The following is a 144,179-nucleotide window of genomic DNA, read 5'->3' on the forward strand; positions in this document are numbered from 1 at the left end:
ACTATTTCCTAATTCCTCCGGCATACATAGCGTGATTTCAAATAAGTCAAAATAACTAATGATTTTTCTCTTTTCTATTCTATTATATCATGTAATTACCAATTCGAAATTGTTCCGGCTTCCTCAGCTTCTCAAGATCTCATTTCTTATACCGTTTCACACCAAAAAAAAAAAAAAAAAAAAAAAAAAAGGACAATTTACGCATGGACAACGCTGGGCTTATTTAATGTTCAATTGCTTTCGCCAAATCCTGGGAAAATTCTTGTTTGTCAGTGTCTGAAATAGTTGTAGCGCCTTGAAAGCTACAAAGCAGCCGTATACCTATAATCTGCTTATCGATGGTCTTCTTGGAGCGTCAACGCTAACGCTACGTAATGTATAGGCCTTTTTAAAACACGCAAGCAATAGAAATTAGACAGATCTAAAATATTCTGAATATGTAGACAGATTTTAAGGAAATAATTCGTACATGTCAACAATCGTCTCAAAGTTCCGGAGCTTCCTTGAACAAAGAAGGGTAAAAGTACTATTTGGTTCTTTCCGTGAACACTTACTAGAACTTGGAACACATATTGAATATGACAGTTCAACGACAAGGAACAGATTTCAGTTCACATGTAGTGTCCAAATTTTCTCAAGGGAAGAGTCTATGTCGGAAAAAGCATTATAAATTTAAATGAGGCCACAAGCGGGTGGTAAATAATACCAACGTCCAGCTCATGCTCTAGATCACGTTAAATCAACACTGCAACGAATAGGAGTTGAAAAGGCAGTCAAACAGTGATATACAGCGGTCTTATCTTGTCATTCTAAATCTACAAACTCTATTGGGCTTTTTGGGAAAATTCACACGATGTTACACTAACGATGACCTAGAATTGTACTAAAAACGAGTGAACATCTTGTAGACACAACAGAATACTAAAACTGAATGGGCTATGCGAAGATAAGATAAGTGTATCTAAACAAAGGGGTCACATTCGAATTTTGTGCACGTCTGCAGAAACAACAGGGCAAGCTAATTACTAGCACAGGGTTGCGAAGGAAAACTACATAGCAGACGATCCTATCAACCTCCTCTATTTTGGTACACAAGGGTACTGCATCGAATTTGGAGTGAGGCCGATGAACAAAATCTGAACTTATTGTGATATTACATGGAGCGTACCATAGCACAGGATATATAATACTACACCAAGGAAAAAAGGCTACGATGTAAATAGCAGCGGCTAAACTCATATCCATACGGAGACAAGGTGATTCGGTCAACGACTAAGCGTCAGCAAATAATTTAGTAGTTGATTTTCGGAATAATCATTTAAGACTCATATAATCAACGCAGCATCACATATGGGATCACTTGTCTACGACAGAAACGATTCCTCCGAACTGTAAAGCTTTGCTAGAACGGTTAGCGCACCAGTTTGCTTAACGTAATTACACAAGATCAGAGTCATAACGTATAATACGATCAGTAACTTCACCTATGTATGTATGTATGTATGTATATATATATAATTTCCATTCGTATTTTTGAATTTGACTTGCAAGGATGCGTTCTACATATTGGTATCTTTCTAATGTTTAGGTCCCTGCATTTTCATTACGTATATCATCAACATTTACAATTTTACTCGCTGCCAATATCAAGTATTTTGAAAGTAATAAGAATGCTTATTTTCCTATTATCGCAAATTGCTTTTTCTAGGTATTCCCTGCAGGTTTTGCCTGGCTCATAAGTTTCAGGTGACTAGGTGATCTCCTGTGCCCTGACGCAACAGAGCTTTAAGCCGTCAACGATTTTCCAGCCTTTTACATATAGTTTGGCATGAAAAATTGCACCCTACGGCATAAATACAGGGCTAATGTAATGTAGAGACATAAATACAGGATGACAAAAAGGTCTACATAGGTAAGGTAGAAAGATAAGTTTCCCTACATTGTCGGATTAGTAGTTTATTGCTATAATTAATGTTACCACAGTTTATTGGAAACAAGAATAGGGTCGGCATATCTTATTCTAAATAGCACTTTCTCTTTAACCCATAACTCCAACATAATAAGAAAACCCAAGTGAGCAAATGATATTACGGTAGTATATGTATCAAAGCAGATTGAAGGTATAAAAGATAACTAACGCTGATGAAGCTTCCTGAAACAGTGGCTTTTATATAATATACACTTTAGTAATGTTTAAAGACGAAATATTTTGTTACATTATGCATATCGGCTAAATGAAGCTGCTGTATAAACTAATTATAACATTAACTATAACAGAATAAAAACTATATATGTGTGAGAGACGATGGTGTGGCATATTGTATCAAGGATCTCACTCTTAACCTTGTTGTTCGATAGTCGTGAATGTATTTCCCTAAAAAAAAAACACACACACCTCCCTTAAAGACAATCTATCGAATAGGTTCAAATGAAAAATAGGTTAGCCGCCTTTTGTTTTTCAGAAACTGGGGTCTCTAGGTGTGTTCCCTTTTGAGTCGTATGAACTTTCGATGCGCACTTGAAAGTAATGTTTTTAAGTACTGTCCATAAGTGCCTTCTCTTCTATCTGCAAACGATTAACTTACTATTTTCCGAAAAAAAATTCTCGAAATAAAGGACGTGTGGAAATTTCCTAACGATACTTTATCAAGCACTTCTTAAGTTCTTTCCATGCAATCATTCTGCACGTGCGTTACAAATATTTATGCTCCTTTGTGCAGACGACATAACAAAACACGAAATTAGATTGCGATGGCATTCTACAAGGTTGATCCCGTATAAGTTATGACGCACTAAGTTAGTGTTGATACCTTTATGTGTATCATCAGATACACACTACGAAGTTTTCCGTAGGGCAGTAAAATACTGCTTCAATGTTGCATGTCTAAAGGTTTTATAATTGCTTAATTGACGTTACTTGTTTTTACGTTAATTTCCCAAGATGTTTTTTTTCCTAAAATGTATTGTCACGACATACTACTGCTGGTACCAAGCCATTAATAACTAGGGGGAATGATAACAAAAAATTATAATATCTGTGCAATTATCCTGTAATCCTGAAAACATCAATGGACACTGAACACTGACAGTTACTCTGAAGAAGAAACTTTTATCTTGCTTTATGGGAGATATCCATGTAATAGCTGCTAACTATCGGGATGCCCAAAAGAATCATCATCTTTAAATTTTCGATACGTACTTCGACACCTGTTTACTCTGATTCAGACAGTTTGTAGTTTTTGTCCAACGTTCAACGAAGGAACCTTAGAGGTCACAAATTTCAAGTGGCAGTCGTGTATTTATCATTACCACCTGAAGGAGTTCGATGTATTATTTTGCAAGCTAACAATGTTTTCGTTTACGATGCAATATTATTATCTTCCAGATCTCGTGGAAGCACGTGGCCGAGCTAGCGGTCTACGGCCTAGTGATGTTCCTCTCGCTGCTGGGTAACCTTTCCGTTGTAGTCGCCATCCTAACCCAGCGAGCAATGCGCACTACGATTAACTACTACCTGCTCAATATGGCCGTGGCCGATATCTTCATTGTGCTTTTCTGTATGTGGGTTCATTTCATGAATGTTTACATCTTCAAGGCATCATATCGTCTAGGAGCATTTATGTGCCGCATTGAAGCATTCGCCAAAAGTAAGTTCCAGCAAACGTTAACACTAGGCAATAGGTTGGGATAATTCTAATCTGGAGGCAGCACAATCGACTGTTACATATGGCATATAGATTCAGTCATCGCACGTACTTATAGTTGCTAAGTGGCTCGCTTTCTGTAACTAAAATTACCTTTGCATAATGCTCACATAAAGACAAATACTTTAATCGTTATCATGCTTAATGAATTCAGACTAAAAATAGCAACCGACTTAACGAAGTACTGTGCATATATTGACTCGGGCGTGTTCTTCGATTACCGAACAATCTTACTTATACAAAGTTCTTGGCGTTTTCCGTTCTGATCGAAATACTAGATATGCACAGAATACTATTGATTTCCTTTTATCTCGGTTTCCGTTGCGTATGTTTCTCATGCAGTGACGTGCTTGACCGCCTGCGTGCTAACTCTGACCGCAATCTCTTGTGATCGATTCGTCGCAATTCTGTTTCCACTGCACGCGGCTGCACGCATAACGAAACAACGGACATCGTGCATAATTCTTGTAATTTGGTGCCTTTCTACGATGGTAGCACTGCCACTCGTTGTCTACTCTAAGCTCTACACGGTACAGGTTGGTGATTTAGGCACACATGAGTATTTTAAGCGATATAAGGTGTTTCTACTTACTATTATCAGTTACGAAGAAACAACAAAGCGGAGCTAACTGCGACAGACACGTACGGTGTGACTAAAATCTATTTGAAATCCGTTTTCATAAACGGTGAATGGATTTCGTATAAATGAATGGGTGAGCCAACCTTGTACACCTAGGTCACATCTACAGCAAAGTCCAAATTTCTTGAAGAAACTATTTATAGGCACTTGGAGGCGTGCTACAATTTCGAAATAAGTTTAGTCCTGGTTACTGCCCAACACCAAACGATGAACAGAAGCACAGCGTAGAGAGTAATCCCAGGTTTGCATGTAAGTTCGATAAGTGCCTACTGGATAGATCTGCATTATTCTACGTTTATATGAATAATTAGAGTAAGTAACTTGAACAAATTCGTGTAGCAGCATGTGGTATGTGCATAGCCGTTCTGTTGAAATCCTTTATTTACGTGCTTGCTAGTTATGGGAAAATACATAGTAAATTCGAACTGAATTACTCTTATACTTAATTTTATCATTATTAGGTATAGATAGATATTTTATTTATCATTTATTTGCTATGTAAAGCCTCTCCGTATTATTATTAATGTAGAAAACCTATGCACACGACCCGGTTTTTGGCTGTAAGTAAAGCCATTTTATATCACACTCATTTACATTCGGCCCATCGAATCGAACTTCTATTCAGATTCTATTAATTAGGTGAAACATGCCATTTCTAAATGAAATGCTTAGGAAAAAACGTAAAGCTTTGGTGACGTTCACACTTGAACGAAAAAATACATTTAGGGGCTGTTAAAAGCTCAAAAATAAAAGGGATTGAATCAACAACAGTGTCCGTTTTGTAGCACCTAGGTCAAATTTTGGTTTTCGTGCAAGCTAAAACAAATATGCCATATTCAAAGAAACCCAGACAGTATGAAAGACTAGGTACGAAGATAGGATTTTGTTGGCCTTCCGTATTAGAAGGCACCTATACTAGAAACGTCGCGTAAATTCGTGGCTTAAAATGGCAGGTCTTATCTCGGGAGTAAATAATAATAAAAATAATAAAAAACATATGCTTTGTCTACAGTTTGCCGGTCAAGCGGAGGTATCATATTGCGGTTCATCATGGCCAGGGGAAGCACGATGGTCGCCAGAAATTTCAGAGTGTGTTATCGCCTACCCGACGCGTAAACTTTACTACTTTATAGCTATGGTGACGTTGTTCTTTCTGCCCATCGGTGTTATGCTGACCGCCTATTCATTCATCATTTGGAAGCTTTGGATACATCAAGTGCCAGGAGAATTTGGAAACGCGAGAAGTAATGGGGCCTCAGCCAGTGGCCAAAGCAGCTACGGGGGCATGCAGTACAATAAAAACAACTCGGTCCACAATCGCTCCAAGAAAAAGGTACGCTGAACAGGATGGAATTGTGTTTTTTCCTGACATTTTAAGCGTAACAATTCTTTTGACGAATTAATTTTCTCCTCTCGCAAAAAAAATACGATAAAGATACTGGGAATTGTTTACGTTGCGGGTCCTTTTGGACTGGACAGAACTGTTTAGGTTTATTCATGTCATAGTTGACTTGGCAATAGCTTCAGTCAAAAGGAATGGTCTTTATTGTACCGGAAATGTTTGCTACAATCTTGCTGGCCATTTTGATTCATATACCAGGCGCATTCACTGGGGTTGCAAGGGTTATTAGATGTTTTCGATATATATATATATATATAGAGAGAGACAGAGCTTGCCTTGAGCTAAAACAGATGCAGATCGCGTCTGTGGACCGAACAATCTCCCTATGGTAAAAACTCGGGAAAAAAACATTCGGGCTTGGCTTCTTTGCTTGTATACGTACTACTGAAATGTTCGACAGAATTTTTCAACAATAGTAAACTTGCTAACGTACCCATTAAATTCGTGATGGTGGGTTTCAGAACTCTTTCCGTAGGTTTTCTTTACCTCTCAGTTTTAGATGTATGCAACTGTAATTTAATAGGTATTCATAGATTTTTATTTATCTCTTGCAGTAGTTCTTGATCAAGACTCTTTATTAGCTAAAACCGATGTGGACATGCACACACTATAATAATGTTTGCATTCTTGCAACCGATGAATCCTCTAGAGGCTCTCACGTGGCCTATTGTAGTGAGTCTCGCATAAGCAGCAAAATACAATATGACAAACATCGGGCTTATATTTTCTTATATTTCTAACTTGATTGTTAAACATCATCTCTTTTGCCAGCGTTCCATCCAATAAAGTATAACATTAATGTGTAGCATACATTTTTGTTTTATCAAACACGTGTTCCTAGAACACAACATCCAAGACAGATACGTGTATTTCGCTAGCAGTGACATTCAGATCCAGGTATCCGGGGCTAGCATAACCGTTGCTTACGGCAACTGTTGTTGTAACTTCTATTCTCTGTGGGGGCCCACCTAGCCATTAACCTTAAGTTGCTAGCTGACGGATGTATCTTTCAAATGTACGTACGACCTGTTTCACAGTCGGTCTTCATTTGTCCACAGCAAGCAGAAATATAATATATATACATATATATATATGGACCTTGCATGCTCCGCCATCAGTGTGTACGGGGTGTCGGTACTAATCGAAACTGCTTTAACGACTACATGCAAATAACAATAACAACTGATATTTGAATGATCTTTTTTTTGCTGACGTACTCACCGAGAGGTCTTTTACTGGCATGTTCGATTCAATATATATTCAATATGACCGCTATTCACTCCGATCATGGGTTCAGTTGGAAGTCTGTACCTCTCAAGTCAAATTTCGAAATTCTACTTATTCTCTATGTTCATGAATGACCTTTTAATAGAAAACCTGAGAAAAGCGATCGTGGTACGCACAAACTCGTTGAGGTCTTTCAAATGCGTCTTACACAAAATGCTGCGGATTTATATTTTTGTTTCTAATAATAAAAAATGTTTAAAACCCTGGAAGTTCGAAAAAGTCAAAAAGGTAAGAGACGCTCAAAAATTTAAACGCGACCATTTATTTGGAGCGTATCAGGGTATCCATAAAAATCCACTAATCCTTTATGCATCGAAATTCCCGGGCGATCAGAAATGGCTTTTTGCATCGTCTGGATAAATTTTCGAGCCTTTCCATTCTAATCACTATTTTGTATATTTTTCTATGCCATGTAGAAATCTTCCTCAATATTCAGGAGTCGCACGGAAGCAAACAATCAAATCGACTTCAAGAAACAAAAAAGTTTCCCATTTGGTTCGTCGGGAGCGAAGACGATTAAACACAACACATTCTTCGAGGAATGTCTTCGTGTGGGCATCGCTTGCTTTTATGTAGCAAATTGATTGTCCACCGAAAAATGACCGCGGTTTGATCGATTTAGCCATAGCCTGCGAGTGTCCTGAAATTTTTCTTAGTTGCGCTCCCCTCATTTCCTGAAGCGACGGACACAGTAAGCAGCATCGATGATTGTTTTTGTGCGCTCCCAGATCTCTCTGTTCCTTCTGACAGATACACAGTTGCCATTGAAGTGTGTGCGATGTGGTGTAGCCGACATTATTAAAGTCGGGCATCAGCACTATACTTTGTTTCGAATACGTTCCAGTTTCGGTCACTGAACGTTTAGCTGAACGCACCGATGTTTGATGTTCATGTTAAATAATACTGAGCATAGCGTAGTTTTACAGTAATGTCGACTCGCGAGTGGTAGGTTCCGATATTAATTGGGTGAACCCTTTGACCTATTGTTAAAGACAGTAATTCGGAAGTTCTTTTATCGTAAATTGTTTTTCTGCTTGCTGACCCGTTTAAACTTCCTCATAAATTTTGTTTAAACTAGAAAAAAAGAGCACAAAAGTGAAGTAGGATATCTGGAGAGCTTATGGTATTGTAGAAATAACCACTATAGCTTGTTTCCTGTTTCAGCAATGCTATGTAGGCGTCGTCGCTGCCTCAGCTATAGATTAAAAATTTAAAGTTTTGTGCTTGTTGTTTATTAAGTTCGTGACTACGATTTGAAGGGAAGCTGCTTACAAGTTGAATTTTTTCTTCGTGATCATTTTGCCACAAGTCGTGCTTCGAAGATTCAGATCGGCATGCAATTCATTCGCTGTTGATTGATGGAGTTTTTCGCGGCTCAGGTAATCGCATTAAATCAAAGTGGATCCAATTGAAAAAAAAATCGTTTCGATGTTGTATACCATAAGCTTGACAAAGCTTACACACATATTTCAATTTTTTTTCCATGTTAGGTTGAAAAATATTGTCTTCTATTCTTCTGTATGTAAAGTACTTGTGCGTATTTCTCAAAGCGGGCCGCGTAGCAGCTGACATCACTGTTGTACTATGTTGCCCTCTACGTAGTATTCTATTTTCAAGGCGAAATGAGCTCGTGTTTTGCCCCTGAACGCCTTTTTTTGGCCAACCACTTTGAAAAGAAGCCCACTAGCGTGATGATGCCAACAGTGATTACCCCCTCTGCTGTCCTTTGCCCGCTATGTAAAATTGAATGTAATATTTAGTATGTCCTAATCCAGTTATGAGAAGCGCGTTCGGCAACGCGCAATGCGATGAAAAGAATTCAAGATGTCTGATTTCACGGCAGGTTACGGATTATCATATTGATCACGTTTTATTGCCTTTAGGCTAAAATCAAACCCCTTCAATGCGAGCTGCGCGCCCCCTAGAGACCGTTAAGGAATTCTTTGAGTAGCCCGTTGGGAATCTGAGCTAGTGGCACATAAATCTATTTAAACGCAGGCTACAATTCTCTGCATAGGAATACTATTAACTGAATGGCTAGTATTCACTCACCTATAATTGCATGTATTTAAGTGCGTGAATAAGGGCCACCTCTTCTAAGCCATCCTAACTCGTATGTTGACAATTTCTTTACCTACAGTATCAATATGCCATCATAAATGACGATTCTAATCCTTTTTTATGAGGCCGAACGCTTCTTGCTGCTGGGTCAGTGACGAAATGTACACAAAAACGGAATTTACTTAGGTTCTAATTGGACGTAACTTGTCTCGCTCCTTAGAAAAAGCGAGAACAAAGACAAACGGTGAATTAACCTAGTAGTTTTATCGTCAGGCACAGTACGTTAAAAAAATTTTTCGTACTCGATCATTTCATCCTGTCTATTTACTTAAGTAACTTACATCGATCACCATGATGATGTATGTCAATTGGCAAACTTGCCGAGACCTGATTTTTACTTCGAATATTTAAAAAACCGAGACCTTTTCGAGAGAGTATAGTAACACCATATTCCACTATCCTTAAAAATGATAGATCGGGATCCCTCATCAGCAGGACGCTTCAGTGCCTGCTAAAGCTAAAGGCTCTTCACAAATTTCAAGGCACATATTCGGCAGCTTGTGCTATATATTTAGATTATTAATGTTTGCATAAATGCCAAGCTTTCATCGTAGGAGTAACTAAGCCGAAAAGCATTAAAGCGTTCGTAGATTCTGATTGCTTTTCTAGAATGAACACTTCTTATGATAAAACTTCATATGACAAATAAGTCATGACAAAAACAAACTATCACAACTCAGGTAACGGATTGGAGAAATTACACCGTAGCAGAGCCGTACAGAAGATAAATGAAAATTCCATTACGGTGGATTACATAAATCATGACTGCGATGCAGGGAACTTCGCCTAAACGCTCTTCATAGACAGAATAATACTGTCTCGAGTTTTATGTTCCCTATTAGCATTGAATCAGACAGTTGAATCGCCGAATAATGTAAGTGGAGATTATTCCGTCATTCGTGAAGTTCCTAAAGCTCTTTACGCACAAGTTGATCTAGCTAGCAATTCAGGTCGCTCCCTCCGAAGGGCCTACTCACCGAAAGCGTCATATGAATCACTAGTACAGAAAGCATTCACTATCGTTCGACCTTCTTCTGTGAATCCCGAATTTATTCATTTGAAATGTTTAGCGATATTTCGCCCGTTTGTAACTCCGTTAATGTACGCTGAAATGATTGTGTTGTTTACGCTGTACTGATGTAAACACCCGGTGACTGCGTGAAACACTTTGGGACCCAAACTGAACGTACTCCTCCTGGTCGAAGGGAATAAAACTGGGAAATCGACATTACTGTAATGCCGGAAAGGATCAATTGAATGTCCTGTTTCAAGGACTATATGCTATTTGGTCATTGTAAGTATTCACCAAATGGATGATAACAGCACACTAATGAATGCCCACGGAAATATACAATAGGCATCAAATTAGTAATAGAAATGAACGATTAACAAACGTAAAAACTAGCAGTATGTGGCAGAAATGGGTCATATTCATAGTTATTGTATATTAATAGGATCAATCTTATATACATTCTCATTATACGCATCAAGGCACGGGATACGTTCAAAACCTTGCCTTAATGTTATGATAGCTTTCAAGGTTTTTACAACCTTTAATATATTTGAATATCAGTAGAACTAAGTCACTATGGAGTATATGACTTAGCAGTTGAAGTTGCTAGAACTAGCATGGGATAACATTAAGCAGTTTCAATCATTTGTTGAATTTTAACAAAATGAATTCGACGCTTATGTGCACACATGTTTTTACGCATGTATTACTATCACGAACAAATACGTGGAAAGATTGATTAAATAATAATAGCTGCGTTTAAAAAAACAGCACACTTAAGCACCTTATTTTAGATATAAGGTGCTTCCTGTTAAAGGGGAAGATAGCTGTGCACAGAGGCACATAGTAAACTGCCATTTAGGTATAGTACTGGCAGTACCAACGTTATAAAACGAATCAAGTTTTCGTACCGCCATGCAGTTCAAAGGGGTATTTCTATATAAGCAAAGAGAGAGAGAGAGAGAGCAAAAGCTCGATGAGTTCCGGGAGTTTTTATTGCGAAGCGCAGTGACAAACGTGACTACTATCCTCCTAGAGAAAATGGTCGTTCAGACATCGACCGTTAAAGAAAGGAGAGTTCTCTCCTATTTTTCTGCGAGTACCTCGTACGCTCTATTGCACAGAACAATCCAATCACTGATAGATTTTATAGTGGGACTATTGAACGTGTAACTGTATCCGCAGGCTAGCAAATATCTTGATCGTGCGATGATTCCACTTCCATGTTGATGTTCCACTCATGGTGACTGTTTGTACACAATCATTACGCTGACAACAAAGCCCGGGTGATTAACGAACGCAGTACTACTTTCCTTCTGTCCATGGCGAAGTCTTCGAATATTAGAAATGAGCCAACAAATGCCCATTTCCTGGATATTTCTTTAAATAATCGCTATGTGGTATTACAATTGAGTGAAACCACGATTGCAAGCGTACTTGCGTTTATTAGCTAAAATTAATAGGAGAATTTGTGTGGAGAAGAAGCGTAAAACGTGCACGCTTGTAGATGTACACATATACCTATTGCGATCGATTCTTCACCTGAACGAAAACTAGTAGCTACAATAGAAGACTGTAAACAAACCTGGATGTTCATTCATAAAACGTAGCTACATGAAAATATAATCGAAATTTCTATGTGGAATTTGTGTGTGTGAAAATTCTATGTCGAGGGAAAGGTACACAGTTGGTTTAATGCTTACAACTTGACCTAGAGCTAATAGATAGGAATATAATCGCAGTAGTCATGTACATATTTTGCAGTACGTTTTGCCAATTTCCGTCTTTATGCGAAACCAAACATATAAATAAACAAAAAATAAAGATGCAAGAACATTTTGATCGTAATAATATAAATCATAGAATGCGATAAATATACATTACGTATAAATATATGTATATTATAGAAGCGACCGTGGTGTTGCACTGATTGTTAAGAAAAAACATTAATAGACAATGGGATAGCGTAATGGCCGCTTTCATACCGTTGTAAAAACGAACGATTATATACCAGGTGGTGCTAATCTGTCGTTGGGCAAAAAAACTTTTGAACCCCAAGCCGAATTATGGTATGCTAGTTTGTCTGTCCCCTTCGTTTTATGGCAGTATTCTTGGCTACTCTTGTTTGGCCAAATGACGGATATATCTTCTTTAGTTGATTTTTATACTCGTCTTTTAACCGAAGCTGTGCTCTTGCCTCCAATAAATTGAATCGGTACTTCAGTTTCTTAACCATAAACTCGCTTTAGATTGTCGGACTTGTTCCCAGCTTAAGAACACTCCATAATATGCACCAGGTCTGACCTTGGATAAAATCAGAACGAATGAGGGAAAACTTAATTCTCATTCTAATCATAGTATAATAGCAGTCACTAGCGCATTTCGCGTCCTTAATCCTGAAGGTTTCTCCAAGAACCGAACAGTAAAAGCGAGGTGCTATACTTCCTCTCTTTAGCAGCCTTTAAATTCTAGTTTTTATTCTTGACCCTTGTGGCAGATGCTTAGGCACCAAGTCATTTGCCTTTTTGTAACTTTCTGAGAAGCGTACTAAACGTATTCGGATCGAGAATACAAAAATATAACAAGACAGTACACACTTACTACACAGTTACCACTGCCTCAAGGAGAAAAAACACCGTTATTAATCACAAATGTACACCAACCGTTACCATTTATTTACAATGGTAGGAAACAAGCATTAGCAATACGATCTCCTATTTAGTATATGCATAACCAGTATATACATATACTACGTAATATATAGGTATATAACTTCAGGGTCGTCTCATTTCATCTTGCTCATATAGGTGATTCGGATGGCCTGCTATGTTCTGCTTGCATTTATCATCTGCTGGATGCCCCTGCAGGCCACAGTCCTCTACTCGCAGATCAGGGACGATTCACATAAGCAGGTGCGTAATTGAACAGTGTCATAGGTAAATTTTTAAGAATAAGGCTATTGGCTATTTTAATTCAAGCTGTTCCGTTGTATTTCTACACCGATAATTGAATGAAATAAAAATACCTGTTTTAATAAGCTTCGTGCAGGTAGGTGTGCATGAAGTATGAAGTATGAATATGAATATGGATGAAAAATATGAAGTAGGTAGAAGTGAACATGCTACATATAATGGGACATCAGTATCTTGTTGGCTTGAAGCCTTGAAGGCTTAAAACTCAGATTGACTTTTTTTTTTTCAAAGCCGAGAGTATAACATAACCTTAACACGAAACCTTACCACAATGGGGTACTTGTTTGGCCTGCTTATGGTGATCGTCTATATGTTCTAATAGCCGGTTTTCGCAAAATCACACCGAAATAACTTCTACGAATCAATAAGTCGGAGCGGATTCCCTTCCGCCCTTTAGTCTTCTTTTTTTTTGTTAGTGTAACTTTAATAAACTAGTTTATGTTGTTTACGTGTTGCTTATTGCCACTTTGGTACTATGAGTACCCGCAAACTCGACCTTCTGCTAACTTTAGTTTCCAGTGAGAGCTCGACGTAGTAAACAGTCAGTTTCGTTTCATGATGTTGTGGTCTAGACCGAGCACTATACTTTCCAGTGAGAGCTCGACGTAGTAAACAGTCAGTTTCGTTTCATGATGTTGTGGTCTAGACCGAGCACTTAAAAGATCTCCTTGTTCGAGTTCTAGAAAAATAGAATCTCCTTAAAAACCCGATAAAATCAGTGCTTTTTGTATTGGTCCGTTCGGCTTATCAACCTCTCGGTCGTGTGTTTGCTGTGACTAAAATTTGACAGTCACAACAAGAGTTTCTCACCTTTACTATTATCAGCTAGATTATGGTCAGCATGTGTGGATATGTTCATGGCGTCTGGGACTATCACCAATACCCTCTAACCAAAACTCAACTTGTTTTTCTGATATAATAACACAATAGTAATGACACTAAGCATGGTATATTTTTGTAATGAATACTTATGTAGGACACAAAGCGCAAAAGACTTGACTGTGGAATTAAGCTCTAAACTTTCCAGTACTGAAATTAGGTATTTTTCTCGAACCGTCCGATTGCGGGGTCGTCAAAGAAGAGTTTCGGCAAACAAACGGATGACTCGAGGCCAAACAGGAGCCATGTTGGCAATGTGTGGATCGCATTTCTAAAGGTCTCGCCACTCAAACGCGTTACCTTTTCAATTAGTCTGTGCTTTATGAGTGTTGCAATTAAACTAGCAGATGCGGAAGTTGAACTTCTAGAACCATTTTTAGGAATTATTATTGGAAATGGCTGGCTTTTAGGGTAGTACTTGGGTCCAATTCGTGGACGAAAACTCCAGACAAGTACGAAAAAAATCTGGTAATTTAGTTTAGTTAGTACAGCACGTAAGAGTTCCTAAACTTCAAAGAGGCGATAAAGTAGCTCATTTCGAAATTTAGTTCTAACTTCACTTCAGCCTACTCCATATAGCCCGATAAGAGAGACGAGTCTGTCAATGGCAACGAGAAGTTACAAGTGAACTCCACTGAAACTTCAAGTTAGTCAATATGTATATCTAGAGTTTTCACCCTCACGATAGCATTTCCCATTATTCTAAAAGGTCGAATCATCCTAGCGAAGCTACGGCGTCTGGGTACAGCATTTGTTATCTGCTGATTGCACACCTGTCATATTCACTAATCAAGTATGAAGGTCAATATTTTCGCCAAATGGTCCACTGCAGAATTTATGCACACATATGCCTATAGTAGGCTATAGTAGCCTTCCTGCTTAACTGTGCATAAAGCTCTAAAACGCGCGTCTGCAGTTTTCTGGTTTGTGGAAACACTTTCAAATTTTTTACGTGTTTGCCTTACAAAAACCAGCAAACAAAATACTCTTTTTTTGCGCCTCACTAGCTCTTAAGGGAAGAGTTAGTGTGTGTTATTATACCACTGGTGTTACCATGTATACCACGGTAGGTCATCTTCAACAGCTCGACAGAGTTTGTTTGGGTGGCGATCGAGAGATGTGAGGCACATAATTTCATGTATTTTCTATCGGTTGAACGAATCATTTGAAATAGTCGAAAATAATGTAATCACTGAACTAGTGAAACGCTGGAACTTGAACCCGTAGCCTTGAAAACTCGAGCCAAGGCTTTATGATGGCCAAGTGTTTATTGTAAATAACCAAATTTACCCTAATTATGTTGTGCGAAGTTGTTGCAATGAACGATTCAAAAAACATTGATATAAGGGTGTATACATTTTAATGGCTGGTTACTTCGGTATGTGTAAAGATAACAAATTATTTATGTCTAAACCTACAATTTACGTTGGCTAACATTTATGTAAAAAAAAAAAAAAAAAAAAGCAAGTTATCTTACACGCAGTACCGATGGAAAGGACCAATAGCTTCAAACGCTTCTACCCCACGGAATAGTTCAACTGATGGCTGATTGTAGCATAGTTCGTCGGATCCTTTACTTCTGTCATTATTGACTGATCAAGGCTAATGATATAGTTAATGGCCGGGCTTCTATTTATCCTATGTACTTCCCAATGTGACTTTTATCATCGGCTGTAATGCCTTGTTGGCAAGACGCTTTGTTGATACTCGTAGTTCCATGACGCTTCTTGTGCATATATAGGGTGTCCATCCGGTGTATATGTTATCCAAGCTATTGCATACGAGCGAACGACCTACCGGGCAATAGTATCTATGTTTACTCAACCGCTTAATAACGAGCCATAAATTATGAATGCATCGTGCTTACCCCACGTGGAACACGCCATAGGCGCTCCATGTAAACATATCGATGATAGGTACTTTGCACGTACCTGCCCGTTGACGCAAGGTCATCATTTGCTATTGAAATGATACTGGTAACGAAATCGTTACTTTTACGGACAATGTTGCCTCTAACGACAACACATTGTTGCTTGTTTTAATCACCGAACATGCTTGTTTGTATTAGTCCTCAATGGGAATAACGTGAAATCGGTACTAAATTGTGTTACATTTTCGCAGTACAACTGTCTAATTCTTGAAATTTTATCTAATTTTAAAAATAAAAATAAAGGAACGTTTAATATTTTTAGCTAAACGGTGAATTTTTATCTAATGAGCTTTGGTATCCAAACGTTGAAAGAAAAAGTATTTTAAGCTTCATTCTAGCCATCTTGTCTTTTGGCGATACGCCACCTTGATATTACTCATATTTGCCTTCGGCCGTTAACGTGATCAATCGTTAGACAACTAAATAATATAAATGATTAGTGATGGAAATGTTGCCATACGGTTCATAGTTAGATAGGCTCATAGAAGGCCCCCATTAGATCCGCTGCAGACACCGGAACAATGGGCCAAATTAGTTATTTTTATTCCGACAAGTACAACAATCGTTCGAGATTATTCGGATATCGTACGTGACACTGTCTGTTGTGGATTGCATAATCCATATTCTAGCAAATCCGCTATTACCATTTTGGAGTTGATCAGTTCCTCTTACATGTACACACTCATCCGGGCGACAACTACGCCTGGGAGTTTCTCTATTGATAATGGCTGATTGTTTCGTTACACTCGGCCGCTTTGCTCATACGGAACCAGCCTCGCGCTATTCCCAACATAAAACCACCTATTTGCGCTTTCCCTTGGGATGCTACATGCTACCTTCCTGAAGGAAGTAACAATCTTGAATTTGTTTGCAATTATCTCAGTAATAATTACAAAGAGGCCTTGATAACGATAACTTGCTCTTCGGACAGTGATGGAATTAACAGATCGATTGTTACAGCCCGTCTCGCATCAACTCATATGTACCGTCATTATATCTGCAACCGATGTGTCTGCTTTATGTGAACAATGTAAATCTGGATAATGACACACAAATATCATACCATATAGAAGCGGTAAATTAACTTGAACACAAGATAACCGTATTTTCTCTGTAAAAGGGGCAAGGGTGGCCTGCTAGTCTAATAAGAAACGTACATTGGTTACTTTGTTGATTCATGCTTCTCCTATCACACAGATGCCTGCATGGTTTTCAACATTTTCATCATTTGCTACCTTCCTAGCGTTTTCTAACTCGCTCGTAAACCCTGTTATATACGGAGGATTCAACCGGCAGTTTCGTCAGGCCATCCTTCAACTGCTGCGTTGTCGGCCGACACGTGTTCAGGCAACGAAAATGCGTAAGTTCTTTTTCATTTAAACTATCTACTTGTATCGGTTTATCTAGCTTTTAGAGATGATGCGTGTCTGTTAGATGACATTAGAGCTATTTAATATTACGAAGTTATTAAATTATTATATTATTAAGTTCTTCATTAGGATGTGGAAACTTGCTGTTTGCCTTACAATATATGTCTAGCCATTTCTGGAATAAATTAATTGTCTTTAGCGTTTTCTATACAGTTGGCAAGTACTAGACGCAACTTCGTACTATGATTGTTTTAATAACCCTTACCTTCAGCGGCAAATGATCTTTATGAAAAAGTTCAACCGCTACTCAAATAAAATCACAGGCGGCAAAGTTCAGAAGCTGTAGGGTCTATAAAAAAAACACTTAAATCCTATTGAATAAATCAAGTTTGTCTCGCTCGTTATGTTTGATTTATATACATAGCTGCATTATGATTATATAGTCTTTGTCGTCGGCTTGGGCCGCGCATTGACTGGGTTCTTATGGCATCAACAGCGGTTAAAGGAGCTAACTGCCTTCGAAACCAATCCCGAAAACAGGATTATAATTATGGAGTAAAACAATGTTTCGATAATGTTCTTCTCCTCTATGATACCCAGATGGTATTAAGTCAATATGCAAATTATCACAGTATAATGATTTCAGAAAGTACACTGTAGGGAATAGATGTAGGATAGATAAAAAAAAATAGGCCCTTATTTTCAATATCATGTGGTAGCGTTGTTTCATTTTCAGTAATTACATTAATTAATTTCAATAACAACAGTAATTATTAAAATATACAGCTTTAGCGGCCATGCGTTGATTTCTCTGGAGTATTGCAATATTAAATCGCCAAAAACTAACGACCGCTCTGTGTATCGAATAATGCTTGTGCGTTTTATGTTATTGAACTGTGTGGCAGAAGCCTTATTTCCACACGCTGATAGAAAAGAATAAAAATGAAGAGGAATAAACGTGCTTGTGTAGCTTTTTGCTTTGTTTCACCGTAAGTACTAATCTCTTTTCAAATGTACTTCGTCGACAGCCTTCGACTGGTACAACTTTCTCACGTAGACCCTTCTCGAGAATTTAGCTCGCATTTAGTGAATTATTAATTCAATTAATAAAATTTAATACACAGAGTACTGTTTTGAACTTCGTTGTCAGGGAAAAATTATTTTTCACAAAAAATTCCTTACAATTTAGTCGACCACGGCCTATACAACGTTTCCGTAAACACTTATAAAGAAAATACAGGGCAAAAAAGGCCTAGAAAGGGTGAAATCAGAAACGGGTTGCACAGTTGTCAAGTCGAATACCTACTTAAGTTCAATAAATTGTAATTTGGTGTGGCTAGATCCTGAGGTATCGTTTAAGAGTTGGTAAAATCATATGAGTGAAAAGTTAAACAACTTTTATTAGCCTGTTTGATACATGCAGTAATATACATAGTGGAGAATCTATACAGTAGAAAGGTTTTATAAAGGATTTCAATAAAAAATTACAATTTATGTAAAAATGAGCCATAACAAAACATGAATCTATGGGACCATTCAAAAATGCTTTAGGGGGGGGAACGGAAGACAAGGTAGCACTCAAATGATATCAATCAGAAGGTCCCTGGCACTGTTAGCATTGATAATCTGCCCCTGAGTAACTGTGTAATAACATAATGAAATTCATTCATTCTGTGTCGAGTGGATTGGCTTATTCCATCTCTCCAACGGCATCGGTACTGAGAGTAGTAATGGACTTAGATTGTAGACGTGGGCCATATCTGTAGTTTGCCCACAGGGGTCGAGCTTAGCAATTCCATCCTCTGACTTCATTTACCTAGAGAACGTTCCGATCAAATGTAGATAAAAAATTAACGCACATTGGATGTAAGTATTGACACTGACTGTTAATACGCCATATGCGGCCTCAGCGAAATCGGTGGAATGCTGCGATCCACATTATTTTTTTCTTCTGGAATAATACCCATAAGTTCAAGGTATTGCGAGAGGCGGGTCGTTAGCTTATAGCAATAGTTTCTCTTAATGATATTCTGCTCCCCTAGATAGCTCCATCGGGTGGCCTTTGTTTCCTGGTATCTTTAATAGTAGAGGTCTTCGCAACTTTATGGAAACATAGTGAGTATAAAAAAAAATTGTTCAGTATAGAGCTAGGAAAAAGGCCTGTTGCAAATACTTATCGCGGATCAAAACAAGGCCAAAAGCTTTTCGCTTTCCAAAGTTTATCAATGGCGTCCACTACCTCCTGGTTCTTCAAGTCTCGATTAAATGCGTCTATTAGCGTCTTAGGCGTTAAAATGTAATCTTTTACGTCGATATAATCAGCAATTATGAACATTCGACTGAAAGCGAAAGAAGGCAAGAGCCCTAAAGAGGTTTCGGAAGAGCACACCTATGGGACCTGCAAGTGTTGCCGGCCTTAGGATAAACTATATATCTATAAGAATACGCCACTTCACGTTTCTGCCTTTGTCTAGAGAGGCCTGTTTGCCTAGATATACAACTTTGCTCATCTGCAGGTTTGTGACAAAAGATATCAATTTTGAGTTGCACATACGTTTCGAAGACGTTGATTTCTGAGGATCATTCATAACTGGACAGGCGATGTCATAAAGTTGGCGTTTCTAAGCTGTCTAGATGGTTGACCCGAGCCGGTAAAGTAGGAGTTCGTCGGTCCTGCAAATTAAAGCATCTGGAGAGCTTCGCAATTGCGTCCTCCCTACAGGGTTCGCACATAAATAACAAGCCCATGAAACTGTGACAGTATCATGTAGGCATCAGAAGTTTAAACTACGGCCTGGCTCAATAACATGTTGAGCAGAAACTTTCACTCCGTAGAATATATTTAGTTCGAAACATGTCGATGAGTAAGGTCCTGACGATGACTGAGGCGGTAGCGAAGCTGGTATTATAAGCAAATTTCGTGGAACTCGGGCCAAATCTGGATATCTGCACAAAAGATTTTCCAAAGAATCCTTATAAGAAAGTATCCATCTGTATAGCGAATGTGACGACTATTACTTGGGGCACCATGTCGTCAAAATGCTTAGCTTGAAGTGGAGAGACGTTTCTTTCCTATGAGAAGAACAATACAATGCGCTAACAATGCGGAAGGGACCCATTGAAGCGGCGTGACTACAAACCTCAGTACGAACATGTCACGGTTTCCTAACAACATCGAAGATACTCCAAAACCGAAAACTATGAAGCACCTCAGCTGAAAGTGAACCAACGATTATCCTTGTTCAGGCGTCCGTAAGGACATTGGGACATCGACTTCAGTGAAAGTAAAAACCTCGATATTCGCAATTTCACTGCGCAGTGTTTATTATAATGAAGTGTGAATAAGATATGTAGCAAAAATTGAACCTGTAGACTTGTTGATAGACTTGTACCACTAAATTGTAACTCAAAGTGTAATGATATTTAAGCACAGACGACGTTGGTGACCGCCATGTTGTAAATCGTTTTTCTAAAGATTGCATATAAAAAAAGGTGTAAGTTTGCTGTTGCCGCCGTCGTTTTTGCCAATTTTTTTATCGTGAGGATTCAATTTTTTGCATATGGAAATATAGAGAGCATTTCGACTCGGTTCATCTAGATTTTTCCGGTACTATCAACAATAATTTTCTTACATTACACCCTCATCTAAAAACTCATCTAAAACCAAAAGAACATCGTTCTTTTGCTCATGAGAAGAATGACTACAAAAATCTCCATCAACATGTAGACTTTTTCAGTCTACTATTTCATTTCAGTCGCTATGATCATTCAGTAGATACATAACAGAAATTTCGACAAATAATCTTTAAAATCAACAATAGCCCTTAGTATTGAGCTATAAAGATGTTAACGAAAATTATATATATATAGGCACCACATGTGTCTGGTGGGTATCCCACCATACGCGCACAGCATATCCTTTTTTCCTGTATGTTTAGACATATAGATAAATTATTCCTAAGGTGAACTTCTTTACTGCAGTGTTATCATCAGGTGAGCCGTATATCAAAGATAGAAAGCCATCTTTACCGTTTTCAAGATTATATAAATCCACATATATATGCTATTTCTATAAAAGCGTGTTATTGTGCTTATCGTCGACGTTAGTCACTCTTTGTCAAACTATGCTAGTATGCTACTAAACGCATGAAGTACCACGTTCTCGCGAGGTCGTAACAGCTATTGATTAGATGTTATTTACGCAATTGTAAAGTGGCATGCTAATCTGAATACATAAATACAGTATGTGCATGTATGGCTGACGTCTTCACATCACTGTGGCAGAGCACGGTATATTAATCAACCTCAGCCCTGGCGTATTCGAACTTGAACGTGAAGATGCCAAATCTCTAATGAGATAAATGCGGCAATATAGGTTTTCAGGTTGTTTGAAGCTAATTAGCTGGTGAGGATAGTTTCCCACGGTGTTATCGCCATAACAGGGGTACCGAAAGGCTTTAAGTGTCTAGATTTCTAGTTTTTGTTGAGGTCGTCCTATTGGCCACGTATAGGTTATTCAAAAAAAGTTTGCATAGAACTTACTGGTCTGTTTCAGATGATTGCGCCTAGTGCTCGCTGATTTGTTTTCCTAGCGACCACTTCTGTCTTGAATAAATAGTGGTGAAATGAAAAAAAGCAAATATATATTTACTTAGGAAATACATTATCTATTCGACTTGTGCCAGAAGCATGTACCCGAGTATTACACTACGGCTTGTTTCACTCAATACTCTTGCTATATAGAAACATCAGGCTCCTCTATAAATTTATCAAGATATGGAACATTTATATGGAATGTCCTGTATGTACATGTAGCTTCTCAAATAATTTTAACCTATGATAAGATTCTATGCATGTACATTGTTGTCACGGATTTATATAAATATCATCTTGCTTAAAGCTCATATTAAAATGCATTCTTGCCGGCTACCGAACCGGTATCATAATACATCTGATTCCAGGGTAGAGTGGAGCTCTTTCCTGGATGATATATCTTGGTCCGTCGGAATCACTCTGCTCGCTAAATATATATGTATACATAAACTTTCCTTAAACACTATATTCCCCCTCCATTCCCCTGTAGTACTGCATAATGGCCCGATCCTTGTAATACACTAGGAAGTGGCCAGGTTCTAATGACAAGGAATTTTCTGTGTATTAGTGGCTTCGTAATGGAAAACATTTCCTGGCTTCCACAAAAAATGGACCATATATTCATGCACTACTTATGCATCACAAAATAAATGTCTTAGTTCTGAAAATGTTCAGAATAAAATTAACATAACATTAATATTCAATGGTTACCTGTGGCCCTGATTGGCCAGTGAACGCACCAACACTAGAAGCAGTTGTGTTGGCAATGAGTACTCGTTCTGGACAACTACACTTTTTAGCTCTTAACGGTTACGGGCGGCGGACCCCTTTGTGACATGACCGCTAGCTTCGGCAGTCGTTTTCACTACGAAAGCAAGAGCTCGTTAATTCAGCCACCATGACATCATATATTTGTGGTCAGGAGCTGTCTTAGAAGAATTAATAAATTCAAGAGCTAACTTTTCCTTTATTATTATGTATTGCACTTAGATCGTAATTTACCATAGACCTAGGACTGTTTTCTTCAAAGTGTCACTGTGCCATGTTGTATTATACAAGTGTAGATTGAAAAAGCGACCCCACTAATACTTTCGTTTATTCTCCGAATCAGTATTCTTAAGTCGCGTATTATATGTACATCTAGCATTAAGTACAAAGCCCTTGCACGAAATCGATCCGGTTAACCTAAAAAAATGTTGTATTTACAGCCAAAGGACAAAATTACGTCAGTTGCTTTGTCTTGCATGTCATTGGCCTTTTTTGCAGGCTCGAAAAGATGTCCTGTGTGTATAACCCCGCGCAACGGCTGCACCGACCTGAGGGCCGCAAACACGCTCTTGCAAACCATCTCTGAACACATGTTCTTCTTTCATCGTTTAACCCAAAGGTCGCTTTTATAGTATCGCATTTAACTCAGGTCTTTTTTTTGTTTACGAAAAGGGTATTCCACGTTGTAGTTGGTAGAAGAAATGCGTGTGCTTACCATATGGCGAAGTCATGGACTGCGTTTACTTATTCACTACGTGCATGGACAATCAACGTTTCTCTACCAGTGTCTTCTTTAAATCTTAGACCCTGATTTTTCTCATCGTTGCCGTAAGTGTTCCAAGATGCTCGTTCTGAAGAGGAGCCGGTGGAAACAGGCGCTTCCACTGTTCATTCATCATTTTAGCACAACTTCCAATTTGTACGCGCGTCTAAAGTCATAACCCTGATGTTATACAGTACCGTCGTTCTTCGTTTTGTTGATCTACCCCTACCAACACACATTACGAATTCTATGTGCTTTTTAGGATATTCCGAACGTTCTATCATTATTGTATTCTTCTCTTAGTGAATCAACATTAGATTGATACTAGTTCAGTTAAACGATTCGAACGAACGTGCTTTGCAACAACTTCGTATCTACATCATATATATTTCAAGTTATGGAACGTAAATCGCAGGATACGAACGCTTTTCCGATGGGAGTCCTGAGCCGGCAGCGTTGCTATTGCCACTGCCAGCTATGCTATTATCGTTAGGGAAGCCACGTTTACTGTAGACGTATAAACAATATACGAATGGTGTTGAGTTGTTAGGATTACAATTATCTAATGTGGTAAATGCAGACCGAAATTACATTTAAGTAGGTTGTACGGGCGAGATGGAGCTTAGCAGAAGGTTACCATTTAGCAGTACATCATACGTGAAATAGGTGGGGCTAGTTCATGACAGCGTGGTAGCCCTTAGTTTATACAATGCTTATTCGAGAAGAGATTCTCGGCTTTAACAATCATATAATTAAGTGTTAGGAGGAGGAGAGTTGGGAAGCATGTTGACAAGGTAAGGATTATCACATCGATGTATCGTTCCAGTTTGACTAAACGGATCCGATTTTACTGTGCCGTCATCCACTATGATTCCGTTCTTTCCAAGTGTGCCCTACAGCAGATAGAACTTGTTGCCGTTCAAGGGTTAACTTGAAAGGCTGATGGTGCTCCTAAGGCCATATGAAAGGCAAAGTTAGAATCTTAACGGCGGTTAGATAGTGTACGCTCCACGTGCTCCAATGAAAATAAACAAGCTGAACACGAATGAACGTACAACAGTTAAACCAAAAATTATGCTACGTCCTTAGAAGCGTGGCAACAAATTGCGGGGGTTCTGACAGCCGATTCGTATGCAGCTAGGACATGAGCTACAAACTTCTTTTTAATCATTGGATATGTTCCCTGTGATCGCGCCTATTTTTTTTGTCGTCACGTGTCCTGGCATGCATGGTCTCTTGATCATTCGATTAAAATGGGGCCGTTTTGTAGAAAACCGTTTCATAAAGATGTTCAACAAAGGGTAAAAAGAGAGTTTGAAGTGGATGTGCGTTCCGAGTAAAGTAAAGGACAGCATTTAGTTACGATCCTTCCCACGAAATCGCCGCGTGTCAGGTCGCCCTATCTAGTCACTTAGGCTATTTGTGTATAGGGACCTGTACTCGAGATTGAACGGTCCAAATTTTCAGAAAGCCGTTGCGTGTGCCGAGAACAAAGCAGCCCTGAACGAGTTTCTTTATCTTGCAGGTAGTGTCCGCAAAATTGGATCGCTCGTAAACATTTAAAAAGAGCGGGGTGCGGCTCAGCTAAACAACAGTGACGTTACGTCCGTGCCTTAAGATTTTGCAGGTGCCATTGAAACGCGGATTACCATGACGACGCTATAATCGAGTCATAGACGCGAATGAGATCTCTGTATGTGTGAAAGATAGAATACTTTTTCAATCAGCGTCGATGGGTCTTCCTCCTGGGTAGAGCAAACGTGGCAGGTCGCGGCGTTGAGATGCACCACACTTCGTTCTATTTGCCATGAAACACGAGAAATTGAGCAATGCTAGCAAGCGACATCCGTGAAGTTTCATCGTGCAAGGTTGCCATGGACTGCCAGTTACCTATTGTTTGTGCTATTAGTCTCTAGAGCGTGTCATTTGGAAGGACATGGAATTTGGCATGCGTGTCTTATTGAGCTGATTGAACCACTTCCTCCAGTGTGCGTGTTGAGGGATACTGCAAAACTTTGAACTGGCGCCATTGTCTCTATAAATTTTTATGGGTAAACTGATATGCTCAAAATTTGTATCCCTTCGCTTTATTTTTATGGAATACGCTAGTAGAGCTTGTGTCTTTCTCGGCTTTTGGGTAGTTATTGTTGTCGTTCTTTTGTAACCTGCGTTTCCAAACTCTCTGACGAGCGTTGTTACGATTCCATAAAGTAACGTTGGGATAGACCACAGACTTCTGACTAACAATAAAAACTGAATTTAACTAAAATCTGAGACTCTGAAAGCCATTCGTCGCTTCTTCTTTTTGAAAACTTTTGTTTCCAAGATGGCATTCCGTATTCGTTCCCGGATAGAGCCTTCCGTCAGCTTTGCTTTTGGAAGAACAGTCTTCTGCTGAATTTTTAAATCGAGGTCGAATTTGTATATCTATTGACGCTAGAATAAAAGAAAATGCCAAGCAAATCATTGCCGCGATCGCTGACCTTGTATCATTTACTTGCATGCAACACCCAGATGCATGAATGTCTAGAACAAATGAGACGAGTCTATATTTGTGAAGTTGCAACGCTACCTCCTCCACCCGTGATAACTTAGTCGGTAACGTATTTGCCTATCTTTTTAGAGACACGTTGTACACTAGAGCCCAATCCAAGCATAATCCCACTTTTTTTCGGGCTGGGAGCTAGCCGTTTGATGCAGTGCTTAACGGCGATGCCGGACGTAAAACTTGAAACATAGAGGCAAAAATGTATATATTGAGTGACCTTAGAAGCGGCCGGGGGTACAAGCTCAGTCCACTTTTCTATATGGCTATCAGCAATTACTCAAAGAAAATTAAGAAGGATCAACATTTAAGTTGATGTATTCTGAAAAAGTTCAACTCCACCTTGTTTAGCGGACTTAATAACATTTGCCAACAGGGCCATAAAGCATTTTCACACCTTCACCTATTCAGAAGTTTTATTCACTGCGACAAGGGGACTCTTTGGAGAGCATGCTGGACGAAATTGTAAGCGGTGACTGCTACTATAATCAATAAATCCATCGTGCTCTCCTTACACCAGAAATTTTACCAGAATTTTACCAGAAAACTGCCTCTGATGTAACCTATTGAGTGCTACGAACTGGAATGTAATTACGGTAAAGCGGCTTCGTGATGCCGATCAAGTATGCCTATCTAAAGCGTGTCATTGCAGAAACAGAGTCGCCTACCGACTACGTGAAAAGTGAAACACTAATTCAGGCAGGAAAACCTTTTCAGTAGAGACAGATAAAGTTAGCGAGACCAATCAGGCGGGTGATCAGGAATATTGCTTGAACTGTTATGTTATAACTCGATATGCAGCTCAAGGGCCAAGTATAAAGTGCACTATTGGCTTCTCTTAAGCATGTGGCATGTGCGTAACGGCTGTTTTTTTTCTTCACAGCGATGAAGGCTTTATTATACATCAGATCAGTCATATATCAAATCAACTTAATTGGTCGATACACTGAGAAATTTTGCTTTATTTGAAGATATACTAATCCGATTTTAGCGATTACCACTGCACGCGTGATCTTCCTGATTGACATTGTATGGGGCTGAGCGCTCGATGTATGCATTCGAATCAATCTGCCAACAAATTTAGCCAGTACCGTCGACAAGTCACACTTTCTTCTCTGCCACGTATGACCTTACCAAAGGACAAAATAACGACCTATTTGTATTGACGTAAACCAGGTGGGCATTTATGCTTTTTCTCTTTAGTATCTGCGGCTTGGACTAGCTTGTACGTCTGTTATTATTTCTGCACCATGGTACGGCCACTATTAATGGAGACCACATCGAATCAACTGCGTTCCTTCCCTTTGTGCTAGCTATTTACATAAGTTACAGTGCAATGGAAGCAAAGATAGAAGAGGACACTTATGTACCGATGTGCTTTTATCAAGCTTTCGGCGGACTCTTGCTAGACGTTGTTAATTGGACGCATTATAAAACCTGTACCTCAATTAGCCCGGCGATAGAACCTCAACAAACAGACAACGACTACAGTAGAGGCACTGGCATCAGAAACACAAGCATTACGAGCAGCATAAATTCACTATTTAGACCAAAACCAAAATAGGAAAAAGTGAAGCATACTGCCATTATATACTTATTGTACAAAGGCGTGCACACCTGTTCGACATAGGCCTTGAATTGGATGAACCCTTATCATCCTATTCACATTATATTTCTCTCCCTTCATATGCTATGGTTTCATTTGAGCTTTACCCTCGTTTATTGACGGTCAATGAATGATTCTACCAATAAAAGAAAATATTAGGAATTGTTCGCTACAGAAGGTGTATTTTATTATTATTATTATAAGCGGTAAGCTTAATAGTTCTTATTTCATATCGTATTTTCTAGACTCGTAATTTATATGTTCAGTCATTACCTACTGTGCGGCAAACGATTGATTCCCTCATCCAAATACATAATAATATCTATTTCGCATGCCTGTCAGAAAAAAGTGTGGACTGATATCTAGCTATATAAATGCTAACATACGGAATATATTTATATACAGCGTTGAAGCAAATTCTCGCGGGCTTCCTGTCATAACGGACATGCGTTCAGCCGCCATGATTAGTAACAGAAGCAGTAACAAAACACAGTAACAAACTGGTCATAAACAAATTCGAAGCGTCGTTTTTACGATTCGAGCAAATATAGGCTCATACTCCGTCTTTTTGCTCTACTCAACCGCAACCAAAACGGTCTACGTTATTGCCAATTTCCGCGTGGCTTTCCAGAAATCCGAAAAACTCCCGAAGACTTCCATGAAGCAAACTAAAAGGTCCCTATTAGGTTTTATATATTTATGGGTTCCAAAGTTCATCGAAATGACTCAGACCCATTTTTCACACACTTGGAAAAGCCGATTCAGACATTAACGCCATTTTGAAGAGGAAAATAACAATCTTCAAAAGCGGATCGTCCAGATAAGCAGATAAAGAAAGCTGGCTATAAAAAGAATAAGAGTTTGATATTTGGGTTGCACATGAATGGAGACAGAAGAACATCAGAAGAACGATCATACATCGATTTCTGAAAAACAACGTAACGGAGTCAATTGCAAAGATGTATGATAAAATATAGATCACATACAGTACTAACATGCACGAAAATCTGTGTTTGGAGCTGGACAGATATCGATTCGGACTTCTGCTGTTAATACCTAATGAGACTGCGCCAAGTTCTCGAAAAAAGTCCGCTAGAATTAGTGAGTGTTTTCCGCTACCCGCCAAAAATCAAATGTTTAATGAATTCGTTGTATAGCGGCGATTTTCCATTATCAGACTATCGCCTCCTTCGGTTTCTAGCGAGCATTTTTATTGGTGCTAATTTAGTGTCAATGGAGGGATGCAATGATTACTTATTGCAGTCTTCCACTATGGTGAAAAGATCAAGGTTCTATCGCAATAGCGCATATGTAGATTAGCAATACTATTTCTAAATAGATGAAGCATTTAGCTCAATTTTTGAGCAAACAGAATCAACAATTTTTCGATGGCCAGCAGATGTATATGGTACACTTGATTACTACGTGTTAATAACTCAATACCTGTTTGGTGGCTAGGAGCTTTTCATTTCAGTTCATAGTGCTCGTATAGGATAGTTGTTTAGATAGGAAAATTCTTCCAACGTACATTTTCACCCTAAACTGAATATATACGCAATCAATCAATTGATATTTACTGTTATATAGTCGTCTACAAAGCTATTTATAATTATTAATTGTTAATCCAGTCAAAAGGCAACAGGGGTGCCAATATCTATAAGGACAATTACCATTTAGCTCGTAGTAGTCGTTTATTGCTCTATCTAGTTACTATGTAACAGGTTATTTTGGACACGTCCTGCCACACGAGTATGCCGTTTTCGAAGTACTTCAATACAGAACGATACGTCTGCAGGCAAATAAACCAATTAGTCATATACCTCAAGACCCTATTCGGCATTGCAGATTTTGTTCTGTTTAGGGATCAAGGATGCGCAGCAGATAGTTTTTCCCATGCGAACTTTATCTCGAGAAGCCTTAGTGCTGTTTTCAATGAAAAACTTATGGGCTATTTATGTGCTCGGTCTATTTTTTTTTCCCCCACTATGTGTCCCAAACAATTTCACGCTTCGGGTCTGTACGATAGCCAAATACATACATTTGTCTATGTACTTCAAAGCTAAATACGTGCGAGTGTGCTAACCAACCGTCACGCCTTCAATCTTCGGCATGTTGATTTCCATGCGTGACGTAAAAGACTAAGGTCGATAGCGCTTGCTGTGAGCGATTTCGGCAGTAATAGTGAGCTTCACTAGCGGATTCGTGCTCGTGATCTGCTGTGAGAAATCGGTAATTAGTACGGTGAATGTCAATGGACTAAAACTGTCCACCCGGGCAAAATTTGCGCATGTACTGTGTACAAATTGTGCTTTTTTTTCAAGCACCCTTTAAGGATCTTTTAAAAATGTTGAGCAGGTCGTTAGGGTGGAGGGACTGCTTTTGTCAAAATCCATGTTACTCATCGGGCAATGCGTTCTAGTAATCGACACAAAGCACGAGCCGATTTACGAACAGAAGTTTATAAATGCTAGTTTTTTTAGGCTATTGATCGTCAGAACGGTGACTCTGTGGATGATCCCTCACTATTCATGATCAGTGAAAGTACACATTATTCCCATGCCTTTGTATGTTCTCGATACTCAGGTAAGAGTTAAATAAGTTTGTCCAATACGGAGCCAACGTAATTTTCTACCTGAGATGTGTCCTGTGTAGGTTGCCTAGGTGTTAAGACTTGATGTTTGCGAATCGCCAGATGGCTTCAGCTATTTCCTGCGCCCCAAAATCTCAGTTCGATTGAGTTTTTCAAGCACGATCTTCTTCAAAGCAGATGCTTAGGTATCGAAGAATATTGCAGAGCATAGTGCCACAGAGTAAATAAACACTAGGTAGGTAAATTAATTCAATTACTAAGTAAATTAGTTATTTTCGTGCTTCGTTTCGAGCTCGGTGTAAAAATACCGATTTTTACTGAAGCCCGATTTTAAACTATAAACAAACGGGGTTTTATCGTATTGCATCATATTTACTAAGCTTGTACACGGAAATTTACCATATACAAAGTTAATATATTGAAATGATTAGGAAATACCACTAAACGGTTACTGTTGCGCAGCGAGTAATTAATGTCTTCTAATTTTTCCAATGAACTTCTACCGAACTTGAGCGCAAAAGTAATTTTGCAAAAGTGAGTCAACCTTTTGCTTCATTTCGAGGCATTCAATTCAATCGTTGACGACAAATAGCCTCGAAAGGCACCTAGCATTAATATCGAAAAATAACACCATGTACTAAGTGTGTAATGTGTAATGTAAGAAGAATGTGTACGTAATTTCTGCAATGTTTTTAAGATGTACAGTAACATATAAAAAATATGTGGCTGTAAAGCTTGAGCGGAACAGTCACTTTAAAACCAGTTGAAAAAATTGTATTAAAATGATCAAAAATCTTATGGAAACAAACAGGTATTCGAGCGAATACGCTCTTACAGAAAGTGTATAATAATGCGTGCAAACAATTCATTTTTGCAAAGAGATGCTTTTACGTTTAATGATATCCCTGTTATCTGAATGAAATGGTAAATCGCCTGCGTCATATCATAATGCCACTCCATTTAATACGTATACAACCTAGTCCACCTTCTTCCTAAAAATAAACTCGGAATTTAAGGCCCGGAGCTCAATTGAGTCGTTACAACGGCTCCTCCAACTGCTGGTGGCTAGAATGAAGTCGGATGCCCTGAAGGCAACTCCATTTTGCGGCGTGGAATGGGCATTGCTAGCCTATTCTCTACTTTTCAACTATCCTCCCGCCACGCAATTAACGAAAGTTCTCCTTTACGCTATGCCCTAGAGCAATGTAGGCCATCGTTTATAATGTCGTCTGCAGCTGGCTTATTGAGACGGGGTCACCATTTGCTTAACACCGCGTTCATTTTTTTGGCTGCGGATTATGGCTTCCTTTCGCTCAGTTATCATTAGACGCAACAGAAATATTTAGATTTCGTGCGATAGCAATGTTTCAGGACAACTCAGGCAACGGACTCAAATGCATCGCGTAGAATATCGGCATCACCAGATACGCATAGCCATTTAAAAAAAATTGACAGAAATTACCGGTATTATATTGTACAGCATGTTGTTTTTGCGGTTAAAAAAAATCAGGCAACACGTCCTTGCTCGTTCAACAGTTTGGGAACTTCACTACTAGAATATTGAACTTGTCTACCGCCCTCCAAGAAAAAAGTAATGGAAAACTTTTAGGGATATGTTCTGCTGTTCATTGGCTACCCACGAAAGCGTCGAATCTTATACTTGACGAAACAGTCCTATATAGCAAATTCTGACAATACCTTATTTACAATTAGTATATGATGAAATTGCGGACACAATTATATATGAAATTGGGTTAGATTTACGGGTACCTTCAAATTTTCATGGTTAGATTCAAACTCAGAGGACTGATGATGTTAGCCTAAACACGGCTCTAACTCTAGGCCACGGTCGGATTATTTTGTTTGACCTATTTTGCAACAGGCATTGCAGATTGTGTTAAGGATTAAACACTTTTCAGATTTACTGGTAGTTAGTCTTAGTAACTGCCGCTAAAATTCTTGCAGCTGGGACACGTAAGCGACGTGCGAATCAATCTTATTAAAATTTTCCGTACTTATTACGAACTTGCCACAGTAAGCTTCACAATTATAAGTGAGACTATCACCAGCCTGCGACTCTATTTTACCAAATATCGAACGGCAATTCTTTTCGGCATTGGCTTGTTATAGGTTATTTAAATGTATTTGGTAAAATTTAAATGTATTTTGTAAAAATTTTCAAGTATTTTTAGAGTCGCCATAACTCATAGCTTCTGTGGGAGCCTCGGTTTTTTTCACGCCAGTAGCAGACGATTATTTGTGCTACGACTCTGGCCGATGCGCACGCGTTTAGCAGTGTATCGATACCCGATATTTAATTGTTATTATTTGGGCAATCGTAGCTATTTTTCAGCGTCGTGTATTTAAAAGCTAATGAACATTTGCTTGTATCTGTAGAATGCTGGGGTATAGAATATAAATGTATACTGCTATTGCTTTTCAATAAATAGTATGTAGATGGTATCATTTTCGTATGAAATGGTTTTAACAATTTTTCATATCCCCGTTTCTGTTGTTGTTTTCTCAGGTTGGTCGAGTCGCAACGGTACAATGGCTGTTCGCCGTCCCTTAAATCAAGGCGGTGTCCGTGGTGGACTTAGTGGAGACGCGTTGGAACGTGTCGGTGCCGGTCTGGATAGTACGTTTCATGACTCCGTTATGACAATATCAAACATGGTCACCTAAGACGATCGCAGAACGTCGCTGACGACAGCCGTTTCGTTGGCATCGCATTCCGTCTGTAGCGGCACATTAGTGCCGATTGTTGCTTTCTTTTCGTAAGCGAACCTTCGGCGTCTATAGGCAGCAGTACGACACATTTCTATTCCGGCGAACCTTCATCTTGCATTAACAAAAATCTTTACGTTTAAAGAAATTATGGACCATCCAGAAACTGACAGTGTATGGTAAATTTTTGGTAACTGAGGTCAATCAGGCAGTTGTTTAAAAGTAGACGGGCGCTGCGGATGCCACACAATGGACAGTGGACACTATAAATTTTGGCCTTACACAGAGTATATAAAGAAGAGAGGCGTAGTCGAATTAACGGAACGATAAGAGGACGTTCGAATCTCTTGCAACGTTCTAGCAATTTGATGAAGAACAAAAAGGGCTAATCAAATCTCGAACGTCGTCACAGTAGGCGGTGGTTATTACAAACTGTTCCGTTGCTGAGGAGGAAATATCTACAGGCATTTAGAACTCCGGGGACGTAGGCAGCGGGTTAGAAGGCATTCCGTTCATATCTAAATATACTAACTATGGATAATAAGTAGTAACAAAGTACTCTTGTACGTTAATTGTGTGTCTGGGTGTGTGTGTGTGTGTGTATATTTATATATCGGAAATAGGTACGCATTACGTAGTTCGGCCTTTGTATCAAAATAATCGAGGCAAATGGGAACATGGCCGAGAATTATTCTTACTAAGTGCTACTGCAAACGAGGCGACCTGAGATTAAAGCAAGATCTTCGTCCGGGCTATTTAGTGTGCTTGTCTGCCTCGGAGGCAGCGATCTCACAATCAGTATCGATAATCACAGGGCGAGAACAATATGAGTGAAGCCTTTTGTTCCAAGTAACTGCGTTGGAAATCATTAGATGCAGTTTATGCATAAATCTGAATGTTTCGTGCCACGGTATACCGCTTTCATCATTACTACCACACACAAACGTATGTAGGTACAAGAGCAAAAATGTTACATGATATGCTACGGATTATACTACTTGAAGAGATATATGATATGCTCTGATGGAATTGCCCTGTGTCCGAATATACTGAGAGTCCTATAATACCCCTTAGTATATCGTTTGATGTGACAGTAGTTTAGTAAACGAAGATAGAGAACATACGTGAATGGGGGCTAGGTTTAAATAAAATGACGTCCTTCTGACAGGGACCGCCATACGTGTACGTCTAACATAATAAAATCTTGTACATACGGCAGTGAATGAAATCAAAAATACTTTCTCCCGTTGCCGTAGAATATGCCACCGATATATCCGTATCGCAAATAATGGCACAAAAAGTCACAGTTGTCTTTAGTAATGTCATATGTTTGTAGTCCCAAAATAAGAAAGAAAATAAAATAAAGAAATGCGCAGTTTCATTTTCCTTATAGTTGTCGTATATTTCAGGTGATCAAATTTTCATCCCGCTATAGTCAATAATAGAACTCGCAGATGTTTACATATGACACAAGAATTTAGCTAACAACACTCGTAACTTCAAGTTAAAATACAACATTAAACATTTCACCGAAGGCCCATTGTCTGTAACGCGGCCCAAATATCTGTTCGACTTTTTGCGATAGAACCTTACTCTGGTACATAGGCCGTAATCTTTTTCTACGCTAAAACACAGGTTACTGATTCGAATTTGTTTCTATTTTCAGTTTCGTACGAATTTTTGCAGTGTATGCGTTAATACACGGAACCAAATGCTGTTACTTTTTAGCCCAGACCACTGCGCTATAGATCTTTCTAGTTTCGTTTTTACTCCTCCGCAACCGCAGTAACGTTCTGGCGGTCATCAAAATGATATTATATCGATAATAATTGTTCCGGCGTCCTTATCAAACTATACCTTCAACATTATACATATGTAAAGCTTTTTTATTTGCCCCAATACGAATGTGCGCGACAGCCCAAACAGGTATTAAGTTTAAACGTTAAGGTATTTATTAGTTCGCTCACAAAATACGAGCTATGGATTCATGGTTAGAGAACTAAGACTGACCTTTTTCTCTCTGTAACAGTCTTGAACGTTAACACATTGAAGACGGACTCGATCCTCGAAGGAAAAAGACAGATATTTCTCAATGACTATTCTCATTTTGCAGCAATACACAGTTGGAAACGATAAGTTAATTTTTAGTGCAAAAATCTAATCAATATTGTAGTGCATAGAAAGCTAGTCAATAGGACTGCAGCGGCTTGAGGCGTAACCGCGAACGTGTTGAGATCTACCACGAACTGGCCACCTGCATTTGTGATTTATCAAGTAAAAAGATCAGGAATGGGTTTTTTGCAAAATATATCGTTACCAGTGCATCTGGCACGAGTTACATATGCCTTTGGGGGAAACAGATAATTACTGTTACTATAGTATAGTAATTAAGTCGAATGAAATATAGAAGAAGCATAATGGTGCAACTCCACATGCTTTTTGGAGCTCGATCGCTTTTGTATTTAGCTGGTTTCAAAAAACCTATGATTTAAAGATATCCAATAGTTACGTTAGCTGCGTGAGTCGTCAGTTCATCATCACCATCTGTCCGCAGCGACATAAAAGCTCGAAATAGCAATACACGATTTAAACCTGCTGGACACTGAGCTTTCATTGAGACCTACGAACAAAATAATGAGGAGGAGATGTATAATATGCTTTTTCAAACAAACTATAGGGGGTGAGTTAGGCATACTAGAGCATTAGTGTATGACCGAAAAAAGGGTCAAAGAGAAGCTCAGTTTATTACGCTTTGTATACCATTCGTTCATAATAGCAGAACTGTAAACGTATTTACATTAACATTTAACTCATTTTATAAGCTTTTTTCTAAAGGAATTATGGGATATCTAATTTTAGTTGCTTTCATTTTATCGCCATTAATAGTTAAGAGTTTTTACTTGAACGGTATTATTTTATCTCGTGTTTTTTAAAAGGCTTTAGAATATAGATGGCCTTAAGAAGGAAACAAAAGTCCGCCAAATAGATTTGTATATTGTTTTAATTGTAGTAATGTAATACTGATAACACCATGCATTGAAAATTGAAAATAAATAGAATAGTTCGTTACATTATACGTATAACCTAACAGTCTCTCGTTGCTTTGATATGGGTTACCAAAACTGAGCTGGCTGTAATTTAGCTAGCGGTTATATACAATAAGCGCGTCCTCTCATCGTCCAATATATAAATATTGTGACAGATCGTTTTAGGGTTTATCTGTATATATTTCAAAAAGCTAGAATCTGCCGATTCAGTTTTCCAGTCTATCGTACAAGGTCGAGTTTTTCGATCACTTACTGAGACATTTTACAAAAAAGTGTCTAGGTGATAAAGCGAGTCATCTCGCGTGTCTAGCTGCGCTGAGAGAGGTTACAGATGCTGTTGGCAGTCGACGTGCGTAGGGACACGTGTGAGCTTTCGAGAGAATCTTACTGGATACGTAGTTCAAGCTCTACAAAAAAAAAAGAAATGTTTTTGCAAGCATTTACATATAACTTTTGCCATTTTTAAAGCCTTTCTCAAAGTTCGAAAGGTTCAGATAGGAGCTCAAGCGTCTATTATATGATCTAAGCTTATATGAGCATCAGCTAGAATTTTCTAACATATTAGTAGAAAACGAGAAGTTAAAAATTCGCTTTTCTTGAAACTGGAGAAAATGCCGGCTGCAGCCTGTAATTGAGTTAACACCAGGGAGATTTTCTATGGCGGGCTTTGCCTAGCGTTCGTTTCGCCTTTCAGCAAATTGAACCCCATTTCTTAGCTAGCTAATTATATTAATCTGTAGAATAGATTTTTAAAATTAATATTCAAATGCCATGTGGGTCAGGTATTGTCGAGAGAGACGACAGCTTCAAGACCCGTGATGCGATATCATAATTAAGTACAATGCCGCCATTTTTTCATTCTGCATTGTGTTTAGTGTACGACACCAGCCACTTATCTAATGAGAGCAATGTTATTCATTATGGGCAGCTACAAGACTGATTTGTATTTGTCTTCTGGATTGCTTTGATTATCATGACGACTGTACCGGCATCGTATGACAATGTGTCTCGGTGGTGCATTTTAAACACTATTTGTCCCACTTTGTTCGCTGCTCGACCATTAACTGTTAGTGTTTAACTAGCGACCATCAATCAAGATCAGCGATGATGCCTCTCGTAAATGAATAGATTCTTTAATTATGATTAGATACTGAATGAGTAAAGAGTGCCCTTTCCAAAAACACCTTCTATGCCTTAAATAATAGCACGAACTTCTGGACAATTCTGGGTTTGTAAGTGGCGTTAGACGCTGCCTTATGGATCCATAAAGCTGATTTGAATAAATTAGGACTATCAACTATGTCATGGTCTTAACAATCCGATTTTGCGGTACGTCCTCCGAGCATACATCGGTAGTGGTTCGAGGTTACCTGTCACCTAGCTCCTAACGCGTAGGATCTTTCTATACTCTTTCTTTTAGACCCCCCAACTGTCTTCCAGGCTCTACCTACAACCTTCAAAGCAACAGCTCGAAGCAGCGTAAGAAACATCTAGAGCAGTAAGAGTAATTTCTTCTCAGGGAGAAGGAGAGTCAACCGTGAAAATAGGTATACTGGTTGTCCTATGAATACACCTACGCTGATTAGTCGCTTTGCTAAGACGTTTTGCGCAAGCTGCACTATTTCGCGCCAGATCGCTCTGCTCATCGCAGCATGGAGTGAACTAATAAGAAGAAAACGTGTGATTCCGGAAAAGGAATTCTCAGTCCGCGAAGTGGTAAGCGCTGGAGAACGTGCGTTTCAATAAGGCCGGATAGCTTGTAGAATGGACACCTTAATAGTAAACTGGTCCTGACAGCGTTACTCAACGGATTTCCACGCTTCGGAACATTGGGAACTCAAGGGGGTGAGGTACACCATTCTATTAGTCATTGCTAAAAGGGAAAAAACACTCAGTGCAGCTTGCGTTGTATTGTCGCGGAGAAAAGTGTGTGGTACAAGATTCTTTCCTACCTCCTGACGTAAAAACTAGGCATGTTCCTCGAAAGTATTTGCGCAATTTGTCAAGGGTAACATGTGTTTGGAAAAGAACCTTCAACGACTATCGCGTGTAAAGCTCCCCTAACGGATTAAAGCAGTCGACGGGGGTCTCGCATAAATTCACATATAGGAATACAGTACTAGCCATTCTCGCAAACGAAGGAGTCATCACAGAAATGCTTGGTTTAATAGCAGAGGTTTTTTAAGAAAACGGAGTCGAGATCGATGATCCCTTAGTCAAACCACGGGACTTGGACAGGATGACAATTTGAACTCTCTAGTTTTCTTTTTACTGTTGAGAGACTAAGGTCCGTGCGACTAGGAACCTCGTGGAAGTAATTTTAATGCAGACGATCTAGGGATCTATAGAAACAGCTAGGCTGCATACAACCGCTATCGGTTCGCTAAGTAAACCGCGCAAAGAATAAAGTGCTAAAGTTCAGCCAATGGCCGCAGCTTCATATTGCATTTAAATGAAAAATTCACGAAAGCATTGGGCGCGCCGGCTGCCGTCGACAGTTCGCAAAAAAATCATTCTAATAGCATCGTATAGTACTAACTCGGCAGTATGGCAGGACCCGATCGTAGAGAACATCGGGCAGCTAAGTAGGCTGAAGTTGCCCTTCTTGAAACTTCCCATTGCGATTGTACCGCCCAGCATGAAATAGACTCGTGTACCACGCTAACGACACATTGATTCTCGCAGAAGGACTAACTAAAATAGGGGCAATCGTGGGAGGCAAATGTCTCCCGGTACAATTTGCAGAAAGCCTCGTAGGGGTGACAAATAAATATCATAATATTGTAAAATCGTCCATGAAACAGGGTCCGCTACAGTATGACGAACTCTATTCGCTAGAGTCTCTAGATCTGAAATGTATACATATATATGAATATGATTATAAGTGGTAGGCGAAGTTGTTTAGAAAAACTTTCACGTTGGACGTTTCGGAAGACTTCATGATTTACAGCGTATCGAAGCTTTGATGCTACTAGCGACGATTGTACAAGGATTGTTTCCAGTAGCAGCAAAGGAAGTCATCTCAGATAGACAAAATATTCTTTTGATGACCCTCTGCTGTTTATACGCTGGTTGTATGCAATTTAAATAGCTCTACTGATAGCTGTATGTCATGCAATGTAAACGCTCCCCACAGACAACAGAAATGAACCATCTTATTTTTTGTCGGATATGTTTTTATCGTAATCGTAAATTTCGTTCATCCTACTGATATCTTCCGAGATGGTTTCGCGTCCGTTTGCTCTGCGTTGCCCTCGTTCTTGATTTTCAGTGTGGTTTCGATCATCTCTCCTGTTCTCTACTTGAAAGTTCGGTGGCCGTTACTAACTATACTATCTGATAGTCTGCTGAGCTAGAACTTGCACTCTGTCTAGCAATTCGTTGTTCGATCTGGTTATTTTATTATGAATTCGGATTATCAAAGCGCCTTCGTCTCCACTCGCCTCTCAATTACCTATGATCAACTTGGCATCACGCTAAAATTTTGATGACTACGGAAGTAATAATTCCTAATTTTTGCTAACTCCTAATGCGGTGTACCAAAACGAAGAGTGTGGAACAAGCTTCGCGGTCCAATAAATGACGTTTATCATTTAATGGCGGTTTTGACTAGGATTGCTTTGGCATTGTGTGGATAATTACGTTAAAAATTATAAATGAATTTTTTTAGTTTGAACAGAGGATTTCGTATCATTTTTGTTGAACATTTATTCTAAATATTTATATTGAAAAAATAGACGATTTTTCAATATGAATATTTAGAAACTGTTGAGCATATGTCAAAAAAAACAGGGTTTGCGCGCCCAAACGAGCACTTAGTTTTTTGGACGAAAAAAACATCCCCCGAAACAGCACAGTTATTCAACTGGCTTAATCTCACGCGCAGCCAATTCCAGGATGATACTTTACAATGATATAGCTTAAAAAAAAAATGCTTAAAAACATCACTTTATGTAAATTCGGCAAACAGACACTCCGTGTTGATAATACACCGTCGTGTATTACTTCAGTGCGGCTTCCTCACGTATAAACACAAATATCTCCATAGGAGCACCATATTACAAAAAGAAGGAACAATAACGCTAGATAATACTACGAGCATATAATTGATTTATTTTAGGTGCGCTAATGTATTTTTATTATTATTAGCTGCGTTTTTAGTTTTTATTATTTGCGAAAATGAAATAGTTGAAAGATAGCATGAACTCACCTCGGATATTGATCGTATCCTCGTCTAAATAACAACTTATTACAGAAATCAGCTAAAAAGGTAGCTGCGATAATAGAGCTTCGTGTTATTAACTAGGTTCAGTTGGCCTTACTGTGATAGGATCGCACTCGGTTTTTCCATGTTCAAGTTTTCTGCACTGAGCGGCCACTTGGAACTTTCCAAAGTGCATTTCAAATGACAAGACTGACCTATAATAGTACCCGTTTATTTCCCAGGAAACTCTTTAGGTTAAAACCAAATGAAATTGTATTCGGTGTGTAACTTGTAACGAGACTATCTTCAAACTATACATCGGTGCGTCATACACAAATATTTGGAACTACTTTTTTTTATCAACATATTATTCCATTACGGTTTCAGCTTATTTGTCAATGTTCACGTTGCGTATATGTTCCGCACTCGGTCTACATGTATGACACCGTATTTATATTAATTATACATTTCTATATTGTAGCGGTACTTCTATTTTAGTATCAACTCTCTGCAAAATTCAAGTTCAGTACTTCACGATTCATAATATACGACTTCATAATCGTATAACAGAGTTCTAGATAATAGATACACATCAGTCTAGCTAACTTAATAATAAAGCGCTAATTAGAGCAGTCGCTGCACCTTTGCGCTAGCCCCATGAACAAAGATGAACTTTGCTCTTACGCGTGTAAATCTGTTGTTTGCAAGATTTAAGCACAGACCCACGTTTCATAGCATGTCTGCATAGTCAATAATGTAGTCATTACAATCTTTCATACATAAAAACGATATGGCTGAGAAGTTTAAGATCCATCATGAAAGGTTTAGACAACGCTCAATTATGAGCAATAAACCTGTACGCTGCTTAATTGAAACAGCCTTTCCTAACACGTCACGATACAGTCAACACGTTTATTAATAGGGACCAAGTAGGCCATCGACTGTGCCATTTGGAAAGCTTTCGTGATCAAATTGGGTAGAACAAAGCTATGAGACATCGAATATAGCGTGCGGCACTCGCCTAGTCTTCTCTCCTGTTTGAGGTAATTGCTAGACAATAGCACGATATAAGACCACATGGAATATCATCTGCATTTCAAGTTACCGATCGACTGAATGCCCGAACACAGACAGATACTCGGTAATGAAAGTGCGGTAGTGAGACTTGATCGGCAAATTCTAGATATATTGGCAGAATGGATACAACTTTCTTTTTGAGACAGCTGTTTCCCAAGTAATATGGACAGCGCTGAGGTCTCCGGGTTGCGAAGGCACTGATAGCGGTAACGCACTACCTCTTGCTAAAAAAAAGGGAGACCAATCACGTAACTTTCCAGTGGATGTGAATTCAGCTGTAGCAATAGACAATCGCATATGAATGTCAGTCCGGGCAACTTACGTCAGCACCGCAAGCAGGATGGATAGAAATAGATTAAGGTAGAACCTTTTTTCGCTACATGGGTCGCTAGCCCAAATGTACACAAGGCATTTAATTAGCATTCCTGCCGTTTCGACTTAGGTTGGTTATGTTCGACGTTAGGGATACAATAACGGTCATAAGATATCTTTTGGTAACAAGAGATATTCTTTTTCGTATACTATATTTAAGCGGTACAAACTGGATATCCATTGGCTAATGCCAGGCGCATTTTAAGTAATTCTTGGATGAAATGAATTATACATAACTTTAATTCATATTCACTGAAGCTATATTGTTGCTTCGTACTGTTTTGCTTCTGTCGCATCTACTTCACTTGATTATTTTGCGTTCCATCTTAAAGAGTTAATCACTTTTCTCAGAGTTAAATGCGGAACAACCGAAAACAACGATCGTTACTGAACAGCAATTTGGTAAAGACACCGATGAAATTTTTTCTACCTATGGAACACATGCGGGTTTCGAGTGGCACAGGCAGAGCTACTTCGAACTTCAGTGACAAGGACACGGACAGCAAACACTTCGGTTATAGCAGTAATCCATACATGGGCTCTCAATATTTCGACTCAATGCGTTTGAGTAATTTGTCCATTGTTGTCTCTTGCTTGGATCGCTGTAAATAACCTCGGTACAGTTGTACGTTCCAGGATACTGGCAGATACTAGATACGGAGATTTGGGTCTGGTTGTCATTACGAGGAGCCCCGGGTTTCGGTAGGATTCCCCATGAGATAAGGGTATTGTACACAGCTGTCGCTAACTCTAAAAGCCAGGCACGAATGAAGTCAAAATATTCTTTCTTTATCAACGGGGTGCTGCTAGGAAGCGTTGATAAACTATTTTCGACTGGCGCTCTAACGAGGCCCTGACTGGCTGGACTTACACTGTTATAAGTGCGTTGATAAATTAAGGGCACTGTGGGTAATTGAGGCCGTCGCATGAACGTGGCCGCGGTACCCGCTCCAACATGTCCGTATCGTGCATAGTTTAATATAGCATTTGGCTGATCGTACTGCTGCTTGTTCGTACCATTCGGATTATCGATGAGTACAGCTTGACTCATCCATGTGCCAGCAGACGGCAAATTTTCTTTATAGTTCGATATAACCTTGTCCAGGTAGACTTGTGTCATATCATTTGCTTGTATTATATTGGTGATGTCATCGGCGGAGTAGACTTCCTTGAATATTATGCTTTGCACGTCTCGGAGTTTCTTCAAGCACTGCTCAAGCTGAGCTCGAAGGACTCCTGTGCTGACTGGCCCTGCTGACGTAGGTGTCGGCAACGGCCCGCCTGAAACGTTGATTTTGGCTCGAGCCATGAGTCTTTGAAGCCGATGTAAAAGCCTTTCGCTCGTGTCCTGGATTTCATCAAGATGTTCCTCCAAGGGCACCCAACCACTTTCTGATACTCCATGCTTTAAGCAGTTAGCAATTTTTGAGATTAGGATACTGCTCCATTGAAACACATCAAAACGAATCTCGTATTCCTCTCTTTGACCACTCAAATTAGGAAATCCAAATATGCTAGCGTCCTGAAACTCCTGGAATTCTTCGACGGCCCGAGGGTTTCCTTTTTGCCATCCTGGCCAATGACATCGTCGACAAAACATTTCCAGTCTTTTTGCTCTTTGTCCTTTCGCTTGCCCGGCCACTCCGGACTCGTTGTCTCAAAATGATAGGTTTCTAACGTCGTAGCGGTTGCCCAGCCATTGAAGGTCACAATAGAGGAAATAATTACGTGAGACTGGCTGGATGTCGATGGCCTCGCGATTTCATCTTACACTATTTTATGAGAGAAAGTCCAGGGGAATTTTGTGAACAGCATTTATGTGCGCCTCCTTAATTACTTCTAACTGGCCCCCAAAAAGAACTAAAAGTGAACGAGTCTTCTTAGTTCGCATACGTTAGCTAAAACACTGTCTCCGATATCCTGCACAAGTCACACCTTTTTCGCAGTAACGGATTGATGTGGCTAAGGTTGTACACTCAAATCATTATGAAGACATCAATTAGAGCCTTAGTTATGGAAAGTTAACTATAAGTAATAAAAAACAAAACAATCGGTTCTATTCTCTGCTGCCTAGTGCATCCCAATGTATTTTGCTTCGGCGTCCCGCATCCTGCTTCCTCATCAGAACGTTTGTTTACGCCCAGCTGCTTCTTTGGATGCTTCACCACTTTACTATTTAAGCATATCCATGCTATCGCTCGGCCTACGAAACTGTTAAATAAATAATTTTACTAGGGTTGGCCTGGCTAGCCAACTACAGGTGTATGTTGGCTTTATTTGTAGACTGATGGACATTCGTCAACGACCTTTATATCATTTTTCGTTATTTGATAACAGGGACCCTACAACATTTGCTGCCGACCATTTTACTATGTACTTAAACAGTTGCTCTCGATTTGTGGCATTTACTGGCACGCTCAAAGGAATAAATTTATATAAATATATGCGGTACGAATTTATTTATATGTTTACCAAGATGCAGCTTCTAGGAGACTAGTATCATTGTAAGTTAATCTCTTATGTAGTGGTTAATGAAAAGATAGCCAGAAGTAAAGGTTTTGGCCTTAGACAGAACGAAGTCCATTTGTCTGAGCTGCTGTTCACTTGCTAACGATCACCTTAATGAGGTTAGATATGAGTTTTCTCGGATTTGAAGACTCGCTGTGAATCTTGGGACAAATGCTTATTTCTCGCTAAAGATCAGCCTTCCGGTTCACTACTTAACGGCAAAACCGGACCTAAAACCCAAAACATGCATTTCGGCTGTCAGCTAGTGAAGAAAATTTACGGCGATACCTATCAAGATTCGACACATGCATAACTATTGTAAAACCATATGAAATGAGCTTTATCTTGTTATTATGAACAAGCATTTTTTTTTAAAATCTAAAATAACTCTTTTCTGCAAAAGAGCGGGCGCAAATTAGAGGTTTAATGGAGTGCTAGATACGGCGTAATCTCGAGCAAGAATGTTTTCAAATATTGTAAACGTTTCGAGTTTGAGTGTACATACAGAGAGAAGTAAAAGCTGCATAAACGAACGATTTTGAGGACCTAAATTGTTTGACGCTACTATAATGAATGAAATTTTTGAGAAAAAAATTCAACGGATCATAAGTTGATTTGGTGCAAAATAGTCGTTACGTACCATTTAGGCGCCTTCCTATTAAGCATTGTGTGCGTATACAATAAATATTATTTCGATTGTGGTGAAGCTTTGGAATATGTAAATTGTAACACCGTAGAAAATTCCAGCTGCAGGTTGTGCGCCTAAAGAAATTCAATTCCACAGGCATAATTTTTTTAGACAAAGTTTTCAGTTTTCCAAAACGAGATAGTTTATTTCTCTACCTGGCTTGAATATTGCATTATCATAGAAGGTCACTTGGAATAAAAGATTGCTGGATATTGCCTTTGACAGATTAATACCGATCGTGCAGCACCTTGAACCACACTGCCGGACTAACTGCTGTCAAGCAAGTTTGATAAAATGCTGATTTTACAAATTTCCGTCTAAAAAGCCTTCACGTGTAACTTATAATCACTGAACAGCTGATTATTTTATGCTGCATGCCTCTTTCTAGCTATTTTTAATCTAGCTAGGGCTGTCGTTATAACAACTATAGTCAAATGTAACTGAGCAGCGTGTTAATTTATCGGTAACTCAGATACCTTGTTAGGGCCTGAGTTGAGATTTGAATGTGGCGTTCCTGAGTGACAGACGCTTCTCTAGCCGTCCTGCCATCCGATCGTAGACTTCGACTGAGTGTATAGATACCTAATACTCAGATCATTATATATTCAAAAATGCTTGTTCAGTGATAGCACCTTCCACGTGGTTCCTTGTCTATAATCCTTAACAAAGGCCGTGAGGACCTTAACGCAGAATACAAACACTTTGTGAATAGACGCCAACCGGACGGCATGCTACAATCTGATATACCTGCCGAATGCAAAAAATGGTCATCAGGCCAATGAATTATATCAAACACGACATATATATATATAGCAAAGTCAATTAAATGCCATTTCGTATCATATGTATGCTTACTTATCTATATCAAAATACTTAAGTTAAAAATATTAGAGTTACTGGGACTTTTATTATTATTATTACAGCCATGTTTCTTTGTATGCATGGATGCATTCTTTATACTAATAGGTTAGAAGCACTAAAATTAGCACGTCTATTTATAAGGTAATTCGTACGGTAAATGAACGTTCATTACATCCGACATTTAAGCCTAAGATGACCTGAGCGATTTGTAACGTGAGCCATTTTTTGTCGGTGCGAATATAAACGCTCAGCATGCAAAGATTTGCAGAAAAATTCACAACTTACAAACAAATAGCTGATGGCCACTAGTTAAAGAATATGGTGCCAGTAGTTTTTATCTATGCATACATTTTGACAAAGAATATGAACTTAGCCTTCAAAAAGAACTAACGCAGAGCTTGTACGACGGATTTAGCTTAACGTTATAATACTGAAAACTAATTTTCTTGTCGCTCGTGGCTTATCTCTGTGTATGTATAAAGTTCAGCTAAAAGGTAGCTAACAAAGGAATTTAGTAGACGTCCAAACGACAGCTTTGACGTTTTTAAAGGTCTGTTCTCGGGTCGAAACAATCGAACTAGTTAAGTGCGGAAAATTTCACCAACTTCTCACCAGTCCAATATGTGGCTAACCTTAAAATGACGAATTTATTGAAAAAAAACAATTGTTGCTCAGGAATTTATACTTAACCTAGTTCAACTAACATTAATACAAGAGAATTAATGCTCGTCATGCGGAATTTATATGGCACATCACCTTTGACTAATATTTATTTAACGCCCATTCAGAAGCGTCGTATAATTTACGATACATAAGAATGAAATGGCTTGATTTATCCGTTATACAAACAAAATTAGAAATTTCGCTAGAATTTATCGTTTTGTAAGTTGTACAGGCCCTAACCTAAACTAAAGTACGTAAAGTTTCTACACTGGCGCAGAAAGCTTGCCGCTTTTCCCCAACTGTGTGTGGGTTTCTCCCACTGTGGCCGTGGACACAGACTTCATAACTGCTGTGTGCTAAGTTCCAGCAGCGCCGATGCACCTAACAGCTAGAATTTCCATTAACGTGATGACCATTTTAAGCGATAATGCTACCATCGCGTACGTCAGAAACCTCCTGACTCTGACTCTGAAATTTAACTCTACAAAAATCGTTTACTTTAAAGTTTATCTACAGAAACCAGTTAGAAAAACATGTCTTTCCATCCTGGCTTGATCACCTTTATCTAATCAATATCAGCAACCTTTTTAGCGCGATTTAGAGTTCGTGCTAGGACGCTCCATCTTTTTGTCTTCAGTATCTTCAGTTTTTTCTAAGTGAACACTAAGGTCTTCTTACTAAAGCCGCTGCTTACTTCGGTCACAATTGGGTACGTGATTATGATAAAAGGCTAACAAATTCGTTGAGCATTACTTTTTGAAAAATACATTTTTAATGCTAGTGTGCTGCATGGTGTAATCAGTTTTTATCAAAGGTCCATATAGACTAGGCTAGTTGAACCAGAAGAGGTTCGAAAGCTGCCCTTGTATAATAGAATAAATACAAGCGTCGAAGTAGCATTTACCTAGTCTGCCAGAAGGTTTCTATACTCAAGTTAATTGAGCATGCTTTGTTTTTCTTGTAGAGAAGCAGGCCAATTTTAGGCCTCGTCTACTCCATTGTAGTCGTTTCTAGAAAAACTAGCCGCTTCACCAATGCGAGCCACATTTTTATAAATTTTAATAAATCCTCAATGATCTGTTCCAGTGAAAACAAAAAGGCAGGGTAGCTCCGGTATTTTGCACTCTAACATTAACAAATGACGTCAGCTGATATACGTAGTTTTAGTCTATCCTGATCGAAATAATCGTAGTCGATTAGTAACGTATAGACAGTGAAGAGTTCATATTTCGGTCATTAGAAGAGCTGATTCAGCAAGATTTTTTAACATCTTCCAATTCGATGCTCTTATTGCTAATATTTGACTTTAAATTTCCTTGTAGCTTTAAGAAAATAAGTGCTTGTTTTCACAGAAAATTAAGCTTCGCTAGAGAGGTCATAGAGCGAAGGGCAAAGAACAAATGGAACTCTATGACAAGTTATTCATTCTTTGATCGAATAGCATTAACTGCTATAACGACCGCTAACATATCGAGAATCGCTTTGTTAAAGGCTCAACAGGTTGCGAGTAAAAAGAATTCACCGTAGAGAAATGTTCGTTTTCGTAAGCCAACTTCTTTGATCAACTGATTGCAAGAATCACCAAATACCTAATAATTAGACAAAATAAAGTAACCAATTTACACAGTGCTGACCACTCAGATCAAGATAATAATAATGTATTTTCAATAAAAATAATGGAATCTACGTATTAACACCAGGCAAAACTTGAGCGCGCCTAGAAACAAAAAAAAAAACATCTATCAACGACATCATAAGAGAAACCACGAATTGTTCATGTAATAGAATTATACTATGAAATGCTGATTCACTGTTAGGTCATAGCCATTTGGCACAATGATGTTTTGTTTGTGGTGGCGGCGGCGGCGGCGGCGGCGGCGTCACAAAGAGCAGCGCCCCCTATACCTACACCTCCCAGCCGTCTTGATATACAGCGCTCCACGAAAACTAAATCTCTAATAGCGGATACTTAATTGTTTATAGGCAATACTATTGTGAATATTACTATTTACTTCGAACAAGTGGGCCCAATTTTGACCTATACTAAATGTGTTATGTAAGTAATCAACAGTAGGATTGGAGTGAATAGAACAAATATTCAATGAAGTGTTTGAAGATACGTTAAATCATAAGTTATGCAACGAACGCTACGTTGTGAGGTGGATATGAATAACGATGTTGAGAAAACGAGAGGAATCTCGTTTGGAAATAACGGGCTAAATAGATATTAAAAGAAAGAAGTCAGATATATTAGATTTATATAAAACAGCGCTTTTATAGGTTAACAGAAAAAAATTGACGGGGTGGCTAATAACAATAATAAAATGACAGAATATTCGCCTATCGACTTCAACTTTTCTCTGTAACGACTTTTAAGCATTCTTGATTGATTGGATTTTTAACAGGCCACGCAAATGTCCTGTGGACACAATAATACGTTACGACTTAACGTACTAACAAGCTCGTAAGTAATGAGTACGTCTTTTAGTTTTTTTTTTTATTCACTGCCCGTTCTCTGTAGGGCAATCGTACATATAACGTACGCTAAGGAGTCGAATAATTTTGAATGAGACATAAAAACATTAAAAAAAGACATAACAGGACTTAACCAATTGCATTTTTCATAATAGAAATCATTCCCATATGAGTAATTGAGCTAAGTCATTTGTGTTTGACTGAAGAGTTAATTGAAGTTAGAAAAACGAGCACAAGTTTGTGTTTAGCATCGGGACATTTAGCCAAATAATTAGACGGAAGTAGATAAAATTATTGATATTATAAATATTTACTGCTGCGGTTGATTCCGCTTTTTCTTTGGAAAATTGTATTAGCGCTTTCAAGCTGATATTTAGTGAGGGCGAGCTAAAAAGGCTTATACCTGTAAAATGTCTCAAAGCATGCTACGGGCAGGTGTCATTATCTATTTATCACTGAACACGTTATTTCGGCCACAGTAAGCTTAGCTGTGTATTATACATATTGTTACTTCATGGCCTAAAATATGCATGTTCTAGTTAAGAAAGAATAGGTATAGGCCTGGCCTAGTAAGGATTCTTAGCTGAGTATTGTTACGCAGATTTAACCACAATGATTACTGGTTGAATAACATTATAAAGGGAGATCTAAAAGTTGATAAAACAATTAACAGACCTAGAAGCAGAAAAATCGCTTTAATTTGTACAACAAAGCAACCTGCGATTTCAAACCTTTGTCTTTGATTCATTTAGCTGGCATTATACACTTACAAGCATTATAGACATGAGGAAAATTATTTGTAGATATTTTGAAAAAACTCAGAATGATCAGAAAGCTCGGCGGATAGAGAAGCACATATGTACATGTAGGTGTGTTTGATTACTTTGTCCGTGTTTTGGACATTGTTAGCTCGGAGAATTCAGTAAACTTGACAACCTTTGAATCGATTTATACGAATCGTGCAATCCATATGGTCCCGATCTACATTTTATTCATATTTCCAATTATTTCAACAATAGTCTTCTATCAACAACACCAAAAGGCAGTCTTATTCTAAAATTATTATTTCGATGTCGGGATAGTTACTAATTATCGAAAGCACTGATCTACCGCTAAAACTAAATAAATTCGAGGCAGACGATACAGTCAGCCTAAAACGCTCGCCGCGCACTGTTATCAAATTGTGTGGTCTTTCTAGTTAGCTGATCAAATAACGACATAGGCAATCCAACACACTGAACAATCTATCACCATTAAACGAAAACTAAAGTTACCTGAATTATAATGAAGTGCTGGAAGAGTTTCACAGAGCAGACAAGTACTTAGACAGACGCAATTAGCTTGGCCTAACATTTTAATGTAATTGGTAACTACTTCGCCGATGTCACTAACGTCCTGTTTACCCGCAAAAAATGTAACAATTTTCACGCTTACAAAAGCTGCACAAACTGTAATAGCTGAAATTTATATGCATAACTCTTTTAGTGACAGACACTTTTTGATCATTTTCCAAATGCAGGTACATCTTTTTTTATGGGCTTGCATGCCTCGTAAAATGCTCCTCCGGAACTCGAACGCATAAAACCGGGTCTTTGTACACAGTTACAAAAAGCTTTTAATATTTATGTTTCAATTCTGGTTTATAAATTGGTTTATAAATATTATGTGAAATGAAAACATCAACTAACCTAACAACTGTTCGATTTCGCTTAATCTAAAATATAGGTGACTTATATAAAAGGTTTTTATGAGCGAAATCTCACTACCCCTGTACCTGCATGTCCAACATACTGCGCTGGAGACAACATCCCAATAGAGTACATCAACAGCCAGCTCGGTGTAAAAAGATATCAGTGCTCAACTATTTCTTTGAAGTGAGAATAAAAAAATTTGGTTCGTCTAAAATAGTAAGATGGATATGGATATAATCTTCTTTATTCACACAGATTGTATAATATATGCTATTGGCGGTACTTGAAGCAGTGATTCCCGTCTTCTTTTCAATCAGAGGCTTAGTTTCCCCACGCATTATGAATGTGTATCTCTTACACAATCGTTTCTAGAGTTCAAATCCACTAATGTTATTCATAGAAGTAACCACTAGCCTATAGTGACTATTTGGCATTTTTGCACATTTTGCAGGCATCATATTTTTGTGACTCTATTGGCCTAATACGTGACCATTCCCCATGCAGGTCACACATTTGCTAAGAAATCACCCAGCAATTTTTTTCCGCCTCTAATTTAAGGCCGATCCAACAATCTTTACCGATCTGATGTACGCAACTGTTAATATAATATAGTTTAACTAATAACACATCCTCAGGACGCAATTCTATCTCAAGGTCGTAGGCTTAATAAAACCATGTTAAGCTCAACTAGGATATAGTCTCTTCGCGGTAGCAACTTGGAACCTTTAGCTATAACTAAGTAATGATTGTTTAAAGGGTAGACACTTACTGGTAGATTAGCTGGTACAATTAATGCTGAGTAGAACGATTATCAACTACAAAATCACAGTGCCGGCGACCTGTGGAAAAAAAACACCAGTTTTTTTTTACGATAAAACACACTTTTGTGTTTTATCGTAAAATCCTTAGGATCTACATATATACTTCTAACTGTAAATTAAGCTATTTGCTTATTCCTTCCCTGATCTTTTCGGAACAGTTCGTTTGAATGGCAGTAAAGTCAATCGATTATAAACACAAGAAAAAGACATCTAGAACACGCTTCTTTTTTTTTTCTCAAATTTCAGTCAAAAGAATATTTAAAACAAAAACTAAAAAGCAGTTTTAAAGCTTTATAAAAGCATCTGCGCAAATTAAACATTGTTCTAGAATCTCATCCCTTTTCTCAACTGAGTTCCAAAAGACGACACGTTACGTAGCTAGAACAAAAAAGCGCATCTATTTATCTATATACATTTTTAGTATAATTTTCGTATGCTTAGCTAGAATCATAAGTATTTTACAAACGAAAATAGAGACATGGGCAAGAAACGGAAGAAAACTTCAAGGGATTAATAATGCTATTGATGCTACTAAGACAAAGGCAGGTAGTTTCGTCAAATATGGGGCCGCATTGTTCGGCTATTTAAGTTAACGAAAACCACAATAAAACACCTAACAAAGGGGTGAGTCTGGGTCTTGAGAGCGCAAAGCGACAGGTTTATGGGTGGCAAATTATCGGAAGTTCAATTGTGAATGCCCTGAGAATTGCAGGATTGTTAACGAAAAGGATGTACATTTCACACTGCGCAATGTTCTCACGAGAAGTAATTGTCACTCACAGTCAGATCTTGATTAAATGTGAGAGTCCTGCAGGATAATTCTGCTGCTTGTCTTTCCGTCAAATTGAAAGAATGTTTTTTTTTTCTTTCGGTTTTTCTAATGCATCTTAATATAGATAATAGGATATTTATGTAGTCTGAAAGGAAGCCCTGAGATTTGTTTTTTAGCAGGAGCGCTATTAGGAGTACAGTCAGATGCTTCTGTCGAGTCTCCCAAATGCTCAAATTTTACTATAACTACCAGTAATAGTTTTTTTCAGTGTAAAATAATTTGGCCTAAGCTTCCAAGATATTTACGGTACTTCTATTCATCATTGTTTAAGCAATACTTGAAGCAGTTGCTTTTGAAATTCCGATAGCTTGTATAACAACCCTTTAATTTCCAAACCAAAGCTGGCCCATTTCCTCGTTGGTTTGTCCAAGTGCTCAGTTTCTCAATAGTTACCGTATGGCAATACGTTCACTCCAGATTTAGCGCAATGATCCCGTTTCACCATACGGTCTTTCCTGAATCTGTTGTTTCTTCCATTGCTTTCTATGCTAATATAGCTGTTGCGTACCACATTAAGCAAAAAATTATTTGATGATATCGTATGTGATTCAACGGTACTTAGATATGGTAGATGAATGAATATCCGCTAATTACGATGATGACTCGCTTTCAAGTGAAAGTGAATGAAACGGACATCGGGCGCTTTGAAGTAAGTTTTATTTAGGTTGCCTGTCTTCAATATAGCCTCTTTTTGGACGGACGAACAATTTTAACAGGTCAGCAGTACTATTTATTAATAAACAAATTATATATTTTTTCTCTATTCTTCTATTTCTTATCACTAGGCGAAATTATCTGGAACAGCAGGATGAGTAAATGATTTCGGAATTTCACCGTATATTTAATAAAAGCTAAATAATATATCTATTAACCTTAATAAACAAGCCAATTATTCCGGTTATGTTAGATTGGGAAAAAATATCTGCGGTTCTTTCAGATGTATGTCGTTTCTGATACGCATACTTCGTTTAAGGATAACATGACGTTGAGCTGAAAACAGTGATTATGCTCAGTTTGCTGCCAATTATAGGGCAGATACTGTTTTTCTTTTTAAGAGGAGCGTACCGGAAGATTTTGCTGGAAATATCGACGTTAAATAAAGCAGTTTTTTTTACGTATACTGCTATTTCATCTTAAGAATCGTATTCAATCAAACGCAATATATATAATAAAAACCTCTCGTTATGTATAACTGTAACTGCATCTAAACTAGCAGCTCTCTTTTGTTTACATCTTTTACCGTAACACTGTTTTCAGCCATGCTGCGCCGTCCTCGCGAGGCTACGCCTTCTACAATAGCCAACATCGTCTGCAACGCCTCCCAACTAGCCACCTTTCTGACAACCGCACGCCATTGCTATGGTCGTCGTAATAGCCCGTATTAACCTATGTCTTTTTCTGGACGCTTTACGAGTGATCAAACGGCTACAACCGCTGAGACGAAACACAATTTGAAGTGGAAGCTGTTTTCAAGGGCAGATGGATATAGACTTTTATATGTATAAAGCGTTTATATAATAACTCCCTTGTGTTTATTAAGCACACGGTGATGGTTGGAAATTAACTCGGGTATATGATGGTTCAACTATTTTTATTGGAACTTTAACTAGACGGTTACATTACATCAAACGGTTTCTATTACTCGCTAAAATAATTTTAGTATTACTTAATGTGTGCATATGGTCGCGCCCAGACCTCAGCAATACATTTGCATTTAAAACGAAGTCATAATCAGCTTCATGATAACACGCCCCGCTAAAACTAATTATAATAATCCACTAACCCTACTACAGTTAACGGCTAACTACAATATATTCTGCCTCAAGCATTTTATGTACAAAGTTGGGCCACTTTTATCTAGGAGTCATGATATTATCTAAAAATTGAGTAGAAATCCTTCCCGTTGATGATCGGCCTCGGATCGGATCGGTGATACATCAATGAGAATTTATTAAATATATAAAATACCCGTAAAGAGTAAATGATTGCATCAGTCCAGTGCGAAAAGTTTCACTTGCCACTATTACTGCCTACCATACACTTGCCGCTTTGCGTATAATTTTTTTTTTAGACTCTTTTGCTTATTACTTTTTCAAATACGTTCATAACGTAATACATAACGTATAATATGTACATTCGTAGTTTACTATTTTTTTTAATCCACTTGTTTCAGGCTCTGTACTATATTATTGAGATCCAATAAAGTCCTTGCGCTTCTTTAGAAACGTCTCATCGACTATTTGCTGTTCCTGAAAACGGATTGCTACTTAAAGTGGTCCCCAATCTACTCAAAATCGGCTAGGGGATGCTTTGTTTACAGAAAAATTCTTACTTAATCGGCTATATTATGAACGCAAAAGGGCTTGCACTGCGAATATCGTTGATTTACTTTAACAGAATAAGTTAAACCTGCAGCGGGTTCATGCTCGTCTTCGTATTTCTTCGCAAAACGTTTCTGTTCGAAACTTCCGGAAAAATTCCGTCTTTTGGGGTTTGCAATCATAGGAAGCTGATGCATTATGTCAACAATACAGTAACGTACGATGCTTAAAGCTTTAAAGCAGCACCTTTTAAACGTTCCTATTCGACAGAGAAACGTCAGCTGAAATTTAGAAGTTGAAATAAATAATTCCAAGGTACTTTAGCATGAAACGCCCGATGAAGTTTAGGCTTTAGGTGTTTCTAGTCACGCAAAAGAGCTACTTCCGCCAACCAATAACTGCCGTGTGAAGGCTTTTCTGTAACACTTCTTTCTAGTGTAGCTGTTGGGCTCGAAAATAACTTATGGTGTATCAGACTGTCCGTCTTTTGCACGCCTTTTGCATGATAATGGGCTAGCTAATCAAACCTATCAGTGATCTTTCGAGATTTTCGTTTTCGAGATGAAACTACTTTCAAAGAGCATGAACTTTTGTCGAACGGGAGTCTTTCTCATGGTTAGTGGATGACAAGTACTCAACTGAGTTTATTCAAATCAGAGTTCAGACGTAACATCGAAATACCAACAGCAAAAAAACCTTTACTGAACGAATGTGTGTGAAAATCTAGGTTCACTAAAAACACGAGGCGTATGCTATAGTGCACTTATTTGGCATTTGTGGATGGTCATTATGAATGTATTATTTAGATGTGGATCTTTAATTCAATTTGCAAAAATGGCCCAGAGCTAGCTCAAATCTACCTTAATTGTTCTATATATACGTGAGATATATGCTTAAGTATATATTTATATGGCTTTAATGAAACGCTCGGAAGTCTATTCAAGCAAATAGGCTAGTGGTCCACAAAAAGAACGGTAAACAAACAATTACTTGGCTTATAAGGTTACTTTAGGCGTTAAAGTTGACCGTAAGACCCGTTCTAGGTTAGGTTGTCGGTTCACGAGGAAAAGTTGCAACCGGCTGGCTGCGTCAGCACTGTCCTGTCGGGTGGTGACATCTGGTGGCCAAAGAGAAAACGGCCGGCCAGGGGTTACTATAGGGGTTGCCGCGATTCCTCGTTTTTAAACAGTTGCTTGGAGAGGCTCGTCTGCTGACTACGACGACTGTGTGTCCCTCTGTATATCAGCTCAGATCATTGACTCGTTGACTAATAAAAAGGAATTGGATTTTCGGCAAAACTCAACAGGCGGTCTTGTTTTCAAAATTGGCAGCTAAGCTATATTCTCTGTAGATGTCTTGCGAAGAAACCGTGAAAGAGTGTTCAAATTCTACCTTTAACTAAAGACCATACAAGACCCGAAGATACTCCAACTTCTTCAGTATTTAATGCGTTTTCAATTGCTTGTAGAGCAGGAAAGAGGAAGAGCTATGCAAGTCATGTATTATAGCATACAGCTTTTATACGCAGTCACATGCTTATGCTGCAATATGTTCGTCGGATTTTGTTTCGTAGTGGATAAGCGATACTTTGCAATGGAGCGACAAGTGTAGGGCGGAAAAAAATAGAAAAGTCGAAGTAGGGAAACTAATTTTAGGTTAATAGGCAAATCGGATATAACGCATCAGTAGAAATGTTAAACAGCAAACACGTTAACTACCGCTAAAACAAATCTCAGCATTGACAGGTCATACGAAGCCGAAAATTTATCTACCGTTAGTTAAAGCTACGACTGAGTCCATTGATAAATCAACTATATGATGCCGGTGACAGCACAGTTCGTTATACAATTTTTTTTCACGTAATTCCGCGTATTGCATAAGTACGAAGACGTCTTATCGGTCCCTCAAGCGAGAACATCATCAAGTAGCACGTCTATGTACACACGCACGTATGAGACTGTAAATCTGTGTATTGAAATCCATTCGAGGAACAGCGGGCTTCGTTCCATGTTTTCCTTACCATTAATTAACACAACTAATCTGATTCGTTCGTCTAAGCTGAGGTCAAATACACAGTAGCAGTTATTTCATTGTAATTGCTTGGCCTTTGCTAATCTTTTACTCTTTTGCAGTTATTTCTATAAATTGTCTAACGTATTCGTTTAATATATTGCTTAACATATATAAACTTGTGATTTACCTCGTTCTTCTTCTGATAAGATGTAATAACGTATGTAAATTGTAGCGACCACGGCTTATTATTATAGAATCGGCCAGTATAAGGATTGTCTTCTTGAGGTGCATTTTTAATGAGAAATATTTTTTATATGAATTATTTACCCCTTAAATGAAGATTAACTTTATTAGACTATATAGACTAAGGTATAAGATTTTCATTTCATCTTTTGTTATACGTACTTGAAATCTGTACATACCTATATTTAAACTTATGTAGTGCTACTGATGTATTGACTCTATTCCAGGGATGTCAGTAAGGCTTGAGGCTTTATATACCTCTATTTTTTAGCAAAAAGACATAATAAACATAAATCACACATCCTACAGCTTTGTGCATTATAAACACTTCATTGTGGCTTCATATGTTTTTGTTAATTTAATGACCCTTTTCCTGGTACGCCACCAAAGCTAAAAAATAATTTTCATATTGTTTTATTTTTGCTTTTTGTTAATAAATAGTTGCATATATTGAGGTTAAAATATTTTATAGGTCTCGGTTGGCATATTGATTCTGCTTCTGGATCGGCACCAAGGCTTAAACAATTTTTTTTATAATAAATATGTACTCACAGTTCTTTTTTAGCATTTTTTAAAAATGAATGAGGGAGTTTTTTGTTCGAAAAGTCAACTTTGCATTAGCCGTTTTTGAAGCCTTCAGATGCAATTATTGCGATTTCGCCGCGAATTAGCTCAAAATGCATTTTTACAGAGAACAGTCGCACATGCATAACAGTACAATTGATAGAACTTTTGCCATTTTTACTTGGAAAAGCTCATTTTAGCTATAGGGAAACGTGCCGTATTTTTATTCTATCTCTAGATATAAACAAAACGCCTTTACATACCACATCATGTTAGCTTTCATCCATCGATTTTCTACCATGAAAGTAAAAGTTATGTGTATGAATATGTATGGTACCTCGATTAAGCTCATCAAGAGATTTTGATTAGTATACAAGAAGAAGTACACTCTTATATACACTGTCGAGCATGAAAATTAATTCGATTTTTAGTCTTTTTCAGGACGAGATATCTGCTATCGGCTACTTTAGAGAGTTGGGGCCGATAATGTACCTCACGTTGAAGACAAATTAAGAAAGAAAATTTACTCTGAGAGAAAAGCTGTCGGAGAATATCTCGAAGAAGAAATAAGTGTTACCTAAATGTTCGCCACATTAGCCGTTATATACAACTTTTGCAATTGACACTTATCGGAAGTTTGCTCCAAGCTCTTTTTGGGAACAGATTTTCAACCCCATTGCCGCATAAGGGGAACAAATGTTTCACTCGGTTCATGTTCTTTTTGACACAGAAATACCCATTTTAAGTATAGGAAAGTGCGTTACATTTGGATAACACCATTTCTAATAATAAAATACCATTTCTATGTAAATCCTAACGTAAGTATCGGACTGTAGTTTTATGAAGTTTATGAAGTGAACTTTCTTTGGTCTTGCCAAAATGTAAGCCTTTACAATTTTTTTGTGAAAACCGAATTGCAAATTTACACGTTCACAGTTACCCCGTTGCGATTTACCTGCCGCTCTGCAGCGCCATCTCGTGGCAGCTATCCCGTTATAATAATTCTATCGATGAATCGACATCTATGCTATTGCAGGTCCCCTGGTCCATATAAATCACTATTAGATTTTGAATTTCCTGTTACATTTATCCTGTTTTCCAATTTCAATTAACCCAATGACCCGAAAAAATAGTTCACCCAACCGAAATGTACGAATCATAGATCGTAGGACTGCCGCGGACCATGTGTTACGGCGGCAAAGCGGAGTTATTGTCACTTGACAGTTCGCGTTAGTTACGTAGTTACTCCAACTGAGATACATACAATAGGTTTGTTGCGAGCAGGTAGTATGTGTGGTCTTTCCCGATCAACTTTTTCTGATCTTTTTCCATATCAATCCATACTACATACAGTTCCCCTAGACTTTTATTTCATTTATTATTTGTTCAGTGCTGTTATTATACTGTAATAGGCTTTTAGAAACGACCTCGTTGATTTTACCGTCTAGACCCGATGAGCTTTATAGAAGTTACTATGCACTACTATACTATAGGTTTATTACATGAAATTTAAGATTCCGTATTAGTCTAGTACTGCCGTGATCGCGTAAGCATTTTATGTCGATAATACGTTGAGGTACAAACGCACAAATATGAAGGAGCCTGTTAGGTAAAAGATGAATATATAAGCACAATGGTGAAGAATGGACACATTGCAGAATTAAGATCTTCTGGCTAAATTCAAAATCTGGTTCTAATATGTCAATTGAAATTAACAATTATAGGAACCTCCGAAGATGTACGCTTTGCATCGTATAACAGTAAAATGTCAATCGAATAACTGTGCTCTACTAATTATAATATAATTTCGACAGACAGTCGACGAATACTCGTGTTGCTGGAATCTCCGATGGAGATGGAACCATTGGAAACGTACATGTCTAAAGGAAATAGTAGTTTTCTTCCGCTCCCTCTTTACGCTGCACTTATAGGCTTTTTTACTGGGATGCATGTAGTATTTCGCTATACAACTGTTATTCTTGTTGGTCTTGTTGCTGTCGTCATTGTAACAACAAAGGCCTTAGCAAGAACGGTGGTGGTAACAATTACGCTGGCCACTTCGTTTATTTTTCTCACCTTAGTGATGGCAACCGGCATAAATCCGCTATGGCCGTCTGACTGTCGCTGTTTACTGTTTCTTCTTCTTCTTCTTGCAGCTTAAACATTTGTACCGATTGCTAACGCGGTAGAAGTCTCAATACTTGTAATAGAGGTAGAAGTAGCAGTGGTAAAAAAAGGCATGAAGACTCAGAAGCATGACGATCAACAACAGGTAAGAACACGGACGGCCATAGTACTGCGTGATAACGTAAACGTATGTTTAGACAACTCTTTCCGACAAAGCTCATGTCGCATTAGCGCTATCTACAGTCTACAATCAGAAAACGGCTCAACGTCGTGATCATGTCAAGATTGTAGCGTATCGTTGAAGAATCGATTTTAGTGAGCTTAAAAAAAAGCGTTCGGACATGTTACAAAGTTTCTAGCATATTATTTGATAATTCACCTGCTATATCAAAGCGTGACTCACGTGTTTAGTTTCCAATTGTTTTCGGTTCACACGCTTGCCAGTTCAGAGAAAAGCGTAATCTTCGTCACTTTACATTCAGAAGATCTGCCGCAATGCATTTACCCTACTCAGTCTGTGTTATTAATTGACCACTTGTAATATAATATAGTACATTAGTTGAGGTAAGTGGAGCCTTGAACTAGGTCCTTAGTTTTCATCTAGATCGCCATCCTATGAAAAAACTGAGCACACACAAGGGACAGTTTTTGTACCTTCTATATACTGTATAATTAAGACAAAATACATTATGAAAGGTCACAAATTTCACGGAGATCAATGCCAAGAGCCTGCTCCAGTCACCCATATAATCATTTAAAATGGCAGAAGTGTGGAGATATTATTGTGTTCAACCATTTACAGCGCATTAGAGATAAAGCCATGTGTCGTTTCTGATAAGCGCTATATTAAAAAGATGTAGAAGTCAATGCTGGCTACGCAAGGTTCCCAACCCAACCTTGAACCAAGTTGTGCACCTGCGATCTCTAGTCAGAATTATCCGGTATTTCTCAATCTGCCGACATTTTCCTTGAGCGATTTGCTAACATCTTGTAGCCATCAGGACCAAGAAGGCTCCTTAATCCACTAAAAGACAGCGTGCCGTTTTTCTTTCAGTTAGACTGTCACCATAACTGTTGTCTTCTGTGTGTGAGCTCCTCGGAGGCCGCCTCAATTAACTGGAACGACCAGGAACCTTCATAGCCACCAACATTACTAGCATTTAGTAAGCAAAAATATCACAAGTCAAATCATAGAGTTGAATGAGTGTCTCTCTTTTTTTTTTTTACTCAACTGGTAGGGTTTGGATATTTGGGATGAATGTTAGTAAGCTGAAAAGTAACCTAAAATGTGACATCAAGCAAAACCGTTTGGATACGCATGATTTACGAACGAATTTGTCAACGACCATTTGTGAAAATGGGTGAAAGGCCTTGTTTGAAAGAAACTTGACACAAAAAAACAGTGACATTTCGGGGATTTGGCATTTCTATTATTGACAATTCTGGCAATGCTACTAAAAGAATCGCCCCTCCGCCGTTTGCTCTGTATTAGACACTTGACAACAGGTTGAAATGAGAGGTCCCCCTTTTTCAAACTGAAAAACAAGTTTACCATTTTTTTCGAAGCTCTAGAAAAATTGACGCCCCAAAAGGTGGTCAATCTCTTTTGTGCGAAGGCTACTACCGCCGTCGATTCTCATCTTATTATACAATAATAGTGTATTGATTTTGCTATTGAACTTTATTGTATAGAGTATTTTACAGTCTTGTAAGGTCGTCAGTTCACTAGTGGTAGTAGTAGTTCACAAATGGCAGGTGATTTTCTCGCGATCAACGAGTGTTGGTGGTAGCGTTCACCATATTTCACATTGACCGCTTCGATTCGGCAGCTCTATATACATGGCGGGAAAGAGGTAAAAGACAACGATGAGGTAATCTAAGCAATGACAACACATTTTCAATTATCGCGTATTGTTGTCGTATTGCAACATGATACAAAAAATTGTTAAAATGTAAAACTAGACAAAGTCCTAGCGGTGCTCAGTGAAAGGACCAATGGGTGTTATTTGAAGATGCTGTGTATCAATGAAAGGATATAGGATTGGCAGACGGGTGCATTTGTTCATATCGTGCCCGTGGCACTCGACGTTGATACCAAAGGCTGCTTCAAAGACATTCTATTCTGTATCGAATTTATTACAATAATGTTAGAACGCCGCAATATGACGATGAAATGCTTCGACCCACCATTGAATTACTGCATTAGTATGAACATGATTGAATAAATCCAAGAGTAGCTGACTGAAGGAAATATTGTACAAGTCCGTAAGCAGTTGAAAAAAAATTAACATACGCGATACGCTACTGTGCAGGGTACTTCAATAACAGGAGCCAGCATTTTTGTACACCATGGGGACAAGCGTTTACCCCTACAGCTCAGTTCTTATTCTGAGTTGGTCTCAGTGTATTCTACAATGTGATCTAGGAAAGAATTAAGTGAAGTGCTTGACACCTTATACTCTAACAAGCATATCGTACCAGCTATCAATTCGGTGTCGTAGCTACTTTGTAGAAGCTGCGATTTTTAAAGAGTTTCGCTTGCTGCCCAAACGCTTCCTCCTACGCCCATAAAAAATGACATCATGAACGATTCGAGAAGTTCGACCGTATTCTAACAAAGTAATTTGGATTTGTTGCAAATATACTGCGAAAATAAAAAAACAACCGAAAATACGAATAAGGTGTGCGGTGTGAGCGCGATACACGTTTATATAACGCTACTACAATTATTAGGTGCTTTTTGTCAGGTTTACATGAAGAATGGTAGGGTTGATGAAAAAGGTATCGAATCATTTTATCGGCTGTTTGTTCTGACGTCTACTGCTCTCTACGTCTCGATATGTTCGTTCTACGAGAAAAAAGTTCAATAAATCCGTCAATTTTAAGCAAAAAAATGCTTGCATAATTTTTGATATTTTGAAATTAGTCCTTCTCGCCCATAGGCATAATCGAACTTTAAGTAAGGTAAGTTCGCTTGTGCTTAGTTAACGCGTTACTGGAATCAATACTGAAATAATATTCAAGTTACTTCAAGTCGACTTTCCATAAAGATAACTTATTTATAGAAAGCGAATTATTCATGATCTGCTTTCTGGTTGTTATAGCAGCCGTTATTATATAATGTGGTCATGTGGCTTGCGAGTTATTTAAAGGGAGATGAGAGCGAGAGTCGAGTTATTAAAAAGTAATTCTTAAACATGCTTCTAGTTTACAACGTCATGCTCTTATGTGAATTGTGTATGGCGTCTAGCATCGAAAGTTTTACGATGAGATGGCAATTATAGTACGGCGTATCAATTAGATTCCTTCCTTGTAGTGAAAAAAATAATAACAGTTTAACTGAACGAATAGATACTTTGCCGACAAATAAATTTGTCAAGCACTTCTCATAGATCTAGCCATCTTCGAAATAAGTTATCACTCCGTATAAAGGGACAGAATTGGACATAATTGTACAAGTTATTTGACGGACTTGGAGTAAACACGTCCATTATTTTCGAGAAAACAGCGGAACATAAACGTGCATAGTTAGTCCTGGGTCTTGTACTGATATTGTACATACACCGTATTATTGGCAAAGAAAAATAACAGTTGACCTATGGTTACAAGCTCGCTAGACTAAATTCAGACGTTTTTTAGCCAGCACTCTGCGGTGCTACAAACGCATTTACGCGAAATCAGAATTTGATTGAAGATCAGCCATTATACAACCTTTTAGCGCTGGGCAAATATCTAGCAGTAGTCACAATACGACTGCAAAAAAAGCAGATAGGTTCCAATACAGTTGAACGGAAAGTCCACAACTGACAAATAACAGCGCAAATTTCGTCCCTTCCAAAACGTCATGCCTGACGATTTGATTTAATCGGATCGTAGGCGAAAGCGTTTCATTTAAGTAGAAATACCGTATCGATAATTGTAATAACAAAGGCGTGGGTAGTCAGATAGATTCTCTTCGAAACCAATAACATAACGAAATCGCTTGGTAGTCGTTCTGTTCTAAATTTGAACGGCAGATAGCTTTCGTTTCACCTCTAGTGAGAAGTGTACCTCCGACAAAATAATTCATGGAGAATTTGAGTCGTCGTGATAATAGGTTTCGGCAATTAAATGGGCATAAAGTCACTTCGACCCGAAGACCCAGAGCATCTATGGGACTTGCTTTGGAAGTTAAAATCGAATCATTGTCTTTAGATTTTGTTTTAGTGGTCCGTCAATGAAAGTGGCGCCTTTTTAGGTCTCTAGCCCGTCAATGTGTAACGACGATACATTCTGCCAATAATTAATAAGTCGCTGCTTAAAACTATCAAGCTTGCAATTACCGCACACTAATTTCCATCCCATCTACTGAAAGATGTCCTACTTAGAAAAATAACAACTACTTATAAATTGTGAAATGTAGCAGATTTTTTCTGTAGGTGTTCGTCTAGAATAAAAAAAGCGATAGTAACTGGTATTGTAATAAACTGTCGAAATATGCTGTGTGGGGCCGTCGGTACGGCAGCTTAAACAATTAGATCACCCAGATGAATTGAAAGAGCCAGGGACTGCTTGCTCAAAGACTACATGTGTGATCAAAATAGATGATCGCGTTAAGTTTACTTGGAACTGCGGTGTATCTGCCTCTCAAAGGACTTACCTAGTTACCTTACCTATCCGCATCCATTGATAACTTTTTACTTGTGGTCACACGTAAATGTGGGTATTGCTGACAGTCTTTATTATTATTATTAGAACTAGTTGTTGTTACGAGCCCCTCATGCCTAACAGCTCCGAATGCTAACGGTCCTATTCTATTATTAAAATATTATGTTAGAATTAAAGGCGGTGGAACCAACGATCCCGGAAAAATAGCTAAATATTATAAAATCCCATTATTAAATAGTTTAAATGAATCATCCCTTTCTCATATTAAGACTAAGAGCCGATTTGTGTGAAGGTAAATCATGTATATACTTCAATATATTGTACTATAGTGCGTAACGAAAAACTACGATTAATAAATATATAAAAAAAAAAAAGACTACCCTGTAAAGAGATGTTACCCACTGTCTACAGTTTGCTTTAGCTTACACCTCTCTGCATATGATACAATTATGAAACGGACTGCACGCGATATTACGCGTTTTGGTCGGTTTAGATGATGGCAAGTCCTTGTTATGAATACGCGCGTAGGAGGTGCACTACAAATGACAAATGGTTACATACATATTAAGGCTAAGGACCATTACGGCCGTACTCGCTGAGTGCAGGACACGTCATTCGTAAACGTAGCGTCACAGCCAACATTACTTGCCACACCCTTCAGAATTTCGTTCGCATTGACAAATGTCTCTATTACGTTGCATAAAATTCTTGACAAGCAGCTTTTCGACGGGAACGAACCTGGCACTTGACTGTGCTTGTTTTATTCTTCTAAATGGATATTTTTAGTTAATCCGCCCGTGCCGCGGCAACAACGCTTTTTTCTCGTTATAGAAATTAAGAAGCAGGTTTACATGTACCCACTTCAGTAACTTGGCGGTCTTCTTCTCTAACTTACAGGCAAAAGGAGCGAATTGAGAGGTATAGAAATTGCAAAACTTCGACACAATCCACATCTGCCCAACGATCTGATTCTCACAAAATCGAATATTAATGCAATAAGGATAGAACTTTCTTTTTCTAAACATAGTAAAATAGAAATTAAGTGAACTGATTCTCTTTTGGGACTTACCGCAAGAGTAAATCAATGCCGCTACAAAGTTCTCGAAAGTTTGAGACAAGCTATTACTGAGACTTAATGCCAGACTAAAATCCCGGTTAATTTCGTTATATTTGTTCATGTTCATGATAGATGTGCATTCAGTTTGTGTTCCATATGAGATAGGGACGATCTTTTTTGCTGTGGTGGCAGATCGGCACTCAGAAACGGAATCTAAAACAGGAAGTGGTCTCATGAAAGCTGTTACGAGCCACGTTGATGCTACGAGAAAAGCAAGGCTCCGTTTTTGTCAGAACGTGGCCTTCTTCTGTCCAAATATGTTCTCTATCTCATTCGTCAAAACCAATAGTAATAACAGCAATTCGAAGGAAAACAGTATTTTCAAGGGTATTCCGAATAAATCAAGTAAACTGGAATGCGTCGATAAATAAGGACAAACAATAATAATAACAGGGTAAAAAGATAATAAGAAAAGATTACGAAAAAAAAAATGTATTAGGTGCTTAATTCTTTTCTTTGGATATTTATAAAAGACCATCTCCTTATTTCCGTTAGAGTAAATATGCTACCTGAAGATACACATGCCATTGAAGTTACTGGTGGTGATCAATCGTCCTGTTGAATAGTTCGTTTACAGGTCAAAGCGGCAAGTTATCAGAGAAGTAATAAATTTATTATTAGGGAAACACATCGACATCTTATCCAGTAGAGGAAAGGCAAGCAAGCATCTCTTGTAACCCAAAATGGTTTATGCAGGAAAGCTAATAATTAGGATTATCGTGCAATGCTTTCCCTCTAGATAAATAAATTTTACATTGTCAACGATGATAAACAGATTATATGCGTACCATTAAGCATAAGCTGACAGTTCTATCTCTGCTTGCTTTCCGGATATTAAACATTTTACTAAAATGTTTTGGGTTTTCTAAGTAATTCGTATTAAACCTTGACGTTTAAAGTGTTTTATGCTAAAATTCCATAATGCTTGATTGAACCGAAAAAATTCAGCCTGAAAAGAACTGAAAAAAAATAATTAACTGTCTTAATTGACTTCAGATCTACACCACCCTAGTCGAAGTGTCGAAATATTCTGGCAAATCTTTTTTGCCCTTTTTGCAAAGCTTCGTCTATCTATTACTAGAATAGTACCATATGGCTTTTGATACCAAAGTTAGCCTCACATTTTCCAATTTGTTCTTGTGACAGAGTCTAATATGCGCCAATCGATTCTGTATACCCGACTTGAAAACATCAATATCAGCTAACTTCCCCAGACTGGTGTCTTCACTCATTTTGAAGGCATAAATCTATAAGTACTTATACATGAATCGTTCATATTAATGTTTTTTCCAAATTAGTCAATGTAGTTGAAATGTATCGCTTTACCCTCAGATTGAGACTTTGAAGTCGACTGGTAAGTGTCATGCCATAATAGAAATACAGGGTTGCTTAGCAATTTTTTAACACTTTAAAAACAGACGATGAGACAATTGAGTCGGATCTGCGTCAGAAATAATAAGTCAAGCTTCGTTGGCTCGAAAACAGTCGAGTACCTTTTTTTTTTTATTATATTAGACTGTCTGCCGGCGCTGTGATCTATTAAAAGCAGATATGAAATAAGATGCATTCTATTTGGAACTTGAAGCCTACGTGCAAGATTTGCCCAAAACTTCATGAAAAAATCAACGTTTGTTTATCTTGGCCGAAGTCAACCCTAGGCAGCCTTTTCGAAAAGCTTCGACATTTTACTCTGTTCGAGTGACCCGACGGGCGGCGGTCGATAAAGCGGTTTGTTCAAAATTAAAATCATTGGATGTATTAGGGAGCCGCTAAAATGGCATCCGAGACGTTTGAATGGTTGCATGTGGTACATCATTGTCTTGATACACATGTGACACTAATTCTAATATTATTAATTACTATTCTAATAATAGAACTATTTTTAGAATTATAGAGCAATCTATTCGTACTCGCTAGGTTGTTCCAGAATGCCAAGATACAGTCATTTAGGTCACTAGCTAGTACCTACGTGTGGTATCTTCTATACAAGGTGTTCCAAAACCCGTGGTTAGTCCTTGAAGGAGTAATGAATGAAACGCTTTCTACTGAAAAGAAATAAGCCATGGTACGCTGATATTAGTTAGACAAAGCAAGAAGTTAGAATTGGGCGAAAAAGGTAAATTGCAAGATATCACTTCGAAATATATGAAATCGTTTGAGAAATACGGTTTTGATTGGGAAATGAATTAATTTTCATAGCTTATTCCAAATGACTTGCAATAAAAGCTCAAATAACGGGAATTGCTTTAAAATCTCCCATTTTGGCCAGAGGTCTAGGGGCATTTGGATATAGCCATGACGTTGCCTACTTTTGTGTAGAGGTTAGCGTAAGAAATATTCTTCCGGTTGGGAAAAGCATTTTTCCGCAAAGCTCCATAATCCCCTCAAAAATTAATTTTGGGTTATTCAGTATCTTGTATATGCTACCCTAAATTTATAACATAAAACAAAGTTTTGTGGTTGTTAAAGAAATATTGTTATTATTATTTATTTCTCATTAATGCTCACTGGTTTATTGTTTGGGGAAAGTGTATCATCATCATTTGGGCTTTGAGCTTTTCCACAGCTAGCCATGATAGCTCCTCATTACTTTAGTTTAATAGTTTTGATGTATGTTTACACTAAAAGTACATAAATAAAAACCCACCGAATTTTGTATTATTTTTCGTGTGCCTTTGCATCTCTTAACACTGAAACATCTTTAATACTAAATGTAATAACCAATATATAAACACATAGAGTAAACCTGGAAGAGTTTTTATTTATGACTGGACACCCCGGGGATACATGAAGCCTGACAAAATTCTAAGCACGATTCCTGAACTGATTCACTTTAAGATTGGGACGAATCTTTTATGTCATACAACGGATATTTTTATTGATTAGTACAAAGTGTGTATATATGAGTCGTATGGACTACATACAGGGGGGGGGGGGACACAAGATGCTCTCGTCCCAATGTTGCATATTCATGGGGATCCACGCCTTTTAGCTTGCTTTCAATAGGAAATTAGAATGTTGGCAGCGAGAATCTGCAACAAACTAGGATCTTTCTGTTAATATCGCCAATGTAATAACTGATATTCTTTGACCTATATATGCGGACGCATACTTTGCAGAAATGGTACAGTAAATAATTATCGCTGTAAATTATTCGATAGTCTTGGGCAAAATTAGCTATTGAATATATATATATATATATATATATATATATATATATATATATTCAATTTCAATGTATTTTTCCTATATATATGAAAAAAACTATGGATTTTGTAACATGTTAATGATTTTGCGGCCATCGCAAACCAGATTTACGCAACAGCACTACAGTTACTGTTTTTAGCTAGTGATGAAAACATTGTCTACTATATTCAGTTTTCCTCTCTGCTGGTTGCATTATAATGGTTACCTTTTAAATAGCACAGTTTCACAGCCAGTTCCTATGGCTACCTCCTGGGTTGTGTCCTGCTAGGCAAAATACTATTTTGTTGTTTAAAAATCGCAGCGCTGTTTCGAGCCGTCAGCAGTGCGCTGTGCTCATCCTGAGGCCGATCACCCGCTCCTTTGTCCTGGATTACCCTAAGGATTGACTGCACGTTTCGCCAAGTGGGCGGCGAAAGATACCGCTGAGCCTATAAAGGATACAGAAACAAAACAGGAACGTGATTGGCAAAGTGCACTACGTATCCATGTGCCAAACTAGCAAGGCCTTTTTTCGCCGTATCCTAGTAAGCAGCATACATTCATGAAAGATCAAACCGGTTAAGCCACAATCACATATATATATATATAAAATTGACAACTGTCCCGCGGCTGGGACTTTTATGTTCCGATCGCGTCCGAACTGGTCCTGAACTTATTTGATATATACATTTAATAGTTGCTTTTGCCGTGAATGCGCCTTTCGTGCCTTATAAATAGTAGGCAACGCGTCTAAACTGATAGATTTTCACATGTCTTGCTTCTATGAGTCTAAATTAAAACAAATACTTTAACTAATCTTCTGCATGGGCCGAAAGAATCAATTCTGACGGTCATGTTTGTTCAATATAATCACCATCCGCGCCGCTTACAGCTTAAATTGAGAATAAACACTAAAATATTACTTTTTTCGCCCGCAGTTAACTTTCAATAGTAGCTATGCGTCGAGCGATAGTGGTAACTGCAGAGTCATTAAAGTATCGTTCAAATACGCCACATACACGGACGCCAACAAAAATTAATTTAAAAAAAATTACGCTGATAGCAGGTCGGAGGTCTCAAAAATGCTCAAAACGACCAACATGTTTGAAAGGTGTGAAAAGACATAAATAGTCTTAAAGAGAATAACCGGTGGACCTTATCTGAAGCACTCAATGAGCAAATAGAATTCTTTTCTCAGCAGCGGCGCTTAATTTCCGTATTAGAACCCTAGGTTATCAAAAATGATTTTTCGAGACGTTTTAATACGTTTTCGAACTCTTTAAATCTAAACCATATTAAGAATATTCCAGCTTGCTTTATGAAAGTTTTTTCAATTTTTTCGAAAAGCAAAAGCTTCCAGTAACAGACCATCGATTTTTGAAAAAAAAAAAGGAAGGTCCATCCAGCACAGAACGATTAGATAATAGGTAATCTACGTTTAAATTCCAAAGAGCTAGGCATTGTTCATTATCATGAAGAATTGATTGTTTTGTTCTAAAAAGACCCAACTTTCTTCTGGCTTGTTGCGAGAAACAGCCTGCCAAAGTTTTCCCCAATTTAAACGCATTATCCTAGAAGAACAAATGCTAAAGAACATATAGATATATATGTTTGTAGGTACTTTAGCATCTGAAAACGATGCTCTGACGACTTGGCCTCGACTTCCGCGTTCTTTTAACAGTAACGAACATGTTCGGAAGTCCATAGGACCTCGTGCGGCTAACGCCTATCCAGAGACAAAAGGTTCAACTGGAGCAATCAATTATTTGTACACGATTCCAGCCTGAATGAAATGCCCTACATAACATATATTGGTCCAAACATTTTTTACTTGTACTAAAAACTTTACTGAAAAACTGATTCTACAATGAATATAGTATATCTATTACGGAATACCTGTTGTGGCTTTATTGGTCTGCTGGCTGAATCGTTGCCCCAGACTATTGTTGCATAATGTGTTGACTTTAATTAAGAATTAGCCTTATTTAGACAATCAATGAAGACCCATGCATCTAGTCCAATGACGCGCCTTAATTCCATTTGGTTCAGTAATTCAGAGACAGGGAGCATCAAAAAATAACAATCTAAAACGGCGGGTTGCTCACAAGCAGGTGATTCATGAACTCAACAAATAGACTACAAAAAACATCCCTATTTTTAAAAATAACAAACAGAATATATTTTTTAGTAAACTGTAGTACCTGAATTGCTTCACTGAAGTGCGATGCCCTTTCTCTATTATAGAACTTCGATACGTTTTTTTTATCTTTTTCCTTTTTTTTTTTGTTTGTAATTTTGTTTATCGGATTGAGCTATCAAGTTAACGGGACATGTATGAAATAGAAGAAGGCGTAGGTACCAAACGCGCCAAATTTGAAACAATTTTTATCCCGATGCAGTTTAAGCTGATAGCCATAATAGAAATTCCGACTTAAAGTCAATAAAAGGCAACAGGTGTCTTTGGATGGCAACAGTGAAGTATGTTGTAAATAGAGCAGTGCATTAGGTACTCAATATTGATTTTCAAGTAATTAATTACCAGTTTGTCGAGTGATTGCTCCGTACCCAATAGGGCAAATGCTGAGCGCCCGTAGTATCTTGTCAAAGGCGCCGTATCCATCAACCAGTGTGCGTAACTGGGGACGGCCTATTAATAACCAAAACAAAAAAAATTGTGTTAAGGTATTTTATTTAGCAAAAGAAATGTATCACTTCTTGATCTCACCAGTTAATTAGTACTATTTTATTCAGCGACAAATAAAAAAGTATGATTTAAAAAGTAAATGCAAATGTTTTCTTATTCCTAGATTCAATATATATAGCAAATTAAATTTATCGAAACATACGGGGCCCCAAGCATCGTATCAGTTCGATAACTCACAACAACTGCATATACCATTTATGTTAAACATAGAAGGCATGTATTAATATTAACCTAACCTAAGTTTATTCAGTCTTATGTTCGATACATTTTTACCTCTAATCCGTAAACGAATGTCGTCTTCTATATAATACAACAACTCTAAAATCCTAACTTCTGTAAAAACAGTGAAAAGACATTTGACAATGAGACTTGACCAGAGACAACGGGAAGCTGGAAAAGAAGAACAATACAAAATGCGGAAACATATTGAACAATCTAATAATAATAGAGCCACATCAAATACTAAATATGTTCCTAGATATCATATCTATTCTTTAATTAATACTCTCATTTTGTGAGGTTCAGGTTGGCAAGGTCCGAATTGTAAACTAAACTGATACACATCTCTGTATGCATGTTTGCCTTATTATTTGTTCTACGCAAAAAAAAACATATGTGCTATGTTTAAAAATTTTAACAGTCATGAGGGTTCATTGATTACACGAACAGAACATTACCGATGTACGCTGCTTGTAGCATAATTTATGTACGCAAAAAATATGATAAAACAAAAATAACAGTGTAAACCTATGACTATGTAAAAATAAAGAGACAGAAAGATGAGATTTGAAAAAATGGCAGCTTCGACCTATAATAGATTCGATAGAGAAGCGAGGCCCACTACAATGTGGGCGTTAGATACGTGCTGTTGTGTTCTTATAGCTATCGTCACATTTATGTGTTGAAAGCGTCACTTTTCCAAACCAGAAGACCTACGTACTTCACATACACTACACGGTCACTTGATTACCCAAGCCACCCGGCCGGTATCTCTAATGTGCAATAGAATAAATATTATTGGGTACTAAGATTAGGTATCTTTATCCGTCTCAGAATTTTAAGAGCTGACTTTCCAATTTCATATATAAGAAAAAAAACATTGTAGAGGAACTAGCAAAGGCAAAATTGATTGTCACGCCTTTACACTGATAGACACTAAGCCTAAATGTCCTGCTGTGGTGATGGCGACGTCTGAAATGGATAGACCATTGCAATCTTCACTACTTTCTCTTTACTTCAAGCTTATAAGCTTCACATAGGTAAAGTATCAAGCGACTTTTGGCTAGTTAATTAAAGATCGATTTACTACTATAAGAGGACAGTATTTCAAGAAAAACGTGGCTTCGAATTGGTCCATTGATGACTGGCCTCGTCGCCGAATGCCGCTAAAGAGGCGTAGTAAATTGTGAGCGATAGAAGTGAACGTAGTGCGGGACAGGAATAGAATAATTCTCTTTTAATTATTGCGAAGTAATGGTGGCCTCGTTTTGTCACAGCGTTAGCAATTGCAGACAAATATCAGAATACCAATTTTGCTCAGAGCCAACAATGGCTGTATTTCAGATTATAACAGCTCACATAGTTAGCTTTAGTAGGTTTCCCGATATCTAGACCAGGCGTGAAGCAATATTCTCGCAATATATATCGAATTTTAACTATTGAAGTTCAGCTGTTGCTGACTGTGCTATAAATTATATAGAGTATATGGATGCAGGTGCTGGACTTATTTGGATGGAATATTATTCGCTCACGCCTTTTTCTATCGTTTATAGTATCTCCTTGTTTCTCTTCCTTTTGGACTCCTTGTTACTTCAACTCTCATTCCATAATATTGACGCGATTGGATATTTTTCGAGCTATTCAAGCTCTGCTAAAAACCCGTGTTCAAACATCGTCGGCCTAAATTTGCGGCCTCAGGCACGCCGTTCTCTCGAATTAGATTAAAAACTGGGTCTTTATGGCACTAAGCGTAGGTTTAGTAGTTTCGTTGTATCCACACGCGTTTCACTCATTTTCGATAAATTAAAATGTTTGTAAAATATTTCGCCGAATGAAGATATGTTGAAGAGCAACACATGGGTATAAAGCGAATAGTTTAAAAGAGCTTATTCCAAACGGAGCCCCTCTAGATTGCCAAATTCATTCGTCAAAGTGATATTTTTTTAGCTGGAACGAGAGAGCTTCTGAGCAGTGCGGCGTGAAAAAAGGACGAAATAGCATAGATTTTTGAGACAGATAGGCTAACTACAGTAATTTTCCTGATAGGCGCACCACCAATGGCTAGGAATTTAGGAAAGAAGAAAATGAAAAAGCCGTCTTCTGTTCTAGCTGATCATGCTGGCGCTTTACGCAGGTTGCCTTAATTGCGTGCTCGAGTGTCGCCTACAGACTAAATATTAGTTAAAATGGGAACTTTACGAATCAGCTCGATAAATTTGTTTGACTACGATACGATAAACATAACACAAGTTCTATTAGTAGTTCACTTGCTTAAAGTAATTCGACCAAACGATGTCATACCGTAATAAGGGACAGGTGGAAACTGCAATTGTTTACTAGGTTCATAACCCATATGGTGAAAATAGTTATCGTAATGAATATAAAACTTTGGCAAAGTAAAATAAATTTTCGTGGAAAAAAAAATCTTGATTGGGGCTAGTCAGATGATTCAAAGGTAATGCTTTAAGCTATAAAGTCATATACAATTATTACACACCTTTTCCATAAACTGCCGATTTTCCAGGGCACTCTTTGCGCCCATCCGTTCAAGACACCGGTAGGCAAAGTGAGAACAGGTTCTTCGAACAGACGCATTTCGGTGTGATGCTCCGTGGTCTATAAGACAAACAGCCAGCCGGGCGGGAGCCGTATGCTCGAGGATCATCTCCAGCGCTCTATAAATGGAAAAATATTTCGCTGACTCTTTAATTAAATTAATAGTTTTCTATTAGATTGATTAGTATTGCACAAAATGAATGAATAAATACGCTCTGCTGTACCATTTCCAAGCTTTTACAAGAGTTAGACATAGTGTCCTTAAACAGTTCAAGAAGCATGCTTCCATTCTGATTTTTTAAAAATTTTATTGGCATTTTTTTCGTTTAGCGTAAATGAACGTCCTTCAAATATCAGGACCTTTAAATACAAAACTAACTCATATCATGATACGTACATGCCCGACGAACGAATATTCTACCTGGCTGTTTCGAATAGCCTAAAAAAAGATTCATGTTTAGACAATGTACCTATACTCGATCCTAATAACAAAGGCCAGATGGCAAAACGCTAGAGGGTTGTTAGGCCACTAAATGTTAACAGATCGAATTTATTTGTTATGGAGATAAGCAGAGCTTGAAATTTAATTCATATGGGAATTTTTATTCGATACAATTATCTTGATATAAGTTACTTTATTGATTCGTCTCGCAACGTCACAAACTTCAGTGAGATATTCAGGGAGTGGAACTAAATTTTTAATTTAACCAATAGGCCGCACGGTTAAAGTGTTGCGTTGCTGGGGTTTTGAATAAATTGCGGGCGGGCACTTTTCTCAATATAATTTTATATGGTAAATGTTCTTAATACCGCTTGTGGGATTTATACCTGAAGTCGTCTGGGTAGCTAATGCGTACTCCTCTTAGTGCGCTGCCGTGCTAACCATCAATATGGGGCCACCGTTGGCCCAAATTTCGGCGTTAGCAAGTGCTCATCATGGCATATGTTTCCCGCGTTGTCCCATAAGTCTATTGGAAAAACCCTATATCAAACTAACAGGGTCCACCCCGATCAGAATTTTTAAGCGGTGCAACTCCTTGATGCTTCACCGAACGAATAATTCCGGGAACTTATTCACACTATAAGAAAAAATGGCATACCTATCAACGTCCTGTCGAAAAAAAAGTACATTCTCGCCCGATTTGTGCAGAAGACATTGGCAAATTGGGTCCAAATGGGGCTCCATGGCATTCATCTGCAAGAAGCAATAATAAAATATTACAAATAGTACAATAAAATATTTATCGTATCTAGTTTTTTTTCGTTATTTAACGTTACTCAGAAAATACATAGTTTCACTTTTAGGAAGAGTTACCGATCGGATCTCACGTGGACTAATCAGATTGCCGCTGCCAACAGTGCGTTGTCCTGCGCTGTCGCTTACATTAACAAGTTAGCGCGCGCTCGTAAATGACCCACACGTTCTTGTTTTAACATAACTTACTTTTACATAAGATGTCATATTTATCGAACATCTTTAGCTCGAAATAGTTCTTATAGAATGTTACGTATGAAACATTGCACCAGTCGCGTCATCTAGTTACCATTCTTCGAACTATCTGTTATGTATAGTCTTATCAAGCACAAGAAGAACCTAACAAATGGTAATTAGTCCTTTTTGGTCTAAGAACAACTAGCTTGCTTCTATTTTGTAATCTTGCCGTATACGAAGATATAGGACCCCTCATAAGCGTTACTTCACGGCTAAGCAAACTTACATGAAATCTAATTCCTTACTTTCATAATTTTTTATCTCTTGGGATAACCATAACAACATTATGCCCCGAAAGTTTTAAGTCGTGATCCTAAAGCAAGCAAAATAAGTAAATATCGTAGTCATCGTCCTCTCCCTTTGTGCTTGAACCCGGAAAGTTTTAGCATATATTTGTTATTGCAGTCTTAATGCTGAGACCTAACTGTTCTAGTTCAAGTTAGGTACTATCGTTAAGCTTCGCTTAAACGAAAGATAAATCAGTCAGTAACGTTCAGATATCCTATACGTAAATCATGTGTACAAAGTGTAGCTACGTCAAACGATAATGACGAAAGGCACGCTTTTTACTTCGACTTATTTTTCTAATATATATGATTTTTGGTAAGCCGCCAATATTTAAATGGGTTTTCATCTTATTTCTGAACAAAGCTTTGCATTTAGCTAAGTCAACCATTTTCTTTTGCTAACAATAGTAATAATAATGTAAAAGAAGGACCGAACTGACAAATAAAAAGCCCAATGCTTTGACCAGTGTTTAGATCAATACGTACCGGTATAAATCCTGTTTCAACCTCTGTAAATGTTTACCATATCTGAACTAATCTAACGAAGAGATAGCCTCAACGATACATAGAGGTATTTATGGAGAACCTTTTTCTTCTTGCATCTTCAGAACGATTTGCAAACGAGGCCGAATATGGTAAAAGAATGAAAGACACTCAGTAATTCGATTTTAGGCCTATATACCTATTTCCCCCTTCATGGCTTCTTTCGTGATAGAATGTGTATGATATATCCAATGTGATTATTAATTAGGTTTTATTATATAAATAGAGGTACGCGCTCTGTTTGCCAACTATCGTTACTAATATTAGCTCTAATGAAACCTAACAGACAATTTATTGTTATTACCTTTGCTATAATTAATAAAAGTATGTACTAGAAACCTAGTAGCCCCTTCTCAACTACAGACTGCAGAATGTCTAAATTCAGTTTATTAAATAGGCCTGTATATCTAATGAGTTTGTGTTAAAAGGGCATTAAATCACGGTAAGCGTAAAGGTCGCCATAATTTAAATAGCGCCGCGTCGAGCGCCTCTAAAAAGCATCATCAAATCAATTCATTGCACAATACTCGTTTAAGAAAAAATCGAAGGATCAGCTTTATAAATAAGGCACTGTACGCTTCAGAAGTCAGTTCCATATTAACTCTTGCCTGACACATAGATTGCTTTCTTCTCTCGCAATAAAAATGCGTGTTGTTAATCTTAAAATACAAATCACTGCCAAAAAGTTACAGAAAAATCTCTTTTTGTTAGGTCGTGTGCTAGTTCGACGAAATTTAACTTTGAATCTTACTTAGGTTGATCGAAAATATCGGCCTGTAACTAACTTCTTATTGAGTTATTATTGCTTAGTACTCGTGATAATTTTTCTTATATGAAAGCTTTGTTCTCGTACTAATATGGAAGTTTTCTTGATTCGACTTTCATGTCACTAGGAAACTTCTGGCGCTGTAACTTGTATATCTCGGGCTACTGCTTAAGGCACATTACACATCGCCCTGTTGCCTATTTAAGTTTTTCTAAACTTGCAATTTTCAAGCATTACCATAATTTGCCTGATCAGGGGCAAACACATGCCTTTGTAAATTACTATGGGTGACAATATTTTCTAGTACTAGCTATGGCATGACGCCAAACCACGCCCAAGAACTTGGTTCTTGCGTGCCGTATGAACACTATATCGGAATCGATACAAGCCTGCAAAAAAATAGGGTGTTGTCCTCAATAAACCAACCGGTAACGAGCCGCGGTAAAATTGTGAGCGGAAAAATCTCCAACAGAGTGATTAAAAAACTTGCTCGTTTAATAAGTGTTGTAAATAAAGTATGGTCTCTATATTTTTTACTAGAAAGAGTTGAATAGAAAAAGCCTACTCTTCTTCGTCTCTGTAATCGATGCACATGTATCATATTATGAGAGCGACTCCGTTCTTTATAAAAACCAATTTTGTTAAGTGAAAACTTTTACGGATCCGTTTATTACTAACTAGACTGATAAAATAATCAAATCTTCGGTCTATTTGTTTTCGTTCATTTCGCACGTTTTATTATTTGACTATTTTTATGTTACGGGCTCTTATTACGTATCGTTACTACTAACGTACTTGGTCATGTTAACAGGCATTTAATAGAGTATATCTTGAGCCCGCGCATTTTATACTAATTTATCACTATTTCAACAGCTTACAAGTGAACAGTTTCTTAAGGTATATAAATAGTTGAAAACCTTTGGAAGAACGTGGTCCGGCAAACGTGGTCAAACGCCCTTATGATACTAAGGTCCATGATCAGTACCACAAACGAAAAACTAGTATCATAATACATATAAAATTTGTGTAAATTAACAATCACCAACGCGGAACCTTCGGGCTTTCAGGACGTAACGCAAACGTAGGACAAACAAGGCCTGTTTATCCGAACCATTGCAAAATTCGGCCTCTTATAAAGTACCTTTACTTAAATTTACGGACGCATACACATTGCTTCGAATGATGGGCACAAAGATTGTTTACCAAGTTGAAAAGCCGTGAGATCCTAGCGTACGCATAAACTTTCTCGTAGTTACCCCCGTGATAGCAGACAAGTTTTGTTGACAATAAGGACTTGTTGCATTATGATACGAGCATTAGGGCACCTTTCAGGACTTCTTAAGGGAGAGAACTCAGAGCCATTTTTTTCTCACAACTGAATAATCAAAGTGTGCCAGCTCGATGTTCCTCAGGTTAGAATTGCGAAGACAACTTAGCCAGGTTCAGCCCTTGTTCGTAACTCTTTAGACTTCTGAATATTCATGGAAAAGGTTGCAGAGAGAAAGAATAGAAATTTACTGAAATGGCTTTACAAGCCCTTTGCGAGCTACGTGATAATAGTAGATATCGTAAGTATACAAACCAGTAAAATAAAGGCCTATAATCGCTTCCCACAACCGTGATGTGTTTATACCACTATCGAAAAGTAGATTACCGACCTCTGTGGACAACTACTGTAGACTTAGTCTAACACAAATATAACTGTAATAACTTGTCACTCCAAGCAATTATTCAAAAAATGTATAGTGGACGGCTGTATTGACCCATCGAAGTTTAGGTAAACGCGCTATTCTAAGTTCACTGCATTTGGCCCAGGTAGGGCCGTTAACGTTTTTACTAAAGACACTCAGTTCTCTTAGCTGCCTAATGGGCTCCACCTGCATAAGTATAAACCAGACCTTATTGACGAACTTGGACTATTGAAGAGTCGATACGAATCTGCTTACAAATTCATAGTCAAACATCAGTGAACGCGCTATTGCCTTACATGGACGATTTATTTATTTTCTGTGCCAACTCTATAAGCGCTAGCCAGGTGAATTATGGGTAACCGATATGGAAATTATATATGATTTACCATAGCATCCTGTATAAATGTGTGTTCCTGTATGTCCGAAATATATTTCCACGCTGTAAGTTCTGCGTGAGCGTACCGCTTGATATATATTGCACGAAAATGGTTTGAATGCATAACCTTGTTATGAAAAAAACAGATACAGAATTTTCCTAATAATTTTGGTCTATAGATCATTTATGTCAATATATAATATAGCGAAATACAACTCTGAATAAAATCAAGCAAAACCTGTATATTAAACTATAACTAATTACAGAGGCGTGTCATTGATTTGTCCACATGATTATATAACGGATAACTTGAAAATTTGGCTATTTAATGTGGTATAATTGGCATCGTGTAAAAATAGGAGCAATACGCATAGGACTGAAATCTCGCTTCTTCTTTTCGTCGAAGCTTGTTAAAATAGATGAGGCATAAGGTACCGTTCGATAAACCTGTATGAAGAGCACAAAACGAGGCCATGTTTACATGAAGTGGAGTTATAATCGATGGGTGTCGAAGATTCTGTTGCTTTCCTTATGTAATTGACATATGTTGTGTATTCCATTGCGGAAGGAATCTCTTAACCGCCTGATTAATGACTGATTCGAAACTTGACGAAAATAAGCCCATCCAAATGATAAAAGTCCTATTCTCTTGTAGCAACTTTATGAGATTCGGTTTTTCAATTTGAAAATTGGGGCATTTAGCGCAGAAAATGAGACGCGCGGAACTAATCGATCGAAAGGGATAACTTCGACTTTCCGAAGCTGCCCCAGACAAAAAGGACTAGTGCATAACTTCACGTAACTTCTCCAATAAGCAAAAGATACTACAATGACAGACGTGTAAACGCGTAGGGCTCACGTACGTGACGCGGAATCAAGCCCGATATGTGCTGCCACAACTTTCTCTTCGGGTCTTACCTTTGAGATCATGTAATTAATTGGTAATAGCCCTTACAAATTATAGTTCCGCGTTGTCTACTTAGTTTAGATTTTTTCGAATAACAACGCGTTTTGCTTGATCTTTTTTAAGTTCGATAGATTTCTGCAGCGTATGTTGTCAAAAGTAGATTCACTCATACAAATATTTATAGACTGAAATACGTCTTACGCTTTGTTGTTCGAACAACTGACAGATCGTTGCAATTGCGCATCGAGATACCGAACTACGTAGATTCCGTACCTCCTGGAAAGAACATCAACACAATCAGAACCTATCACGTTTAGCTGAGAGAAGGCATTTAGCTATAAACGTTATACGTTCGCGATACGGTTAGCGGAAGTAAAATATATTTCCTTATAGATTTATATAAGTATATCCAACATCAATATCGTGCGTGTATAAGCATCATACGAGCAGAAATCAAGTTACTCGAGGTTTGTTCCCAAAACTAAATACGTATTGAACGTCAGTCTAGTGACTACAGTCGCTAGTGTAGTACGATGGCTGCAATGCGTTCGTTTAACATCCCGCTCTTTTCAAATAAACTATCCTATTGTACTATAACTACTTGAATCCTGTGTACAAATATAAATCGCTATACTGTACCGATACGATTATTTAAGGCCGAAAAGTCGCATTCGTGTTTATATAGCTGACCAGGCGGCAATGCTGCTTGACGGTCGCAGCCTGTTCTATTTGAGGTATATGAATTTAGGGATCGCCGTGGAAAAATAAGTTCGTTAGCACACCTATTCATCGCTTGAACGGTAGTCAAGCTAAATTTACGACGATTTGTGAAGTCGACCATGTTGGTTTATCCTGTTCTTGTTGACAGACAAAAGCCCATGTACAGATCTGACTCCGAACGATCATCCTTACTTGACCTTTATGTGATTTTCTGATTCAACGAATAGGAGCTGCTTCTGATTTTGGCCATCGAAATAATCGACAATTTGACTCAATCTTTTTGTTGAAATGCGGAGGCACATACTCAAAGTTATTAGGGATTTTTCAAATTCGTATAAAAAGCTTTATTTTAACGAAGAAACATTTCGTCCAGTTTCGGCTTCGTAAAATGCGTGATGAGGGTATGGGGTGAACTTGGATTGTCTTCCGAATTGATCAATTCAGTCTTACACAGGGACTACTTACAAACAGCAGCTTTTAAGCTGGGCATGCGTATCTGTTCAGAGACTGGCGTAGCGTGTAAATAAATTTAATACCATGTTTATTAGATGCAGCTTGACATGCTGCGTAGTGTCACACACGCCTGTACGTACCTTTAATACGATTTGCCTTAATTATATAATATATATATATACATAACATGCAGGCCATAAATTACACCCTTATTAGCTGATACAGTTTCTAGCTGTTCTATCGTCTAAGCCATTGTTGTACGTATCCCTGCATTGTTGTTGCCTATTGAATTTCTTGATTCTGTCAAGCCATAGAAACTTAGCAAAGCGCCTATTTTATTTTAAACCAATGTGATTTATTACGTAGATGTGATTCTTTTGAAGTCACGTCGAACCTGATGATAGTAGGTGGATTCGTTTGTGTGAGGAGTTCTGTGGATGTCGGAGAGGACCATGAGGACCGTAACGTCGGTCCTTCTAATACGCGTTTCCGTCTTATTGTATCGACTCGCTAATAACTAAGGACATCTATAGTAAGACTTCAGCTAAAGTTCGCCAACAGTCGGTCTGCATGCATCATCTACGCTGATTATAGTCGAAGTTGGCGCTGCTTTGCTCCTTAACACAAAAGAGCCTCTTGCAAAATCGTTCGCTCGACGTGGCGCCAAGAGAATGCTTGTCTCAAGTCAAATATGAGCTCTAACTTGGGATAGGCAACTAGGGGGGGGTCAGAATACGTTGCGCATCAATTAATACGCGATCGCATAAGCTGTTGTACTTTTGTTGAAGCTGTTGAAGCTTTTTCAATGCTGTATCAGGCTTGTTACACCTCAATCATACGAGAGTATTTCGCATGATTGAGGTGTAAATACGATTGTCGATCAAAATTATGACCGCCAATGAATTCAATTGCAACTGTAAGTTTTAGTTGGATTTCAGAGGAAAATTTTCTGTTCTACCGAACCGTTTGCTCAACACGTATCTAACTGGGATCATAACTTGTTCCCTTATGGTACTATTATGGAGACAACAGTCCAATTTAATATCATACATAGTTATGAAAGCAAAAATAAGTTTTTCACTGTCTACCGTCCTGCATAGGCGCAGAGTATTAACTTTGTATCAGAATATCCACCCCAAACGCCTAGAACTTCGCCTAGACATAATTTATTTAATTCTATTAACAGTGTACCTTGTAGTGCACAGAAATTTTATGTGGAACTGTAGTCGATTAGGACCTTTTAATTTGAACATGAAATGTGTCGTTTTTATAGGAACTAAAACTTCTCGAACACGAAACGTTTATACTTATACAGGCACCTAATAATGACATTAAAGGAGGTTGCGGGAATTTTAGAAAACAAATAGATGAAGCAAGAAAAGGGAGCGTAATGTAATATTTATAAGCACAAATAGATCCAGTATGACGAAAACGGCGCAACGTGTCGTTGAAATGTTATTACTCATGCATCGCATACATTAAGCTGGCACGTAACTAATGTCGATCTCTTGTCTTCTAATATCGCTATATTATGTCTTTTTTGAGCATATATGGCCACGATCAGGCATAGTGTATCGTTGAGAGTCTCCTTCGTCGGCCCGACTCTTTTTCGTCGTTTATTCAGACTACAAGACTTGACCATTTCGGGTCCAGAAGATCAATATCAAAGAGTGGCGACAAGCAGCATATTTTAGATCTGCGTATTTTTGCAGTGTTAAAAGGTTATGGAGTCAGGCTAGGATATTTGGTCCAGTGGAACGGTGAGAAGTGTACAGCTAAAAATGTAGGTGACGGCTGCAAATGATTCCTTTCCAAAGAGGCTCCAGGCGACTGACGAATTTGAAAGATAAAAACAGTGCGTTGAAAATACCATTTTTAAACTCAGTATCAGGTCATTTATCGGTAACACATACTCTCAATTATAGAGTAGGCCTGGCCGATATTATTTCGGTAGCTTTTTAATGTCAATCAAGGACAGACTGAAAGACACCGAAGGCGCTAATTTTTGCCAGCCTATAGTTACACTTTACCGGTTCAGAATCCATTTTAATGGCTCCATATTGTACCATAAACCACGCGTGTTTAAAAACCGGAACAAAAACATCTCTCAGCCAATGTACAAAGACAGTGCCACCTCTGCTTTTGTATTCAATGAGAGATTAATAAGAAACTTCAATTGTCTTGCACTGAAGACATACATTTCTATCACGCCCTTATGATCATGTTCATCGTACAGGGCTGTTACTCAACATTCATATGATATACTAACAATTTTAGTAAGAAACTCTGAACATCTTCGAGTATTCATTGTGGAGTATTCAATATATTTCACTAACTTATCTTTCATGCACATTATTGTAACCTTATTTACTTAGCGTCAACGCTATTTTCTCCGAAGGGTAAGTTGTGAGGCGTGACCGATGATTACATATGGATAAACCGGGATGTTTCGATACTTCATTCAGCAATGGGGTTACCTATCAATTTCAAAAACTGCCGCCCCAAGGTTTACGAATAGGCAGAAGCAGCCAACTTTCGCTGTCTATGCGATGAACAGGATTTAGGAAGCATTTCCCAACTTAGAATTGATGTGGACTAAATAAAACTGACACAAGATGTGGTCTTAATAATATTTAGTTTTCTAAATGTTTAAAGAATTTGTTAAATGTGTCTGAATGACTACACATCTTGCCCTACCAATGGTTTAATATTTCTAAATATTCCAGTTATACATAAACAAGGCTTAATAATTAAATCAGATCAAATCCCAGATAATAAGTATTGCAGGTACATTGAACAGTTAGCGGTTGTATTGCATTACGTTTTGGCATCTTTACTATGACGGGCAATGGTTTGATAAGACAGATTTTCCATAATTATGATGTACGGAATTTCATGTAAAATATATCATAGAAAAAGGGCTTACCTGTAAAAGACTCCTAACTACTAATGCTAGCAAGTGTTGATCGAGAGCTCCCGCGGCCCTGCCGAGCTGTTGCATTGCCTCCACCTGTAGAGTCCAACTCTCCTTTTGTTGTACCTGCTTCAGGGATTTTTTTATCCCTGCCAGAACTCTTTGGTGCGCTACCAGGTTTGGAACTGATGCCGCGCTGCAAATAGGACAACTGAATTAGACAAATCCTCAGGGCTACATTTATGGAAATTACCATTACCAATTCAACAATACGGACCAGTTTAAAGCACCCCTCAATATTCAAAGGCTCTCATTTCGTACTTTTCGAGATCTTTGGAACGAATCTCTCTAATTTCCGCTGGAAAATAGTACTGGCTTTAGCTCATTCACTCAAATATAGTCTTTAACGTATTAAACAATGTAATTAAATTTCACAAAACGAGTGTATGTCTATTTCATTAATCTACGATGTATTGGAAAATCAGCGGCTTAGAGGGCCAGACGCCTCCGGTTGAGACAAAAGACCATGGGACTGCCCTTTCAAGTCCCGCCAACGATACATAGCTCGCACAACCTGCGTGAATGAAGAGAGCTTTTATTTAGATACTGGCTATATAAATAATTTAATAAGGAAATATTTTTGCGTACATTATTCTGTTGATTACTAAGTATCAATTACGCTATCTTATTTCATTTTGAAACTAATTAGCAGACATTCAACATGTTCACTGCTCGTTGCTTGGTCATAACCAAAACTGAAGCAGATATAAGTCAAAAACTTCCTTCTACTTACTTTCTAACTTTCTGTTGTCGCTCTCGACGTAAGCGGGCCATTTTAGCGAGAGTTGCCTTCGACATTGCCGGCTGGTGCTTCAATCCATTTTCGTCGTCTCCGTTGCATTCACCAGCACACGGCGAACTCGACTGCGATCCACCTGCGTTTTCTCTTTGCTCGGGCCCTGAACTGATGACTGGAGATGGCCTATCGAGGGGGGAAGGCCACACCATCGGTGCCGGAGGAGCCACCTCCGTGAGGCGTCTGATCCCAAATGAAAATAGAAACCGAAGGAGAAAGAGCGCAAGTTATAATAAAAAACGTTTATGCGCAAAGGCCATTTTAACTGAATACTGAATAGGCAGATTACTTATAGGGATTCCTCTACACATACTCTACTGTTTCTTCTGCTGTATGGCAAGTAGAGAGAAAAACGATTGATCAACAATTCTGCACTACAGCGGCAGCACAGTTCTGTGAGCATATGTATAAGAACTCTATTGTTGCCAATAAAAGCAGTAAATAAAAAATGCCACGAGCATCATTATCGTTGTGCTATTTCGACAACGAAAAGTACAAACTATAAAACTGCTATAAATGTCTCCGCATGGGATACCGTCATCTGAAATTCAACCTTTTTCTCTGAATCGAAAAATAGAAGACGAAGATATTCAGCATTGAGTGGCTTTTCGTAACTTGCAGATGCGCAGTTGAAATAATGGAAGAATATATGAAGAAGTAGGGTAAAGGAAAACAACTAACAATAGCAGTAGCAGTAATGACAATAGCAACAATAACGCTAGTATCATGGCCAAGAGGTTTTAGATCAATTGGTTAATAGCTAAAAGGAAGAGGTCGAGATTATGGATTTGGGAAATATTGGCAAGCGTGCGGAGACCTTGACGGTAAGGAGACGCTGGGAAGGCACGAGGGATTATGAAAATCGCACGTTTTGTAGGACTTAGCGCTGGTCAGTTTTACAGCCATGGCTTGGCCCCACACGATTGTGCAGTGGCGAACAACGAGGATTAGATAAATTAAGATTAGCATTTCTTCTAACAGCCCACGAAACCTCTCGTGGTAGAGAGTAGAGGTAGAACGGATACGTCTGGCAGAGCAGGCCGGAAGTAACAAATCGAAGTTGCAGAAAGTAATTAATTACCTTGTAAGGGGAGACTGAGAGGTAGAGCAACATCGTTAAAACAAAGTAGCGAGTAGTCGATAAAGATAAACAAAATGGCAGGGAACTATAATAAAGTGGAAAGAACTGCCAGAAATAAAGTTTTAAGGAGAATTGGGCATCAAATGCAGTGAAGAGACAGGTATCACTAGGTCATCGGGGACACAGTACTTTCTAATTTTAACTAGTATTATGGCTAGATTAGAAAAAGTGCTAAAATATATACAAAGGGTTTTGATTCCCCGTCAAAGGAGGGTTAATGTAGATCAGCCAACGCCTTTGAGAAACTGCATAGGAACAACTGATAGATCTGGTCACGTCGAAGAATACCACATTACCACCGAAGTCAGGCACCTTGAGACCATCGAAGACAAGCCAAGCACTATCTTGATAAAAAAACCTTTTCAAAAGCTAAACTGGTAGGTAGATAGTAGAAAGTGTGATTCAATCGGTTAATTTAATCGGTATTGAGTACCCATAGTTGAAACCGTCTGATTATGCATAGTTTTTGTTTGAAGTCGGATATCAACATTGCAAGCAGGGACTAGCTTCAAAGAGACTACACATTCTTTCTATGCCTTGTTACATCCCCATTAAATATAATAATATAATTAATCGTGATTAACCAATGGGAATTTAAGCCAAGAAGTTTAAAAAAAAATCTTGCCCTTCTTGCTTGGCCCCATTTGTGCTAGTAACCTCGTTTAGCTTGTGCGTTTGTTCACCTTACCAAAGATATATAAGCCCTACGTTTCGTACATAACTGTTTAAATTGATAGACGCTCTTTACCTTCTTATCTAACTTTTACATATTCTGTTATGATGATCTTTGTAGTTGATTTAGCATGATTTCACCAGTAAAAAAGAAAACGCTCTTTCAGAGCGTTTCTTCTAAAGAAATGGAGAAGAAATTGCAGTTAACCTCAAGGTTGTGTAAGTTAAGGCCCTCACCAATCAGGCTAGCAGTACATCCTGAAAGCTTAGGATTCGCTTAGGTCCTCAACATTTTTTTCATTATAATGTTATCAGTACTGCTCAGAGTCAATACTTAGTATTCCATTTATAGTAGACATAAATCAGATTTCAGGAGATCGGGCATCCCAAGGCGTCCTGACGCACCACCCTCTAATGAGAAATGGCAGCGTCCATTCGGTCTAAGACTTCCCTGTGGAAGACAGTGCATAAACGGTGTGTCTGTAATTTCCTTGCTGGCAAATAGCCAACGAGGTTAATAAATGGGCTCATATGGAGGCTAGGCCATAAGCCTAGGTCAATGGACAAATCGTCAGACCCAGGGAACCAAATCCTGGGTGCGACTAGTCCAGGCTTCATGCTTCCCTCAGCTGGTTGTCCCCATCTACGTACGCATACACATATATGTATATACCAAACCATATTGAATAATGTACAGTAATGAGCCTTTCAGAGTTCCAATCTCGTACACGGCATGGACGCGTGTTACAATTTCATCAAATAGCAGTTAGACACGAATATTTTAATGCTATGTTCCGTCCCGCAGCAGCTGAATCAGAGTAGGGCATGTAATATGGCTTGTGACCGGCCTCTTCAATGCTGTAAAGTGCAGGTAATGCCGAATGGATGGCCATACAGCAACTAAACTCGTCCCGTATCGTAAGAAATACTTGACGTTTAAGTTTTCGCGGTTTTGCAGTAACGCAGAAGCAGCTGTTACTGTTACGCTTGTGTAGCAGACAATTTTGCTACGCTGTTTATTTAAGTAGTTCTGCACAATTCATTACCCAGCTGCGGAGGACGAGCATTTCAATTACGTTATTCACCGGGCCATTTTTTAAATAAGACGCTCTAGTCCATTAGCTATGGTGCTGTTGATTAATCGATGCATTCATTCAACAATGGGTCACTGACAGGAAAATAGTCTTTTGAATAGTGCTTTTTGGATAACGCATTTGCCTGCTAGTCTTAGAAATTAAAGATTGTGGTCCAGGTTCGATCCTGAACGTACAGCAAGCCAGCCGATTGGTAGAATGCTTATTGGCGGTTAGCTCTAACCTAAGGCTGTGATATAAGGATTAAGAAAACGAGCACTGGATTGTTTTCCAAATACATAATTATATTTGGCGCCAAAGAGGGCGCGAAGGAGCAAACTAGTACATCCTGCAGAAAACTGGCATTTGCATCAAAGCCGTGTTAATTCTATTTTTTCAACTGGCCCTTTTCTGGACGGCAAGCAACTTTGAGAAACGCTACATCCTTTGTTAGTGCGGAACGAAATCTGAGGTTTGGAATGACGAATACGATACGGAGTTGGCACTTCTGTGGTCAAGAACAGCTCCATTTTAAAGAAGCAAATTAAAAAATACTCCATCAAAAGCAGCAGCAGGACTCGTTTTCAACATTCAGGATCTACTAGGGAAAAGCCTGCCAGGTTGTATGACCCGCAGGTTTTAGGAAAGTTCATTATAAACTATTTGTCACTTTAGATATGAATAATAAAGCTATGCTTCTTCTTCTTAGGACTGCTAAAAATAAAGGATAACCGAAATTAGAGAATATTAAGAAGACGCGAACTGAGTGTAAGACACACGCGGATTTCCGTTCGGCGCCAGCTGTATGAAGCAAACGGCGATGCGGGACGTAAAACTCGAATTATTTAGTTCATCTCTACTTCGATCGTAAGTTTGTTTTTACCTTACTGTAAACTTAAATTTTCCCTAATTGCAAATGCATATTGGCCCGTTTCCTCTGTCTCTGTTGCTAAAGGTCATATTTATGTGACGGTGTTGTTTTAATAAGCAGAAAAAAATAATCAGTTGTTCAAAAGGCTTAATAACGTCATTTGCGGCTGACCTGCAAAACATTAGGCATATTGGTGGACCTAAATAACACTGTTATAGAAAGCACGTCGAGTCCCCCTACACCATCAAAATGTCATCAATATTATATATTCCATGCGAGTATCGATGTACTTGCAACTTAGTATCGATTCTTGCTAATCTATTGCTTACCCATTGAAGGATCTAGAGCGCAGATGAGGCTGCCAGTGGCGAGCCAGTGTGCTCCGCGATGCCAATATCACTGATGGGCCTGTAATGATTTTGCCAAAACTTGTTAATTATGATTTTTTATCATTATTATAAATAAAAAATATAGCTAAAAAAAATCCTTATCATATTTATATCTTTATACGATAAGGCGCTGGATGGCTTAATGGAAGCTAATAACATAAATTTTGAGCCAGCGCCTTTGCTAATAGCTATATTCTGCGCCAAGTCAGTTTATATGCTGTGATAATTTTTGTGGATTGTTATAATTGAAAACTAATTAAACAGTGCTCATATAATGGCTCTATGCACTCTGCTGAAGACAAATTTTAAACAGAATTTTATCTGTAGGCCGATGCAATCTATCTACGAAACTTCATTTACGGAAGCCTGGCATTACACCAAGTGCGACCGTTATTTACACTTGGAAAATACGTATACATTATAGCTGTTACGTGACGCACTGATAGCCTTACTCAGTTGCTGCCAAATATCTGTTGTTAGTACTTCTTCTCTGAAGCTTTGTGTTTTCTTATCAACTTTTTAACATGCTACTGTTGTATTATATTCTATGTTTCAATTTCTGCGCAATCTGTAATTGTGCTGAAAGGACACCTGTTATCCTGCAGACTTTGTGGTTTTGGTATATCAGGATACAAGTGCTTTATTTAAAAATGGAAATTTCAAGATAGGAATGATGTAATCCTATTTAATCTAAGTCGTAACTGGTTAGTGATAATACGATGCTACAGCTAAGAGTCGATTCATTTCCTAAGATCTATTAGTTACTAAAGGACGCATTTAATAGCACTTTTTTTTGACATCCTTCTTCACGTCCCATCCATCCGTCGTTGTCTTAACAAGAAGAGCGAGTCAGCTTTTCATGTGCTCAGGTAAAGGTTACCTCAAGTTCTTGCTATCTGTATTAGGACGCTGAATAATACTTAAGTTCAAGGCGCGTATTACAAACAGAACGATCCGTCGGTGAATCTCCCGATAGCTCAAAAGATAGCAGTGTTTACGCACAAGACTCGGATAGTGCTTGCCCATTGTAACCTAATTGGTAAATTTTCTTCTCGTTACGAAAATAACAATATTTTTTTTTTACCAGAGTATATAATTCTTGCCCCCGTTATATGTTCTGAGATTTAGGCAAACAATAAATGTAACAGCCAGTAGACAGCAATCGATTGAAGCAGTCCTAAAGGTTTGACATACCAGAAAGAAAGACGTTTGCCTCGTTCTTTCGAACAGAACAAAAATTTATTTTTTTTTACACAAAACTTTTTTACCGCTATTTAAGAGTCCAATTAACCAATGCCCCAGCCTCATATTTCCCATCCTTAAACGAGACTTAGTATATTAATGGGCGGATCTCTATCTTCCGACTTGTGTCAACTATAGAGATTTTGTACGCTACATGTACAGTTTGGTCTCAAATACGATTTCAGAATGCCAGCACAAAAATCATATTTTGCTTATGGAAATTTATGATAAGCAATTGTAAGCCTTACAGTTATCTTACAATCATCGCGATATTTCAAATTCTTCATAAAACTGGCAGTGTATGTACAGCAACTGTTAAATAGCGAAGTGTTGAAGATTAAACGCCTTCTCTCGCTGCCTGTAGCTTTGCCATCAGTTCATATAGATCGTGGTCCTGCTTAAAAGGCAAACTAAGGACGAATGGTTGAAGAGTGCCTTAAATTGAGCAAATTCGAAACGCGTGTTTTTGATGGTAGGGGTCCAGCAGCCGATTCTGCATGCTCAACTCGAGCCTGAACAGGTATTTAAATGTTCATTTTTCCTGTAATTTCTTTGCGCGTTTAACGTGTCTCTCACCAAACTCGGCCAGATTTGGCCAAATTCTCAGAATTTTTATGTTAGAAGATGTGCTGTACTCGTGGCTGGAATTACATCGCGCGCTTCTGTGACTAATTCAATAGTTAGTGTTTTCAAACAAATGTGGTTACCAAATCATAAATCAAAGCAGAGACATAGAGACAGCGATAAAAAAACATTGTGAAATAATTCACTATTTTCGCAAGGCTTCGTTCGTTCTATTTAGTCAATTTATTTTTCTAGGTCTCGAAGAACTAAACATGGTTAAAATTTACGTGATTACAGTTTACCGGAACTCTACCCGCACATATCTTGTCATAGCTAGTCCGCTGAAATCTCCCCCAGTCACACAATTCTGGCTGTCTACATAGTCAAATGCAAATGCATTTATCAATAAACGCATTAGCAAAAAAAATCCAGTATTTTAGTGAGGACGAATTAAAGAGTATACAATTAAAAAAATTAGATTATGCCACCCAAAAAAGTGCCCCAGCTGCGTTTCCACGAAAAACACATGTTTGCTTATTCAACTAACAGGCACAGTCTTTTTCAACCTGTAGAATTTTAGACCTGATCGAAGCAGCCAAAAATGTAAAAACTTCTGGTTATTTGGATTCTTGTACGAGCCTATGCTTGGTCTCGATTTTGATATTTATCATAAAGGAAAACTGCGAAAAAGTTATCCATACTCACCAGACAGACGCTAGTGAATTGTGGCGGTCCATGCAACAATTTTTTTAGTTACTATTTTTCAAGGAAAAGTTGAGCGTTGCGAGTTTTTTTTCTATCACAGTCGTATCAGTTGAACGGAGTATTTGGCGCTTTTTTTCCCCCGTAATCGTAATGGATGAACTCTTTGAAAAAGTTTAAAGTAGTTCCGATAGTTTTGTTAAAATGTTGCCCCGCTCTTAAATTTAAAATGAACACCTCTTAAAAACACACGGAAAATATTTAATAACTCAGAAACTATTAGATTAAACCAGGCAATACACTTATATAATACGTCGAATATCCTAAAGCCGATGTAGCGCATCCTTGTACTGTTTATAAGACACCTTCTAATATATAACCTAAAATCATGACCTACGTTGTTGTTTCTCAAAACAGCTTTACAATATTTTCCCTTAGTAGTCGATTCTAAAACTTTACTAATTAACTCAGCAACGCCTAAATAGCCAAAAGTCGCTGCTTCGACATCTACTAGACGGCAGGTATGACTGAATAGAATAACAATAAGAAAAAGTTTCTTTGTTCACACGCACCCTCACTAAGTTGTAGAATTCACGCATCGGTTAGACAATTCTTCCATCAGCGCGATATCTCACATTCGAAATTGGAAGCGTAGCCAAAATGATATATCTACATGACCAATTCTGTACTGCTCACTCGATCATAGAGAAAAAACTGCCTAGGCACGAATGTTCAATTGGAATGTTTGATAAAGAAGGATCCTATGGACCTGTTCGTTAAGGTTCTTAGCAGGTACAAAGGAACAGCTTGTTTGTGCGTCCACCGTTAACAATACGAACTGATGTCGACTGATTTTGGTAGTAATTGCCATTAGTTTCAAAAATACAAGTCGATACGAATTTATAAACCACGCACTAAGCGCGGTAAGTTACATTCAGAATGTGGGGTGCATTTCTGCTTGTCCTTAGTATCAATCTCCTTCGGAGCGGTGTTGCGGTCGAGCTAGCGTTCGAGCTAGCAGACAGCTCGGTACAGTGTTTCTACGAGGAGGTTTTAGAAAGAACAAAAATTACGTTTCAGTTCCAGGTGCTCTACGGTGGAAAGCGCGACGTCGACCTTGTAATCACTGGCCCGACCCATCTGGAGCTCTACAAAGATAAACAGAAACAGTTTAACTCCATAGTATTCAAGGCGCCAAGCACTGGAGTATACAGTGCATGTTTCTCAAATGAATTTTCAACGTTCAGCCACAAGCTCATATATATGCATTCTATGCTTGGCAAAGACCCGCTATTAAACAATGAGGCGGCAGGTAATCAAACAGCGACTGCAGCAGTAACCAAGATGGAGTATGCGATCGGCGAAGTTCGAACGAACCTCAGTACAGTTACCGAGTACCAAACCTGAGCTCGTTTACGGGAAAATCAAGCCCGAAGAACTGCACGAGATCTTAATTCGCGGGTAATGTGGCACTCGACAATTCAGTCATTGGCCATCTGCTCGATATTTTTTGCTTGTGTCCATATTGTAAAGAGCTTCTTTAGTGACAAAGGCAATATTCGGTAGAGAATGGTACATACATACTTCGATGGAAAAGTGTCAGTGGTTGATTAATTAATGAGTGAGTTGACAATTCACGCATAAAAGAAAGGCCGCAGTAACAGTTAAGTAAAAGTTAGCACTGTTCGGGCAGACGTATTTTCAGTGAAGGTTTCAACATTGGATTAGTCTATGTGATAATGTATCTGACGTAGGTCTTAGACGAACTTCTAGTGTACTACGAATACCAACGTACAAGGATCTTCGTTTTGAATACAAAACTGTCACGTCTCATTTTTCTAGAAGTACCAATAGAAATATCTTGTAGTAATAAGCGTAAATATATGAACAGGAAGCTGACATAAAAGTTCATTCCTTCGTTAAGAAAAATACGTGCTAACGGAAACAATGGTCAATTGAAAAGGAAACAGCTGGAAAACAAGATTACTGTGTGTTAAGTATCTTCTAATGTAGGGTGTGCGGGAAAATATTTTGATATTAGAATGCTCTAGTTGCTATACGCACGTTTACTTGGACAAAAGCCAATAGCTGATTGTTACAAATTGCAAAGTCTTGTATCAAAAAGTAACTATCCTTGATAAGTTAACGTGTGCAGCAAAAAATTCAGTGTGAGTGGTGAATGCATAAACTACAGGCTGTTAGCGGAACGGTGGTTGTCCACGAAAAACGATCCTATTTCAAGCGCATCCAGGAAAAACATGGCTCAAGTGTTGGATTTGCGTGTTTACCAGTTAGCTAATACGGTCTCTAATAGTGTACACGTGTGCAACGCAGGTCTCATAGAACAGAACTTGGGCGGGTGTACTGTCTCTTTGGTTGACGAACCCTTTAAAAAAATACATGCATTTGACAGTGGTTGAGCTTGCGGTCGAAGGGTACACAATTTGACTGATTACGACTATAGTTCCATTTACTTCGCTATTAGATACGCTTTGGTAGACCAAACTTAAAATATCTGGTACTATCGAAAGTATAACTAAATAGTTTCGTTGAGCACTGCTGGGAGTCCGGTTTCTCCAGACAAGGTTGAAATATAGGAATTTCTTCGTGCATTCTACAAGCATTAAAGCATTTAGTGACCATATACGTCTGCGCGACGGTTCTACCAGGCTGAGGTTCAAGCTCAAGTTGAAGCATTAAATACTGGAATAACCCATGCGTTTCGCCATGAAAAAAGTTTACCTAGGCATGATTCAACTTAATTCTTAATAAAATAATTGCGCTCTCGAGTGAAGTTACAACGATTCTATATCCCGCAGCTAAAAGGTCAAACGACTGTAGTCGCAGCCGCGAAGCTTTTTTTTTCTGTAATTTCGATAGCCAAACTTCCTACGCCTATTGTTCACAGTGAATGTTACCGTGGTCGAATATGCATGCGTCTCTGTGTGCCAACAACCCATTAATAAATCCGCTTAATGTGTGTCGTATTTTGTTATTCTGCACTCGACCGTATAGGGTATTCATGGAAGCCTAGACCCACTGGGTTTTGTGCGCCCGCAGGCGGTACAGTCGTATTGTCAATAGAAGGCAACCGGTTACTTGATATTGCTAATTTGTGGAAACGTAGGCAAATTTAATACGAATCTCCTCTGATGCTGAGTTCACTAAGGTATATACGTATATATTTGCTCGTTCAAATGAGTCAAAAAAAATATTAAAATGTTCAACATTCAGCTTTATGTCTGATTCGTATATTATTTGCTCACAAATATTGACTGGAATACCTACGTGCTACAACCGATCGACAGTAACTTATCAGCTTCAGCAAAAGGTTAGGTTAGGTTACTTACTGCTTCGTTACAAATGTGACTCGCCTTATTATAAACAAATTGAATATATGTATATGTACGCGTACACATGGTATCCAGAAATGTATACGCTGCTCAACGCGGTATAACATTCTGGTTACTCTTTCTTTTCAGGGTGAAATTAATTGTAAATCATGTGTGAACTGAAAATAGCTTTTGAGTAAGGAAATGAACATTTTTGGAGATATGAAAACGCAGTAGAAGCGCAAAGACAATACTGCGAGAGTTCCAGGCAGATCCACCTACGCGATATGCAATCGATCGGATAAACGACAACTTTGGAACGGATGGAACCGTTTGGGCGTGTTCATGGACGACGTGCAGAAAAACTAGAAACATCAAAGGGTTTCATCAGCTAAGGAAGAACACTGGATAGTTGAAACGACACGTCCGAGAGTCGTGAGCTTGCCACTAGTAAATGAAATACCTATCGCATTTTAAGGCATAACAGCTGTAAACTTATATTACACAATGGTACATCCTATCAATGAATATGGTCCGGACTGAAAGGAATTTTGCGAATGGTACTTGAAGAAATGTGGAACAATTTTTGGGTAGGATTGTTTGGCGCGACGAAGCTACAATCAGAGTGTATAATACAATTAATCGGCACATTGCACTTACTGGACAACTGTAAATATATATACTTGGCAAAAAAAAGCCATGTAAATTCACCAGGCGCTAATGTGGTTCGATATTTCAAGCAGATTAAGTAGATCATTCTCTTTCACTAGTGCAGTGATTGGTGTCAATTGCTTGAGTTTACTGCATGAATCTGTGTTACCATGCAAGAACTTTGGTGGAAACGGAAAACAGGTCGAAGCACCCACACGCCATTATCGTTATTTAAGACTATATCTTCATAAGAATTTTTAAACAGATAGGTTCCAGGAAGAGATCTCACAGAATACTCAGCCGATTGCCCAAATCTTACGCCAATGGACTTTTTCGTGGAGATACTTTGAAAATGAGATCCACGCTTGAAAATAGACAATACTGGAACATTTGAGACTCGTAATGAAGTAATAATGCGTGACAGCACCAAAGTAAATCTCTGTTAAATCTTGTAAATTGTTATTGTAAAATATATTGGCCAAAATAGTAATCTAATATTAGCTGTAAGAAGAAAGGTTACACACTTTACGCAGATTTTTCTGCCATTTTAAATACTAGTTCTTAATAAATAATTACTGAGGCTGTAATCCTTCAGTCACGTATATTTTTAGTCATATTCTATGCATCTATCTATCAAAACATTATTAAAAACACAGCATACATTTCCTAAATATTATTTTCTATTTTTACTTCCTTTTTTCTTAGACAACAAACATTGCACTCCGCATTTGTTCATTTCACATTTTAAATTGTAACTTCTGTTTATCCTAAAAGGAAGGCACCATTGCGATATACTACGTCTACATCGTCCTCTCTGCTTTACCTAAAATAATACACGCACACGTTGTTGTTGTTGTTGCTGTTGCTGCTGCTACTGCTGCTGCTGTTATTTGTCGCGCTGGATTATTCTGCTATTTTATTCGTAAATAAATATTCCTATCTGTTAACAGTGTCACTCAAGTTAGTCATTATGGCTCTCACACCGTATCTATAAATCGAAACTGATTCAAACTTTTCCATAGCGACAAAACAGCCACACCAACCGTCGGTCTCTACATGCGAAGCCACCAGTTTTCCCGGGAAGAAACTATTTGAAAAGCTTCACCACAATCTAAGCCTATATAGTTTGTGTCATTTTATTGAAGCCATTCTGTGGTGAAAATTCAATATGTCGTTGCGAAATGACCTGAGGAAAATTAGCACTCTGCTTTGTCGCGCTCTCTAAACACGCAACACGAGACATACGTTTGCGTCATTTCTGATGTAGCAGCCTTCAAGTCAAGCTAAGATACAAACTTGGCTTTTTCACCCCGATATATTATTTGGGTTGATTTTTACCGAAAAAATGGCATTACGCGAACCGGTATGGTTCACGTTGATCGACTGATGCCGATCAGAGATCTTTTGACAATATAGGTACCGTCAAAAGAACGTCACGATAAAAAATATGTAGGTACAAAACTATACAACGGTTTCATTGAGTAGGCAGTTCCGTCAATAAAGAAGCAGACTATTAAAAAAATCACCAGGAACAATGCTTTCGAAGTAAGATTTGCGATTCGGTGAAAATTGACTATTTAAAAGAATATTTGTCAATGTAGCAGCGAAACTGACACTCTTAGTTCGTTCGGTATAAATCACTGTTCTACTTTATTTTCGTTAGTAAGACGGAACAAAAACAACTCAGCTTAGTTTAACAAGCTGACAACTTCTAGACCAGTTATTTTGGACACTGTTAATACATGGGCATTCTTTATTTATTATAAAAAGCCACTCGTGCCTCATGAACGTGTGAGACCGATAGAGACTAGTATATGGCTTTATTCACTATTTATTATATAACAAATTAAATTTTGATATTGGCTAAAGGTATCGAAATCTGATTTTAGGCACCGCCCTTTCACATGGTGTGTACAAGATCAACTTTCAGATAATTGTATCGAGAAAAATATACACCATAGCCCTTTAGTTGACCAAAAGAATAGCGGTAATGCACTGGGAAGGTGCATGTATTCCTCTCTCCCGTCTCGTTAATTCTAGAGTAGCGTTATTGAAAACTAAGCTAGTGAAGATTTTCATTAATACTATGCTTTATACATAGGTAGAGAGGTAAAAGGTTCAGAATATACAAACCAGATGCGTGTGTGTGTGTGTGTGTGTCTGTGTGGATGAGTGTGATATCTCGTCCCAGATTTCCTTGTAAGTTACTACAAGCTATCGGTTTTAAATGATTGTTTTTCTTATACGCGCCCCTACCAAAAACCATTTCTCATCTTCTCAGTTGAACTTTAATTCCCCTTAGCCCCGTTCTCGCCTGAGTGTTGTTCCTGTTGATGCTGATGTAATTGAAGTTTCTTATAAAAACTGAGCGTCGGTTTGTCGAAATAGAGCGGGAAAGTGCCCACATCTCCGTCGAAGCGATTTTTTGTCACCTGAATGTACTTAGTATTACGCGGCGATTTTTGTAGTATCATAACATTGTCTGCCTCCTGGGAAACTTTCGCCGAACCGAAGATACTTGCTGTTCCTAACATCTCGTCTTCTTTTTCCTATTCAGTAGTGGTCAAACAAAAATAAAATATGCTATTATGTAACATCAAACTTAACGTCAAATATATTTATTTTTTTTTATTACTGGTTGAAATCAAAGAGAATACAAAGGAAGATGTTAGAACGGATTTTTCCTCTAAACAATTCGACAATCCGAGATTTTGCGATGCACAGTTTAAGCGTTCTATTGAATCTCAATGCGGCCATGATATTTATGGCCTTAAATTAGGAAAATTTAAATGCATTGGCTATTTGATCTACCTAAACGTAGCATATCTTCAAACAGTACGTTGTCGTCATTGTTATGTAAGCAAAATGTCTAATCCACATAACTTGCACACATAATTCACGAGTATAAAGCATACGACCAGCTGGTTTTGTTTCTTTCATGATTTTGCTCTACCATGTTAATCAGAAATGTAACCGCATAAAACGGCTTATTGTTTGAAATTATCGAATGGAACATATTTGCATCTGGGGACATTTTAAACCACTCTAACCGTTAGAGCCATTCGAATTCCGTGCCTGTCCTCAAGTTGTCTCATATATTAGTACTGACGGGTTAATAAGCTAAAGTTTAAGGTCTGTGATACAAGTACACTAGCTTTCATTTTCTTTGGTTTTCGATTCTCGTTAGATCAACTACTTTAGTAGAAGAAAAAAACGCTTAGGCTCGCTGAGCACAACAATACAATAAGAATAAGTACAGTAATCTTGAACAAGACGAATCCCTTTCCATGAATAATTCGATATGAAGGTGTCATCGTGACACCTCATCGCCATAACAACAGGATGCCGCGAACTCTAATTCGCAACTGCGAATTTTGTCGGTATGGTATATCTTAACTGCATGAAATAGGCATAAATATTTGGAAAGTATAAGCGTTTGATAGCAAAAACAAGTTTGCTCGAACACAGGATTAATGTTGGTCTTCAGATATGCGTAGCATGCAAAAACTTGAATATTAATAAGGCTTTACGATCTAGCTCCTAAACAACGTGATTACGAGAGCGGTACCCACTCAAACTTTTAAGAACGCAATGGCACAAATATTTCTGAGCGTTCGATGGACTTTTAAGATCGCGTGACGAATCTTCATTTGCAGACACACTTGAAGTAGATGCTAAATATTTTAGGGATTCTAGTAACTTTAGTAATATGCACATTCTGTCTTCGTAGTTTATTATAACGGGATGTGGGGGGACCAGTGATGTGCAATGTTGCGTACAGTGTATATTCAACGTGTTCACAAGATAGAGAACGTGCTGCCTATATGTAACCTCCTAAATTTATACATACAGTAAATAAACTTATGTTATTATAAATAGTTCTATGCTTCATTTGTATTATACTATTGACTTCTATATTTTTCAAAATAAATATTTTACCTAATATAATTATAATATCAATTAAAAATAAAATAATCAATAAATTCTATTTAGATTCAACATAGTCATTGAAGTCAAATAATTGAATAATAAACTATTTTATTATTTTATTAACAACTAACTATTTTAATATAAAAAAAGTAAATAAAACTCTAACGTTACTCATAATGAGGATCAAGTTTCAGATGAAAAGTAAGAAAAGGAGACAATACTAAAGAAGTGACTCTTAATAATTTTACCCAAGATATAAATTTTTAAAGGATTTATCAGTTTTGGGGGGCATGAACTCAGTAGCTTAAACTTAGCTTATTTTAAAGTAATAAAAATGATTAAATTATATATTTTATTTTATCAATATGATCTATTTATTTTAAGGCATTTTATTAAAAACACTTTCCAGTATTTCTACTTTGTTACGACTTTTTTTCATTTTACTGAAAGTGACGGGCCATACGTACACACTCTAGAACTTAATTCAAATATTTATAAGTATAAAACTTTTCGTAAAGAATTTTAATTAAATATTAAAATAATTCCTACTAAATTATTTAAATTTAAATAAAATTACGAAAAACTCTAAATAAAAAACCTCTATTACTTTTAATTTTTGCAAAAACTTACCCATCTTAATCCCTCTCATACATCCGCTAATTAAAAATAAAATAAGCTAATTATAAAGAGATAAAGCTAATTTTATCATTACCGCCAATCTTACTAATATTATTCTCAAGTTATATTCTAACGATAAATATATAATAATAAAAATGATTTTTCTTAGGCTAAAGTTGCATGTCAAGTTCTACATGATTTCGAAATTAATCATCAATAATGCTGTTTAGATCAGTTTATTAAATTTGTTTTGTTGACTGACCATAGTTAGTTGGTTTTTGTATTACCTTGCGTGGGTGGACGACGAGAGTGACATGCACGTTGTGCTCGGTAGCAAATTTTCTCATTAATGACACAATCATGTCTTGCCGTAGGAACCGATCTTCAGAAACCCCCATCATAAACTGTAGATTATCCAACACAACATGTTGAATATCGTTTACATAGACAGAATGAGACATTGTGTCAAGTACATTCTTAATATTTTCTTGCCCATGAAACCTCATCATATACAAGGGCAATTTAGCGAAGCTATCTGAGAACTCGTCGAATTTCTCCATATTGTTTTCTAGAGGTATTAATGCGAACTGAGTGAGTAACGTTTTTACCAAACGAATGTTAGAAATTTCAAAACTACCCCAAAGAGTTCGAACGCCTTGCTGAAGGAGATCAAGTGAGTATTCGCAAAGAAAAGTCGTCTTCCCAGAGCCTGTTTGGCCGGTAAACACTGTCAATTCTCCACGACGGTGGCCTTTAAGGTACTTGTTTAAACCAGGAAAACGCGTCCACTTGATGCCGGCAGCTAGCTTCCATTGCTTTAGATGGTCATAAACTTGAAGCCGTAACTCAGAAAATGTTACAAGCGATTTATGAAGAACAGGCGCATCAAGTTTTAAAGCGTTGCTGACATTTCTCGTAGTGATTGGCCGGTCATATTCGGATGTTTGTCTGATGAAGCGTAACCTGCTTTCGCCCAGTTTTCTCGCATAATTTTTAGCATTTTCCCATTCACTTAACGAATGACGAAACCAAATTGTAAGGTTATCAAAGTGTTCGAGAAGTGGTAAACTTGTAATGGGTAGACGAGAAGTGGACTCAATGGCAACTGCCGTCAGTTGGGTTTCTTGTGTAACAAAAATTGCATCAGCTGGCTGCACAACTAGGATAGCTCGATTGGGCGCAACTGACGATTCGGTATAAAAATAACCGGCCATCTCTTCCCGTGGAAACGTCTCCACAACATTGCCTTCGTCACCGAGATATTTAAGACCTACTAGGTTTCGTTGAAAGCCTCGCACCGGCAAGATAATCTTTGGTTGATCGTCGTCATACGACAGGTGATATCCGTTACGAGCTAACGTAGCTACCTGAATTCGTTGCAAACCCATTCGTTTTAAAACTCTGAATACCTCGCCCGTCTCTGCCTTTTTAATTTCTACCGCACCTTCGATTCTTCGTTGAATTTCTTGAAGTTCGGTGTCCGTAACGAACGCCGAGTTGTGTTCCTCCCCTTCGAGATTCCAGCCCGTTTGTAAGTACCGCTGAAAAGCTTCCCATGGCGCAACGAATCTGCATTCATAACAGATAAATGTACCACTCGTTGAATTAAGGTATCCCTGTGCGTGATTGGATTTGTGTGAACATCGAGGACACGGCACACGAAGGCAAGTATGTCCATTCTGAAATGATACATTCGCTTTAGCCAGCGCTTGCTTGATACGCGTTATTGACACATCGGTTAAAAGCATGTGCCGGGGCGATATACTGTTCGATGAATGGCTCAGGTTTGCCTTATGCTCGTTCGGGCATAAACGTTTTTTTCCATCATTTAAAAATAACAATGGGCCCGGACGAATCCGAGTTACTAGACGGAACATCCCATCCAGCCGAACGACCTTGATCCTTTCCGATTCATTCGAACATGCTTCACAAAATTGCTGTCTACAAATAAAATGCTCAAATTCAACACAACACGATGCGCGAACAACTTTTGATTCGGAGGCCGAATCAAAACATTGAGTGCCGCCATATTGGCGCGGGCTAACGTCAGCACAACCATCGCGCGCGGCCAGTAATAAACACGAGAGGGCAGTTGATAGAACGTTCCCTTCCCTTGCCTGGGGAAAGGAATAACGCAGGCATGATTTGCCTTTCAACGAAAGCTGCATTGAACTATCGTTCATTTTCACCTAACTACCAAACGAAAGTAGAACCTGCTGCCTGAATTTCGAATCTCTTGTTTAGCAGAGGACGTTGATTTTAGCTAGTATTTATTTTGACACTAAACGTAGATCATGTATTTCATAGATAGCTTATAATCGTACTTGAATTACAATTTTTTGTAGGGATTACGAGTTTGCTGTATCGAAATTTAAGTTCTCGTAACTGATCGACGATTGTTCGTGGACTTGGCAGGCCCTTATACTTATTTATTTAGCTACTGTATCTAAGAAGGTATCTAAGACTATAAGAGTAGTGTGATGAAAACCTCATTTCCCAGTAACATCTAATTGTATAATAATTAATTTACGAGTCTAGTTTCTCCGAGTGACTGTTCGAAAAGTTTCTTGCGAACAGTTCCATTATATCGAAGATATTAGTCATCGATATTGAGATTGCTATAGTTGTTGCTGTTGGAACTAGTTTTCAAGATAAATATCAAATATTTCCCGAATTCGTGGCTTACAAGCTCGTGCTTTCTGAGACAATTAGACGTAATATGTTTACAAAAAAATGAGGCGAATTTCCCTTTAGAAAATCCGTATCTGATAAATCATTGAGTAATTTATTTATAACAGCTTAACTTTCTTTAGTCAAAATAACGCCTATTAAATTTTCAGGTTTAAAATCTGTTGGGTTAGCCAATAAAGCATCCCAAGTTTAGGAAGCACTATTTTAGCAGCTAAATTAATGTAATCATTTCTAGTTTCTAGTAGTCCGGATGTGGCAAAATGTAAGAAGAAAGAGGCATTTAACTTACCGGTATCGCTTCAATGAAAAAAGGCCATCTTGTTGAACTGATCTGGGCTGAACAGCCTGCTGCAGGAGGGCCGCTTCTAAACCCGAGGAACAACCGCTTCACTCATATAAGGTGAAGTGTTGTATTCCTTTTTCAAATGTTTATCGTTAAACTGTTGTCACTCTGACTCAGTTTTTGCGAAACCTTGGATCAACCCCAAATGCAGTTCTTTTAGGCGGAACTCTATTGTCCTACTCTATTATGATTTGACTAGCAAGACCTTTGCAGGGAATCTCGACAATCGCAGTCTCCATGGATGATGATACAGAAAGCTATAATTACTCACCTTAATGGAGCAAAGCGAGCGCTAGACGTAATGGAGTCAGTTACCGGAAAAATGCGAGCATTCTTGGAAGCAAATCATAGAATGAATTCTACTAGATCTAATTTTAAGAGTTTTGATTGTTACCTATAATGCGCGCCACGCGAACTAGAGGACTTTTATATATGTATGTACCTACAAATTGCTTAGAAGGATTAAGGTAGTCCATCCGTTGTTGTCATCATGAGGTGTATGTGTATGAGTCTTGCTTTATATGATTACTTCGAGATTTCTGTCAAATTTTATTTTGCCTGTGACTTGATTTATTTAAAGCAAACCTAAACGGCTTATAATCAGCCTAGTTTTAACTATAGAAGGAAAATGTACATCTTCAGTCGCTCCTAGTAGAATGCATAACACTTCTCTGTACAAATCATGTGCTCGAAAAATAGAAAAACGCATAGTTTTTTCTAGGATATTTCCATATTAGACATCTGTATTCTATTCATATATAGTTATCATATTCATTTAATGAGCATGACGAGTTTTCCAGATGGTGACGCTTCTGGGAAATCGGTACGGTTACACCTATAGTTGACATAACGCTTCTAGTGATTCTGATCTGCTCCGATTATACATAGGGAACTATCTTTTTGAATCCCACTTTTTAATATTTTTAACTTAAATGGAAGAGAAACGGAGTAGATTATAGGTAAGCCTCAAAACAGCTCGAAATGTCCGCTTGATGTTCAAATGTTCTCCCCACACATAACGGCTTCAACTGTAACAGATAAACCTTTGTTGCAGAAGAGTATGTTAACGTGGACTTTTTGAGTTTATGGCCTGAAATCGGTTGTGTTGGTACGAAAACCAGCTCAAAAGAGCCCAGCGACGTACACATCACTCTCAGAAAATATACCATGGGGTGGAAGAAAAACTACTGGAGTTCAGCAAACCTGCCCCACATCGATGATCTGTCCACTCTCATCCTGGATCGTACCCTCTGACGCTGTGAGTCATACCTTTTGGAATTTTTAAAAAGTTCATGACTCCTACCGATCTAAGAAAAATCATTTAAGTTACTTTACCTTTTTTGTCTTTTCATCATTTGACAAATATAGGTACCATTATATGTTTACAAAAAATCATGTAAATATCGTCAACACGTACATTTCGACGACTGATAGACAGTGATTTGGATTTCATAGCCATGTCTTACACGTATCGTTATTGGTGATAAGTCGAATATATGCATGTCGAAAATTTACATGCCTTCGATGAAAATTTGTCCTACTAATCCGTACTACTTGGCCCTCAAGTGATTAAAATCTCCCGAGTATGGTCCTTACTAACGACCTGACAAGCACGTACCTTTTCCATGCATAATTTATAAACGTGTATCTCTAACAGAGTTTCTATAGAACTCCAACGAACTGCGGTAGTAAAATATGAAGCCAACCCGAACCGGCGGAGATGGGGAATAACCACCGTGGTATGGTTATATGTCGCACTTACGCGTCTGTCCAGGAGGGTGGACCGGAATGCAACTAATGAAATAATAGTACTTTGGTCATTTCTGTAAACTTTGGGCTCGAAGTAGTATTAAACTGGGTTCAGACTCAACGCCTGGGACCACGGGGTGGTCCAGGGTTTAGTCGGATGAGAGTCCTACGGTACCAAACAGATACCCTAGCTGTGAAGTACTGGTCCACATAATGGACTTGCCGTCAATTTCTTAAAAAAAATACTTGTTTTTACTAATTTTCAATTAGAGTTAATATTATATGCTATTTGCTATAAAATTTGATAGATTGTAAAAACTATCGAAGTTCTGCCGTAAGTTGCACTCGTTATACAAACTAAGAGCTAGCTGAAGAGATCGCTCAGCTCATTTCTCTCAACTCATTTCTGTTAGCTAGTGAGGGTCACAATTCTCTGTATATTTTCCCCAGTTCTGTAATTGGCGCGTTGTCTTTAATCAGTAACCATTAATTTCGCGAACGACGTATCTCCAGCTGCACATATTGGATATTATCATATAGCAAGCTCCCGCTCCCTACGGAAATGCTTTCAGGCGAAAATATTTGGCGGAATTTCGGCCGAGAATTTAGCAAGTGATTTTTTTTCGGAGTTTGAAGCCTTTGCTCTCATTGGTACTCTTCGGGAATTCAGTAAAACTCTATACACATCCTAAAGCTTATTGCACGCTGTAATTATTGTGACAGTTCTGAAATAACGTACCTTTAAGCGTGTTAGAAATCGCAGAGGGCCACTCCGGTCGGTCTGGCGTATCGCATACGTTATTAATATTGCTTTGCCCTCTGTCCTGAGCACCCACAGGATTTGGCTTTAGGCTTGTATTTGACGAAGTCCGAGTTGCAGTCGGGAGCAAAGCTACGTCTTGCTGTTGGGCAGAAGACGTCGATGAAGACGAAGACAAGCCAACTGGAGGGAGACCCATATGAGCAGCCCACTATGACCGCTTCTAAAATCTAGGGACGTTAACGACCACCGCACTTAACCGTCGCACCAATTACAATAGCATTCATTGGTCGTGAGCAGTTAATTTTTGAATTCTACCGATAACACTTCGCGTCAAAAGCACAGTCACCAGAAACAGGTTGGTTAGCCTCCTCTGTCGCCGCTGAATCTTTCATCCACATACACCACAGTGCCCACCAATAGAAAGGAATAGACTGCTTTGATGCCTAGAATGAAGTAGCATCAAGACAGTAATAAATATGAGGCACAATGTGACTTCGTGTGTTTTGTAGCACCCTTGAGTTCACTTCCGGGTTAGTCACGGTGCTCCGTATAATGTTCATACGCGCCCACGGCTAAAGGGGCAGAGCCTGCACGCCGGGTTTACTCGTGAACGGTGAGGGCCCGCCTGCACGTTCGAGATAAATTCTGTATGCTTTGACCTAGCGCAGGCGCAGTGTTAGGGGCTTCGAGGGCGACCGTGGATTACGGCTGTTCTCTGTTGTCAGCGTTGCCAATGTCTGCTGGACGACTGGTATCAGAGGAGAAAGGTTCAATCGGAGTAGGGGAAGCACCGTCGGGGACAGCCATATGATTAGACCTCTTCCGAGTATTGAAGGCTAGCGGCAACGATTGCGTATAGAAGCGGAAGAAAAGAGAGTTGAGGTGACGCGTTGCCAGGATACAAAAAGGACAACACACACACCATCGTCGTTGATGTTGTACGGTGGTAATGGCCTACAGCGTATACCAGATGCTGTAAGCCGCAGACTATAACTAACAGCAGCATCAGTGAGCAAGTGCGCGTCGGAGACGGTGCCACAGGATGTCTTCTCAAATAGGTAGCATGAACACCGAATGAAGAGTTGACAAATCCTTTACTGCCTGCTAGGATATCTTACCTTTACTACGTTAGTAAAAATAGTGGAATATTTTCGTAGAAAACTGGCTCAATTCGTGTAAAACCGTCTAGACATACTCGAGTTCCAAGTGTGTAATGGTTGATCATGAACGCTAGTTATATATTGTTGGCTGCCTCTAAATAGGCTAAAATAAATAGAAATTAGATAATTTACTTACAGTTTTAAAATGTCGATAATTTTAGTGTAACAATAATATAGATTTATAATAATGGGTAACAATAATAGCTTATAGTGTTGGACACTCTTTCTCAAGTAACGATAATAATAATATATAATAATAGATAACGGAGGCTTTGGTTTCGCCGGAGAACGTTTTATTTACAAAAGTTAACTATGTATAAGGGTCTTGGGTGTAAGCCTTGCAGATGCAGATTTAAATATATTCGGCAGATAACATACTTCGCAGATTTAAACATTAGATTTGATAGTAGCAGTTGGTGATATTTTAAAGCGATAGTCGCCGGTTACTCAGAAATAATTTAGAAAATCCAACACTCTACAGTAAATCTTTCTAGTTTTTTTGTATGAAATTAAATTTTATTTTAAACGCTTTTTCTGCTTTCTATTATAATACTGCTAACGATTTTTCAGAGCCTTGGGCTTTAATAAGTTCCTGTGAACATTCTTCAATACTATGTTATTGAATCAGTATTTACCATGCTACTATACGTTTGTAGCACGCGAAGTGAATTAATGCTAATAAATGCAATACGTATAAGTAGTTAGAATGAGCATGCGCTTGTACTTTTAGACGCAATTATTTGTCTGCAAAAATTGAAAGAGGGTTCGCAAATTGTTTCGCTATTTCGCTTTTATGCCTTTGTTTCAGAAGTGATTCGAAGTGAGTTCAACACTTTCAGTTACTTGGTTATAATCCTTAAATATCGGAACCACCTAGCTCATTTTTCCTATTATATTGCTGAAAAGTATTATTTTAATAAGTCAAAAAGTTCGATGAATAATAACTCTGTTTAACACAATATAAGAATGGGTAATAAAGTACATCAGCTGGTGCAGCTGAATGAGACGCGTCAAAGACCCTGGAGCAGCGTCTGGTGAGGACCTGATACAACCAAATGCACCGTAGAAGAAGTGAGATGAAAGGTTTCAGACGAAGGCGCCTTCGCCTTAATTCTAACTTTTTAGACTCCTAGAAAAAAACTTCGGGCCTCAGGAACGTTGACGTGTGTATATGAAGGCTTAAAGAAAATAACTAGCATAGCATAACATTTAAATCAGCTCCAGAAGAGACAGCTAGGGAAAGCGGACGGTAATAATGGTGTTGACAACAGCATCTTTTAACATCTCAAGATTTCGAGGAAATCTTAATTGATGCTGATTTCGAGTATTAGAACAAATATCAAGCAGTGCATTTATGTACATGCATGGACACGGACTTACACGGCTAAGACCATGTCGTTTAAAACGTGTATACCCTTATGATTATTTTACCAATACATAAAAAATATTAATATGGAATCAAAATGTACAGCACGATACGAATCATCTGTACTAGCAATAACGCTAAGCAAGACTATATTGCCGGCAATGGGGAAGTCTCTCTTGATGAGTGATGTTGACCTTCGAATGTTAGCCGTTGATGTATGCAGATTATATGTAGTGGACGGATTCCAGAAGCGAGACAGGATGTTATGCACATTGGAAGTGTTGTTTTAACTCTCATTGAACACAACCGTCGTTTTACCATTAAAACTTCTAATAAATAAAAGTTTTTTCAGATAAAATAATGCGGCTATTTAGAAGATTCTCTTCTGGCTGCATATTTGTGATAGGATTGCATCTTTAAGACCTATGTCCGCGATTATTTAAAACAAACTTTTTCAATGCGAATCATCACAACCCTGCTGTTTAAGATACCGTACGTCTTAGTAGTTTTATTGCATCTGAACCTGAAACGATCTAGCTAACTAGAAAAATGAATTTAGCCGTCACATTATATAAAGTAATCCATATATATTTATATATATATACTAAGCACCTACACAGCTGCTGTTGAGGGCTAACTTCAAATATATGCACTTATTCATATATGGATCTTATATACATATATGTATACGCTCGACGTAAGCAATAGTGCATATAACTACAGTAATGATAACGGTATACCTACAAAAAAGTGATCTCATGTGAAGCTAAGCTTGACTTAGTTTGGTGACATTAGCTTAACTGAAAATTGCAAAAATGAAATATTTTTTATATAGGTATCTAATGTTTTTTTGATGACCAAAAACGTATCAGTTGTTCAGCTATATCTGTGCGTTACCATCGAACAAGTAGTTTGAACAAAATTTTACAGTCACATCAGAATACAGTCACTAACAGTTTATTCAATAATAAAGGCAAGAAACATTGGACAAAATTAGTCAAATCATCGAGACGAATACATTTAAATAACGACTGGTGATGATAAAGTACATACCCTTGTACAATTTTATTATTCAACCTTTGATTTTTGATTAAGCGACCAACTGTCACTATCCAACTATACCACCGTTAGAAGCAAATGGAACTTCAAAAAGGGAAGTGGAGAAGTATTGTTACTCTAAAAATTTTAACGTAACGAATACAAAGGTCATCGTTAATATTTCAGGTAAAATGTTCAGGTTGTGACTCAAACCCTTAAACGGAAAGAAACAAAAACTAGTTCTATTAATATATCATACACTTACTAGGAACGAAGAGAGAAGTAAAGGTTTCGACGTAAAAAGCAGAGCCTGCTAAACTTTTCCTAAGAATGGCAAATAGTATAATATAGGAAATGGCGTTGCATGGATTTACCCATCCGATAAAAGAACATTCTTGTAGAATCTTATTAGAAACTTGTGCAGACACCTTATCTACATTGGAATTTTTTATAATAACGCAGAAATCAATTTGGCAGTGCTCAATCTTTGAAAAGTTGAAAGTCAGTACCCCCTAGTTCAACGATAGTGAAGTCATAAAGGTGTTTGGGGTAAAAAATTTGAAACGAACTAAGGGTATCGTTCAACACAAGCCCTTCTGAATTAAGTTCGAAAAGTCGATGATTTCCATTGTAAAGATACAGCCTCACCTCGCATTCAACCTAGCTGTAGCTTTCAAACAACAACGTCTACACGATTAAAAATCAATAATAGGGACAAAATATTAAAATTAGGTCCAATTAGTAATTAGAGCGTGGCGATGTGTGTAAACCCCAGTGGAGATTGCACCTTAGCCAATCCATAATCTCGAAGTAATTGTCCGTAAAACCTAGCACACATCTAGAAGAAAAAGGACTCTCCGTTCTCTTTCATATGCCTTTAATAATAGAAGCCTGCGGCTGTGAGTAGGCCCATTGATCTGTCTTGGCAAAGAAGGAACGGCTCTTTCAACAAAAGCATCATCACATTATGCCACGAAACCAATATATTGCGCATCATTTGTAACATGCGATACCAGTTAGCCTTCTGTTTGTCAAGAGCATGCCTAAAGGGCTTACAACAAGAGTAGTTTGACATAAGTAGCGTTCGCGTAAAAACTGACCAACAACAACTTTTAGTACAAGATCCTATAATTATTTCTTCACTTTGCTACATTATTTAACTCAGTTAAAATATATTCATGCGAATATACATGTGCGTATCATAACGGCAGTGTTCTAGCCTACTGAACTAGTTAAATATGTGTTATAGGGAACTTTGCAGAGAAGATGGCTTATCTGCCATATTCTAAATACAAATCTACAGAACAGTGTATGAAATGCTTTTATTGATCAGTTTTTGATTTCTTTCGGAAACTGTATACCTCTTTACTGCAGTAAGATAAAGTAAAGGGTATAATACAGTGAGTGCTGCTGGTGGTACGTTCATCCCACTAATGCGCTTCTGACCCGAAAAGTTGTATGTATTTTTTTTTGTAGATGCAATGCTTTTAAAGTGCGATAGTGCGTCCTACATAATCCAAAAACCTAAAATCTAGGTTCGGTTTAGATATAATCGGTTTAAATAGAGGTTTCATTGCAAACTTTTCTCGTCATGCCCTAAAATTGACACCTGTCGGTCAGTGGCTTCTCACTATGCATTGCAAGCGGACCTTTTGCGTGTTCGCATATAGAAAAAATCGCTTCATGTGAAGTTTTTTTGCAAACAGATCATGCGGTTTTTTCCTTACCCTCCAAAGAAGCCGCCTAATCTGTGTGTCTTATTTAAATTAGTAGATACAAACAAAACCATCATCCCGCGGCCAAACATAAAATCGGGCTAATTCTTAATATTAAAATCTCAATGTGCTGGGACGCCATTGAGACTGCAGATTGAAAGTACACCATCGGAATAATACAGGAAAATTGCCAATAATTAGCAAAGGAGACATATGCTTTTCCACTTTCGATTACATTTGGTCTAATAAATTGTCATAAAAGGAACGCCTTTAATGGAAAAGATGCAATGTCGTTGGGGAACAAATTAGCTGCGAAAATCGGCGCTGTTTACTAAAATTATTTGGCTATCTGCCCTTATTGATCCTACAAAGCTTTTGACGAGGCATAGTTGTAGTCCGGCTTATTCGTCTTCTGCGCTACTCACTGCAAACAGGGGTCACGATTCATATACTCATTACGGCGTGTCGTGTTGTTCCCCGTTAGGAAAAGGACAAGTGATAATTTGGGTCAAGCGTAATAGCAGGCTGGACTGCAAGGCCTAGCGCTTGACAGAACTGTACAGGTACTGATTACTGGTTACATCTATGGACACACTATTAACAACACCCACAGCTATCTCGAATCAAAGTCGCTTCTATTTGTGTGAAGCTAGTTTTAAGAGAAATTGTAGCTAAACGCGGTGAAAATACAAAGACTAGATATCTATATATGTGAATAAGAACAGAAGTAAATGCTATTTTATGTGTAATCTGCAGGAAAAGGCCTTGTACGTTACTTAATTTAGCTTTAGATTTAATCATATTTTCGACAAATTCCACATGCATTACTGTCTTATTGTCTCTCGGGTACGATACAGGAAAGCGACATCTTGATGCAGAATGAATCCATTCTCCAATCATTGATGATATATCCTTAGAGCGTTCCGTCGAAAAGGTAATACGGATTAGTGAATGGACGATAAAGGATCGTTAATAGGGACGATAAAGGAAATAACCAATGCTCGAATCTGTTATGTAATATACAGAGGTGTAGATAATATATAAGAGATCTGGTCAATGCTCGAAAATAGGATCATGGTGGCGTATTCACAGAAGAAAGTGATCGTTTCAAAAGCGGTGCATGTTCAGGAAATTCACGCGCTACTAACGACGTCAAGATGTAATCATAAAATTCTATGGTCTGCTACCAGAAACCACCTTAAACGGGCAGCGTCGCCAGATTAAGAAACATTTTATGTTAATCTGAAGAGTTGTAGTCTTCATTTCATTATGTGGTTACCTTCTGAGGGGTAGCACTTTAAACAAACTAACCTCTTGTCGTTAGATAATCGTTTACTATGCTGTGTTTTAAATGCATTGACATAAATAATACAAAACCAGTTTATTTTTATCCTTTTAAAGTTTATTTTTAAATCCTATTGAAAATATGAACAGGTAGGAGAAGCAGAGAAGAAATACTGTAGGGAGCCTTAGATAGATCGAGCTACGCGATTTACAATAAATCGGATGAAAAGCGGAATGAAAGATCAGTCTAAAATGGATGGAACTTTTCAGAATGTTCACAGACAACATTCCAAAAGACTAAGAACATCAACGGGCTTCACCATCTGAAGAAGAGTGCTGGAAGGCTAACGAAACATTTGTAAGACAAGATGTGATAAAGGAAAAGGTTACATTCGAATAATGGCACATGTTATCAATGAATATAATGCGATTATTTGCAACTGGTACTTGAAAAGGTCTGAGTAGGGTGTACAGTTTTCCGGGGAAAATTGATCAATTGCAATCAAACTCCACTCAAATTCAATGGAACAATTAATTGGCATTATTGTTTTTTCCGAAAAACTGTAGACCCACATGCTACGCAGGAACATAATGCAAACTTAGGAGTTAAGTTCAATGCTGCTATGTTTTGAGCAAAGGAGCAATTAAACCTTCTTTTATCAATGCAATGATCGGTACCAGTCATTTCAATTTAGTCCAAGAATCCGTTTTACCACGTATTCCGGCGGATTTTGTTAAAGACGACGAATTTTTTAAACAGACCAAAGTACCTGCACGTCATTGTGATCTAAGAGTATGGTTTGATAAGAATTTTCCAAACAGATGGGTTGGACGAAAAGGCTTTATAGAATATTCTGCCCGTTCTCCAGATCTAACGCCAACTCACCGCTTCTTGTAGGCATAACTTGAGGTGCATGCGAGAGAACGGAGAGCACTGCAGGGTTCGAAAACCGCAATCGAGCAAACCAAATCAAATGTTAACTGAAGTCTGCAAATCAAGAGCTTGTTACTATCAGCAGTGTATTGATCAGAACGGTAATATTTCTAAAGAAAAATTAGATATTTTATGCGAAAGCTTTCAAAAAAAGTGATAAATCCATTGGTAAAAGCTGATCTACCTTATGCATGCGTTCATAAAATAGCGAGAGGCTGCTTAGCTTGTAAAATTTATTCTTGCCTTAATAAGAACCTTGTTTTGCTTCTGCTTCTTTTTTGCGCCGGTGATAAAACGTTCCAATAAGGCAAAGACGTGTTACAAACTGTGTAATATATTGCAAAGGTATGAGAGTCTGAATAAATTTTTGTAATTTTGTTTGCTTCTTGCGATATCGTACGCAGCTTTAGCTTCTCTCCCTGTAAAGACACTCAAGTTTGTGATTATTTACACAGATTGTGTCCAATTAATAGCACTCACCAAAAAATGATTCCGGTAGCCCGTACATTTAGCCTTTAACATTTCAGGCGAGAATGCTTAGAATACAGCATAGATTTAGAACGGAGAACTTTAAGATGCAGAGTGTTCTGTGAGTTAAATCGGAGACTAAACAAATGGTGTACCTGTTTACTTTACTCTACACGTATGGGTTTTTCTGCTACTTTTCCGTTTACTCGTTTTTTAGTTTTTTTAGTTATAATATCTCAAGCTGCTTAAGGAAAATTAAAAGAAAAACCTTTCCACCTCACAGATCACCCCAAATACCCAGATTTATCTAGTTGCAAGTTTGTCTATAGCCTGCAAAAATAGAACATGCGCTGTAATCGATTCATATGGGTAAGATTACCTTATAGGTCAATACCTGACAGCATCACGACAGTCAAAAAGGCTTTAGTGAGTTTTACGATTTTTCAACCCACCGTTTACAAAAAAATCGCTTGGATGGAACAATATATGGAAAATCTTTGATAACTCTTAATACGCTGACAGCTAAGAAGCTTTAATTATACGTGAAATATATATCTCTCAAGATGCCCTGCACGTCGATTATTTAGTGCTTTACACCTTTTAAGTAGGTTAGAAATAATGCATATTATGCAGATCAAAGCTCACTATTACTGCGTTCGCCTGAAATTCTGGGACTCTAACTCATTAAACCCTGAACTTCCTGTCCTTTAGCCTCGGTTCAGAATCAACACTAGCGGTATTTCAAATCGAAGCTTGCAGAATTTACGAAGTCGTTGGTGACTTTCCGGTCCGTTTCTCTCTCGGGGTTTCCAATCAGCCGAACTGAGCTCCATACTTTGTGCTTTATGTTTCTAAGGAGTTTTTGAAGGTACTGCACTGTGCAGACCAGACTTCACTACTAAAGTATTCGTTTACACTGTGAGACTCGTATGTGTGAGTTTTGGTTTGAAACTAACTCGAATGATACAACAAACAATTTTTATAGTTTAGATACTTTGGCTCCTTTCGTCTATAAAATTTCCTTACTATTTACAGGTATTTTGACTATCTGAATGATTCGGGTTTTGCATTCGGCACAGCATTATCTCAGATAGCTTTTAATGCGAAACTAAATGTTTCTGAGGTCAATTTCGAATCTAAATCACTTCATATGTGTCTGTTTGGTAAGAGTATTTAGCATTTTTAAACATCAACAAAGGGCCCTCACGAATTTTGATCTCCTTACTTACAACATAACAGCTACGTAAATTACCAAAACCAAGCTTAGGATAAGCATCCAACGCTAATATTTAAATCAGAAGATTTAATTCCGGTTAGGGCAAAGAGTATATTGTAGTTTTCCCACTAGCTATTAATATGTCTATATAATATGAAAAATACGGTGAACTTAGTTCGACTTTCCAAAGAACAATAAATAAATGGAGCAGCTCTACTTATCCAACATAGTCCATATCTTCAAACAAGCATCAGTTCTATCAACAAAAAGATAGATTTCTATCAATAACTAGATTTATCGCATTATCTTTTTTGTCCTAAAGAGGGTATTTTATGAATGGGTTTCAATTTGTCCAACATAGATACGCCGATTATATCAAATCCACAGTAGCGAACGCTCACACTGCTTGATCAATTAATTAAACCTTTCAGTATCCTAGAGATATCGTAATACTGGGGTACGTTTTCCGATATCTAATAGGAATTTGCTAATTTTGTTCAAGACAACTATCCATGGCTGCATAATAGAAGTAGCTCTTGGTGTTTACAGATGTCATTTTTTGAAAATTAAATTGTTTAAGTATAAGCAGCTTACTGATTGGCAACGTAAGGCTTTAGGCTACAGCAGGCAGAGATCTTCTTTGGTTATACAAAAATCGAGACAAGTAGATGAGGTATATTCAACGTTGTGATGCTATGCTATCAGACATGTAGCATGTTCTGATTATATCTTTTACTGCCAACGCCCACTGTCTACTGCGAGTAATCCTTTTCTTTTTTTGCTTAGATAATTTAACGGTTTAATTTGGAATTTGGAATTCTTAATGGAACAATAAACTACATTCAGTGTTGTCGAGACGTTTATAAGATAAGAGAGCAGACGCCTTATAAGGCCTCCATAGGGTCTATTGTCAGTCTTAATGGCACTATTATTTGGTACGCCCTCATGACGACACAGTGGCAACGTGTCTGCCTACAAAAATTAAAAACAAATCAAATTATCTAAATTCAAAACCGTAATTAGACTGGGGGTGGTTCGTCCGAAACAACACGTAGCGGCAGTACCAACCGTAAAAACCAGCGTTAATTCTCAATTTGATACAAGAATTTATTTTTTTTTTTTATCTATCATTCAACATATATTCAGGATGTCAGCATTCAGATGTTCACTAATTTTGACACAACTGAGAATGGAATTGCACTACTACGAAAAATTATCTTTATTCGCAAATATGAGCTGTGGTTATGATTGGAGGCTTTAAAATGCGCTCTCCAAATTATATAAGAAGACAAAATGTAAAGTGTTCTTCGGTTTGTAATTGTAAGAGCTAAAAACATATTTGATGCGCTTCAACTTTTTTCCTTTGTGCTCCTAGTAATTCACATATCATGTTAATATCCAACGAGACAAGATGGTACAGCATAGACCCTATCAATTGTCTGCTCCAATATCGAAGCTGATTCCAAATACACTATGGTTAGTCGTGTGAGTGTTAATTCAAGAAATACTGCTCTTTCCTTTTGAGTCCAATTTCTCCTAGTTTACTTCAAATTTGGTATCCGGGGCAAAAAAGATATATAAGGTGCTCCAAAAAAGGTGTATACATTTTTCACTGTCACAGAAAATATATTTTGTAATTCATGATGGTAGACTTATACGAATAGAAGTGCTACAGTATAATTTGAAAAACAAGTACATTTTATAGTCAAACTGAACATTCAAAATGCGGACTAAACTGAATATCTAAAATGACAGCTTAAATTGTGAGAAGAGTAACGTCGTTTTTCATTAAGAGTCGACGGTAGAATTGTCGAAATATCGTCTAAGAGCGAAATCCCGCACGACAATCCCATACATATGGTAAAACAACTGAGTTTTGGAAAGCAAAACCACGTTATTAACTGGTACTGGAAATTGAAGGATAACACCATTGTTTAGCGACAGAGAAGACGTGGGTTTTCTGCATGCTTTCCAGACTTTAAGCCGCTCGATTTTTTTTCATAATGCAGGGTAAAAGATAGCGGAAACCTGAAACACTTGCAAGGAAAAATTCCATCGGGCACTTTGTTTCAATGTACGGAAGCATATACATCAATAATAAAGTCCACTATTTTGATAACTTAATTAGCGTATGGAACATCCAGTTTGGTCAAAAAATGTAAGTCTTTCTTTAATTGGAGTGTACCCCTTCTTTCCCAATGAGTTAAATCTTTTAAATTAAAAAATAAATTCTTTACAATAGTGCAAAACGTGTATATATTTTTAACCCATCCTCTATATTAGGTAAGACATTAACATTTTATGTTAATTATACTCCCCTTTACAAGTTGAGGCCAGAGCATCAAACGCTTTCTAAGAGCTATGTACTTACGATTTGCGTTACGATACCTAATTCCATTATTAATGACTTGCTTGAAGAATCGACGGTAAGATACATTAAGACAAGTAATGCCTTTTTTAAGGCAAGGAAACGATAGAAATCACATAGACATATATATGAGGAACATGGAAGCTAAAGATATCCTTCTATTCTGCTTTTTTTTCGATTCATTTTGCAATTGAAGGCTTGCGATGAAATCGTATGTTGCACACATTACATGCTGTCGCTTACCACGTCATATCCCACAAAACTTCGTACGAATTCGAGATATGTAGCAGCATTTCATTTTCTTTCCTTTTCGACGCCATCTTTTACCCTACTCTCCTTCTAGTAGGCGGTGCTAAACCATATTCCGCCTGTGGCGTAGAGTTTTTGTCGATTTTAGTTGCACAAATTGTATACTTGCATCTGAATCAAACTCAGTTTGTACAGAGCCTTTTTGCTTCTTTTTTTCATCCTTAGTGTCTTTGTCAACTTTTCATAAACTATGCTTTAAAGGGTTTCATATTGACTTTACAAAAAACGCGTTATCTATGCTCTGTTCTAAAGATCTGGTGATAACAGCAACTAATTCTTCCGGAAATGTAATTACACCCTTTGCGAATCTCAATTTCTCAATTTCAGTTCGAAACCGATTGTCCCGATAACACACGGTTATTTCGCTGAGGCCCTCCTTATCCATCGTTTTCACCGATCTTTGATGGATACCATTTATTGCTCTCACCTTCAATAAATAGAAACTTAATCACTATACGTTGATTTTCAGCATTAAAGGATGTTTTTGTTTTTCAGTCCACTGTTCTCCGATAACACTTAATCCGCTCATACTCGTGAACAGCCAGTAGAAATAGAAGTAGAAGTAAATAACTATTAAGTTTCGTCTGCTAACTATGTGTAGTTCAAAAGTGATTTAAAATGTTTGACCTGTTAAGTAGTTCCGGACTAATATATTAACTGCACTGTGTATTCATGCGCAGGTTTCCAACCTTAAAAGCCGCGCATTCTCAATGGACCACGTTATAAGTCTGTTCTCCGTAAAGTGAATAGAATGGCACCATGACCTGCTCAATATTGAAGCGCTTTGCCTGCTAATACATATGCTATCTGTCTGGCTTGAGCATAATGGGCGACTACTGAAGTCTGATGGTGTTCATAGCTAATTTAAGAAGTTTTTTGATGCATGAACTGGCGATTCTTTTGAGTTTTTAGCAATATATCCTGAATTTCGTAATCATTTGTTGCTTTTATATCATAAATATATTGGGTATCAGTCTTTGGGTCTCGAAGCCTTTTCTTTCCTAGTTACACTGAAAACTTCGGGTTCTCCTACGAGGATGACATCAACATAGTACTTGAACTTCACCATTCCTTTGTTTACATTTATAAGGACATATGAACTTTCTTGTGATTTGCCGCTATCAATCAAAAGTCTGCAAATTTAAAATCCATATAATTTTGTAATATTGTTATGCAATTGAGGTATGCTTGAAACTTATTTTAAACTGAACGGCGACGTTTACAATTTCTTTTAGCTAGTCAATCAACTTTACATAGAAGTAGTTCCATCTCCAAAATATTCAAATTGTTTGTTGTTTATCACTTACGTGATTGTCCGATTTCTTATGTAGACTGGCAAAAATACATTATCTTTGTAAATAAATTAAATTTGGTATATTAAAATACGTATATTCTTGGCGAATCGTTTTCTACAAATACGGCGGAATGCCGTATATGGACGGAAATATGTATATAATACATATTTCAGCATTCCGTATAGAAAATAATATAACAACCTGCCGGGTCAGAATGTCTTTTGTAGGAATTACCATAGTGTGAAAAAAAACGTAATTTCGTCTAATTGACAGCATTTTATCGTTAGAGTTTCTTTAGAACGGTTGCACAGGCAGTGGTTTCCTCCTGTTCCTTATATTCATTGTCAACTCCATGACCTTTCGTCCTACCTATTAGTTCCGATATATGAAGACAATTTTATTGCTGTGTTTAAGTATTCATAAAAATGGCACCAAGGATTATACCTGGTAACTGTCCATCAGGAATCGGACAACCTCCTTTTTGCCGAAAATCAACGGCCGGCGTTATTGCTTCTTCACTTGTACCTTTTAAAAAATCCAAGGAAGATTCCAACAAAACAAAGCGGAAGATTTTCACTAAAGTTGGCATTTAAAAAGCACGGAAATTAATCAAAATGATACAAGAAACCGTTTCTAATAGTCCCGGATTTTGGATTCAGAAATTAACGGATATTTTCGAGAAGATAACTGTATAACTTTATCAAACTTGAAGGGATAGTCTTTTTGAGATTTTACATTTTTTTACACCTTCCCATCATTTCAAACGCTTGTATTTTTGGAATCGTTAGCCTGTTAATAGCCTAAAATTTAATTGCGCTGGATTCTTTGCATAAAGTGCGTTTAAGCTAGACTCAAACAAGTTCACATTTAGCAATATCGTTTGACTCACGATTACTACTTGGAAATGCTTCTCGGAGCAAAGAATGGATATTTCGGGAATTTTGGAAGTAAGTGGTCTAAGTTTCGAATTGAAGCTGTAATTAAGGTACAAGTAGAATATACTTAATCATGCTTGTTAAAACTGATGCTTTTTAGCAATTGCAAAAAGTTGTTTAGACACTTCTAAAAGACTTCTAAGTAAAAGTCCAAATTTCAACAGAGTATTGTATCAAATGTATCCTACATAGTAGAATATATTTCGCATCTACAGCAAGAGCCAAATAGTAGCTTCGCTAGACTATCAATAGACAAGACACAACAATGTGCACAACCCGGCGCTCATAGTGTTAAGGAAATTTCAATGACATGATCGTTGCAACTGTGCCGAACCGCCGGATTAGCCCTCTCTTGCGCCTCCACACTCCCGTCACGTTGTACTGTCTATTCTAGTAACATCGCAGATAGCACACCGTCCGTAAAAATGCTTGTCTGACCTATATGTGTATTAAAGGGTTTCAGAGGGGATTCAGAACAGGTCAGACCTAGGATAAAGCGAAGCTCTGTTAGGTTAACTCTTCTGGAACAGGACCCTTAGGAATGGAGCGTCGATAGTAGAGGAAGTGGGAGCAAGGTAAAGCAGCGAGTGGATAGGTGATGATCGCTTTTGCATAATTGTCGCGTATTGGAACTGCCATTTAATGTATTAGGTAGTCGACGCTGCCGGCAATCATACCTTCATCACCCTGTGTGTACCGCCCTGACAATGCTTGAAGTTAAAATGGCAGCTCAATTATTAATAAGAATGCAGAACACGTGCTTAGTCTTTGGCGGCAAACACCACGGTCAAGCCAACTTACCCCTTGAATAGATAAAAAGGCGCACGTCAAAGGAAAGCGAGTCTCTGTCAAGCAGGCGGCGAAAGGTTTCTATCCAAGCTGTATAACATAGATAAATTAATAGGTAGGGGCGACAGTTGAAGAAAGAGAGGCATAATAATCTATCCTTATACCGACAATTATCTCCATACGTTCTTTACATAAACATTAGAATAGGCACTTCAGCATAGTAAGGTTGGTAAAAAATAGTACTATAGAAATGCACCTCATTTGCTACCAGCTCTACACCGTTAATGCAAATTCTGAGCTCGCTGATTCTTTCATTATAATAGGCGGTTCTTTAAAGGCTTCTTCTTTAAATAGGTATGCTCGGAAGTTTGTTGTTGTAAAAATGATGCTAGTTCACATTGTAAATTATTTCCTATTTAACAATTGTTGACCAATAGCTGATCTAAATACTTTCATTCTCGAGCTTTAATGTTTCTTACGTAAATAACGATTTAATGTATTTTAACAGTTCTACTTGGCGAAAATGTACCTTCATTTATTCTGTGCGTAAATCCATACGTTCGAATACGGTTATTAAATTCAGACTCAGTTTGAGCAAAAAAAAGTTTAAAAAGTGGTGGCCGCTATCCAAATGTACCGTAACGATCATTTAAAAGAAATACTAATAACATCTAAGCCATAGTCTTCACAAATCACTTATATATTTATTCGAACTTTTATATTTACATAATTGCTATATAACAACTTCCATTCGAGACTGTAAAATACTTTGCTTTGAACCTACACATCCGTTGCTCCTCTACTACTTTCTTTGTATTCCTGATTTTTGGCTTTGTCGACTTTTAACTTACTCTTGCCCGACAAACCACTTGAATATACAAGATTACCTTTCACTTTGTTTGGGTTTAAACCATAGGCCTTCATTCTTGCTTCGCTCATTTGCAGTTCCTCCAACCGTCTAAATTTGTTTTTACGCCTCGTTGCATCTTGCATCTTCTGTTTGTTAGTCTCGGCTTTTTTACGCTTTTTTATCATTGCGTTTCGGCGGTTTTTCTTCTGTTTAGCCGTCAGCTGATCCCATGGAATAGTATCAAACTGAGACGTCTCAGACGACACGACCTTGAAACCTTTTTTAGCCTTTTTCGCCTTTCTATCAAGGCTCTTTTTAAGGATTTGCATGTTTTGTGTCTTCTTATCTAAGGACTTCTTTTGTATATTACCAAAGCGTTTACCTTTTTCATGGGACTTTTTTACAAATTTTCCACTAGTTTCGAGTTCTGTTCGCCGTTGATCTTTTTTGTTGTAATCAATTTTTTTATTAGTTTTTTTAGCGTTGCCTTTCTCTTGTTCCTGTTCATCTGTGTCGGACCTAACTGGTTCACTAATACGATGCTCCACAGACGACATTTCTGCTATCTTCACTTCATCAGTGACACGAGCATCTCCCCCTTTGGCAACCTTCGGTTTCTTCTGCTCAGCCGTTCCCGCCTCTCTATCCATCGGACTTCTCTTCCGTTTTTTGGGTAAAGCCTTTTGGATGTCATCTTTATCAATACTACTTTTACCATAATTTTTATCATCAAAGTCTTCGTTGTGATCACCTTCTTGGACATTGTCCTCGTGATCAGTTTCAACCTGCTGTGTGGTACGTTGCTTTTTCTTTTTATTTTTTCGGCTTTTGGACTTCGGTTTTGGCTCCAACGTTGTTTTGGCTTCTGCAGCTTCGTGTACGATTTCAGCATCAGGACTCTCTATATCCGTAGGGTATACCTAAAATTACGAGAGAAAAAGAGAAGTTGAGCAGAATATTTTTCACGGTTTGAACATAATTTATATTTGCTTTCTGCGTACATTAAGGGCTAATGCATTTAATGTATCGCGACTTATGATAACCTAAGCCCAAATGGACAGGCAGTAAAATATTGGTCAAATTATACAGTAAAACATCTCTCCGGTCAACTTATCGAAAGCACTCATATTCTGTTCCTATATCTGTACAACGTAACCATGTCTTAGACGAATGAAAATTCATACCGAGGCGAGTATCTTCTGCTTCAAGTGCATGTGGTCTTTTCTTTTATTGTAGACATGAAGATCTTTGTTTTCTTCCTCTTCAGATCGATACTGAACCATTTTCTTCAAAGTACACCACTTGTTTAACTCTTTATCATGCGCATTGAGGATTTCTTCTGTTGAAAGACCAAAATCGTTAGGAATGACCTGAAATACAACGAAGAGTACGCAGATGGCTTTTTAAGAACGTTGAATACCTTATATTTGCGTAAATAACTTGAAATTATCATTTTAGGCAATACACGCTTTGCGGTTACTTAGCCTAAGTAACTTATCGATCATCTTCATTGTAGACTGATTACTGATTTCAGTGAATTGTATTCTGGATCGTCTACTTGCTTGGCGGTACTTGAAACGGGTCTGTAATCCCCCGACGACATCTTCAAAATCGAGCTTGTAGTATTCATCGAAATACTTCTCGAATTTTTGGTCTCGCTCAGGATCGAAAGTTGGCTTATTCCTCGCTAGTGCCTATAATAATAATAGTTTATAACAGAAAATTTTATAAGATCAGTAAATTTCCTTCTTCAGTGGAATCGAAATAACCCTGAAAGAATGAAAAATACTTTCTATCAAATATAATATTGTGAATTCGCAGAAAATCAATTAAATGTCAAAGCTAATAGGCCTTAAAATTTGCAATAGGTTACAACACTGTTTTTAAATTTAAAAAAAGCGGCACAATAAACGATTTATAAACCTCGAATCCTACAAAGCATAGCAAAAATACACATATTTAGCGCACCTCTGCAAATTTGGATTTCCTCCGTTTCTTTTCTTTGTTTTGCGGCAAAATATCTCGAAGTGTCAGCTTGGCCGACTTTTTACCTCGAATCAAAAGCTTTCCTGGAACATCAAATTTTCGAAGTTTGTATTACCAATTCTTTAACTAATTATTTTCGAATTCAAAGGTCGAGCCTTATTATTTACCAGAGATTTTATAAACTACCAGTGTACCGCTCAGGATTGCCGTTCAAATTGTATTCTACTTACTATTAATCTAAATTTTTGCTTTTATGACGAACATACTGAATATTTTTTGTCTTGAAGACAATTATCTCGTAGATACCTAATTTTGACGAAGATGCTTGTAACTCATTACACACCTTCACTTGTTCGTTCAATGCCATCTGTCTCCTTTCTTTGAATCACATTGTTTTCATCTAAATCGCTGGAGTTGACATTACCGTGACCAGTTTCAATCGCTTCGCCGCTACTGGATAGATTGGACTGGGATTCAGCCTTCTACCAATTTTAATAAAAAAAAAAACGTTAAGTGTTGTCGTTGACGTTCAAGATATCCGACTGACAAAGTAAAAATATGAGTTATATGAGATGGAATACTCACGGCATTTGACTCTTTATGCTTTCGTAAAACTCCTACGTCGCAGCCAGCTGAGTGCTGCACATGAAACTTACTTCAGGAACTTTCGACGACTGGATCGACTGAGAAAGTCCACTGAACCCAGGTGCATGATCTTTCTCAAGGTCGTTATACTGGTCTTCGTTATCCTCAGAGCCTTCATCCTCAAACTGAATTTTTTCACCTTCGTACTTATCCCAGTCATCATAACGAAGATCGTCCAGATCGTGGTCATCCTCTTCTAGTTCTGGGTAGAAATCTTCCCCAGCCTCTTCGTCATAAGAGGCGAACAACTCTACCATACGGCGATCGTGCTCCTCGGGATCAAAGTCACCTTTAATTTATATTGACGTCTTAGTTAGAATGCTATCTCATGCAGCAAATAGAAGGCTCGGTTAATTCAATAGTTGTTATGGCAGTATTCAACATGCTTAGACTAATATCCGCACATAAGGCATTTTACAAACCAGATTTGCTAATTATTTCTTATTCAAACTACCTATCCATGATTCCAAATAATTCTTTGCTCACTCGTAATGAAAAAAAGTAGTTTTAAATTAATTTATCATTTTATGCTGGTATCGTGTACTCCATTTCATCTGTATAAGTTATTACATAGAGACAAATCGCTTACCATCAATATCAGCATCATTAAACGCTATATCTGCGTTTCCAGCAATATTCTTAAGTTTATCAATCTTACTTAAGATCTCTTTCTTTTTCATACTTTTTAATCGATTTATTTCCTCTCGCAGCTGCACCCGTTCTTGTTCTTTACGAGCCTTTCTCTCAGCTTTTTTATCTGCACGTCGAGTATCTTTTCGACGCATAGAATCCTCAATTGTTCGAGGATACCTAAAAATGAATTCATACGTTATGTATTAGATTTTTTTCATCTTTGACAAATACATGCAAGGGGTTCTTTTTCGAAGCCGATTTGCTCTGAACATTGCTGTATATATATGAATTGGCTACCAAATTTTGCTGGATTCTTTAGTGAACTATGTCCGTAATATTGTAATATTTGCTGCCACAGTGGGGAGTACGTAAATCATTACAAGTTTAGCCAGAATGTAATTTCTACTTATGAATGCTTTCGTAGGAGATGTTTGTTTTATACCTTTATTCCTTTTTTTTGTTTCTTAGAACCACTTCTTAAGTTAGCGCAACGTCTTACACTTTTGTGCCCTTATCTCAAAAAATGAAAACTCTAAAAAGATCCCGCTTAGCCCCATCGACCTAATTGTAGATAAGCTGCTCTTCTAGTGCTAATATAGGTTTTACCCATTCGAGTCCAAGGTGCAAAAACCTACTAGGATTTTTCTCAAAAAATTCTAATTAAATATTAAAATTACGTTTATAAAATTATAACATTAAAAAGTTCTAATTAATACATTTTTATTATTCTTAAAATACATAAAGGAACTCACTTTTGTCGAGTCAAAAACACTAAAAGAATCATTCATCTTAGACCCTCCCCAATATCTACTAATCAAAAGTCTAAAACTAAATTGTACATTCGTACCGTTTGATAAAGTCGGGATCAGGATCCTCAAAACGGAAATTGTACTTGTGTTCAAATTCGTTCATCTCTTCGATATCTTTTTCATCTTCACTGAAATCGACTTCAAACTTGAAATCATCGTCCTTCGAAGTGAGATACCTAAAAAATATATTAATATGTATAACTAAGTCAATTGTCAAAAATTTGGTGTGTTAGTATTCGTGCATGCTACCTTGATACTGGATTTTTAGCAATTAAAAGACGTGTCATTTGGATTTGAATAAATGCGAAATACCAGACAACTTTACCTTTTGTTAAGCACATAGTCGCGTAGGAACTTCTCTGCTTCGTCTAGTTTTTCTTCACCAGCTTCAGTCCACAACCGCTTTAGCTCGGCCAGTTCTTTAGCCTCTTTTTTATTTGACAATCGATCGGTTTCACCTTTATATTATAATTCAGTTCTCACGTGTTATCATCTCAATCACATATAATTAGGAAAATATCAGGAGTCAATACGCATTTTTATTTTATTCTTACCTATACGAGCTGCTCCCTGTCGTTGCAATATTAAGAAAACGAACATCAAAATAAGTGTCACTTATTTGTTAACTCATCATATGTCTTCCTTAATAGAGTCAATTTCGCTTATCAAAGATCAGACCAGATATATTGCTAAAATATTCAATTAGTGTTCTATGTACGCCTTTAATTGAAAAGACTACACTTTAATGTCTACTGTATTATTTATGCATGCCTTATGCAAGTTAGAACAAATGTCAATACTATCTTAAATTTATTATACATGGGTGAAGGGTGGAGATATGTGTTGTAATTCGTTATTTTTTCAAACTCCGCCGCAGACCTTTCAGCCATTTCACATATTCTTCCTCCTCCTCTTTGATTTCTTGATCCAGCTTTCGTTTTTTTCGGGAAACAAGCCCACCAGCAAGATCATTGTTCTCTCCGGATTCATCATCATCCGTTTCCCACGCAGCCGCTTTAAGGCTATCCCTTAAAGCCCGCTGTTCGTCATCATATGTGAGTTTGTCTTGGTGGGTTTCGTCGATCAATCGTGCTCGAGGACCTTGGATTTCTTCATCATCAACATAAATACCTCCTGTAATACAAACATAATACAAAGATTTCACAGTATAATTACTTAGAACCATTAAACATGGGACCATTATATGGAACTCGAAAGAAATTTGTGAGTAAACAAACAACTTCAGCACGATTTGATTATCAGACGTCAAATACAACAACATTCTATAATCAGCGATAACAATGCAATACAAACCTTCCTCGGATATGATTTTCCTCTCGTAGTCCTTAAGTGTCATTTTTTTTTCTTTAAATGAAGCAGCCTTCGATTTGTTATCTTCACACCCAGCCTCGCCCGTCAACTTCCCTGCTTGACTGACTTGATTACTCTCTGACTGCACATCGCCGAAAATTATCTCATTCTTTTTGTAGATCCTTGGATCGCGCCCTTTTAAAGCACTAAGTGTCGCAAGAAACTTCTTTTCATGTTCCGATGTCCACTGTCTAAAATAAATATTCCGCAACGATGCCGAAATCAAAGGTACAAAAGACCAAAATAAACAAATAAAAAGAACAACAAGGGCGTTCTTAGATTCCTAACCGTTCGCGGTATTTCGACGAGCACCTTAAATGCATTACTACCTGGTCTTGAATATATCATAAGTCAGAATACAAATAAGTTATAACTTTTACATAATACTAATAATAAAAGCAAGTGACATTGTCAGACTTTCACTACTACAACTACGAGTTGCTGTAAGGCACTTGCTTTCAGACAAACCTTGCTTCTTCGTCTTCCTCTTCAGTATCGCTGGATTGGCTGCCAAATGATGCTTCAAGATCACTGCCATATCGAGCTTTGGCTTTCATTAGTTCTTCTTTACGTCTCCAATCATCGTAATGTCGAGCATAAGCGTTGTCTGTCCGCAAAACATTACCAACATCTTCTTCACTGCTACTGCATCCGGCAAATAAGTCCGTCATATTTGCCTTTTCATAAAGAACCATAAAGTAACCAGTTTAGTACATATTTTCAAAAAAAAAACAGTTATAATTGTCAGATAATCTTTTGAATGGTGGAAGTAGACACTACGGCGTGAAAGCACAATCAGATGGAAAGCTTATTGGTATATTCAAATAAATAAAAGACGGGCGTCACAGAAAAAACTTACAAAGCTGTCTCATTCTCTCTAAGGTGTCTCACAGCTAACAGCAACAGTCTTTAGATAATTACGAGTTAAAGCCATTTTTCAATAATGTGTAATTTACACACATTATTCACCTACAGAGATTACTTATTTGGTTACAAGGATTTTTCATCAAAAATGAAAAGTAACTAATGAAATGAGACCGACAGCAGTTAGCCAGTTAGAAAAGGGTTTAATGAAGGCTTCCAATACAGCTTTTTCAAAAAAGATTCCTACTGGCTAGTTGACGAAAAAAATTAGGATATGTGCGGAAGTATGATGGCCTAGCGGTCATGTATTTAGCACTATGTTTCCTAGTAAAATTGACAGTACAATCTTCCGGAACTAAATCAGCGGGAACAGCATTGACGTAATGTGCTGTAAGACCTTACAGGCTAAAGCTTAAGTGCTAATCATACAAAAAGTGTTGACAGTGAACCAAAGTTTGCACTGAGTGCCATTGATACTGCTTATTATTTATTGTTTTTGAATAAAAATCTAATCTCACTATATCTATTTTGCCGCCTTAACAAGAGTGTTTATTGAATAAAGACTCAGCTACTCGAATTATTTGTAAAAACGTTTCAAGAACAAAATCTAGGTACATACCGGTCGAACCTTCAAAAAAATAATTTCAATAAACTGCTTCGTAAGTTATTACTTAAACCACAAGTATCATATCACAGACGAAGATGACAGAACCAACTGACAAAATCCACCACTGAAAAAAGCTCCGGATCTCTGCCGATAATTCGAACATACGTGCGCATGTCTATAAACAAACAACATGAGTTCGAAAACAATTGACACACTAAAGAATTTGAAAAAGTGCGCCAAAAAGGAGGAACATTTTTTAAGCTATTTAGGGCCAAAAAATCTATTTAAATATTTAGTACATTACTTGTACATTCTCCTTACTTATCGAGAACTCTTAAACAGCTATGCAAATCTACGCTTATCATTTATACAATAAAGGCTATACACAAAATTAATATTTTGAAAATAATTCCTAGTAGAACTGAGAAGGCAAAAATCAAGCTATCATTATATGGCTAAGGTTGCTGTAGTGCTAAGTGGGCCTAACTTATTTTAACTAACTAGACCACCATCGTTGATACAGAAGGTTCATTTGTTTTTTAAATGATAAGAAAATATTTGTACTATACATACTTTGTTAATTCTATGATATGTGCACCTAACAATTGTGTCTCGCGCTCTCGTCTCTCTCCAATGATACAATCCAAACGGCCGGAGGCCGTAAACTACTATCTGTTTCTTCATTGATTGTTTACACAGTTTGCATTAAACTGATGTACATAAATGATATACTATTTTCGATTTGTGGAAAACCCTGTATCTTCTATTAATCAGTAAAGTTCTCTGCTTATACCATTCATATCTGACTAAGGTATATTTGTGATATATGCTTGCGATGACCATAAACACGGTCTTTTGCTCTACAATTCAAATGAATCGCCAGGAAGTGTTTGCTCGGCAGCGTAATTCTCGCATGTACAGTACTTTATCCCGTATAACTAATCTTCTTCTACAGCAAAGATGACACTTGAAAAGCATCAATGGTAGTCATTGTCATAATATAACAATATAAGACATTTTAAGGTATGCACACAGAATCGAATGCTTATGACTCATGGCACAACATTGCTGATACAGAAATAGTTTTTTTTCGATCTTATGCATTCAATCTAAATATGCGTCTTATTGTAAGTCCTAAGTCCGCGTAAGGTGCTAGTTAGACCTAGTGAATAACTAATAAAATGAAAAGATCTTGATATCTCACTTGTGCTAGCAGAGCGCCTGACCAGTCATAGTTGCTCTTGCTATCTATCAAATGCATTCACTTTGTGGCGGCAAAGCTATCGAATGTTTTCATTTTATGAGGATACTTGCGTCTTAAATAATAACCTAGCCTGAAAGGAAGATGTTTACTAGTGCACGGAATGTAAAAAGACGAAAGGAGTTATTATGTTCTTTGTTCAGTTAGCAGATGAAAACAAATCTAGTAATAGCGTGTTGGCTACAGGTAGGAGAATTTAATGGCAACTTCAAATATTCTGCGAGTGGTCTGCAGTGGTACGGTACATTTGGAAAAGAAAAATGCGTTTTACCAGGTATGCACAGTCATCTAATTTAGCCACTTGTTTGGTAATGGTTGAGCGGTAGATTTGATGGAGCATGTACGTCGTGTCGTAAATTTTTATTGAAAAAGACTCCTAATAATTTAATAACAATAAATAATAGCCCCAATCTCTACATTGATTTACGAGCAAACGACAAGAAACTGACCCTTTCAAATACTTCAGAAGATGTGCGGGTAACAAAATCGTCCACATGTAAATTTTATGTATTATCATAATGCCTTTGTTAGGAGTATTCCAATATTCGTGGAGATGAGCAGAGAAAATATTACTGCAAAGACCTTGATCGACACCGCCTATTTGTATTGTATCCTGCAGCGTTATGATACAGAACTAAAAACAAAATCTAGATGCTTGGATATTTTTTTTTTAATTTTTAGAAACAAAACTATCTTGAGCTTTCAGGGCTGTTTCGTACAAGCTTCTTGTTTTCTCTATGGATATCCTCTCTTGATAAAAAGATCTAAATAAAAAAGTCGGTATTCAATGTCTTTCCAAACAAAAAGCTTCAATTTCCATTTTTCGTCTTGAGTCATTCCTGAAGTCATTAGTATACTACCCGTAGCACACTAACCTTCTTTACCAATGGGTTTACGAGTGGAAATCACAATTAAAGAGAATAAATCTTAATTTTTCGTCTTATTCATATGCGATTACTAACAGGTAATTTCGCCTTATATTACTAAACTCTCCTCGTGCGGAGCCGTACCCCGCTGCAATCCCACTGCATTGAACTCTCGTAACCTTCGGCGCTTAATTGAATCTTTCGAAGAAGATGTCGCGCCAGATATCGACGATGAACTGGTATGAAGTGTTCGTTTTCAATTCAGTTGTTTGTGTAAATATTACAAAACATACAAGATGAACTTCTGCCACTTGTTTTATTTGTTGGTATTACTCACTCCAGCTTCCTAGTTTATTGCCGTCTTCTGCACCATACCTTCTAGATCGCACGTATATTAAACAATTCCAGAATGGTTATGTACAATATTACAGCGCCGAAAATGCCGAGTACAACTTGCTGTCCTGGAGAAGCTTTATACTGCCCTGGAAATACTGGAACTACAGGGAGTTAAAGCAGCGGCAAAGTTTCTATCAGGTACAACGTAGATGAACAATCGTTTTAGTATCGCTTTAGTACTTTATTCGTTCAAAAGCCTATGTTCACAAGCACATTTATCGATCCACTAAATGCAATATGCATCATTGATTTATATTATATTTAGTAGGAATAAACAAATTGTTGCAGAGCTAATTGACGGATGTCACAATGACACGAACGAGGCTCTCCGCCTTGAGATGATAAGCAATGAGGCTTTGATGCAGCTTCATCTTGATCTAAACAGCGAAAATGGCGCGGCTCAGAGTAATGGACCTACTGCTGGTTTCGATGATTCGGTGATGCGAGGAAAACTCAATAAGTTGGCTGACATTCTTGAAAAGCATCTTCGTCATAGCGTAACACGTTAGTATATGAACAAGAAGGTCAAACGTTAGTTCTGGTTATGTTTATTACTAATTGAAAATTAATCTAGGATATCTTTGCTCTTTTATATTAATATTTAGATATTAATATTTATAATATTTAGAATATCCTTGGTGAAATCGATCAGTTATATCGCAAATTATAATTTTTATAAATTCAAATCTTATAAATCGAGTTTATTTTCTTTTATTTCAAGTATGTAAACCAATTTCAGTATACTATACATACTCTTTTAAAATACCCTGCGTGTATTTTGCTGCCCTATAATCAGGTGGAGTTGGCAAAAACTCCCAAATTCACTAAAATTAGGCACCTAGTTATCGCCTACAGGTATAAATGAGTTCATAAGTTTTTGAACTACTAGGTTTAAGATAATAGATCAATTTCTTTGTGTCTTAGACATACTCTCAACTGGGTTTTAAGTAAACTTGCGGTAGTGTAAATTAAGTATATCCTTAAATATTCCTTAAATATGCGAAATATGAAGTGTTTGTGCCCACAATAGACGTTTAACATCTCTGATTCGGATGTAGCGCGACAGTTTTATATTGAACAAATTAAATTCTTAAACAATTTCAGTAAGTCGTATCCTGATCGCCGTTCCTTCGGCCGCGCTGTGCGAGGAAGTTAACAAAATTCTCCTAGCAATGCCCCGCATCGCTTCGTCATTTGTTTACGACGTTCGAAAATATTCAAAAACGATTCACAAGAACTTTCTCGACTCACAGTACAACTGTATTGTTGTAAGTGTAAATACCCATTCGATTTATGCTAATGTATCGAGTACGGATATTTCCAAACTTTGCAGTGGACGCTTCGCACCTCCTATTACCACTTAGAGTACTGACCGTACCTTCAAAATCTTATATGAGCGAAATTTATATGAAGAAAGTTTTATCTGGTAAAATCATTAAAGAATGCGTAAGCAATATTTTTCGACATGAAGCGTTACGTATTGCCCGTGTTACCATGTAATTATTGGAGTATAATATCTTTCTCTCTCTAGAGAAAGGGAATTGCTATATATAGAAGCTGCTTAATTTTTGTCTTGCAGGTGGTCTCAGATCCATCAACTAATGAAGCTCCGACACTTGAGATATCTGGGATTGATCTTGCGATCTGTCTTGACGTTCCTAAAACCGCCCTGCGGCGAGTTCCCAAGTGGAAAGGATCCGTTTATATGCTGCTAACAAGCGTTGAAAATCGAGTAGGTAAAATAATCGATTACAATGAAACCTCCTGCAAGTACAAAGAAAAGTGCACTTTAAAAAAGAAAACAATCAAATTTATTACTGGTCGAACCTGCAGGCTTCGCTACGTGCCTTTATCGTCAATCAGGTTAATTTTATCTGTTAATGTTATGCCCGATCTATAGTAAACTATAGTGTACACCAACATTTATCCTCTTGATCGATCTTACCCATTACTTTTTTACAGTGATTTATTATCAGTCTGTTCTAATATAAACAGATTTGATCCGTGCGATCAAATCGGACCCGCGGCTCGATAGGATCGAACGGATCCAATTAAACGCATTTTTAGATGTAGAAAGTTAATTATAGAATAGCTGGTGATTAGGTTATAATATTGATAAACATAAAATCTGATAGTTTTTTTTTACAATATAGTTTACACACAATTTTCACGCAACACAATTCTCCTGTAAAACAATTCGACTCTGAAGTTGGCCTGAGTGGCCATATTTATGAAGATGTGTCCTGCTGGCCACGTCATTAATTCGCGCACACGCATATACAAGCGTAAATTAGATGATATGTCGGCGCAGACGGATGCTGATAACCGTCGTGGTGCTTTGAGGGGTGACATCATCTGTGTGGGTGACGCGCATTTTTTTAGTGGGTTGTTTGGATAATCATAACTAACAAACATACTGCAATGCTGGTTCAGATCTCAGCCTAAACATTCTTATATAATGTTAATAATCGAAAGGAAAATAAGGAGTAAAGGAAGAATAAGAAATTAAGGAAGTGAGATATTATTATTAAGGTTAATAGCTGCTTTTATGGTCGCCTTGCGGTTTCATATGTCGGCTAGAGAAAGCTTAGACAACTTCAAGGTGACCTACTCCGGTTAGATTCCTTATGGAAACAAGTCTTTGATGATATGTCTTAACTTAAGTGATTCTGAAGGCTTAGATAGGGTAAATAATTGGTAGCAAAACGCAAAAATGTTGATGCGGCATTGTTTTCAAATGGCGGAAGTGTGAAAAAAGTTGCTGCACTTGGTTTACGAGCAGTTAAACTGATATCAAATTCTATGGGAAAAAAGACACTTTTGCCTCTAAAAAAAACGTATTTATCCAATCGGCTTCATCTTATGCGTAGTTCGTTTCACTTCAGCCCGCGACAGTCAATTGTACGAAGCTCACCTGGAAGCAAACGAATAAAAAAATTCTATAGGGATAAAAATATTATTCATCTTTAACTAAACAGTCTTTTTCAAGTATACCGTTGAAAGTGAGCGCATTTTTTTAGGCTACCCCACATATGTATAGGCTAAACAAATCTTTTTTACTAACTCAAGTTAACGTAAGCTAAATTAAGAACGACATCATATTTTTGTTGCAGTCATTTCTCGAAAAATCATTATTTGTAGACGAACCTAGTTCTAAAGCATCTAAAACGGGCTGTTACTCTATGAACCTGAAAAGTAGCCTGGCGAAACAAGCTGCACGTGGACGTAAAGGATATCTTACTAAAGAAGAGCAGGCCCTTTTCGACAGGAATTTTCGCTGCGATATAAACGTTCTCCTACCAGAACGAGGTATTTCTTAACAAATACATCATGATAATAATCCTATGACTTTCTGTAATGAGGGAAAGAAGCGGGCACCGCAAAATGAGATTGACTCTGCATTATTTTTAACTGTCCCGTTATTTATGGGAAAAGTCTAACCGGCAGACCCAAATTTTGGATTCGGAAGTCTTCATCCAGGCTTAGTTGTATCCTTTCAGAAGTCGTGCTAATAGATTTTTATTTATTGAATAGTCAAACGTACTTCAAATAATGTTTTATGGTTTAGGATTTATACAGGTCAATAGTCAACGATGTTTTGGACGTAATTATATGTTTGATTCTAAAAGTCATAACTTCAGGTATGTAACATGACTGTGGAAATAAAAAAATGGATTGGTCTAAGGATACAATTTGTCTGCGTATAAGGCACTCCGCTTTGCCGATGCATAATGTGCTATCTTTTTATGAAGGAAAATTTTTATTGTATTTGACTCGAAACGCATTTTGACTATGGCAATTGTAAGAATGAGTGAACCTACTACCCTATTTGCTAAAATGGACTGATTTAAGTGGTCCTAGTTTTTCGAACAAGGTGCCCATATCCAGCAAACGGCTTCTCAGCGTCGAAACGTCAGGCATCTATCCTTCTCCACGTGGGGTCCGTGGCAAAAGGAGCCCCAGCAAACGTTTCGTGTTGGCCACGCCGAGGACACAGAAGCCATGGTGCAAGCACTTGCGCTATGTGATAGGTGAGATAGATTCTTTGTTTATACTAGTGTTCTTGACTTCATAAAATATTAGTAACAGAAGAAGTATATCTTTAAATCGATTCCCGCGTCTCTAGTTAAAACACGCTCGTTTGCTTTCAGACTTGATGGAAATGCGGGCATTGATGATTTTGAGAAAAAGCTTTATGCTCACTTTTGCCCAGAAGACGTGTTTTCTTCATGGAAGGGAAAAATGCTACGAAACGTTAACGACGAAAAAGGCTACGGGATGGTGAGTGAACAAAAACACAAAGCGTCAGGTGCCTTACAATACTATCTCGTATGTTAGCTTCCGTAACGAGTCAAAATACTCCTTTTTTTTGGAAGTTCATCTAGCATTTTCGGAAATCAGAAACACTCAGACTAAAGTTGTTGTCAATATACATTTATAAGGTTGCACTGTCTCTGTGTTTGACCTATCTGATTTCTCGAGTTAGAGCCGTAACACTAGAAAATTTGTCGCATAAGAGTTTTCATTTTCTTCTATCTACCGATGCATTATTATATTGGGTGATATATCAGTGAAAAAAAACATCAATAAGCCGTGTGCTTATTGATGTATTTATGGCTGGAGGTATGCGAATGAATCTACATTATGTAATAGATCGTATATGATCTTACCTTTATTCTTGCGGGGTAAAAGATGTGAGCGTCACACAATCACGGATGAGTTTTGGATGTTGGATATAGAAAATAAGGTCTAGAATGCATCATAGCTTTCGACTCTGGATTTCCATCTCTCGGTCGCAAAAGGAGCCGTAAACTGCACGCGCTCAACCTCGTAACAATGCAACTTCCACATGTGCCCCTTGGCCCTATTAGCCATAGCATGTTTTCTATGAAATAAGCGATAGCAAAGAAGACAGCAAAGTCTAATTAAGTTTGGGTTTTGAATACTAGTAGTTCAAGAGCCACGAAGTTGCTTTGTATAGAACAACGATGCTATCGTTAAAACGGCCGCTTAATAGCGGTTTTCCAAGTTTACAATCGGCATCCAGAACCTAGAGAATGCCCCGTTCTGGTTTATTCTTGTTGACAACCATGTCAAGGCTCCTTTGAAGGAGATAGTCGACAAACAACTCGGGGATTCACCGAAAGGGGGCTGTAGCCGCGACTTCAGATCTTTTGGCTTTGAGGCACTTGAAGCTTGGGTGCTTCTTAAAAGTTCTTTACGTCAACAGGGAATTACGGCTTACCGCTGCATCTCAACATCTTGTCTGGTATCAGGCGTCATGGGCCCCTTATGACTGATTTTTGCACAGACTCGTCACCGGCATTAAGAAGTGCTGCTTATGTAACAACATAATCAGAGATCGTAATGGGTAGCTTCAGAAAAGAAGCCAAAGACCAGATCTTCATACAAGAAAGCTTATTCTTTGAATCTGGTAGGATTGCGAGGTCTAGATTTACTAGGAATTGTTTCCTACAAATCAGATAGTTAACAGAGACGTTCATTTGGCCCAGTTGCATGAAGTCAACCAGGTTATTCAACACCAAGGATCCAATAAACGAAATCAGGTCGTTTTGCTCCATGACAACGCCAGGTCACACGCGGCAGGCATCCTCAAATCTTTCATTTTGAAATCATAATGAAACACATTGCACTTATAATCAAGATCATAAAGGTTCCTATAGATGTTAAAGCCAAATTTGAAGCAAAATTTGAAAATAAAGTAAAGTTCAACAAGATTTGCGTATTGCCCAAGACAGTGTTGGGTGGTCTTGTATTATTTGTAGCCTGTCTTAAAGCATATCTTTGTGTATTTCCTGACACTATCACAAACACATACAGTTTTAGCGAAAAAAAATGGGACTGCAGTACGGAAATTATGTAAATACATTTATTTTTTATTATTGTGTCTTGATCATTTTGCAAACCTGGTTTTGTTTATTCTTCAGACTTCATTTATAGTAATCAATACAGCTGTTAATAAATTGTATCAATTTTTTTCAGGATACGGCTGGCGAAGAGCTCGACTATAGTGGGCATGAATTTCTTGCCATTACAAACGAGATGAGCCCATATGTTCTCGATTCTGTAGAGAAAATAAAGAATTATCTTAGCGACATCGGAATCACTACATCTGCCCCGCAATGTGAAGTTTACGTCAGTGTCGCAGAGACTCAAATCATTGCAGCGGCAACCTCAACATACACTATCTCTTTAACTGGCACTGATGGACGGCCGCAAAGTCCAGAGAATCCTTTAATCTCTCTACGTAAACTAAGTAGTTGCAGAGCTGCTAGTCAAAAGATGTCACCGGAACATATAGGTAACGATGTACCATTATTGCGTATAAGTCAGAAGACTTCAGATTCCGAGGATGAAGATCTGTTTAACGATATAACGACACCAGCAGCCTCGAAAGTCTTTCCTTCCACATCTACGCCGTTTCTGGCAAAAGCAACCACTCAAGGGTTAACTGACAATCTGACACCATTCCATCCAAATGAACGAATAACACCAATAAAACCACTTCAGCGATCACAGGCAGCAAATATCGAATCAACTAGCAGTCAATCCCGTCTTGGAGTAACCGCTTTAGTGAACCTGGTACAAAAACGCAAAAAACAGAAGAATTTGCAATACTTTTTCAAAACGCAAACGCAAGATAAACACCAGCAAGAGAATGACCCTAAAACAATTGTAATTTTATCTGATGACGACAGCAATCATTCTAACGGTGCTTACGTGGGTGCTCTTTATAGAGGCAACAGAACTGAACCCAATGATGCCACACTTGTGCCACAAAATGATACTTCCAGAGAACAAACTAGCGCTACCAACAGAGTGAATGCCCAGTATTCTCAGGATGGCTATAAGGACAGCCACGATGGGTCTCTGTTCGCTTTCGATGGGGAAACCCTCCGGGGAAAAACAAAACACTTATCAAAAACTATTTCTGGCACATTTCCTGAAAGAGAAAATGCCTCAAACAGGATTGTACAACTGTCCTCCTCCCGCGATAATATTCCGGAGGATATAGCTACTTGTGTATATAATTCTGATAACCAAGTACATTCGCATGTAAGAATACAGGAAGTAGAGCAGATAGAACGACCTATAATAGACGACCACGAGGAAAAAAATGCTTGCACTTTTTATGAGATTAACGAATCGGAGCTAATAAAAAATGCGAAAACTGAAACTGAACAACCTATCAGTTGTACTCCTGCAATAGAAACAACTACGATGAGAATTATCCACGAAATTTCTAGCTGTAAAGACGGTAGGGGAAGAATGGCTTTATATAAAGCTGCAAATCATGCTCTACAATATGCCCAAAACTGCACTACATCTGATCCACCTATAGCAGGAATGAGTTCGGCTTCAGTTAGCGGAGCTGTTCAGAATTCTTCAGTTTTAACCCTTGAGGACGATGATGATTTATTTCAGCAGATTGATGAGGAAGAAATTTTCCAAGCGAGGCAGAAAATGAACACACAAGCATCAGTGTCAAAAGATGATGGAAGTACAAAGATTGGGGGAAATGTTTCCTGGAACTCCAGTGCACAAAAGGCAATTCCAACAAAAAAAATTCGCTCAGTCTTTGATGCTCTAAAGGAGCACGAACAAACGGTCAAGCCACGCGAAACAGCGAAATCTCTCTATGACATTTTGAACAAATTTGCCGCAAAGGACAAGCATCCAGAACTGAAAGTTAAGCGTGAGGTAACTCATTTTGAGAATATATTTACGGATGAATTCGAAAAGGAACTACGAACTATTGATGAACACGAAAAGCAGCGTACGCCGAATTCAAAATCAGATGAAGGTGCCGAAAACGACTCAGATGAAAGACGCAACGACGTAATCGAGTCCTCTTCAGCCGAAAAGGAGATAGGGAAAGATGATGTTCTACGAAAGCTTTTGAAAAAGATTAATGAACGACGCAAAAATAAAGACAAGTTGGCTTCTCCACGTCCAAGAGCTACTCGGGACTATTTAGAGGTTGTTGCTGAACCATCGATAAAAAAAGGATTTAAGAAACAGAAAATAGCCGCTGTAAAAGATGCGAATGATGAAACTTCGCCTGTCAAATGCCTGCCGATGGCTGTAACAGCGCAGAAAGAGGTTATTCCGTTTAAAAAAGAGGTGATTGACGCGTTATCGGATGGGGAGCCAAGCAAACTGGTCGAAGAAAAACTGAAATTCAAACTAGATTTGAATTCCAAAGGCCCGGTTGCATCAGAAACTCAAGTCAAGCTTAAAAACACGGCTACTGCAACGTGGTCAAACGTAGCCAAATCTCAGAAAATCCAAAAGGTTGCCTATGAAGACGATGACGCTAAGGCATTGTCAAGCTTTTCAGAGGATGCCGTACCTTTTACAAGCCGAAGATATTTCCGAAAACAAAAAGCCTGTAAGCAAAATTGGTCTAGCACGTCAAGCAGTGCTGATGAAGAAGTTGGTAACCTCCTCGAGGGACTAGGAGACGATGGACAGAATTCTGATAAAGTCGCCTTAGTTCAACCGACCACAGCCAGGGTAACTGAAGGCTTGTTAAAGATTCCTGAGTATTTAATTTTATACGTTGCTTACTCGTGCTGCACACCCGAATAACTAAGGTACAATAAAACATATGTATTTCCATATAATATTGGGAACCTTCTTTCCACAGATAAAATATTGCGCACAGGTGCTAATAAGACAGTTTTTATTCGCACTCACAGTGTCACTGTTAGTATTAAAAACATTTGCTAATCATTTGTCTACATATAATATTCAAGGCTTGGCTGGAGGATCGAACTATGGGCAATCTGTTTGAAGATTTGGAGGAACGAAAACCTAAAAAGAGGCCTCGCCATGAGTTCCTGGAAGAGGAAGCCGAGCTGGATTCCGTGGACGAGGATTTTGTTAGCACAGATGAAGATGAAACCAACCATGACGCTTACGAAATAAATTCCTTCGTAGATGATACCTCGCCGATCGCACAAACACAAGGTATGTCATAAAATTAAAGGTTTCTTCTATTCTTTAACAAGATACTTACTATATTTATAGATTATATAGAAGATTATATGAGTAATGTGCCTTCCTACTGTAGTAAAAAAAAGCAAACCATCGAAATGTGATTGAGTATTTGCTGATGGTTGAAATTTCCGCAGTTATTTTGAACGGTAAACCATTAGCTTTCAAAAACAAACTGGTTTCATTGAGTGCAACTCCAGAGTTAATATTTATTAACAACTTTAGGACAATTCAGACATGTTTACCAAAATTTTACATTCCGCTATGTTTTCAGGTATGTACCTTCAAGTAAACGTTCAATTATCGCCACATGGAAAGCATCCTCTTATTCGCAGCGGTCGTAATCTGGTCCCGATAGAGGAGTGTTATTCGCAGCCGTCCTCAGTTGATGACACAAGCTACGATTCTCAGGACTCATTCGTCGTCAAAGGAGATGTAGAAGAGTAAGTTACTCTAAAATTCATTATATTTATCGGTTATGTTCAAAGTTTGTTTAATAATGTTAACTACCTGTGCAGATTTTAACGCGTCTCCAGTAAGAAGAGCATCCGCGATACGCTTTAAACATGTTTTACTAGTATCGTTTCACATTTCCCACTAGATTTTAAAAGCCATCAATGAGTATTAAATACTAGCAGACCATTACTTAAATATTGCAACGAAGTCATTATACACACAATTAGTATATTCTTACTTTGTGCTACCAACCGATGTACAACTGATGACTTACCAATAGATAAACTGGTTTATATAGCTGCTTCGGTAGGCCTAATGCGGTGGTCGCCGTACTGATCCTGTGTCCAAAAGTCAATTCGTTTGCCGAAGAAGCATTTCATCCATAGACACAACTTACTACTGTTGATGACAAACTACATAGTCCGTGAAGAGCTGCAAATGTCGGGCAGGGAAAGCAACATTGGGCACGTAGCTACGATGCCGAGTGGATCTAATTATAAACTTCCCACTAGAATAATTTGAATTATAGTACCTATAAGGTGTTTGTGTACAGCGTTAGTGAGCCCGAGATCCTAATATCTACATTTGTAGTTTGAGGTACTGGTAAGAGCACTAATAGAGGAATATGCCGCGCCATTGTTGGTCTGTGCGATTTGCTAGTTATCAATGGCTGATGGTGTCAATTAAGGAGAATGCATATTTTGTCAAAGCTATGTTGGAGAAATTGCACTGCCGGAGTGGTCTTGGTTGGGCCGCAATCAAAAGATAATTGACTCCAACATAAAATATAATGGCCATTTAAAACTCTGCGGATGGCCAGCTAATAATATAAGCACTAAATGTCGGCCTAGTTCTTTACAAGTTAGACCCCTATACAACCTAGTTAATTACAATATCGTGAAACGGATAAAAACATTCTTCGATTTCAGGCCGACGCTTCCACTCGAAATCACAGTCATGGAGCAGACATCCATACTATCGTCAGTCAGAGCTAATTCAAGCATTACACAGAAAATATCTAGAGACAAAAAAGTGTCAAACAAGAAGCGTCGGAGAGTATTTATACAGTCAAGCAGTGATGAAAGCGATATAACAAAGTCTGTTCGATCTGAACATTCTTTCGTTAAAAACGCCTTGACTACGGTGAGTAAATAATGGTGTAGTCAAAACATAGTGTAGACAAGATCTTCGGGATAACTATTTAATTGCTAAATTTATTGTTATAAATAACTAAAAAAACTGTTTTTTGAATTCTCTTCATCCGACTGATGTTACTATTAATACTTAGTAGATAGCAATGGACGTTACAGCGTTAGTGCTTGCTAACATTTCACTGACATGTATCATCCTTTGAAGAACACTAAGCATCAACACTCTGACGGTGATTATGTGAAAGACTTAAACGAAGCAAGTTACAATAAAGACAAAGCCGCGCTATCTGATCCTGTTGTTCCTACCGGTTTACCCAACCTGATGCAATCTGCCATTACTTCGGATGCTCTGCCTACAAGAGTCGTGCTCGCTAACATGGAACTCATGGAAACCTTTCCCGTGAGTTTAATAAGACTGTTTTTTTACCACTATACCAAATTGGTGATATTCATTGATGGGTTTGTTTACTTTCATCTGCGTGCGTGGAACAATGAAGGGAACAATATCAGCAGACATTTCCATACGTTAATTGTCACGAGTAAATTTTTTAAATGAAAACTCGACATCTGCAAGCAATACTTCTAAGGCTGTTATAATGTTTTTTTTCTATAAGCAACACGAACAAACTTAACAGAGGGTCAAAAGAAATATTAACAGCGTTATGACATTTTCAAAAGCTGCCAATCGCTGGTTTGGTTGAGCCCGTCATATATATATGTCTTACTTACTTTATTTCTATAGCGCAACATTTGTAAACTCGTAATCAAACGGTTGTATTGAGTGGTTACCTCCTTCAAGTCCCAACAGTCTATAACAATCCTTTATGTTAATTGTATGTTATTTTCTCACTATCCGTGTACTTGTAAGGTGAACCTTAAAATCAGAGAAAAAGTTACTTATTACACTTGTTGCATTTATACGATCTTTTTGTTGTTGTTCTATAGGTTCCGTAAGCCTTTTGCCATTACAAAAACTAGTATTTGTTTTTGTCGCAGGATATTCTTGTGGGTTTAAATCGCACTTTTAAAGGATACCATATAGAACCTGTTGACATGAAAAATTTGGAAGATCACCAAGCTGACATCTACGTTGAGGACCTTTGCGTAAAAATTTTGCCATTTAATACGCTCGCGTCCGACTACCTACAACAAAAGGTATAACTTCGTTTGTTCACTGGATGAGCTTCTCTCGGGATTACTTTTCCAGCAGTCAGTGCACAATCGACAACAAATATATACACTAGTCAAAGAAACATAATTTTAAGCTTTGTTGAAATATCAGGGTTCTTATTACCTTTCCTTGTAATCAAGGAGAATATAACTAAACAGGTAGAAAATCTGTGATACAGTTTATTTGTACAAGTAGCCTTAATTTACTCCACCCGACAAACGTTGCTTTAAAATATAAAATATTTAGTGGTTATCCTTGCGTCAAGACACTTCTTCCTAACAAGAGGCGTACATAGCTGTCGCCTTTGGGTAGATCCCGCTAAAAACCAATGAAGATCGAAAAGCATGTGATGATGTAGTAAATAAGTACACCTCAGAAGAACTGTTAAATAGCATCACTAAAATCCAGAATAGCCTTTTCCATTGATCTTATTACAATCAAGAAGTTATCGTTTTCACCCGAAAACTTATGCGCGTTCGACATGACATTGAAAAATTAAAGATGTCTACAATCGATTTTCAGGTAAAGCATCAACTTTCCAGGTTCAAACAAATGGCAACCTATCCTGTTTTGATCATCTACACTGGACCTGCGTCTCTGGAGACTTCCGCTTTGGCGTTACCTATACTCGTTCATCTGCTCAGAACAAATATACAAAGCTTCTACGCTAATAACCAAGGTAAGACAAGCTTTCCCTCGAGTGGATCATCACTCGCAGATCTTGAATTTAATCAACTATCATAGATGTGATAATAAGAAATACCATATGATAGACTTTACGATGATCAAGCAATCGATTTAAATTGCGAATATAGTAAAAAGCATCTTGTTTTTGTGTCCCCGTAAAAGTACAATAAAAATGTGTTTGCCTGCTAAACTTGTGGACATGTGATTTGAAACCGGATGTAGGCACACTTCGTTCTGTGGTAGGTGCTAACCACCTAAAGTTCTACTAGTGACTGTACCAGGCACGAACTCTTTCAAGATATGTTCATTGTGGTATAACATTTGCTGCTGCTAAAAAGTAATAATTACTACTTTAGACTGTGACAAAAATTACCGCTTAATCTCTTTTAACGCTAACTAATCCTAATTGAGTGTAAATTTCGCAAGGGTGGGTGTATAATGAAGCTTTTAATTTTTTAAAACTATATGGGGTTGTCAATATGTCGATATTCGAACACCTGCCTGATGGTATATACGTGCGTTCGCTTAGCCAAAGATTTCTTGCGCACAAAATAATTGTCTGTCGCTTTATATTTGATAACAAACGTCCATTAATAACAGCAGCTTAATCCCGAATTACTAACGAAATATCGTCTCCAAAGGAGAACCCCTCTCAATGACAAGCTATACTGCCAACTTTATAGTGGCCGAGTGCAAAAAGAGTTTGCGAAGGACGGAATCAGTGAATATAAGCGACTAAGTGGTTGCAATATGCTCGTATTTTTTCAGTCGACATTCTTATGTTACTGAAATGTCTAGTCGGCCCTTCTCCAGTGGATAACTCTAACCTTTTGCGGTTTCTCGAGTCTGCAGAACTTTGTCGACTATTAAAAGTACCGGATCTGAACATCTCTACAGCCACCAAACTTTTAGCAAGTAAAAAAAGTGCACAAAATGTGCTTCAGTGG

The 144,179-nt window shown here is 37.9% G+C and overlaps 5 protein-coding genes, 3 long non-coding RNA genes and 1 pseudogene across 21 annotated transcripts in view; 5 read left to right on the forward strand and 4 right to left on the reverse strand.

Annotated features, from left to right (window-relative positions):
• Positions 1-1,133: 1,133 nt before the first annotated feature.
• On the forward strand, positions 1,134-34,295 carry LOC111259998 (QRFP-like peptide receptor). 3 transcript variants are annotated; one of them, XM_022832418.2, is made up of 8 exons: positions 1,134-1,256; positions 3,386-3,647; positions 4,047-4,240; positions 5,357-5,677; positions 12,974-13,078; positions 17,145-17,307; positions 23,177-23,297; positions 32,710-34,295. In XM_022832418.2, exons 2-8 carry the CDS (start codon positions 3,431-3,433, stop codon positions 32,780-32,782), a joined length of 1,194 nt encoding a protein of 397 aa, XP_022688153.1. In that variant the 5' UTR covers positions 1,134-1,256; positions 3,386-3,430; the 3' UTR covers positions 32,783-34,295. The 3 variants fall into 3 exon arrangements, with proteins under 3 accessions (XP_022688153.1, XP_022688155.1, XP_022688154.1); XM_022832420.2 differs by lacking the exon at positions 32,710-34,295 and adding an exon at positions 24,967-25,923; XM_022832419.1 differs by lacking the exon at positions 23,177-23,297.
• Positions 34,296-44,018: 9,723 nt separating this feature from the next.
• On the reverse strand, positions 44,019-45,547 carry LOC111260000 (uncharacterized). Its single transcript, XR_002679985.2, has 3 exons — positions 45,282-45,547; positions 44,758-44,879; positions 44,019-44,347 (listed from the first exon to the last, which is right to left on the reverse strand). It is a non-coding gene; the product is annotated as an uncharacterized LOC111260000 (long non-coding RNA).
• A 2,730-nt stretch (positions 45,548-48,277) lies between these two features.
• On the forward strand, positions 48,278-54,409 carry LOC111259999 (uncharacterized). Its single transcript, XR_002679984.2, has 3 exons — positions 48,278-48,385; positions 48,735-48,793; positions 53,406-54,409. It is a non-coding gene; the product is annotated as an uncharacterized LOC111259999 (long non-coding RNA).
• A 13,223-nt stretch (positions 54,410-67,632) lies between these two features.
• LOC111259990 (uncharacterized) lies at positions 67,633-105,777 on the reverse strand. Of its 3 annotated transcripts, none has more exons than XM_022832410.2 (10): positions 105,558-105,777; positions 88,937-89,015; positions 84,788-85,033; positions 84,007-84,190; positions 80,109-80,183; positions 74,946-75,040; positions 73,787-73,964; positions 70,906-71,013; positions 68,593-68,815; positions 67,633-68,212 (listed from the first exon to the last, which is right to left on the reverse strand). In XM_022832410.2, the coding sequence occupies exons 1-9, from the start codon at positions 105,775-105,777 to the stop codon at positions 68,630-68,632; spliced, it is 1,371 nt and encodes a 456-aa protein (XP_022688145.1). In that variant the 3' UTR covers positions 67,633-68,212; positions 68,593-68,629. The 3 variants fall into 3 exon arrangements, with proteins under 3 accessions (XP_022688145.1, XP_022688144.1, XP_022688143.1); XM_022832409.2 differs by having other exon boundaries at positions 67,633-68,222; XM_022832408.2 differs by having other exon boundaries at positions 67,633-68,815.
• LOC111259991 (transmembrane emp24 domain-containing protein 7 pseudogene) lies at positions 92,438-96,081 on the forward strand (annotated as a pseudogene). 3 transcript variants are annotated; one of them, XR_015310822.1, is made up of 3 exons: positions 92,438-92,965; positions 94,520-94,673; positions 94,987-96,081. The product of XR_015310822.1 is annotated as a transmembrane emp24 domain-containing protein 7 pseudogene, transcript variant X3 (transcript). The 3 variants fall into 3 exon arrangements; XR_015310821.1 differs by lacking the exon at positions 94,520-94,673 and having other exon boundaries at positions 92,438-93,125; XR_015310820.1 differs by lacking the exon at positions 94,520-94,673.
• Positions 96,150-102,060, reverse strand: mtDNA-helicase (mitochondrial DNA helicase). Its single transcript, XM_022832407.2, has 2 exons — positions 100,323-102,060; positions 96,150-98,036 (listed from the first exon to the last, which is right to left on the reverse strand). The coding sequence occupies exons 1-2, from the start codon at positions 101,910-101,912 to the stop codon at positions 97,776-97,778; spliced, it is 1,851 nt and encodes a 616-aa protein (XP_022688142.1). The 5' UTR covers positions 101,913-102,060; the 3' UTR covers positions 96,150-97,775.
• LOC111259992 (uncharacterized) lies at positions 102,241-106,044 on the forward strand. Its single transcript, XR_002679977.2, has 4 exons — positions 102,241-102,489; positions 102,962-103,126; positions 104,124-104,327; positions 105,657-106,044. It is a non-coding gene; the product is annotated as an uncharacterized LOC111259992 (long non-coding RNA).
• A 15,084-nt stretch (positions 106,045-121,128) lies between these two features.
• LOC111260002 (protein KRI1 homolog) lies at positions 121,129-129,504 on the reverse strand. Of its 3 annotated transcripts, none has more exons than XM_022832427.2 (13): positions 129,428-129,504; positions 127,221-127,429; positions 126,696-126,943; positions 126,261-126,515; positions 125,707-125,839; positions 125,420-125,557; positions 124,529-124,749; positions 123,951-124,228; positions 123,638-123,776; positions 123,277-123,377; positions 122,871-123,002; positions 122,493-122,678; positions 121,129-122,228 (listed from the first exon to the last, which is right to left on the reverse strand). In XM_022832427.2, the coding sequence occupies exons 1-13, from the start codon at positions 129,482-129,484 to the stop codon at positions 121,239-121,241; spliced, it is 3,087 nt and encodes a 1,028-aa protein (XP_022688162.1). In that variant the 5' UTR covers positions 129,485-129,504; the 3' UTR covers positions 121,129-121,238. The 3 variants fall into 3 exon arrangements, with proteins under 3 accessions (XP_022688162.1, XP_022688164.1, XP_022688163.1); XM_022832429.2 differs by having other exon boundaries at positions 124,622-124,749; positions 129,428-129,503; XM_022832428.2 differs by lacking the exon at positions 129,428-129,504 and adding an exon at positions 128,236-128,404.
• Positions 129,505-129,573: 69 nt separating this feature from the next.
• The window catches only part of LOC111260001 (uncharacterized), a 17,270-nt gene continuing 2,664 nt past the window's right edge, over positions 129,574-144,179 (forward strand). For 2 of the 5 annotated variants that reach the window (XM_022832423.2, XM_022832422.2), the window contains exons 1-17: positions 129,578-129,758; positions 130,449-130,589; positions 130,782-130,884; positions 131,035-131,250; positions 131,851-132,014; positions 132,326-132,478; positions 133,860-134,055; positions 134,621-134,777; positions 134,898-135,027; positions 136,750-139,284; positions 139,527-139,740; positions 140,042-140,210; positions 141,153-141,366; positions 141,580-141,774; positions 142,371-142,529; positions 143,068-143,224; positions 144,001-144,178. In XM_022832423.2, coding sequence (XP_022688158.1) covers positions 129,684-129,758; positions 130,449-130,589; positions 130,782-130,884; positions 131,035-131,250; positions 131,851-132,014; positions 132,326-132,478; positions 133,860-134,055; positions 134,621-134,777; positions 134,898-135,027; positions 136,750-139,284; positions 139,527-139,740; positions 140,042-140,210; positions 141,153-141,366; positions 141,580-141,774; positions 142,371-142,529; positions 143,068-143,224; positions 144,001-144,178 — 5,156 coding nt within the window. In that variant the 5' untranslated portion in view covers positions 129,578-129,683. Of the gene's footprint in view, positions 129,759-130,448; positions 130,590-130,781; positions 130,885-131,034; positions 131,251-131,850; positions 132,015-132,325; positions 132,479-133,859; positions 134,056-134,620; positions 134,778-134,897; positions 135,028-136,749; positions 139,285-139,526; positions 139,741-140,041; positions 140,211-141,152; positions 141,367-141,579; positions 141,775-142,319; positions 142,530-143,067; positions 143,225-144,000; position 144,179 lie in introns of those variants that run through there. The other 3 variants (XM_022832424.2, XM_022832425.2, XM_022832426.2) reach the window with 3 other exon arrangements.

The sequence above is a fragment of the Varroa jacobsoni genome, unplaced genomic scaffold (assembly GCF_002532875.2).
Source record: "Varroa jacobsoni isolate VJ856 unplaced genomic scaffold, vjacob_1.0 scaffold_390, whole genome shotgun sequence".
Taxonomy (NCBI): domain Eukaryota; kingdom Metazoa; phylum Arthropoda; class Arachnida; order Mesostigmata; family Varroidae; genus Varroa; species Varroa jacobsoni.

Bases quoted from the DNA above. Each gene is read 5' to 3' on its own strand.
- LOC111259998 (XM_022832418.2), top strand. From the start codon at position 3,431: ATGTTCCTCTCGCTGCTGGGTAACCTTTCCGTTGTAGTCGCCATCCTA. The intron at 3,648-4,046 runs GTAAGTTCCAGC...TTTCTCATGCAG, and splicing joins CATTGAAGCATTCGCCAAAA to TGACGTGCTTGACCGCCTGC. The intron at 17,308-23,176 runs GTAAGTTCTTTT...CCTTTTTTGCAG, and splicing joins TGTTCAGGCAACGAAAATGC to GCTCGAAAAGATGTCCTGTG.
- LOC111260002 (XM_022832427.2), bottom strand. From the start codon at position 129,484: ATGCATTTGATAGATAGCAAGAGCAACTATGACTGGTCAGGCGCTCTG. The intron at 126,944-127,220 runs GTTTGTCTGAAA...TATTTATTTTAG, and splicing joins GAGGAAGACGAAGAAGCAAG to ACAGTGGACATCGGAACATG. The intron at 122,679-122,870 runs GCAAGTAGACGA...GTTGTATTTCAG, and splicing joins CCCGTTTCAAGTACCGCCAA to GTCATTCCTAACGATTTTGG.
- LOC111259990 (XM_022832410.2), bottom strand. From the start codon at position 105,777: ATGGGTCTCCCTCCAGTTGGCTTGTCTTCGTCTTCATCGACGTCTTCT. The intron at 89,016-105,557 runs GTACGTTATTTC...AAATCATTACAG, and splicing joins GATTTCTAACACGCTTAAAG to GCCCATCAGTGATATTGGCA. The intron at 85,034-88,936 runs GTAAGCAATAGA...ATTTGGGATCAG, and splicing joins CGCTCTAGATCCTTCAATGG to ACGCCTCACGGAGGTGGCTC.
- mtDNA-helicase (XM_022832407.2), bottom strand. From the start codon at position 101,912: ATGTTCCGTCTAGTAACTCGGATTCGTCCGGGCCCATTGTTATTTTTA. The intron at 98,037-100,322 runs GTAATACAAAAA...ACTACTGAATAG, and splicing joins TCGTCGTCCACCCACGCAAG to GAAAAAGAAGACGAGATGTT.